General features: G+C 40.2%; 2 protein-coding genes across 6 annotated transcripts; one reads left to right on the forward strand and one right to left on the reverse strand.

The window, feature by feature from the left end:
* Nucleotides 1–41363: 41363 nt before the first annotated feature.
* On the forward strand, nt 41364–106829 carry LOC137188305 (pre-B-cell leukemia transcription factor 1). 4 transcript variants are annotated; one of them, XM_067597912.1, is made up of 9 exons: nt 41364–42056; nt 42930–43003; nt 90409–90653; nt 93031–93221; nt 95967–96102; nt 97888–97936; nt 99695–99807; nt 101266–101355; nt 103667–106829. In XM_067597912.1, exons 1-9 carry the CDS (start codon nt 41869–41871, stop codon nt 103757–103759), a joined length of 1179 nt encoding a protein of 392 aa, XP_067454013.1. In that variant the 5' UTR covers nt 41364–41868; the 3' UTR covers nt 103760–106829. The 4 variants fall into 4 exon arrangements, with proteins under 4 accessions (XP_067454013.1, XP_067454012.1, XP_067454015.1 ...); XM_067597911.1 differs by having other exon boundaries at nt 41365–42056; nt 97888–98047; XM_067597914.1 differs by lacking the exon at nt 99695–99807 and having other exon boundaries at nt 41365–42056; nt 97888–98047.
* Nucleotides 106830–114363: 7534 nt separating this feature from the next.
* med8 (mediator complex subunit 8) lies at nt 114364–118962 on the reverse strand. Of its 2 annotated transcripts, none has more exons than XM_067597916.1 (7): nt 118863–118962; nt 118479–118600; nt 117122–117266; nt 116898–117038; nt 116664–116751; nt 116348–116587; nt 114364–114778 (listed from the first exon to the last, which is right to left on the reverse strand). In XM_067597916.1, exons 1-7 carry the CDS (start codon nt 118866–118868, stop codon nt 114708–114710), a joined length of 813 nt encoding a protein of 270 aa, XP_067454017.1. In that variant the 5' UTR covers nt 118869–118962; the 3' UTR covers nt 114364–114707. The 2 variants fall into 2 exon arrangements, with proteins under 2 accessions (XP_067454017.1, XP_067454016.1); XM_067597915.1 differs by having other exon boundaries at nt 116327–116587.
* Between the last annotated feature and the right edge of the window lie 2957 nt (nt 118963–121919).

Consider the following 121919-nt stretch of genomic DNA (forward strand, 5'->3'; position numbering starts at 1 on the left):
ACTATTCTTATCCATAAGCAGATTTTAAAAAATCTGCCACTAAAATCAAAAGTGAAAGTTTTTTCAGTAAGCTAAAAACATTTGTTTTCCATTTTCAAAAGCAGAAAAAGTCATATTTGAAATATTTGTGGAAACAGCGAGACAGTTCCGTAGTGCACTACTAGAACTATAAGTACAAACACTGATACAAGATATTGTTTGACTTTTCCAACAAGCACACATAGCGCTGGTTATGTACCGTAGACCGGTACATACACACACATAATCTGTCTGTAACGTTCAACATTTGGGAGGACCCAGTGCAAGCTAGTTAGCCTATCTTGCAAACGTTAGCACTGATTCTTGCTGGATTGTACTTTTCATCATGTTTTATCAACACCTGCTGAGTCATTGGCAGCTCCTGTACACTCAGTGTTGTGTTCATCCCACATTATAAAAAAGAAGATGGCTCTTGCTAACATTAGCTGTCTCTCTTTCATGAGTTCAGTTGTGCTGATGGCAAATAACCACACTGTCAAAAGGGTTAGTCCTGTAACCTCAGTACTGTGTATGTTACCCGGCATCATGACACTAAAAGTGCTAAAATTACAGATGGGATAAACCAACAGCTAAGTTATTGGCTACAAACTATTCTACTGCCCGTTCAGATAGATATTACATCAATCAAATTGCAGTACCAACAAAAAATTCACACCCCCGATGAACACTATCACTGTAGAAAAGCAAATAAAACATACATTTCTTCTTTTTGCTAAGTACATTTGTGCCAAAATTAGTACACAAGTCAAATACCAATACTACCATGTACTGATTTCTTAGCAAAAATACATTATAAATTCAGTTCAGCTTTAAATGGGTTGTAGTATTGGAATTGTAAGAATAAACAACCTACAGTAGATTGTTATTCATGTTATGCGTAATGTGTAGGTAGAATCGGATTTGATCCCAGGCTGTATATTTTTGGTAATCTCTCCCCATGTCCTCAGCTCCTTCGATATCTCTGTATCAGTTGCAGATAAAATTTGCTGTGATAAAATGCTATTGCAGGAGAAAAGTAAGAATTGGTTGCTGTGCTGATTGCTTTCCCCTGCCTATGTGTCAGATAGTGATCAGCAAGAAACTCTTGAGTGTGCTTCATCCCGTCTCCACCTGCCCGATGCCGTCCGTCTGCAGCCTTTCATTCTGTTGGCCTGGCAGAGCAGAGAGGAGAGGAACAGGACTGAATGGATGTCTTGAAGGCTGAGGGAGACCTCTCTTTTTAAACTCCAATCTGATAGGACAGGCACAAAGGAGCCAATCACAGTTCTGCTGAAGTCGGTATATTGGAGACACATACATTACAGGGTTACCAGACGAAAGAAAGTAAAGGTGAGAAACAGAGAAACTAGACAGGCTGCTTTGTAACCTGTTCTGGTGGTTTCACTTTTGCAGACCCTGCAAACTCAAATGATTTGAGGCAAAATTTGATTATTTTCTTATTCACAGGAGGGAAATATTTCCCTCGTCTTGACATTGAGACAATGACAGCTATAAACAATTCTCCCTGATGAAAAAGTAGTGACATCTTCATTCACAGTCTCACAGTTTCTTTTTGCAATATTGTTAGTTAATGGCTGATGTTTTCTGTTCCATGTTATAGACAAGTGGTTCATGAGACATACTGTAGGAGTGTCTGGCATACAGGTGGACCAACTGCTTATTAAATAAAATTAGTTGTCATTCAGTTCATTATCATGACTATAATCAATGTGTACTCTTTTTAAATCTTTAATATCAGTTGCACTTTTAGCAGTCATTAAGGGAATCATTATTTTTAAGGAAACAATGCTGATGTCCATCGAGTATTTACAGCAGCAGCAGGGGTGTGTAGGATTGATTCAAACTGAACTACAATTCCCATTGATTTCAGTGACACTAATACGAGGAAAAGATGTTCCAGTTAAATGTTTTTACTGTAATTTTTCAATGCTATGAGCTCCACAAATAATTCCATTCATTTCCATTGTATCTGGGTCAGTGTCAAATATCTCAAAAACTGGACAAATAAAACCAAAGCTGTTTTAGTAGTAGCAGTTGCAGTAGCAATAGTAACCATAAAGATAATAGCAGATTACTATATGCACTGCAGTAACAGTCTTTTTAGTGTTTGTATTTTTATTAATACCATTGGAACATTTTTATATTATCCAAATATATTAAAAAAATACATCTGAATTTTCAGCAAGCTGTCATGACTGAATACTTCACCAGGCAGTCAGCTGGCATTCACTTCCAGCCACATCCGCGCTGCCTCTGAGAGGAAATATTAGGCTGAAGCATCTCAGGCGTGATGTGCCTATTAGATTATCCCAGAGACCAAACAACAGAGCTGGGAGAGGAGGCAGCGGAGAGGGTGGCAGACTGGGAGCAAAGCCTCTCTGAGCGCTGGCAATCAGGTGGTATTAGGCTCTACCAGTTAGAAGCATCAGTGAGGCAGACACAGCTTGGTGTTTGCCGTACATGTGTACATATACTCAGCCATCATCCCAGACACAATAATGGAAAACCAGATACCTTATCAAGCTCAACTGTCAGGCTGGAGGCCGAGCCGTGGAGATTAAGTGTGGGATATGTGTGACGGTGCGATGCATGTGGTCGGGATCCGGGATGGTGGGAAATATGTGTGTGTGTGTGTGTGTGTGCGTGCATGCGTGTGTGTGTGTGTGAGAGAGAGAGAAGGGGATAGAGGGATTAGTTGCAACTTCCAGAGGTTTGGTTGCAGAAGAGTCCCAACTGTATTATGCCTGCTTTGTTACGGAGATAGTACAGCCTGGTTTTGTTCTCTTTATCCTACTGGGAGATCCTTAGAGTGTTTCTTGATTGACGCTGGAGATCCACCCACTCCGGGTTGCTAATGAGAAAAGCCCCGAGGACACAGAAATTCAGCAGACATTACTCCCTGACCTTTGTGAGGTTTGCTGGGGACGCTGCGGCAAGGCGTTCATGCAGCCACAGCGTCGTATGCGCGTCAGGGTCCCTGGGGCTCCGCTTGTGGACGAGGAGTAACACTAGGGAGCCTCGTTATGTGCGCAACATCAAAACGAATCAGGCTCCGTCCGCCACCCCTCATCTCAGGCCCCCACTGTGGGCTGCAGGGTGAGTGTGTGGAGGTAATGAGACCATGGTGCTCCACGGCCCCCACTGCCACCTCCACTACGAGACACTAACAACTGCTGGTGCCCCGGGGATGTCCGTGAGATAAGCAGTGAGAAAAAGAAAGAGTGAAATGGGGAAAAAATAGAGTGTGAGAGAGAAAGAGAGAGACCAGGCAGTCCACCTAACCAGCTGAAGTGGAAGTTATCCTTATGAAGTGTGTGTGCATGTGTGTGTGTTTGTGACTCATGCACTGCCAGGGGTTTTCAGAGGTCTTGAAGGAGCTGTGCCAAGTTGTGTGGAAGTTTCTATAGTTGCCAACAGGCACTGAGCAGTCAAGCCTTCTCCCTATAGTCACACAGATAATAAATGCAAATCTATATTAATTACTAATTTATGTGCACATTTTGTAATTGACTATTTTTGATAAAACTTATGGAATTCTATTCATATCATCTTCATTGTCAAAAGTCTTGATAAAGCAATAGCTTGACATTTTGGGGAACACGCTTAATTACCTTTTTGCCGACAGTCAGATGAGAAGAACGATACCACACTCACAACTAGCCTTTAAATATAAGACTAAACAGCCAGCAGCCAGTTAGCTTCCTGAGAAAGTCACTGTATTAATGCAACGTTCATATCATATTGGAGTTATCATGGTTACAAGTTTCTGATTTGTTACACATCAACCATCCAAGACAAGAAGGAGGAGCTGGGAAATTCTGATTTTACTGAAAGCTTCAATATATCTGACTTGACACTTAATAATATGTAAGTGCCTGAAAACTGAGCAAATTTGAATGCCTTATATCAAGTGAATTCTGTCAAACGTTCAATGTAATTAAACCCAAATTCAATGGATGACATGTAATTTTGTCAATGCACAGTATTGTAAACCCTCACACAGCGAACTTGGTTGTCATACAACCTACTTGAGTTGTCAGATGACATGAACACTTGTCATGAAGTGATTAACATGGGAATCTTTCCCATCTCTACCATCCATCACATATAACCACAATTTATTATTTTAACACGTGAGTTTTTGTACAGATTAAACTAATGAGACATAATGTTTTAATTAGTAAGCTTTAGAGGTGCTGATAGGCAGATTTTGTTACCTTCAGCAAGAGCCAGGCTAGTTTCTTTCCCGTTAACAATCTTTATGCTAAGCTAGGCTAATTTTTGCTGGTACCAGCATCAAATTAAATGGAAAAATATTAGTGTCATCAATTTTCTCTTCTAATTTTCAGCAAGAAAAAGAATAAATGTATTTCCAAAAATTTCCTTACAATTTCCTGAGGAGAACATTTCAGTTGTAAAAATGTCTGCAACTGGATACATACAGATGTTTACGTATTAGAGCAAAACAACACAAATCTTTCTCTCTCGAACAGATAATGCATGTTTATATCCATAAGAGGCTGGATTACTGTGGTCTTTTGTCTGGTTTTATCCAAGAAGGCTTTGGATAACCTGAAGAGGAGCCAAAATGCAGGAGCTAGTTTGCCAACCAAGACCAAAAAGAGAACACAAACTGTATTGCTCTTGTTGGAGAGTCTTCTCGTTGCTTGCTAGTTAATTTTAGAATAGATTTGAAGATTTTGTTTTTTAATTTTCATGTTAGTTTATTGGACTAGTGCCATTACATGCTTTTAAATTATGCACATATTTTTGGCACACATTTTTTGCAACCCTATCTCAATATTGAATGATTCTTCATATGATTTTGAACATTCAATATGGATGTAATTCCCAGGAATACTGAGCGGATTTTCTGCTCAAACTCTGCCCATCATACAACCTTAGCTCATCTCTAGGTAACTACTCATTCAGTGTGCAAATAACACCGGCAGTCACTATATTTAGTTGTCCAATGACATGAGTCATAACTATGGGCTAACTGCCATCCCACATGATGTGAATGCAGCACTGGCATTCCCATAATTAAAAGGTTGGTGCACCCAAATTAGAGAAAAACACATTTTCTCGCTGCACAATGCAGATAGTTTGGGTAATTTTGCTCAGGTTTTGAGATATCCTTCTCGTAAATGTCTGCCTCCACCCCAGTACAATAAGAGGAAAAAAAATGTTTGTGGTGCTCATAGCACTGAAAAAAACTTAAATATTTATTTTTCCAGAAACAGTGTCACTCATATAATGCAAAAACCTCAGTGTTCACAGTTTCTATTTTCTACCAAAGAAATATAATAGCCTTTATGAAAACTGTTGAGACCAAACTGTCCAATCAGACCATGAGGTAACCTCTGTTTGTGAAGGTCGTAAAGTTTGATTTGGTTTGATTTCTTTTTTCTTCTTCTTGTTTATCATTACTCTTTTTAGAAAGCACAAGCCAATCTGGCCCTTGGTGACAAAATCTTGGCATACTGTACAACTGGTGCTTTTGTTTATGTCATAATTAGTGGGAAAGTGTCTGAGAAGCAGAGATGGCACTGAAAGCCATCTTTTGAAAAATCTTCCCACACATGGTATGTCATGAGTTTTTCCAGAGTATGCCTTTGCTCATCTGACAAGTCATTAGACGACAAGTCTGTAGAATTATAGAATAAAATGTGCCTATGCAACAGCAGACACCAGACACCATGTTATATTATGAATATTGTGAAATTAGAGTCACTGTCACAGTATATTATATTTATTTTATCTCTGATATTAAAATCAAATTGTAACTGATATGGATGCACCTTTAACCTGCAGGTAGAAAGCTTAATAGTATATGTCAGCTTGGTGCGACTAACCTTTAATCAGGCATAGGAAATCTTCAGTGTGATATTTCATATATTATTTTTAACCATATATTAAATGAAAGCCCCCAGGAACAAAGCTGGGCTTTGAAGCCAATTTGACATAGTCGCCAAACTGTGGAATTACAACTTCCCAGTCCGACAGAGGCCGAAAAAGCATTTTTCCTACACACAATCATGGGAAAAGAAGCGGCTGTAAAACGATGGATACATTTTTTTGAGCATCACAACCTCTGCGAAATGACTTGTTTTGCTATCAGAATTTGATCCATTCGGTCCAATTACATTCCAAAATACTAGAAGAGCCACACGATTGACTTGTTTTATCCTCATTCAAGTTAGCAGAGGGCTAAACCGGAAGTTAGCTGTATCAGCCGGCAGAAGTCTCTAGTGAGCATGCTGTATGGGCGCATGGGGCCCATAGCATGTGCAGTATGTTTCAGGTCATTTTTTTACAGCGGGAAGTGGCTTTTTTGTCTTTGTGCGCCACTCAGCAACTTTCATAGGAATGAATGGAGCACCACCTCCAACGCGGTATATAATTGTCTTTATACATCCACGATTAAATGACTTTTTGGCCACTTGGAGGCAGTGGAAACACAACATTGACATATTATCACCTTTTAAGTTGATATGTTGAACTTCTTAGCAAACAAACATCCAGCAGTTACGGAGCAACATTATCATTCATTTGGAGTCGTGTTTCTGTCCCTGAAGATGTAAGTCCAATATTCACTCTATTTTAAATCTGTTTTGGATCTCTACCAACTCCTGAGGGAAATATCTGGCTCTTTAGCTGCTAAATGCTCCACTATGTTCACCAGCTAGTCTACAGCAAATTGTGTCTGTTTGCCATTTGGTGCTGAGCAGGTAATGTACAGTGGGTTTTTTGAACTTTTTCATTGAAAACAGCTGTCTGCTGCAGCGAAAACAATACCATGAGAGCGCTGAGAATGAACCAAAACTGTAAGTTGCAGCCAGACAGCTAAATAGTGAGAAGAAATTCACTAAAACTCTCTCTCTCAGTAGGTTCACCACTACAAGTGACACTTCTGACATTACACATTACTACGGTTGTGGAATAATTCATATCACATCATATGAGCTTTATGCCCATGTCCAGTCTTATACCAGCTAGGTTAGTTGTCTTTCTGTTCCATATCTACGTGCTAGTTCAGTACATTGCTAGCTTTGGATAACTAATTAAGCTTTAGTTATATTTTTAGTTTGCCAAACTACTTGTTAAAATTTCATTAGATGTCAAAGCTCTATATCTGTAACCTTCTTAATTGGTTGTAACTAAAATACTCATTAGCAAAGAGGAATATGCCAATTCTGAGTGGTACGTCACTGTTTTGTATTTGGTATGCTGCTGCCATTCTGGCATAAATGGTATGTCACTCATGTTCCATTGTCATATACCAATTCTTATTGACCTATGCCACTTCTTATTTTCATATGCCAGTGTTGTGTATGACTTAAAAACGGCTTATCACTTCCATATCACTGGCAGATACCACTGTTTACCGACATACCTGTGGTGTGCCACTATTGTTTTAGTGACATATGCCAATACTGAGTGGTATGCCAATTTTACTAGTGGTATGTCGATGCTGTTCAACCAGCATATGTCACATGAAAACAGTATGTCACTTGTCACTGCCGCATACCACTCCCCAGTGGTTTATGACAATTCTTTACTAGCATATGCTGCTGGCTATTGGTATGTTGCTACCATATGCCGGTCGGACAGCACTGACATACCACAAGTCAAAGTGGCATATCACTCAGAATTGGCATATGTCACTACAACTAGAATATGCAGTATGTTGTTGTGCATGTTATGTTACTGGCTGTCAAAGTATTTCTAAAACTTGGATGGTTAATTCACCAGTTAAAACAATTAGTTCTTATGTTGAAAGACTTACTCTTTAATACTTTCTCACACATGACTTCTGAACTTGTCAAACCAAAGTTTTATCAATAACATTAACAATGGCTGCATTCTATTTAGGTATGTCAGCTCCAGAGCCCTGCTACTGTGTATGTTAGCTAACTGGCCTGGCACACCAGGACACTTAAATGTAACAGAGCCAACATTAATGTTATTAGTTACACCTTATCTATCTTGAGAAGTCAAAATGTCAGGTAAGAAACATACAGTCTTAAAACACACAATCTTAAAATTCTGTTGGGATTTTTGTAGAATTTACCGAATACATTTATCAGCTTGAATCCAGTTATTTTCTGGTTTGGGATCTGTTCAGATCAATTCCATAACTACTCTCAATTGACCTCAATCAAAGCAGACATTTTGACAGCAGAAAAAAAGTGTAATTAGTAACATCAATAATGGCTGTATTCCATGGCTTACTGGCTTTTGTTACTGGGGCCCTTAAATGGAACAGAGCCATTGTTAATGTTATTAGCCACACCTGTGCTTTACCTACCTTGACAAGTTAAAATGTCAGCCATTAAAAAGGTCTGACTGAACTCAGATTTTTTGGATTTACAGTAACTGGCATCTTCCCCAGCAAAGGCCAGTGAGACTCACCATAACAACCAATACCCACAACATAATCTCAGAATTGTTTTACACTTTTTGGACACTTCATTCTTGGAGACTTCTATGTTTTGTTTCTGTATGGAAAACATACTTACAGAAACAGTGGACCTGAATTTGGCTTCTGAACACATCTTGAGTTGTGGGAAAATAACCTGTATTCTTCAGGAGTTTATTCTAGGCCCATTGTTCAGTTTGCTTTTGAATGATTTGTTCTTCCTGCTCTATGCAGAGGGGGACAGTGATTGCTCTAAAATACTGTACGACTATAGAACTCATACTCATATTCTGTATGTAGAAGCTTTAATGCTATTTTTAACTCAGACAGAAAACCACCACTAAAATGTAAATGACCAGCATGAAAGTATTGCATATATGTGGCTAATAAATGTGTAAGTTAGAAGTCCAGGTCTCCTTCTTAAACTAAATGTTACTGTTGAGACACCATTGGGTCTCAGTGCTCAAGTGGAATAAATCCATTATGTTGCCTTGGTAACAACATGGGATGCACCACTGAGATTTAGGGTCGGTTTTACAGGGAAAGTCAAGCTTGGCAGTACTAAAGCTGTCCAGTCTAAGTTTGTTTTTCTTTCCAGATGGAAATGACTGTTGTGTAACTGTTACTGACCTCTACCATACAACTGTTTATTTCTTATTGATTGAAAGTGAGATATTTCTGTCATGTTTGTAGCTGTGCGTAGAGCTCAGTATCTAGGTTTATAATGGGAAAGAATCCATCTTTATTAAAAAAAAAACCAAAAGGTTACACAGTGAATTGCCTTTTCATCTACTGTATAAGATTCTTATCTGTATGGTGTGTTACATATGCTATAACAACTCCAAATGCAGTTTTGTGAACCTGGTAGGGTTAACTACCATTGTTTTGGGTCTGGTTAGTCATTCTGAACCGGGTACATTCTGGCTGTACTCTAATTTCAGCACAAATTAAACTGGTGAACAGGAGGAAGTGTCTGCGGCAGCATGTGGCACAGCAGCTCAAGCTGTTAGCAGCTGAACAGGCGCAGCTGAGGAGCAGTCTCCCTGGGTCTCAGGGGGCTCGTGCAGCAGTCTGTCTGTCCTTACCTATTTCACTTCTTCTCTGCTCTCTTTGGGGACTTCTCCTGTTAGTGTAGTGTTTGCTGTAGGAGACGCGTCTGCCTTTCCATCTGTGCCCAGTTTGAGAGTGAGCTAAACTGCAGTCAATGTCACACAAGAAGTTGCTGAATTATTAAGAGTTCCAGATTTGCTGTGCACTGCACATCTTTGATCCATCTGTTGGAGGCGCATTCATATATGGCAAAGTGTACCTGCTGCAGTTGCTGACAATCTGTCGCGGATCAAAATTTGATGGTTCATACATTTGTTGTCACCATAAAGAAGTTTGGCTCTATGATGTTACCCAGCTATTGTAGCGTCGCTCATTTTGAGTATAAACCATTACTTACAGAAAACATGGCTGTGCCTCCATTATAGCATTGTAGGTAAAATCCTCTTTAACTCTGAATATTTTAAAGTAAGTGAACTGAAAGACCATTATCCCACCTCAGCCAGGGCTTATTAACAACTTGTTTCCTGAAACAAGGAGAAAGAGATAATAAGACAGACAGAGGGAGAGACAGAAGTGTAAAAATAGCAGCCCACTAACACCTTCCTAATCATCTGGCCCATTTCCTCAAGGTGATATGGTATAAAGGTTAGTGCTGTCTGTCCTTAGCTGGAGCAAGGGAACATTGTACCACATCTGGTTTTATCATTGCAGCTTTAATCATCAAGTTTTTATTAAGTGAACAGCTTTTGTAGTACAAGAGTTGAGGCGTGCATCTCAGTCATCTTAATGTCATCATCTAACCTGTATCTATCTACGTGTATTTGTGAGTAGAAAAGGTACAGTATATAAGCCTCCATTCATATATGATAAGGCTTTAAAATTTATAATGAAAAAGGTTTAAGAAACCAGACCAGTCATAAAAACAATTAATTCAATATAACAAGTTTGACAAGTCATTTGTGATAGATCTGCCAAAAAATGGACTTGAGGATTGCTTTCACTGTAAAGTTTTTAGCATATCCTGCACAGTTGTTGTTACTACTTGTTGTTGCTGCTTTGACAGTGGTGGTCATAGTTACTTTTTGTCTTTTTCAGTAATTACCTAGATCTCTATCTGTCTCTACCATTAACCAATTGCTGTGAGTGCCTAAACATAACCTCAGTTGCAGGAGCAGTTATGGAGGGAGAACAAATGAAATGCAGTGAGTGCGTTTCCTTCCACGGGTTTTTATACACATTTTCAATTTGCACATTAAAAAAAACCTGACTGGATATGTGTGGAATTTGGGAGAAGGTTGAAATTTTGCAAAAAATAAAAGGTTTTACACTTGGCTGAGGGGGAAAAGTTAATCAACTTTTCCACCTCTTGGTGAATAAATTATGACGTACATGAAACATATGACTTAAATGTCACTGAAGCTTCCAGCGAAGAGATGAAAACATGTGTCATATTTTCATCGAGTCGATTGATTGACTCTGGCTGCAACCTCTTCTTCTGCAGTGGCTTAGTGGCACTGGACTGAAGAATCAGGAACACCAACTGTTTATCTTGATGAACCCAAGTCCTAATATTCACATAACGGTAGTGAAAGGAAAAAGACATTAATTTTCTTTTGCAGATGTTTTGGATATCTGGTAAGAATTTGTGCTACATTTGGATATAAACTTGGCTACAGTCTATGAATATTTTGATGATATATTCTTTATCAGCATTTCCCGACTTGGCAGATATGTTTAGTATTCAAAATTCCTTCATCATGTTGATTATAAATGTAATGCCAGGTGGCATTGATTCTCTGATAAAAACTTATTTGTTGTTGCAATTTATAAAGGTAATTTTTAGGAGACAGGATTGTCTTGTTGAGTTGAATTTGCATGTTTGACGTTCTTTCTCCACACTCTCTAAAAATAATACTTCTGTTTTGCAGTCTTCCTGCCCTCCTCTGCTCCTTAGTGTTTATTTGTTTACACTGGAAGGGGTGGACTCCCTTTCCATATGGAAACAGACTTGGCTAGAGGAAGGAGATTAACTTCATCACATTCATTTAATTGGCTCTTTAGGGTGCCACTTGTCCAGTGCCTGCAGACAGCAGTGTAATTCCACTTTACCTAAAAAAAAAAAAAAGATTGAACTGATAACATTTTATCATCGAGAGAGAAACACAGAGAAAATGATTGTTAATAATGGCGGGACTGTTCTAGTATTATGCTTTAGTGTGTTGTGGTTGGTGCCTTCAGTGCGGAGGCTCTTCAGCATGTTCTGTGGCAGACTTTGTACTTGACATTTCCATGATTCATGCCTGGTGTGATGGCTGGCCTGGAGGCTCGCAGAACCTTTACTGAGACAAAACCAGGCTGCATTTGTCTGCCTGGCCAGAGAGCATCATCAAACCACAGTATACTGTATGAGAAATGCTCAGTATGCTCAGTAATGTGCTTACAATTCTGGCTTTTGACGTTTATCAACTTTTGAAACCCCATTTTGTAAGATTGGGATTAATCCGATGTGTAAGCAAGATTGTATATAATATATAAAACAGTAGTTTATTTATAGCTTTATTCTGGCATGTGCTCACTGTTATAGTTCTGCACTGTGAACTTTTTTCTTTTTCTTTACAGAACTTGTGTTCAGAGTGGTACTCACTACTTTTGAGAAACCCACACAGCGTATGCTCTCTTTTCATGTTTTAGAGAAATCATGAAGTCAGTGCCGCATGCATATGTTTCAGTGCTTTGGGGAAATGATAGTGGGCTATGAATAACAAATAGATGTGAGTCAGTGCAGTTGAAAAGCCTTGGCTTTGTTGCTGTTATTAAAGCCGTGGTAGCTGGAGAAATGAATCCAAAGTATGCTGTTGATCTTTCTGCATACAGATATCAAAGCCTGGACAGCAAACGAGTGGTAAGTACTCAGGGACAGGGGGGATCCCTGGAGCAAACCGAGGGTAAAGATGAAGGGATGTGGAGGAGATGAAAGAGGGAGAAGAGAGAGAGAGAGGACGAGAGAAAACAGAGGAAGAGAGAGAGAGAGAGGCTGCGTGCCTTTGTGTGTCTGTACACCAGTGTCTGCTAGAAGAAGGACTTCAAAGACCCAGCAGAGCAAAGGCTGCTTCGCTTTTTCACTTTTTTTCCTCGTTTTTTTTTTTTTTTTTTTTATTCCACCAAAGCTCCTCTCGCATTGGACCCCCCCTCCCTCCCTTTTCTGATTATTCATCTGTCTCTCCTCAAAGGCAGCCAGGCCTATTGGATTCTGTAGGGCACCACTGACATGAATATTTCTGCTGCATCAGAGACATTTGCTGTCGGTGCCTCACAGTGCTTCAGCCGTAATTGAGCGCATGATCCCTGAAGCTTCCCACAAAGTTTATTGACTGCAATATTGGCTGCATTATGGACTGCAATGCTGCTGTTTGGTGTAACTAATAAAAGTGGAGCCTCTTTGATAGAAATGATTTTTGCAGTGGCGGTTCTGTATATTTGAAATTGGACAGCTTTTTATCATTTTTGTATCTTATCTATGAGATTTGTAATTAAGCAAAGATACAAATTTTCATTTGATTTCTATGTTCATAAAGGGATTCTTACTGAAAAATGAGACAGACAAAGAATGTTTGAACAGATGACCTCCTAGACTAAATAACAGCGTTTAAAGTTTGTAGGGCCTTACAGCCTTGCTGTGGGTGTTTGACGTGTCTCTTTCCAAATGTGTCAGTCTTCAACTACGTGACTGATTTACTCTCCCCAGTCATGGAGAGAGTCTTTCAGATGCCATAATGCTGATCATGTTGCTCTTTGAAGAAGAAGAAGCTTCCCCGGAGGTACAGATGGCTACGCGCCTTCTCAGATTGTGTTAGGGGAGATGAGGGGTGGTGGGGTGGAGTGTGTTGTCGCCGTGGTACGCATTGAGGTGGAGAAGGAGGGGGGGGGGGGGGGGTTTACTTTTTGGGAATTTGAGAAAATCAAAGCTTTGTTTGTGCTTAGAGGCATAGGTGAGTGGGTACGACTGGTGCCTGCTGCTGTCATATAAGGAGAGGCTGTCAGGTCTCTGATGGTGCTCATGGTTGTCTAATTTTGACAATCTCTGGTTCTCCTTCACGACACACTCAAGAAGTATTTGTGTCTCCTCGTCTCAAGGCTTGGTTTAAATTTTTTTTTTATGATGCCTTACTTGAGAGGCAAAAGGGTCCGCACACCAGAAAAGTCACAAACTAAGTGGGTTTTGAAAGGGTGTCGAAACAAATTAAGTTTCCAAAATGTTGAATTCATATGTATGGGCGTTCAAAGAATATTTATTTGGTGCATTGGGTGTTTTTTTAAAAATAATTCTAAAGGACGACATAGTTAGATTTCATGGAATTATCTCTTATTTTCAAATAATGTCATGGCTGTGGTATTAACTTAACAATGTTCTTTTGGATATTTTACGGTTGCATCAAAAGTCAGTTTGTGTAGCAATAGTCACACTTCCCACTACTTCTTCTTTCAACAAATTGTCAGCCTTACCAAGATGCAAAGTTTCTGCAGAGCAGAGTAGATGATATATCAGAGTGCCTCCTGGGTGTCTCAATACTGCCCTTGTTCAAAGAGTTTGACAGATAGATCTTTACCCATATGTTTTTAGAGCACCCTAAGGACTTGATTGACTTGTGAAGGCAGTATATTGGCCCTATGAATTTACTTTAAGACACTGGTTGTCAAGGTGAAACGCTCGTTGCAGCTCATTACATCGTATGGGCTCAGATTGTTATTATATTGCAAATCCATGAAGATGGGGCTCATCACTGTGGTAGATCAACAAAGGGGACGGGCCATATAGCGTGAGTGCACAGTTGTTAACATTTAGAGGGGGTGAAATAGTTACGAGCATATAAAATTTGATTGCCCCCTTTAGAGAACTTAGCAGTAAGTGTAAAGTTTGCACTCCGTGGGATCAATGGTTCCCTTTTTCTATTGTACACTATATCTCAATATCTGTCTGTTACTTCTCTCTGGTGGGTTGTAGATCTGAGTTCATGTTGAAGTAATAGCTCCCTCTCTCAGAAATACTGTCTTTTGATGCTGCATGCTTTAGATCCACAGTATATTTATTATGGTGAGGATGCTGTAAAACATATATTCTGGGTGTAGGGACATGCCATGAAAACCTGTTCCTAGTTTCTAATATTGGCCTTACTCAAAACCTCCATATCAGTGTGTGAAAAAAACATAATTCCTTCTCATTGTCTATAAAGTGATATCTATCGTCTTTTATGGCATGTTTGTGCCACAGTTGTGAAGTACATCATTGCAGGATTGATAAATGAGGCCCTGGGGCTTTGTAAAACACCCTACCACATACTCAACCCGAGGTTGCCCGATACCACACTGTGTGTACATGTTTCCCCCCCGCATGGGGCTTGTAAAGTTTTTATTTGGGAAGGTAGGACTGCAATTAGGAGTCAACACAAAGGCAGTTTAAGAGGGGGGCGACGTGTTAATGGGTTGATGTGTGAGAGCTAATCACCGCCTGGCCGTTAACCACACGCCGGCACCACCAGGCTCATTTCAGGGGTTAACTAAACTGAGCCGTGACACATGGCTGGGCTTTATGGGGTCCAGGCAGGGAGAGGAGGCCCACGGATGACGCTAAAGAGCCCATAATAATGACAGCAATTACCACAATCCGCTTAAACAAATGGGAGCGCACCGAAACCTCATCATACTCTAATCAGATTGGCCCTAATGAGATAAAGATGCCAATTAATCCTGTGTTAATTGCTGTGGCGCGTTCTCAGAAAACACTGAAATATGCACATGCAAATGCAAGACAGGGCCTGCTGTGCTGTCCAGGATCCAAACTGCAAAGCGTCAAGAGCATATTTACATAATGATTATGATGATGATGGTCGTGTGGATAATGGTGATGATGATGATGATGATGATGATGCAGATGACTGTTCATATCTGGGATGTATTTACTGTAGATTTTGAGTGATGACCTTCCCTAACTGATCACTAGCTGTTCTTCCTGTAGTCTGAGCATCTCAGAGCGATGAGCTATCACGAGACAGAGACATGCCCAAAGTCAGACTGACATTTGCATTAAGGTAATGTTTGGTGACTGATGCCGTCTTCTAATGATTCAGAATGCTGGGGCGGGTAACCTCTCTCAGTGCTGTGCCTGAACCCCAAAGTGCTGAGATGACACTGTACAGTTGGTGACCTCATTATCGCTATTACTGCAGTCAGGAAATTTATAACATGCATGTCTGTGATGACAAATTCTATAAATCATTGCATTAACTCCTGCTCAGAAGTCCTTTGCTGTAACATTCTCCTCAGCTCCGATGCCACCCCGATCCATTTTCTTTCATGTTCTCTAATTGCCGTCCTCATAGTTTTGCTCTTTTTCTTGCCTGTGTTGACGTGCCGTAATAGTCAGTCCGTCCAAAGTGGCTGCGTTGTCGCTTCTGCCATTATACCGGGCCATTTTCATTTCATCTGCAGAGGTCCTGGCTCCTCACCACAGTGAAAGCTTTCCCCTAAATCATCCTGGTGTGTAATTGCTCCCTACTTACCCAAATGGCTATGGCCTTCTCTATTTGCCTAAGAGCATCTACTCAGGCTTCTCAGGAATTCATGCACCTGGTTCAAACCTCTTTGACTAGTCCTTTATGCTGAACTCTGTGTCAGTTGCTTCATTACTATCATTCATTGTATTGTCAGCCTAAATGTGTTGTTTTGCATATTCTGGCTGTTGAGTGAAAACCTTGAAATTTCCATGTTTTACCTTGAAGGATTACACAGTTCTTTATGGGTTAAGAGAGATCTACATTGCTAGGGAGACATCTTTCAAACTCCATCAAAATGTTATTGTTTTTTTCAAGAAAAGGTTCATTAGAATTAGAATTTCATAGCTTTGGTTATTGGTTCTATCACTTGTGATAGCATGTCACTCTCCAAAGTAAGTGCTAAGAACACAGTGACATTGCTGAAAATAGTTCTAACAGGGCAACAAGCACGAGCTGTCAGATGATAAGTCGACAATTTTGCTACAACTTAATTTGGTCAAAAAATTAAAGTGCCACATCCATCAGTGTGTACCACCACAGCAAGTATGTTGGTCAAAGCTGAATCAGGAAATCAGGCTATAAGCTGTAATGGATGTTTATAATAGACAGTTTGGTTTGTAATTGTACTATTTGCCTTTGTTTTCTCTCATATATATATCATACTAACCTTTGTTTGCGTCCTGTATGGTTGTCTGACTCTCTGTATTTGTTGCCCCGCTGGATTTGTAGCGATGTTACCATGTTCCCAGATATCAGCACAAATGTTAACATAACCAAGAAAACCAATGGCCAAAGCTACAACAATGAAACCCAAGTAGTGACAGACAGTAGTCTCCCTTAAAAGAGTACTACACTGATTTAGCATTACACTCGTATAACATTGTTGGACTCACCAAAAAAAAAGGATTAAAACCGATGCAGCAGAACTAGAGATCATCTTTTTTATTCCATGCATTTGTCAAAACCTGGCGCCAACATTACCCACAATGCAACTCCACCACCAACAGTTCTGTCAGACATTGAGGTGTGTTATGCTAGTAGCAGCCAATGTAGCCTGCAGCTACTAGCCTCCAGCAGAGAGGAGGCTACAAAGGTCTGGTAACCTCATTTCTGTCTAATTCCACACCCCCAATTTTTTCATTTTCAAATTTATAGTCTTCAGCTCCAACCAAATTTGTCAGACTTTGTGCAGATCTGTCTGGAGTCACAAAATGTTTCATAAATTGTTTTTCAAATATTCAGTTGTACTCCACAAGACCTGTAATCAGAATTTGATGTATAAAATTGGTGGACTTCCCCTTTAAAGATTTCAGCCCATGTTAATCTGGCAAAACCTGTGATTACTGGTAACAGCAAGAGCTTTTTGATGACTCAGGTCCAAGAGTTCAGCTTGAAATGACACTTGTATCGACCACTGGGGAAGCAAACACACCTTGAGCAGCTGAGAGCATTGGGTTGTTTTAATATAGAAGATTAAAGAAGATGATCTACAATGTTGTGCAACACGTTAATACTTGATATTCATGATCAAATATCTTCCTCCACTTTCTGTAAAAATGTGGACATATTATAACTTTAAATAAACTGGCACCTCCTGTAAAGTTGACATTTTGGGGATTTTCACCTGACAGCAGTGATATTTGCCTTGTATTTGTATTTGTTGTTGTGTTTGTTGAGATGAAAGGTGACATGAGGGAAGAGATAAAGATGGCCCTAACACACACACACACACACACTCACATAAAACATGCACTCACACACACAGCAGCTGGCAGATTGTGGCTACCCTATTACAATGATAATAGCTATGTCCATTGTGATGTCCCACTTTTTAATTTTGATTTCAGGAGTTGAGTGAAGTCATTATGTTGCAGCCTGTGCTTGGTTTTATGAACAATCCAATGCCCTAGAGACTTTCTCCTCTACACACACACACACACACACGCTTGCAGCACGCATGCACATACACACACACACACACACACACACACACACACACACACACACACACACACACAAACAAACAGGCTCATATGGACAATAGATAAGCACACACATCACTGTGAGTCAGTCCCCTTCCCCCCCAGTGATTTGCCCTGCCATTAGACCTGCGAGTTCCAGAGGGCTGGTGAGCGAATAGGGTGTCCCAGACCCACTCAGCGTCAGAAACACATCACTTAACCCTGACGCTCTCACTCGCCTTTGCTGGGCATGAAAAGCCAAAAGCCTTTTCCAGTTAGGCCCTGCCTGTCTTGCCTTTATCGATTTTGTGACAATGGGAAAGTCCAGCGTCAAATCAAGTAGCAAATCATTGAGAGAAAGTTTCAATTAGGTTTTTTTTTCTCTTCCCTCCTTCTCCTGAAATTAGAGTCTACAGCAAATTCTGCTCTGTCCTCCTCTGCTCCGTCCTGTCATGGGTAATGGGCTGATGGCAGAGGCTACACAGGAAGAAGAAGAAGAGGTAACAAGCCCACAGGCTCAAAGCCTTACTGAAAAATATATCTGAGTAGGTCTGGCATTCAAAAATGTTCAAGGTAATCATGGCACGCATCGGCGAAGCATGTAGCCAACAGTAATTTGCACATAATCATAATTAGAGACCAGCTCTGTGTAATCTGTCACAAACAAAAACAACCTAAAAATAAAAGCGATTCATGGCATTACTTCTGAAAGAACAAGCCAAGTAAAACAGAACCAGTCGAGACATGATGTGGCTGTGATTCTAAACCTATTTTGTGCACAAAGTTGCATTTGATTATTTGTCAACCTTACATGCAACGGCACATAATGAGGAGTGTGGGTTCAGCCGCCACAGTGATTGGATTAGTTGAGGTTCCACATCTTTTGACTTCTACATACTTCTAATGGTGATGGAACTGGCTCTAAAGTGATTACTGTCTTATTTAATCATTTCAGAAGAATTTGTTCTAATCAATTCTGCAAGTGTGCAGCCAGATGTTTGGAGTTTCTATAATTGAGTTATTTCAGTCAGACAAACAGAGACGTGTTTGGTCTAATTAGACTCCGTTGTCAGGGAAATCAAGAATTCTTCAACCGGGGAGCTGAATGCTTTTAATACGCCATTGAGTGATGTATCATTTTTAGAATTAATTTCTGATGCAATAAAAACTTGTCTGATCTTTGGATGTTCCTGTTCATCAAGAGCTGTCAGTTATTTCTGTCATAATTCTCTCAGAACAAACTGTTTAGAAAGTACATTGTTTGTCTCCGTTTGATCTTCCCAGAGCAATCAAGCGGTCACAGATATTTATAGCACTCTTCCTCAATCATGGAGGGAATTAATATTCGTGCAAATGAACGGGCTCTCTGTTTCTGTCAACGTATGTGGGGACAGAAATGATTTGTGTTGTTGTGATGTTAAAGCATATATGAGCATCTTATAGTGTTCTCTCAATTTATCTGTCTATACGTACTTTGAAGTGAAAGCATCTTTATTTGGATTGGAAAAACAGGCGGAATTTTCTTCCTGGCAGCTCTTAGCCTGTGTGACTTCATTACCCCCGTCAGGCCCGCCAAGCACATTGGCTAATTACTCAGTCAGTCCAGCATTGGCAGGTAGTTGCACACATATTGATCAAAGTGCTTAAGGCTGGACTCTGAAGCAGAAATTAATCTGGCATTATTTTTGCTGAAGAAAAATATGAAATCTCAAACTCCTTCATGTTTGATGGGATGTGGATGATGTGGTGTTTACAAAGCAATTTTGTTTTTCACTGGACTATTGCCCGAACATAAGATGACATCAGGGAATATGAATCGCTGTGCAATGACGCAGAGACGTGCAGTTTAAAGGAGTCACTCTAATCACAGTCCAGTCAGCAAGTCAAGAAGTCGAAGATCTCTGGATGGCTAATAACTGAGGTCACACCATCACACCATCACCTTCCAGTGAAGACCTCCTGACTGCTAAACAGTGAATATTTCCCCCACTATTACATTTGAAAATCACCACGAGCTAAAGCTTCTGACTTTACCATACAGCTGCATAGGTAATTCAAATCAGATCAAATTATATCATTATTTTAAAACATCAGAATTTTTGAGATACCTCAGAAAAGTCAACACAGTGTGTCTTCCTTGATCCTCTCAGGCAGAAGGATTCTGGGCGAAAAAGGCCACCTGATTGACAGAGGGGTTGTAACGTGACAACTCTTCAAACCTCAGTCCTCAAATAAGGGGTGAGGCTTTTGTAATGGCATGACAACAAAAGATAAACACTTCTCTGACAAACCTACCTATCACATTATTTCTGGTTTATTTTACCTTACCTTACAAAAAATATGTGATGTAGTTGTGTAGAAGCAGCAGTAACTTGGGATGCATATGCGTAGACAGGTTTCTGTGACGCAACTACCAGTTTTGTACAACATAAACACAACTAACCATGGCAACACCAACAGGAGCTTACTCTATTATTAGGATATATGTATGCAGTATGACCAGTATGTCAAAATCATGGCAGAAAAACAAAAGAGAAAAGCTCTTCAAAACTTTCTGCCATTGTCTGCCAGAGGCTGCTGCTGACCATGCTGCTCCCTCCATTCACATGGTAATTGTACACGTCGGACATTGTGAGGATGCACACTACCAACGTTCTTAAGGAACGCAGGATACACAAGAGTACCCACCATGTGTATACAAACATACAGTAAATGTAAGGCTCTGTCCAAAATCACCTGTTTACTATACTGAGCACTATATTTACTGTCTGATGCTTTCTTTGAGTGTCTGAACTCCCAGTGTGAAATGTATACACTATACTGTATACCGCCCTCAATGATTCCCTTAATGGAACAGATGGGAAAAAATGCAAAAAGTAGTGTGCATGGCATATTAAATTTTAAACCATTAACTGCTTCAGATCAATTTTGCTAATGCCTCCCTGACCCAGCGTCTAGACAAACACACTAGACAAAAAATTTACTTAATGGGGGAAGTCTGTTTTTTTTTTTTTAAGTTTAAAGTCAAAAGTGCAGTAATATAACAATTTGCTTAACAGCCGATCTTAATTTCTCTTTAAGAGACCGTTAAATTAAATCTACTCTCATTTCACATGTTTAGTTTATAGTCAGTGTAATAATTTGTTGGCTATGTGCATCTGTTGCAAGCTCCTGATGAACAGTGTTATAGTGTGTAAGTTTGGTTAGTGTCTGGAGTTGAGAGGAAAGTATGAGCTCTGTACTGTAGCACCGTGAATTTATCTGAGGTCAGTTATGTAGCTTGGTGGGCTGCCAAGAAGCCTGGATTGAAACGTACGTCAGCAGCGTGATTAACGGATAATGACAGACCTGGGTGTCGATATGTTCTGCGCTCAGATTTGTAGTGTGGGCATTATCACAGGCTCAGGCCCAGTATATCATCCAAAGGGAGTCAGCAGAGGAGTGTGGTGGGAGAGCAGTATGGACGCCAGAACTATTCTCAGGAAGAAAAAAAAAATGAAGAGAGAAGATTCGAGGCTCCCCTGGTGCCGTGTGGAACTTATTTCTCATTTTCGTGCACAGACAGTAAATACCTTGCTTTTCTGTCTATGCTCCTGACCTGAACCTGTGACCTCCCCTTGGTCTCTGATGATACTCCCATGGTCCCCTGCTCAAGGCTGCCGAGCAGGCGGCACGGCTGGATCCAGGCCTTGTAATTCACAGGCTTCTAGATCGCCTGCCACAGTGTATTGATTTTTGTTTCCCCAATCTCCAGGAGAGAAGCAAAGAAAAGATTAAAAACACTGTCAGTTTGAAGTTGAATAAGAATCCTGCACAGGGGAGATACCTTGGAGAGCAAGGGGTCACAGCTGAGGTACATATATCTCTTTATAGGCTTAACCCTTCCTTGTCCTGCAATCCAATTATCAGTAAACAGAAACAGAAAGGGTGAATGTTGACAATAATTATTATTTTGGTGTACACATTTTATCATGTCTAATGAATATAGACCATTTGAGTAATATAAAACAGGCTTTGGGTCACATTGCAAATGTAATCTAATCTAACCGCAATCTAATGTTCTAAACAGGTTCCATTTTTAGATCCTACAACTCCAGTAACAATGATAATCATGTTAAACTGCATGAAGGAGCTTAAAATGATATAAAAATATATGTTTCAAAAGTATTTAATATACTTTAAAAGAGAGAAGTAAGAGGAGCACTGCCGGTGTCCCTTAAACCACCCGTGCTCATGGAAGGGAATAATATTGAAGAAGAGTGGAATATTAAAAGGCCTTTATTTCAGTGGGCTAGAGTTATTAAAAAACACACCAACGTGTGTCAGCTTGCACCTTCTTCTTTTGTGTCTCCACACCCTGAAGAAGGTGCAAGCCGACACGCGTTGGTGTGTTTTTTAATGATTCTAGCCCACTGAAATAAAGGCGTTTTATTTTTCAAACCTACCTTGAGTGCCCAGACCTGGATTTTTTATGCCATTTTTTGGTCATAATTCTTCCACTCTTCTTCAATTCAATATACTTTGTTGAAATGCACCAGTATAAATTGTACAACTCAGTAACTCATCCATATATCAAGCGACTCCAGCATTGACAAACTCTCATTTTAATGGACTGTACAGCTTCCTACAACATTGTTGTCCAGTTGTCATTTATGTATTTTCTTTTTATTTTCTCAGAAACACCAGTGCTGCATTATCATTACATCAATTTTACTTTTTGCAGCTGTGAATACTTCATGTTAAAAGTAACATTTTGAGGCAAAAATCAGGACATTTTAGTACACATGTTGGCATTTAAGTATAAATTTAAGCTGCACTAATCATTATTTTATCCTAACAACAGATTAAATTACTATGTGCAATGTGAAAGGACTCACTTGTAGTGACAAACCCACCAAGAATTATCACCCGACTCTGTAGTTCCCCTCAGCTCTGTGATGTGTTTTAGCATTTGCGTCTTTCAGCTTGTTTTTTTGTTTTTTTCATTCCGAAACTGCTCCCATCAACGTGGTTTGAGGATCAGTTTTCAGTGAAAAAGCTCAGATAAACCCATTGTACGCTACCAGACCAACACCAGACAGCAGACAGGCATAGCTAGCGACTAGCTGGTGAACACAGTGGAGCATTTACTGTAGTTGCAGGCGGATATTTCCCTCAGGAGTTGGTGGAGACCAAAACAAAGCTAAAAGGAGAGTGACTAATATAGGACTTGCATTTGCAGATGGCCAGAAATATGACTTCAAATGAATGCTAATGCTAATTCTTTGCTTACACATTGGCTTACTGTATAAAGGGACAATATGTCAATGTTGTGTTTATGGCTTGTTTGGTTTTAGGTATACAATATACGGTATAGGCAACTGGGACACAGTTTTGTGAAGGAGAAGGTAACCATGTCTATCTGCCTAAAGACTGTTATATTGTCATGTCAAACACAATGTTAACACTGTGAGTCCCCTCAAACTGTTGGCTAGATCTCTGAAGAGAATTGGTCTAGTTGTTCAGCTAATTCATTGTATATAATGCTCTACACACACTGTTTAAAAATCAACTTCACATAATCTGAAATCAGTTTTTGCTGATCTCCAGTGACTGATGTTCTCACATTCGTGTAGCAGTGATGTAGAAGTGTACTCCAGGGTGTATCAGTACACCATGACATCACTGTTGGGTGTGGTTACAGGTGCAACAGAGTACATGGGTGTGGTCGGAGGTGAAACAGACTTTAAACTTTCGTCCAGATGAGGTCAGCGAAACAATGTTTTTCAGTATGGTATTAAGTTAGTCTTTAAGTGTACTTTTACAGAACTGATTGGACAATACATCAACAGATTTGCTAGTGGCTGTGTTTCAGCTCTAAATCTTGAACTGATGTGATGATATTGCATGGAAATCTTTTTAAATGCCCCATGCCATTTCAAATCATTTGGAATAAATATATAGAGGCTAATGTAAGTACCTTAGCCCTGACCTGTATATTTCGGAATCTAAATCAACAGTAGGCTAAAATAGAAGGTTACATTATTTACACAATCCCATAAAGCAGCATCATTAAATTTATTGGATGCAGAGTGCCAACAGAGGTGGCCAAGTCCGAATTAAATAATAAATAAATAACATTTTTGAGAAGGGCCCTGAAGAGTCATCCTTGCCTTGCCCTCCACGTCTCTACATTACAAGAAAGCAAGACGTTGTTATGTCAGCTAGTCTTGTCTGTGAGCTTTCAGCATCACTATACACATACACACACTGACCTGATTACACCCTCTCAGTCAGTTTGAGATAATTTGTATTATCATCAGTAAGTGCTGTTCAGCCGTGTTTTACATTCTCTGGACTGTATGTGTGTGTGTGCCTGAATGTGTATGTGTGGCTGGCATTTTGATCACGACAGTCAGGCCCTATTCATCTCTGTGGTGTTGAAAAGGCTCCTTATTGGCCCTGACCCTACATGAAATATTGTCTTATCAGCTGAGCATGAGTTGCCATAAGGCATTAGGGCTGGCACATTTCTCCGGCTCCCCTCCCTAACAATCCCTATCCACTGGAAAGAGATCACAAATACAGTGCTGTCACTCCCTGTCCGCTCTGTTTACTTGATTTCTATCTATCTATGGTCAAAGCAAGGATGTCAAATCAAGTCAGGCTGTAAAGATTTCTCTTAAATATCACCATAGTTTTTACTTTATTGACATTTTTAAAGAGGGCTGCTTCCTTTCCAGCCTTTATAGTTATATTGTATATATGTTTGTCACTAGTACCTGGATTAAATGTATATATGCTCTGAGCTTTACAGTAATCCCAGACTTACTGTACTTGGGATATTACAAACAGGTGATAACTCTAATAAAAGATGACAGAAGACATAAGAAAACAAATTACAGGGTGACAATTTCCTCAGATGCTGTCATCCAAGGTTCAAATGGCAGGCACTGTGTTCTATTATTTATTGAGCTAGTTGATGAAATGTCATCTTTGATGATGTGATGTTCACAGGGAGGGCTGACGTCTAAGAAGTTTAACTGACACGCATCGCCGTAGCCTTGCCAAAAGCATGTACTCTTCTTTAAATATTGAAGGCCTACATAAGGAGGAACATTGAGTCCTTTGTGCTGCCTGTCATTATTATACACATGTCGGCTGTGTGTAAATTAATTGGCTGGATAGCATTTTTTTTTTTTTGTATGCTGATTAAAGGAAATGGGATACCTTTCAGAAATGGCTCCTTTTGCATGTACAGTTACCCAGAAACTATAAGAATAAGACCAGAAACACAGTTACATTGAACAGATCCCTTTTGCTCTAATGTGCACTGCTTTATATTGTACTGTCAACCCGCTTTTATGTAGTATAAATTGTTTTCATTATGAATAATATTTATTCCCAAATTTGCATCATTTGAATGTGTTTCGGCTAAATTATGATTTCATATTTCATATCACCAAATATTAACTTTTGTTATTACAGTGAGACATAATTTTATGAATTTGCAATGAATGTTACTAAAATAGGCAGCAGAAAACAACAGTAGACAACTGACAGGATACACAGAACGATAAAGATTCCACAATTTACAGAGCATGATATTGTATTTTATGTTATTCAGAGGAATTTGCCCTCAAGCATGATACACAGGATTTTAGAAATACTGAGGTCAAAAAATGAGCTTGCCAGCAGGGTTGCGGGGTATGGCCCCATGAAAAATGTTGATTTTCCTGATCTAAATTTGTGCATTTTAAGATGTTTTGAGAGCAAAAATTGGATAACAATAGCTTATAACCATATCAGTGGACAATAACATAAATTATCTGTCAAGGAGTAATACATGAGAATCCGGTTAAAGCTGCAATATGTAAGTCTGAAGGAAATGCCAAGAACCAACAAGAATTTGTAGGGGAAAAAAAAAACAATACCAAAAGCCTTCTCCTATGCTTCTCCCACTAAACCATGCTCCAGACACACACAGACATATGCCCACGGGGAGGACCCTGGCTTGTAGAGAGCTGACTTGATTGGTAGCTACATAGCTAGTCCTGATTGGTTGATTTATCTAAGACTGGGGTGAGATTTTTTGACTTGTCTAGTACAGGGAACAGGACACACAAACTGTATTATTTCACAAAACACTTAAGTTTTCAATAGCTGCCAAAATGTAGAGAATAAATGTATATTATGTATTAATATTTGTGAAATAATCTAACTTTAAATGTTAAATGAATGATCCACACTACAATCTGGAAATACAGAAAAGGCTAAATGACCACAAATGTCTGAAAATAAATGTTGACAAAGTTTAACTAAAGTCTCTAAGTAAAGGGAACTCTGCATTACCAACACCATTGAAATTGGTAAATTAAGGTTTTTTCATTATTGTGTGTGTGTGTGTGTGTGTGTTGATTATTCATGGAGAGGGCAATGGAGATCATCTCAAGAGATCCATGTAGGCTCACTAAAATGACAAAAATGTTAATACGATCATTAATACACCATCACATATTCCAAACACGATCAGCCTTTATATAACAAATGTTTCAAAGATTATCTGGCTTAGATGTTACCCTTTTCTCAAACACCAGTGCAATTATTCTGTGTCCAGAGGCATCCCAGCGCCTGAAAATTTTTTCAGGATCCAGAGCTCTGTTTCCGTGTACATGCATCATTGCAAGTCCTGATAGCGTCTCATCACTCGTGCTTGATCGTTGCCAGGTCTTCAGCCGCCTCAATGCAGAGAACGATCTCTCTGGTAGATTGACAGGATACAGCGGATGTTGGGGTGGTGTTGCATGTCTTTTTGATCCAATGTCTCCTTTGCTGTCAATGGCAGTGCTTTTTGAGTTTGGTTCTTTACCGTCCATCTGTGAATGTCTTGATCAAAGAAGTCTGTCTGAGGGAGGTCTTCTTTGGACAGAGCTGAAGGTATGAGGTATATGGCAAGCACAGCTGGCTCCAAGTTTCCCATAAACCTGTTTTTAGTTGGCTGGTCACATGGTCAATAAAGGGGTAGAACAGATTGAGTCTGTAATGTTCCTCTATTGACTGTGATTGTGTGTTCTCTTTGTTTTGCTGCCTATTGGTCACGTGCTTCTTTACTGCAACCACATCAATGGTGCTGGCAAGTTCTGTTGACTTTTCATAAATTTCACTGAAGGTCTCCTCCTTCCTTAGCATAGAAATGACCTGAGCCACCTCTCTGGCCTTTCTGTAGACAGTCACAAGGTCGATATTTGGTGACTGTAACTCTTTTGTCAGTGGCTGAATGTAGCCTAGAATTTTATTTGTTGTGACAACAGTGACAGTTGTGTAATAGATGCAGCATCTTGATTAGTGAGAGGACAAAAACCTAACAAGACCAGGTCAAAACCTAGTATATGGCTGGACCTTGTATGGTCAATGTGTGAAATTGTGGCCAGTTTGTTACAGGGATAGTCAGTGGTAGTGTCTATAATGAGAATTCCTGGAAATTAAATGTTTATCTGCAGTTTTCTGCAGTGGTCTCGGTAATATTTGCTGGTAAAGTGTACTGAAGTAGCATATCACATGATATGGTTAAGTTTGAGTCAAAAAAAGTTATAAATGCAATTGCAAGAACAATACTTTCCACTCATATCTTGGGATGTTTGATTTGGAAGAAAATTTATTTTAATTCTAATTATAACTATTCTAATTATCTGTTAACTCCTCCTGCTCTTTCATCTGTTTCTATCTGCGGGTGTCTCTTGTTTTCACTCTGTATTGAGTGTTTTGTCAGAGAGATGGTTATTTGTGGTGCTTTAACTCTGCGCTCTACCTCATGCCTCTATGCACCCTTTTTCTGCCTCTCTCCCGGTCGATGATCATGGAGGCTGCAGAGGAAATTGTAAATGAAAGTTTTGACAGCATTTTGGTATTCTGCTACCATCATCTTGCACCGATTCATTTTAAAAGAGCAGCAGCCAATGAGGAAACTCCAACACTTGGCCGGCCGACCAATGATGTAACATCATCGCTCACTCACTCACTCACTCACAGACAACCGTGGTTATAGGGCTGGTCTGTGGCAGGTCCAGCCAAAAATTCTTCACATATTTCAGCTCCACTGTCATGGTTTATGTAGCTATGTTCTCTAAGCTTCACAGCATGCTATCAGTTCATTTTGAATCCTTGATGCTATGTATTTGGCATTTTTGGTGCTGTCTCAAGATGATGTTTCAGTGTGACACTGAATGAAGATTTCCTTGAGAGGAAATGATTAAAGTTACCATCTTCACTTTCTCCTGTCCATTTACCAGGCAGTGCAATGTTCCTCCTTGACAGGTTGATTATAATATCTAAGATGAGAAGGGGAGCTTTGCGATTTTCACTAACTTTCTCAGCATATGCACTGCTTATAATAGAGTTAATGCTTTTCTCTTGCCCTTGTGCAACTGACAGAAAATTTTCAGCAAGCTCAGAGGCCTTTAGGTGCCCTGGACTGCAGCTGTGGTTCAAAATGATTCCCCATTTCTCCCCATTGGCATTTTCCAGTCTCGAAATCCTTGGTTTATGAAAGTGGTGTTGCTTGTTGTTTGTTGGGTTTTTTTTGCTAAATGACAATAGCACAGTAGGTGGAATCTTCCGAAACTGAATATCTAAGCCAAGGATATTTCTCCTCCCATTTTTCATTCTGGCATAATTGCTTTTCACCAACTTGTTTCTGGGTAATTATGGTTATATTTGACCCATTTATTTTTGAGATAGCAGTACTTTTCTTCATCTGTTAGTGGTTTATTTTCCAACTTGGCTCATGTAGAAAGGTGTCTGTTTGACTAACATCAGCCCCCTCACCTCTCATCTCTCTCTCCTCTTGTCACCTTTCTTCCAACCTCATGTCCCAGAGTATTGCTCTGCTTGTCTGATGTCTCTCTCGTTTTCCTGTCTCCTGTGCTCTTTTGGTCAGCCTCCTTTTCTGTGTCTTTCTTCTTTCCATAACCTGCTCTCTCTCTCTCTCTCCCTCATATCCTCTTGTCTCTTTGCATTCAACATTATATCCTGTCTGTACATTTCTCTGTCCACGCTCAACTCTTTGTTCTCTCTAATCTCCTCCTCTCTCACCCTCTGTGTTCACCACCTGTCCCTTTCCTTTTGACTCCTCTCTTGTGTCTCCTGCCAGTGTGGTAAAAATAATTTAGTAAAATTAGATACATGCTCTTTATTTCATTCTTTTGCTTGAGATTGTATTATGTGCAGTACAGTATGCTGTACCTGCTGCTCTTCCTCTGTCATCTCCGTCGCCTTCTCTCTTTCTCTTTCTCTCATCCACCTCTTGTGCTACATCTCCTGCCATCCCAAAGCTCAGGTTTGTCTGTCTTAATTTTTTTCATTTTCTTCTCTGTCTCAGTGAAGAAAGTAAACAGGGTAAAATGTTGTACTGAAAAAAAAAGCATTTGCTTAAAGTTTATCCATCTGCCATCAGATGACTGGCTATGTTAGCTAGCAAAATCACTCAGGTGAAACTAGCCAACATAAAACCATGGATGTATAATAAGAGCTGGATAGGGCGCTGCCGCTCAGCCTTGCAGCCAATTTTTCCCAGTGGCCACTCACGGTATTGCAGCGAAAAATCCCCCTGCGGCCCAAAAAGGATCTCCCCATAGACCACCACTGTAAAAGAGACGCCTGTAAATCTGCTGACAGGACCGCTCAAACTGCAGACAATATCAATTATGACTCTTTCTATTATGAACTTTTGATCCATGGAGGTTTTATGTTTATAAAACTTTCCTCGAGTCGAGAAAAGCGATTTAAAAATCTGTGACATCATCACAATTGAAAGTCTGTAAATGGGCTGAGCGAGAGCTTGTGGGCGGGGCCAGCAGGAGAAACACTGTGCATATTCAGTGGGCCGCACAACGCGGAAGCAAACCTGGACGCTAGAAACTTTCTTCGGTGTATGCGCCATGCGAGCAATTCCTATAGGACTGAATGGGCACCATTTTTAGTCCAGTATCCAGCTCTTATAATACATCCATGCATAAAACATAATGGATGGTCACTGTCTGTAGCGCAACCACACAGAAGCTATTTGTCAACAGTTCACTAGTAAAATTAAGTAAAAAATCTGTTACCCAAAGTTTGCTTCCAGTCACGTATAATCAAAGAGCTCCTGTGTTGAGCAAAGATATTGTAGTAACAACAACAATATCCACTTGCCCCGTGCAGCGCACACACACAAGCACCACTCAGGTGAGGAAGTGAATGAGCCTGGTGCTGTATAAAAAGTCATTTTAAGTAGTTATTTGACGACTTTTATTAATATACTCATCTGTAAAAATACCGAGGTCCTGACCTCGGGGACCTGAATGATGCGTATGGCCATGCCCTCAGGCAACTTTGAGAGCTTAAAGTCTTGCACAATATGCAGGGCTTCCTCAAAGGGCATATTAGTGTTTGCTGTTGCATATTAATTTAGCATCCAGAATGACTGTATGCAACCCACTATGCTGCTTTATGCCTTCCTCTCTCGCCCTGAAGGGGGTAATATTGCAGGATTATGAGTCCTGTGTGTTATATTTATACATCCCCCTCTTTCTATTCCTTTTTATCTCGAGCAATTATGTCTTTCACCCCATCAATCTGTCACTCAACGTCTATTTATACCCACCGCACTGTTTTGCCGGGAGACTCGTCTGTTCATTCATTGCTAAACACTTGACTTTTTGATCAATCCTTATTTACTTCATAGGAGGACTTTAAAACAGTGGGCCTGCATGTGGCACACATGATTAGCTGTGGTTTGGGAGAATCAAATCACACACAGCACTAAGTAGACTTTCAGATTTTGCTGGAATGAGTAAAGAAACACATTTGCATTGTTGCTATTAGCCAAACACTACATTCAGTATTTATGTCATGCTCAACAGTCTTATTGAAAAGTTATTTTTTGCCATGTTGACGTGTTTCCATATGGCTGTACAGGTGTGAGGGGAGAATATGTGAGGAATCTATCACTATTATACTGCAGCGGTTATTTTTGTTTGTCCCATCCTCTTTGGTAGAACATGATAGGCTTGGGGAGTGTGTAGAGCAGAAAATGTGTGAGCGGAGGATCAATGGAAAAAGCACAAGCACATGTGCATAAAAGAAACAAAAACACGCACACCTACACATCATAAACACACACACATACAAACATTATAAATACACAGCATAAGCCCAGGTGGATTTGGTGCAAGCTGTTTTCACTGGCAGCAACCTCCCCCCCCCCCACACATCCCCATCCCAGCCCTGTTCAGCAAAGCTGTCACAGCGGCAGCACTCATAATGAAGGGTAAAATATTTTATTCAGATTTATTAATTTGAAAATGAAGCATGCCTGTCGACAGAGGGACAGTTCTTCTCAATCTGTCAACGCGGAGCCACTCGGCGCTGACACCAGGATTCATTTGTCTTGTCGGCTCTGACAGTCGGATTCTCCCAGTGCTCTACGGAGAGGGATCGCCCAGGGATTTTTTGAGCTGGATAAAACACATTCCGACAAGGAACAGCCTCTTTATTAATGCAAATTAGGCCAGAAAAATTCCAGCAACAGCTACTTGGCTCCAGAGTCCTGGCTCTATTCTCTGTTATTTTTTAGGGAGGGGGGTGGGGGGGGTGGCGGGTGTTAATAAAAGCAGCCTCAGTGTGTTTGTGAGAATAGGGCCTGCAGGAGGACCTGTCACACCGCAGCTGTGACACTCTCCACACACATGGGACCTAGACCAAATTTTGGAGCCTTTCCTGCACTTTTAGGTGTCCTCTCCAGGTATAATACCTCACATGAAAACAATGAATAATTTGTATACTCAGACTCTGCTTACCAGACCTCAACATACCAGAACCAGAAGATTAAAATTCTGAGATGTGGTTTGAATTTTAAATTATTCACAGCATGCATGCAGACATTAATTAGGATTAACCTATTGAGTTGCTTATCTTAAATGAGTGCGTATTAGTCAAACCTTGTGCCCTATTTTCGATTCTCCTTTGCATTCGGATTTATAGATTTTTTTTCTCTGCTGCATCTCTGTGTGTCTATTTAGACCAGAGGCCAGCAGACTCACGAACTGTGGCTGACTTGTGCTTGCCTGGATGAGTGCAGGCGAGTTGTTGTTTTATTTCGCCGAGAGTCCTTTGACATTTATCTCTCTTCACCTGCTCCGTGATGGTGATTCCAAGTGACAGGGTCTCCTCTCTCTCTCTCTCTCTTCCTTCTCTGTCTTTCTGTCTGTCCTTTCTTCCCCTCACCATTTCCATCTCTTCCTCTCTTGCACCACAACCCCATCCCCCAAGCTTGTCTTTCCTTCTCCTCCATCCTCGCTGCGGCGAAGGAAATGTGCATCCTCAATCCTGGCCACTATTGGCACTGCACAAAGTAAATTGAACTTGGTGTGCTGTGGGACCTTTAAAAAGGAAACGCTGTCAGTCAGAGACGTTTGACAGGAGGCAGCACAAGATGGGACGGCGAGAGTGAAGACGTGCATGATGGGATTGCTCCCTTATAATGCTTAAAACAGGACAGCCTCTCCAATCCTTCAATTACTTAAATGGACGAGATAGGGAAGGAGCGCATGCTGCCACTGTAGCTCTACTGTAACGCCCAGATTAGTTAATTGGTTATCCGCTGGAACAAGGTAGAGGTTGTATTTCACTCAAGCGGACAGGAGGCATCACTTATTCAGAGTCCTCCCACTGTCAATACACTGTAACATAGAGGGGCTTCTCTACGGCCTCCTGCCGTGTGGGTTTACTCTCTCTGGAAGATAGATGTAACCCATATGTGACCACCACAGTCTGTAGCAATTTTTGAGAGGCTCCATGCGCTACAAAAATTGGAATAAAATATCAGCCAGAGAGGTGGCTGTTTCAATTTGTTTTCATCCCATGTATTGGCCGGCTCTTACGGGGAAAGTCATCTTAATTGCAAAGGCTTCAATACTTGACCTCATCATCAGTTCATTAACCCGGCAATAAAAGAAGCCCTCATTCTGCCAGAACTGCACCTGGTCTGCCCATTTGAAAACCATCGCACTTCCTCAACCCGGTTTTTCCCCCAGAGTAAACGCCTCTGCTAGCCACCCACTTTATCAATTGCCTTCATAATTTTAAAAGCCTTTTTTATGTTGTTGTTTTTCTCTCATATAGCAAATGGAGCCATAATTTAATATTTTAATGCATGTTAATGTGTTGTTTAACCTTCTAGCAACAATCAGGCGTCTCTAAAAGGTTAACCTTGAACGTGAGCCAGTGCAGACAGCAGCACAATAACGCGTCAATCTTTGAAAAACATCTCTGTCTAATGGATTAGTGGTTGATTGCACAGCCCCATCTCGAGGTAGATGCCGTATATATTGGATAGGCATTAAAACGAGCATTTCTCAATTTTCTCGCTGCCGGCCCTCAGGGTCAATGGATCGCTAGGGCAACAAACCGCTGAGTCAACACTTGCCTCTTAATTTATCTTGAGGTTTGATTATAGCTTCATTTAAGTCTCCAGCAGCCCACCAGCACAAAAATTAAACAGGTTGGATTTAAAAGAAAGGGGCGAGGGGTCTCTTGAAAGTTCAGTGAACAAATCTTTTGTTTCTTGCTGGTTAGAGTAAAAGCTGTGTGAAAGCACACCAGATGCACACTGACATGAGAGGTATAAACAATATCATACGAAATATGACAGATAGCTAAAAAAGAGATGTCTTGAAATGAATGAGAAAAAGGGCATGCAGCTACTGGTGTGTGAAGGGTAACTAGACTGTCAGTAACCTTTATGTGATGGGTTGACATTGTATCTACTATATTAAGAATTGGTCAGGTGGAAAAGCACTGATCAGGCACAGCTTAATGTCCTGCTCTAAAAGGAGAGAAATTCTATGAGTTTAAGTCATTTTTGGTCATTTCCTATGACCTGAAGCAGGTCATTTTAGATTTGTGGATCAATGCATTGTATCCCTAATTAGAAAATGTGTCCATCCCAGACAGTTTTAGGCCTCGGTATGCTTCATACAAAGTGCTTGTTGGAATAAGCATGTGAAACCCCTTTCAGAAATCTATGTAACTTTACAAAACAGACAATCTGACAATAATGCCCACTTTAAGTTCTAGTTTCATTCTTCACACAGCTACCTCCGTTAACTTTTAATGTGTACAACCATTTTTTAAAAATATATATCATTGTTTTAGAATTAAAACACATTTGAATTCCAAAATTTTTGATTTTTAATACAATAAATAGTTACTAAGAGTGGAACATAACAGAGCCACTGTGCTGGCCAAAGCAGCTCTATGTTTGACACAGGAGTAGTTTATCTGTCAATCTGTTGCATGAATCCCAAGTTTCCTCAGTTTATCCACCCATCCACACATCTGTCTTTATCCCCGTTCTGTTACTAGAGGCTCAGACCTGAAAAGGTGCATGTGAGATGCCTGTGATACACTACTGTGACAGTAGTTGAGCAATGGGCCTGTCTTGTTCTAGGGCCCCTGCTGAAGCACAGTTCCCTTTTGTTCTGTGATGTATTGATCCATTCAGACCTCCTCCTGAATGTACTCCACTGGTGCTCACTCTGCTCAAACCAGCTTGTGCCATGGATCTTCCATTTTAATGTTCACTCACAGAGCAACTAGAAAACAGAGCCTCCACAAAAACCCAAAGACTCATGTTTCTAGTCACATAATAATGACTTTGCCTAATATGCTCATTTCCAGCTCTATATTTTTATTCTGGGACTCCACTAGAGAAGCTTTGCATGATTCACAAAAACCTCATTCAAAACACTCAAAACTTATTTATCTTATACTGGCCATTTATGTCGCCCCTCAGTTCAGCCTGTGTTTCTTAACAGGCAGTTTTAGCTCCTGTCTCTTTAAGCCCCCCCTCCCGGTGACCCCACTCTGAATTGGCCAGCTTCAGGAAGCCTGCTGAGAAGCAGCGGTATCATTCGTGTTTTGTTACTGCCAATAATAACCCAACATTTCCTTCTTTACTGCTTCATATTAAAAGCTTTTAAATTACTAAATAACAGGAGACTCTTATTGTGAAGAATTTACAGGAAATGAAACACGCTCCTTGCCAAATTAGCAGAGCTTCGTTAGCAGCACTAAAAACCAATCAACACAACAAGATTTGGACATATTTGGAGCTCTTTGTTCAGCGGAACAGTTAGAAATAATGCAGGGAGGAATAGTACAAGCAGAAACAGCCACAGTGATGATGATGTTTGATGAAGAGCTGCAGACAACCAGCACACCTCCAACAGGTAAACTATTTATTTAACTTTGCCCTGCTGTGTAATAGAAAAACACTTACAATGTGCAAACTTGACTCGAGTCATGGCTCAGTGTGACTACCCCAGCATGTTAGCAGAGTGGCACAGTCAACTGGCACACTGTGCGTGGAGCAGATGACCATATAAAGAAATCTGTCACAAGTTGACATCAGCTCGGGCTGAAAGTAGAAAAAAAAACTGTTGGAAACCAAGTGTTCAGAGCAGTCTGATGCTGGTGCTTTTTGCTCACAGGGATTATTTCTCCATATGTTTAACTCATTATTTGACAATTTGGCCACGTTTAATATGAACATCTGACATAGTAACATAACATATATGACAGAAAGGAAAAGATTAATAGGCCCCCTTTAAAGCAACTACATTTCATTTTGTGTTGATTTTAGCGGACGCTGTGGACAAAAGCGGTAGTGTTTCCTGGAAAGAACATTGCATTTCCCATGAGCACCACAGCCTTGTGTCATAAAGATCTTGATCTGGCTAGTGCGTGCATTTATTTTGGAAGCGAGTGAAAGAAAAACATAACTTGGTAATAAATAGGTTTACTCACTTAAGTGACTTCATACAAATTACTGTTGATTATGTAGGTCATATAGAGGCATCTATATTAAATTGAGACTGTTTCATAACTGGTTAAAAACTCCTTGCAGTTGCTTTAAAAACCTGTAGATGTTTTTGTTACTTCAAGCTTTCTGTTGTCAATCATATATCTGCATCTTAAAAGGATTTTAACAATTCATGGGTTAAACCGATCAATTAAAGACCATACAGGCACATCAATTGATTGCGTCTTCCTTGTGTCCTCAGGAATGTATCTTTAATAATACATGTTTTAGGGATTGTTATGAGAGTCAAGTCAAGTCAAGTCAATTTATTCATAGAGCACATTTAAAAACAACAGACGTTGACCAAAGTGCTTTACAGAGAAATTAAAATTATGAGATTATTTGATTGATGGTTACAATCAAACAAAAACACAAGATCAAAATAACAACACAGTCATAAACAAGATAGAGAATAAACAAGATAGAAATAAGATAGAGGGCTAATGTTTGCATATTCAAGTTGTCTTGCCACACTGCAGTATATATTCTGACACAAAAAGGAAGACTCCAGTGGAGCAGCTAGTGTCACTTATTGCCAGGTCGCAACATGTCATCTCACTTGCAGCCATGATGACTCACTGGTGGTATTACAAAGAATTTTTCATGTATCTAATACTGAAGCTTAAATCAGAGTCACCTCCTTATTTCTAATAATAATAAGCTTCTATGAAAATGAATAACTCTTTTCCTCACTCACTGCTGTTCATATACTTCATGCTGTGTTGTATGTTTGGAAACAGAGCGGACATGGAGCTCTCGTGCATTAGTTTCTCAGTCCAAACATATTAGAATCAAAGAGAGGGTTATGTGTATGAATACGTTCCATTAGTGCTGCCTCCACACTGGCCAAAAGCTGTGCACGATGAAAGGGAGGATTTATCTGCACAACCTCATCACATGGTGTGACCCGGGGCCTGGAGTAGAAAGGTCTCTCTCTCAGGTGCCATGGAAACCAGCCCACCTCTGGCTGCTTGTCCTGTCGTCCTCCAGTCGCCCTCTGTACTTCCTGTGCAGATATCTGGCTGACACTCTGTGGAGGCTTCTTAGGCCTGTTGAATATCTGAGTTAGTTTTTAAAAAGATGATTCCAAAGCCGGGAGAACCCTGTTTTGTTGGGATTTAACTCATGCTGCTAATGATACATAGAACTTATACATACATAGAATATTGCAGTGTGCGCTATAAGGCTTAAATAGGATCAACAAATTGCTCAACCTTGTGATGGCTTTTTCAGTCTCCTCTTTATCAAATACAATATTTAAGTCAGTAAATCTAGTGAATATGTGTTTTCTATGTTTAAGGATGTGCATCATCATGACAAGAAAAACCCAAGTGCTTTACTAACATTAACAATTGCTCCACTTGATGATACAGTGAGCCAGCATGCACAAAACCAGGACCCTGAAACCAGAGTATCAAAACGGAAGTCAGCCATCATTCATTTTATTATTTACACCTGTGCTTTTCCTACTGTGATATGTCAAAATGTGATGTGAAAAAAAAGCTTATCCATGTATGGAAGACCAAATATGACTTATTGTGTATTGAGTATCTAACTAAAAAACACAAATAAATTGAGAAATACTGAGCCAAAGCCATACAGGCTAGATGAATGACATCTGTAAATTCCCCGTAGGTGTGAGGTGTATGTACGTGTTAAGGACTCCAACTAACTATTATTTTCATTATCGATTATTACTATTAACCAACTGATTATTTTCTCAATGAATCTATTCATTATTTTGTCTATGATATGTCAGAAAATAGTGAAAAGTGCCCATTGTAGTTTCCTGGAGCTAAGGTGGCATCTTCAAATAGTTTGTTTCGCCAACAAACAGTCCAAAACCCAAAAACATTCAGTTTACTATCATGTAGGACAAAGACAAAAACTTCAAATCAATTGAAAGCTGGAACTATCAATTTTTTTCCAGCAAAAAAATCTCATTTTTACTTGAAAAATGACCAAAACTACTAATCAATTATTGAAATAGTTGCTGATAAATTTACTGGTGGCAGATTATATCAGCTGTCCCTAATTAACATTAATGCCTTAATGGCTAAAATGAAACTTTTAGCTGTTGCCTCATTAACGTCCTCTCTTTAAGCCAGTGTGACACAAAATGGTAAATTATAAATTTGAGACAACTCATACAAAAGTCTGACTGACATCCATATAATTTGCATATTGAAGGTAAAACCACTGGTGGAAGGAGTATTCAAAACCTTTACTTAAGTAAAACTAGCAAATGCTACTGTGTAAAAATATTCCATTACAAGTAAAAGTTCTGCACTGAAAATGTTACTCTGAAAATAAAAAGTATCAAGTATTAAAAGTATCAAAAGTAAAAGTACTCATTGTAGAAAAATGCCCCAGTAAGTGTTATACTATATTATATATTTTATATTGTAGGAATATTATTACTGATGCATAAATGTTTAAGTAGCTTTTTATTTTAAAAGTTGAAGTATAAAGTGGCATAAATAAAATCAATAAAGTGGCATTAATACTAATACAAATAGTGCAAAATTGTAATAAAGTACAGTACTTGAGTCAATGTAGTAATAGGTAATAGATTATGATATAAAGTTAATTTATTTCAAATTTTCTTTGTAGATGTTATTAATTCATTTAATTGTCAAATTATTTGAGATGATTTTTTTAAGTGTCAATTTTATTTCCAGACAGTCGGGTTTTGTCTTCCATACCAGTGCCCTGGAAGATCTACAGTGCAGAGGTGTGAGGGCCAAAGCTGCTGGTCTGTACTTCACCTGGGCGTTATATTTGCCACCACTGTTAGAGGCTGCCTTTGTTACTTTTAATAACTGTGACGGTATCACAGAATCACACTAGTGTGGATGGTACTTGCATGGAAAATTCATGTATTCAGCCCCACGCTCCATAATATATCGCTTACGTCTCTGCTGCAAATTAACCATTTTACAGGACGTCTATTAGCATTTCCTGTTTTATCACTAGTGAGTAGCTGATCATATATCAGCCTGGCAATGAATGGATGAAGATCACTGCCAGCTCTGTGATTTGTTTGCCTTGCCATGTAGACTGAAAGTATCAGCATATATTTAGATTTCTAAATGCCCTGCTAACGTAACTTAGCAGATGTTGGGGAGTCATATGGATGTTGGTGTAACAGAGACCCCCTCAGGTATTCTCATTATTCTACTACTGAGCAGATGGCAGGGAAACTTACCACACTTACCATTATCCATCATACATATTCTGCTCCCAATTTACATAGCCGGTGCTTCACAGGAGCTCCTACAGGGAGAGTACCTAGCCCCAGGATTGCGCTGCAGCTCCACCTGAGGCTCAGAAGACAGTCTGAGATGTCACTGCTGCTACACCTCAAACTCATATATGCTAATAGTTGTACAGAGGAATTCCAATGGGTGCATCCCAGTTGTATAGTTTAAATTGTAAGGAAGAAAAATCAGCAGTTTAATATCAATCAAGAAATGTTTTTTATTATGAATGAGACTTAATAAGATGGTAAAATAGTGTTTTTTATTGTATTCGGGAGTGTTTGCATATGGAGCCTGTCACTTATCAGGAGTTTCAAGTTTCAGAATTGAAGCATGAACAATCTGGTGGCCTTTCAATCTCAAATTAGTCTTTGAACATGTAAAGGCCCTGAAAACCTATATTCTCAGTCAGACTGTCACTGTGAGTGGGTCCTATACAACTCTCTGCCAAAGTTGGAACAGTGTTGGTTATTTCAGATGTGTTTGTGTTTTTGTTTGTGCTCTTCTCACTGTTTTGAAAGGAGGTGATGTCACATACTTCTGTGCAACAATCATGATTTAGCAACATTTAAAACAAACCCACGAGACGGGAGTTGAGACAATAGCCCGAATATTTGAGTGTTCTCTTAATAAATAATATCTGACAATGTTTTTTGCCAAACTTTGATTTCTGTTTATTTAGTCATAAATACTTAAAGGTACCATGTGGAGCTTTTGATTGGACACACATGCATTCACACTAGCACATCGGTGACACGATACACATTCCAGCCAATGATTTCACATTATTCTACTGATATACTCTGGCCAAGAAACGTAGCAATCAACCAAAGGGAAGAAGAAGATTGGTAACAAGTAAACATAGACGTAAACAATGCAGGCTTCAAAATGATCCAAAAAGATCAGCTTTGTAAAGGTTTTATGAGAGAGGAAATGCATTCAACATGTTTTTTTGTTTTTGTTAGAGCTTAAGGACACAATGTGTTTTGGTGAGTAACACTTGTAAACTTTGTTTACAGGAAAACTCCACAGGGCACCATTAATGTTATAAAGTGATACTTAAAATTTGAAACCAGGCTTTCACAGGCTTTAAATCTATTCAATATATAGCAATAATATACATTCAATTATGTGTTAACAAGCCATTTCACTATAACAACTGTATTTTTGTGAACAATGCATTGGTTACAAAGAGCCAGTGTCAGCTAGCAGTCATCAACATCTCATTTTACTCTTGTTTGATTTTAAGCTGCTCGCAACACAACACTGCGGCACTCTGAGGTATTTACAAACACTACGTTCCTTATTTTGTGTGTCACACACGTATACATCCAGGCCGGTGATTTGCACAGCACTGTTCATACTTTAGTTGCACACTGAAGCTTTTTTTTTTTGCCCCTCCTCCTCTTCCTCCTCCTCTCTTCCCTCTGAATGGCTCTCAGTGGCGGAGGAGAGCAGCGGCAGTGAGGCAGCGCTGGGCCTGAAGGGCACTTTTCAGCCTGGCCAGACACACTCGGGCCTTGCTGCTTGGCTGCGCAACATGGGTCACCGCCTTACATTAGGAGGACCCTGCCAAAGTCAGCCAAGCGGAGCCCTGCAACATACCTGAAAATGAATGAACAAAGTCGATGCTCCACTGCCTGCTGCAACAAAACAAGCATGTTTTACTGTCGGATTCTGTTTATCATATCATGTAATATCAACATGAAATATTTATGACATCACAAAGGTGTTTTTAGCTAGATATCTATCACTGGATGGATTTTTATTGCCACAAATCTTTAAGCACATTATCTAAGCACTAATTTTAACAAATGAAAGGGCTGGCCAATAGTTTTGATTAGTGTACCTTATATCTTGGCACAGCATGGAAATGAAATGGTCTCCTGTGGAGCCAGTGGGGGCTCTTGCTGAGGTCAGAAGGGGAGACTAAAGCAGACCTCTTGTGTCAGCCACTATTATTTATTTGGAGTTCAGGCTCTATCCATCACCGTGTTGTCACTCTGTACCGTTTCCCTGCTTGTAAGGCAGCAGCCACATCTCCCAGCTTCTCCTCTGCATCCCACCTTTACAGTCCAATGATCGACGTTTCATGAGAGGCACCTCAAGGTGGGGCTAAATGGTCTTATATTCCCAATCATGTCGCGTAGGCGGAGTCTGACTCTCATGCTCCTTGCTACGCCGCTGCCTGCCCAGCCTGTACTGTACATGACAAAAGCAGGAGGATGGAGTGAGTGAAATAAATCCACACTTCTTATATCTCACAGCCACTTTTTTGTAATTTGGCAGGAAGAGGGGTTTTTGGATCACTGCGCCACATTACATGAAATCGTGTCCTAGTTCATGTTAGTAGTAGAAACCAGCAGCCTATCTCTTTTTTTTTTTACGCACACCCTACTCCAGTGAAGGCAGCAGCAGTTCAGATCAGATTTCACATTCGGCTCCGACCAGCTGAGAGAGAGAGAGCCAGAGAGCAGGAGGTCCGTTTCTCCGCTTTCCCACCTCCGATTCCCCCTCTCTGTTTGGCCAGCAGCGCCAGTAAAAAAAAAAAAAAAAAAAAAAAAGCCCCTGCGAGGAAGAACCGGGTGCGCGGCGCAAATATTAAAGCACCGCCGGGATTTTTTCCCCTCCTTTTTTTTCTTTTATGTATTTTTGCAGGATTTCAGCAGCGAGAGCGCCACAGAGAATTAGATAGAGGGAAGAAGAGATGGACGAGCAGCCGAGGTTGATGCACTCTCACACGGGGGTAGGCATGGCAGGGCACCCCGGCCTGCCGCAGCATATGCAGGAAGGCACCGGAGGAACGGACGGCGACGGAAGAAAACAGGACATTGGAGACATTTTACAGCAAATTATGACCATCACAGATCAAAGTCTGGACGAAGCCCAAGCCAGGTAAAAGCTGTGCGCCGATTCAGCCTCATCTTCCGCTGTCAGGAGGAGGAGGAGGCGGCAAACTAGGACCAATTAAAAAAGAAAGCAAAAAGAAAAATTTAAAAAATATATTTAAAAATTAAATTTACAATGCAGTGCAGTGTAGATGAAACTATAAATGTTACGCGCCTTGTGCAGCCTTGTACTAAACTGTGGAGAACAACGTTGGCATGCCTGCAAATCATAGTTTACTTCACATTCAAATAACTCAACATCCGAGCTGCTTAAAGAGAAGATAAAAGTGTGTGAATATGGCGTTTATTACAGTTACATGCCAACGTGTCGCTCACTTTCATCTTAACACCTTAATACAGTCACGCTCCATTTATTGGTCAACGCAAATATATTTGCGATTTTATTCTCTACATATGAAATGTAATTACTGAGTAACAGTCCACACTGTATGAACAAATGCAGTCTAACTTTCTTACTTATGATACATAATTCAAGATTTCATCCATATTGTGTTATCCACATTAAAATGTCAAAAATTAAACATTTAAATGTTAAGTTTTTTAATGTAGTTGGTCAAAAAAGCATTTTATATCTATTATATAATATGATAACAGGAGAGTACATAAATAATAAATAAATGTCTTCATCAGTAACTATGCATACAGGTATAATGGATATAGGTTACAACAAAGAAGCTGCAGCACGTGTATATATACAGGTGTTTATTAAGTAGCTGTAATATTTGTGCCTGTAATTGCACTGCAACATGTAGTCAAACAAATACAAATTCAAACAATATAAGGTAACCTTGTTGTCCAGTAATTTAGAGCTTGAAAACATTTTTAGTGGTTTGCTCATGAAGCCACTTTTCTGTTTCAGGAAACACGCTCTGAACTGTCACAGAATGAAGCCAGCTCTTTTCAATGTCTTGTGTGAAATCAAAGAAAAAACGGGTAAGTTCCTATTTATTCTGTGCTCTAATAAGACGACCTAAACCACAACAACAAACACTGCACCGCTGTTGTCTTCATGCTTGCAAGACATACCGTAAGTCTCTTTAAGCAGGTAGGATAGATACAATCGTACACACAGTGTTTTTCACTAAAAGAACATAAAAAAAATTCCAGAGAGGCACAGCAGCAGCTCTGTGTGGGCTATTTTATCATCAGAGGGTAAATTGCTATTCAGGCTAAAATTCACATTGGACAACCTGATCAGTCACAACACAATTCACCATATAAATTTCACTGACATGTAAGACATGTGTTTCCTCCTGTAGCCATAAAGTCTGCGCGTTTTAACTATTTTTAGGAACAGTGGACAATTACCTCAAGCAGTCCTTATCAATTATTGTGTCAAAATATGAAAGAGGGGTTTTTTTATGCTATTGTGGAATAATAGAGAGTATTGAGCAAAATTGTCACAAGCATGTTCATGTCTCCCCTTGTGAGTTAACTGTCAAGTCTGGTGAGCACGTCTCTTTCTATTCTGTATTGTGTGTCTATTAAAGCAGTTGTGAGAGAGCGTGTCAGCAGAATAATTGCTAGGAGAGAAATAACGTAACATAGGAGGCGTAAGTCATGTTTCCAAATCATTTTCCTGGTGACATTTTTGAAATTGGCACAGATAGAATTCAGTGCACTTCAGACTGATAGCGTGCATCTCATCTTTTATTTTCCTGTCTTCACACAGATGTGCTATAGGACTCTTCAAAACTTACACAGCTGAGATATTGAGTTGCCAAAGCATGGCAGTTTACCGCGAGAGGCGGTGCTTTCTGTATGTTTCACACTTATTAGTGCATGAAATCAAATGGAATGGATGGAGGATGAAGAAGATATTGTTTTCATTGTCTCCAAAGTTGCTCTTGCTCATACTTGACCTTTGTGGCGGTGATGACTGGCGCTGTTTATATTGTTTCTTGTGTGTGCGATCCCGACCCTCGCCTGGTGCTTTCATCGATGTTTTCATTGAGGTTTTCATTGAAGTTCACCTCGCTGCCTACCCCCAAGCCCGGCAGTTTATCTTGAATTGGCCACTGCCTCAGGAGAGAGCAGGGGGCCTTTTGAAGCCTGCTGGCTCGCTCTTCTTTTTTGTTGTCTTGGTAGGTTTTTGGAGGGGGAGTGACACAGTTATGCATAGTGTTTTACTCCCTGGCGCTTCTCGGAGTTCATCCAAAGTTCGGCTCTGCTGAGAGTACAAAGTAACTTGGACCTCTTCCTGCCTGCACACCCATTCTTCTCTCTTTCAGCTGGCAACCTAATACAAGGTGCAGCTTATGGAGCTTTACACAAGAGATATGGTGCTTGTCTTGTTGTAGACTTCAATTTTTATCCAGTTAGCTTTGTTGTAAGGTTAAGTGAGAAACCTTTGACATTTACTGCAATTTATAGTGCTTCTCTAATTCAGTTTATTTGGATGTGTAACTAAACATATTTTTATACTCTTAATACTATAAGTCCTCTCTTTGCTTTTGTGCACTTGCTGTCATGGCATAAAAATCATCACGATCACTACACAGTAATTGTGCCTCAAACACTGTTTCATCTTTACCAATCTCAACACCTCGGCAGTACTGTCAGGTTTAGAGTAAATAAAAGATGGAGTGTTAAAAAGATCCATGTCGACATAGCAAACCTGTCAGAAAAGTGTTTCTTTTACCTGCACGAAAGAAAACACATAATGTAGTGTCCTGTTTTCACTTCCTGCTTCTTGAGGTTCACTCATCAAATAGAGAACATACTGTATGACTGGAGTTGCACATGGACTTGATTATCAATTGTTTTCAATATTTTTTTAAAAATATTTTCCTCCTCCTCAGAGCTCAAGATGTTGTAAAGTTTACTGCCACTGGCTAGTTGGTACACACCTCGACTTAACTGGTGATATTATGAACTAGTATTTTTTTGATTACGTCTCAAATAAAGATGCCAGTTCTGTACTGAACATCAATATTAAATGACTTAAAATTTTTAGAAGTCGCCGCTTGTTGCTCCCTCTGGTGGCTTTGTCTCCTGTAGAAATTGAGTTAAAACATACTTCATCTAGCTGACGAGGGTTATTAAATGTTTGACACTTCTTTCATTTTTAATCGTATTGTATTGTATTTCAACTTCAGTATTGGTTTAAGTTTTCGTAATGAAATTATACTTTAGTTGTGATAGCCTGGGTAAAGCTGAGTAAATGTTATTTTACTTTTCTAATGTATTACAGTTGGCAGTGTATTAATGAAAGAAGGTTTTATTTCTGTATACACGACCTATTGGCCTTGATGGAAAGCTGAAAATGAATAAAATCATGACTTGGGCGAATTAGTTTGAGGGACTTACACCCAATTATTATTTTTACATACAACTTTAGCTGTTATTTACTTTGCTGTTTCACAAAATGCCTCATTTTCATTTTGTGCTATAACAGCTTTAGTAACTCCTCGAAGCTGTAGTTGTGCCACTGTAACTTTGTCCCAAGTACCATCTCAATGTAGAGACAGTGTGTATCCACAGAGCTGCTGCTTGCATGTGTATATTTTCCATCCCTGGCTGTCCCTGGAGCAGCTGACAGCACCTGCAGGACACAATGCCAGTGTTGATCTAGGGCCTGAACTTCTGACCTACTCTGTGTATTTTTACTGGGATGAAGTGAGGGATGGCCAACAGAAATATTGTGCAGTATAAACAAGCACAATGGTGCAGCGACACCCGGGAGGAAAGGAGAAGGAAGGAACACTTAATTTAAACCAATGCCTCGATTTTTTTTTTCTCTTTTTCTTTTTTTTTTTTGACAGATTGGCTTAGTTTTCACACAGTTTCATTCCAGGCATATTTTGGTTGTCTTTTTTACATCAAAGGAATTCTGTTTTTCAGACGCTGCGCACAACTGTGTGTGTGTGTGAGTGTGTGTGTGGCATAGTGCATTCCCAAGAAGAGATGAAGCATAAAAATATATTGAATCATATTAATTATATTACTTTATGTGTCCAAAATGTGGAGCAAAGGTAAAAACAGCTGTAGTTTTGGTTTGTCTGTGTTACCGTACAGCCTAGCAACGCTGGTGTAATCTGTTAGGAGAGGTTCTCACAGAGACTTTCCAAAAGTATATCCAAACAATTTGACTCTGCTGCTATTAGGCCATGATATCAAATAATATGACGCAGCTTCATCTCAATATTCTCACTCTCTACTTATCCGTTTATCTATAAGAACTGATGTTTTTAAGGTGGACTGTTTTCTTTGAGTTTTCACCATCAGTTTTTTATGATTGATGAAAAGGCCTCTTTAGATAAGCAAATGCTTGACAAACTGATTTGGAAAATGAGCTGCCTTGACCTCTGTAAACACTTCACCAACATCATAAATCTCTAGCAGTGTCAAACAAAACCAATCCTTGACTGAGCTGCTCAGTAAATGTACTACTCTGACTTGCTGTTTAATTTTTTTCCTCTCAACCTCAACAAAAGGCCAGCTTTCTTGTGGCCTGTGTTTGTATAGTGTAAGGTTTCAAGCCTAGGGGATCCTCCATTTATAAAAATGACTAGCCGAGTGATGTAATGTTATTTTTTGAAGGGTGAAAATAGGGTGTTTTACAGAGGGCAGCCGAGTAGTGTTTGACAGGATGAAATGAGCCAGAGGTCTGATTATGGAAGGTGCATAGAAGCCTACACTAAATTGACTTGTCAGTCCATTCAGATGTTTGGCATCTGCCTTTTTGTATTACAGAGGCTGAACTGAGCTCAGTCCTGCACGTCACTGAATAAACACTTTGAAGCAGACTGGTTTGATTTCAACTTTAACTTTAATACAGTCTGGTAGTTGGGGCTTTGGTCTGTTGGACAGACAAAACAAGACATTTGAAGATGACCCCTTGGGCTCTGGGAACTTTTGATTGCCATTCACATTTATATAGAGCTGAAACAATTAGTCAATTAGTCAGTCAACAGAAAATTAATCTGCTATTAATTTGATTTTTTTTTTTTTTTTTAGCAAAAATGCCAAACATTCACTTCTTCCAGCTCAGACAAAACAAGACATTTGAAGACATCACCCAGGGCTTTTGGAAACCGTGATGGGTACTTTTCACTATTTTCTGATATTTTATAGAGCAAACAATTAATAGAGAAAACGATAGGCAGACTAATCAATAAAGACAATAATTGTTAGTTTCAGCCCCATATATAGAGATTAAGACTAGGCATTTAATGTGTTAATGGAAAAAATCATTGACAGATTAATCAAGATTGAAAACAATCAAGTAGGGTGCAGCCATCCATTATCAGTATCAAGATTCAAGATTCCTTAATTGTTACATCCCATTATACAAGTGCAGTACAAGATTAAAATTCTTGGGTTTCGTCTCCTTTCCATTGCAGTAGTAAAAAATACAATACAATAAAAATATAAATAATATGAATAATGTATAGTGTGTGTAAAATGCTGTGTTTGTGTACAAAAAATAGTACTAGAAAAGTAGTACTAAAAAATACAATAAAATAAAGATATAAATAATATAAATAATGTATAATGTGTGTAAAATGCTGTGTGTGTGTGTGTGTGTGTACTAAAATAGTACTAGAAAAGTAGTACTAAAAAATACAATAAAATATAAATATAAATAATATAAATAATGTACAGTGTGTGTGAAATGCTGTGTGTGTGTTGGTCCTGCCTTAATAAATGTGCATATATATATATATATATATATATATATATATATATGTAGTTGCATGTTTTTATATGTTTCTGTATGCACAGCTACGTCTGTGTGTGCGCGCGTGTGTGTGTGTGTGTGTGTGTGTCACAGACAGACAGGCAACAGGCCGTTAGTGTCCATTATTCATAAACCTGGTTGCTTGGTGGAAAAAACTGCTTGGTGGAAAAAAGCCTGCTGGTCCGGGCCTTGAGGCTGTGGTACCACTTGCCAAACGGCAGCAGCTGAAACAGTCCGTGGTTGTGGTAGCTGGGGTCTTTGATAATCCTGTGGGCTTTACTGACACACCGTCCATTGTGAATGTCCTGGATGGAGGGAAGCTCACATCCACTGGTGCTCTGGGCTGTCTGCACGACCCTCTGCAGTGCTTTGTGGTTGAGGGCAGTGCAGTTCCTATACCAGGCAGTGATGCATCTAGTCAGGATGCTCTTGGTTGGGGTTTGGCATGGAGCCCAAGACCCGTAGGATGTTGGGCCCCATGCCAAACTTGAAAGAGGCATTGCTGTGCCTTTTTCACCACATGGCCAGTGTGCTCGTCCCAGGTGAGGTCCTTGGTGATGTGAATGCAGAGGAGCTTAAAGCTGCTGGCTCTCTAGACCCGTTGATGGCGAGGGAGTCCAGCCTCTCTCCTCTCCTCTTGTCGTCCACAATCAGCTCCTTGGTCTCATCGACGTTGAGCGAGAGGTTGTTCTCCTGGTACCATTGTGTCAGGTTGTTGACCTCTGTCCAGTAGGCCGTATTGTTGCTGTCATGTCATTGGCAAACTTAATTACTAAGTTGGAACTGTGCGTGGCCACGCAGTCATAGGTGTACAGAAAATAGAGGAGGGGGCTCAGGACACAGCCCTGGGGGGCTCCTGTGTTGAGGTGCAAAAGTTGCTGGAGCCCATCCTCACCACCTGGTGTTGACCCGACAGGAAGTCCAGGATCCAGCTGCACAGGCTGGGGTTGAGTTCTAGGTCCCTAAGCTTGGTGTCGAGTCGGGAGGGGACCATGGTGGTGAATGCTGAACTGTATGAACAGCATTCTCACATATGAATTCCTCTTCTCCAGGTGGGTGAGGACGGTGTGGAGTGTTGTGGCTATAGTATCATCTGTGGATCTGTTTTGTCGGTAAGCAAATCAGTGAGGGTACAGATTAAGTCTTTAAAATGCTTCTCAAAGCATTTGCTCCCTATGGGAGTGAGGGCAACAGGATGCCAGTCATTTAAGCATGTTACCTTGCTTTTTTCGGTACCAGAACAATGGTGGATAACTTGAAGCTGGAAGGGACCACACGCACGGAAAGGGAGAGGTTGAATATGTCCTTGAACACACCAGCTAGTTACGCTGTGCACGCTCTCATCCCCCAAACTGGGATGCCATCTGGCCAGGCCACTTTGTGAACGCTGATGCGCTTGAACAACTTGTGCACGCCATGACTAGAGCGAGGCAGCGACGTTAGCTGCACAGCTGGGTCTCCCTTTAAAGTCCAATATTGTGTGTAGTCCCTGTATCATACTACGTTAGTCATGACCACTTAGCCCATTTGGCCACTATGATCACTGTGGAGGTTGTAACTGGCTTTTTTCCCTCCGCTATCTCTTCGGAGGCAAAGGCAGTGTCACATGCAGTGAGGGCAGCTCGTACAGTACTTTTTATCCATGGTTTCTGGTTAGGATACACCTGGACTGTTTTTGTGGGGACAATATCCTTTATTCCACTTCCTTTGACTAATTCTGCGTACTTGATATAGTCATCTAATGAATCACGGAACATCTCCCAGTCCACGTGATCAAAACAGTCCTGTAATACAGCATCTAATTGGTCAGACCAGCGGTAGATCGTCTTCACAATGGGTGCTGTTTGCTTCAGCTTCTGCCTACAGGCTGGCATGAGCAGGATGTAGGAATGATCCGATTTGCCAAACGGAGGAGAGGTTTGAAGACATTGCAAAATGGAGAGTAGCAGTGATTTAGTAAACTATCTCCCCGTGTGTTTACATCAATGTGGTGAAATTATTTTGGTAATACTTTCCTCAGAGACTCTTGGTTGAAGTCCCCAACCACAATGAAAGTGGCCTCTAGGTGCATGTTTTCCATGTTGCTGCTTTTCCCATACATTTTCTTGAGTTCCTGGTCCATGATGGCTTGTGGTGAGATGTACACAGCTGTCCCAACAATAGCTGGGAACTCCCTAAGCAGCCAGAATGGCCAAAACAGGAGCGTGAGATATTCTAGGTCTGGGGAGCAGAACGGCTTGAGGGAATGAATGTTGAGGGAATGAATGTTCCAAGGGTCACACCAAGCATTGTTGACGACGAAACATACACCCCCTCCCTTGCCTTTCCCAGAGAGTTCTCTCGACCGGTCCACACGAAACACAGAGAACTGCGAGGGTACGATGCCGTAGTCTGGTATCTCTTCCGACAACCAAGTCTCTGTACGGCAGATGATGTTACAATCCCTTGTTTCCTGCTGGAAGGGGATCCTTGCTCTCAAGTGCACAGCTTGTTATCCAGGGATTGTTCGTTGGCTAGCAGAATGCTGGGAAGTGGGAGTCGGCTGGCACGACACCTCAGCCTCACTGGCATCCCGGCTCTTCTTGCCTTCAGCCATGCCTCTGACACGTTCATGGTAACACTGCTGTGGTCTTTGGGTCCTCAGCTTTTCGAGTGAGCAGGGGGTCCCAGTGGAGAAAGTAGCTAGCTACTTTAGAGGTGAAAATAATGCAAAGAAAGTAAAATAAGCAAAGATTTGTGAGGTCAGTGAGGTGCGCAAAACAAAGTGGCTATATTCAGTACCATCTTGTTAAATATATTGAAAAATATTTGAATATCAATTCAGCATCAATTCTTTTCTCAATTTACTGAATAATTTTTTGGGTTAGGGTTAGGAAAGTAGTGAAAGATAACAATTTTTCACTCTTGATGTTTTCATATGGCTTGCCAACCATAAGTCTAAAACCCAAAGACATCAAATTTACTATTACATAAGAGAAGGAAAGCATCAAAACCTCACAATTTAGAAGCTGGAACGAGGAAATGTTTGGTAATTATGGTTGGAAAATGACTGAAACAATTTATTAATTATCAGAATGATTAATTTTCCGTTGATTGACTAATCCATTCATCAACTAATTGTTTCAGCTCTAATTATTAGTTGCAGCACTTATCTGGTGATACAAGTATGGGACTTCTTTCCTATCTTTATTCAAGCGTGGTCTTTCAATTTGAGAGCATGATTTATTGATTTCACATTAAGATTTTGTAATTTTTTTTAACCCTCAAACCCTGCCCTCGCACTGAAATAGTCCCTGCTTGCGCTTAGATTTGCTTTGCTTCTGCTCAAACTGTATGCTTGCACACAAGGATATTGTTGCTCGCACAGATTTCCTGCTCCAGCTTCAGCCCTTTTCCTCACACTCAGGCTGCTTCTGTGTGCTCGTGAAACGTCTGCTCTCAGATTTCTCCTCTGCTTTCTGATTTTTTGTGCAATAACTGACAAAATTTCTCAACCAATAGAATGTCAGGTGTAGTGTTGACCGATGAAATGATCCCCTACGTCCCTTACTTCTTAGAGCGTCCTGTATGGGTGGTTACTCTTTAATCGCATTCATCCACTCCCACCCTCCAGGGCTTTATTAAATGTACTTCCCTTGCTTTCTTGTACGACTTTTGGAATCAAGGACACAAGCGCACAGAAGCAGCCTGAATACGAAGAGAAGGGCTGAAGCTGGAGCAGGAAATCTGTGCAAGCAACAATATATGTGAGTGCAAGTATACAGTTTGAGGAGAAGCAGAACAAATCTAAGCGCGAGCAGGGACTATTAGAGTTTGAGGGAAAGCATTACAAAATCTGAATGTGAAATCAATAGCTCATGCCCTCAAATTGAAAGACCAAACTCTTCAATAAAGATTGGAAAAATACCTGCATAATACAGAACAAAAAGAAATTTTTTCCACATTTTCAGGATAGCTAATTGGTGCTAATCATTATTAAAAAGGCATCTTAAGGAGTATCCATAATAACTAATTTGTAGGGCTTGTTCATAGTCAGTGTAAGTGTAAACCAGCAGGCAGTGACAGTGAATGTTACCTTCGATGTACAGTAGATGTCTGCTCTGATAGCGAGCGTTGTGTCACGGGGCTGTGCCTCTCTCGGCGGACAGAGAGACGACTCTTTAATACGTGCTGCTTTTGTCTCCCTCTTATCCTTCCTCTTCATTGCTGATACAGCAGCATTGAGGGGGAGAGAAATGCCAAGCTCGCCACCACAGCTGTTTCCCCAATCTCTCTGCTTAATCATCCACCGAGAAAGAGGAAGAGCTAAAGTCTAATTCTGCTCAGAGGATGTAGACAAGTGGGGAAAAATGTGTTTTGATTAACCAGCATAAGGCTTGTACTGAGTTTTTTTTTTTTTTACTGTATTTGATGCAGAATCCTAATCACAGAATCATGAGTGAGTGACAGCATTGTAAATGGTGAGTTAATACCATTACAGTATAGAACAATGTGGTTACATTATACATTATGCAAATTGTCAGTCACCTAATTGATACATGTTAATCATATTAAGGAGCTTAATTATAGGAATCTTACTGTGCTGCGTTTGTTAATTAACACTGACATCACATGTACCAGGAAAGTGATCTATTTTTTTTTCCAGAAGTTTCTCTACCATGATAGTCTCCTCTCATCCTTGTGAAAAGCAATGACTATGAGCAGTATATCATTTTTATGTTTTTAACTGATATATTTTCCGAAGTTTCTGAACTGATTAATGTTTTTTTCCTTCTTTGCTGAAGGCCACTGAAATGCTGTTTGCAGAAAAATTACATTTAGCTCCGAGCAGCCCTGCCAGTGTGGAGATTACAGAATGAAGGCAAGATCCAAGTAGACTTGTAAAAGAGCGCGGGCCTCAATCTTTTACCTGAATGTCGACTCCTGTGCTCAATGCTGAGAAACGATTGCTTAAATATCACTGTTCCGCCATTTACCTCGTTCAAGGCTCTCTTTGCAATCTCAGTCCCTGCAGGTTTGGTCTGCCTTTTTTTTATACCGGCCTCCTTAATATGTTACGAATTTAATCAAGTCTGCAAATTTGTTATGCACGTTAAATTGAACATGCAATGGCACATTTGAATGTGGTTGTCATACCAACCCCCCAGGAGTTCATTTTCCATAATGTAGTGTTTGGAATCTCATTTCCTCCACTCTCCCCTGCTGCTACTTGCAGACGCCACCTCCAGGCTTCCACTGTATGTTCGCTATGAAAGAGGCTTGGCTTCCACAGCTTTCAAACACTGGAGGGAGGGAGAAAGAAAAGAGAGAGGGAGAGAGAGGCCTCTCTCCACGTAGTGGAAATGACACAAATTAATATACACTACTTAAACCAGACCAAGATTAATGGTTCCCTTTCGCTGCAGCTTAGTCCCACTGTCAGTTGCCGGGTGCTCGTTGGACAAAATCAACACTAATCAACATTTATTCCACTTTTGCCCTGGGCTCTCAGGAGTCTGGCAGGACTGCGTGCCCCCCCCCCCTCCTCCTCTCTTCCCTCCCAGCAATCCACCCCTCCCTTCGTCCGTCTCGCTACGCTTTTCACCTCTCATCCAGCTCCTCCATACATCACCCTCCTCACACCGCTCGGCTCCTCAGAAGAGAGTGCGCCCCCTCCTATCAGGCCACATTAGAGTCATGATAGATTTTCTCTTTTCATTTGCATCTGATATTTAACACAGCAAAGCAGTTGCTCTGTCACTTTACAGTACAAGTGTGTATGTGTGTGGGTATGTATGAGTGTGTGAACACAGGCTTTTGTCCGTGTATGTTTTTGAAGCAGTCGCTCCAGTCAGTAATTTTATCTTCACTCAGTCGCCACTGCATTATCAGAAAGAGGATATGCATTTGCTGTTTGGTTCTGAGTGTTAGATCAACCACTACTGGGAAAGTGAACTCTAAAGTCCTGCTGTAGAAAAAGTTATCACATTTTCTAAACAACTATAGGTTTTATCCTAAAAGCATGCAATGTTCAATTTCAATTTAAATCAACACTGTATATCGTAACTTTTTTTTTTTCAATGACTGGCAGTAATGGCATCCAAAGATCCACTGACTCCTCTCTCAGCTAATCAGCCACCCTCCTCACAGAGAAACATTAAGCATTCCATGAAGGCTCATAATTGGCCGAGCTAATGCAGGCCGCAATTCCACTGCTGCTACTCATCTCTTTATCATTCCACCAGCTCCGATAAAAACACGTTCAGAGAGACAATTATTAAGAAACAAGCCTGAAACTAAACAGTGTCTATATCTTTGCTGTAGATGTGAACGTAGTTTACGTCATTCTTGTAGAGAAAAAAAGAAGGAATGCATTACTGAGTCATATCCACTGTGATTATGTAAACAGAATATCAATGTTTTCATTCTTATCATTATTATGACTGCTGTATGTCATTTTTTACAACAGAAGTTCGTCATATAACGTAATTTATGAAAAATATTATAAAAATACATATTTTAGTAGTAGCTAATGATATCTCTAAGTAGTTTTAGCCAACTTTGCTAACAGTTAGCATTGGAGCAGAGAGTACTGAAGCAGCAAACAGAAGTTTCTGTTTCCATCACCCTTCTCTAATTCCATTACAGTTATGCAGTCAGGTAATTTTGAGACTGTTTTGTTTTGAGACTGTATCATGCGTTGTTCTGTGTACAATGTCGCTAGCTTGCTAAAAAAAAATAGCAGAAAGTTGGTTGACAAAATGAGATTTGACTCAGGAGCTTCTTGAATATTTTTAAAAATTATTTGTAAAATGTAAGGCTGTTTGCTGACGTAAAATAAATGTAAAATGTCACTACACTGACACACTACACATGAATGAACTACACTAATTAATTAATTAATTACTTTTTGTTTTCATTTGTTCAATTTTTGGGGGGGAAAAAGTTGCATCCCTTTAATCTGATATCTATCCCTTCTTTATGTTATTAAAAAATAGGTATCATGATTTCTACAATTTTTTTTAAATAATTTTTTTTTTTTACATTCAGATTTTCATTCTTTCAGCCATTGACTTAGTCACTCATTTGCTCTTATTTAGGGAGCTGGATGTGCTGGAATTAGTCCCAGCATGCACTGGGCAGAAGCCAGGGAAACACCCTGAACTGGCAAACAATCCATCACCGCAGTTCAGATTTTATTACTGTCCAATAATCTGAGGTGAAATCCCTCCTGCAACTGTCTAAGATTTTGAGTTTTGCTTTGTTCCCCTCTGAAGATGAAATTGTGCAAACAGCTGATGCCTCTTTTCCTACTTTGCCAAGATATTCAGCGCAGTGTTGTCCATCTTGTAGGATTGCTTGGCCAGAGGCATTGTCATGGCACCAACTGGCCTCATTGAAGTGACACTGAGTGCTTTGTCAGCTCTGTGTCTCAGGTGCCAACCTGCGCTTCCCAAAATAAACTGTCATGCAATGTGGCAGGACAGAAAAATGTAGAAGGAGCATGTTGGGGCCCTGCGCCCCCCTGAAAGGAAACAAATGTTCCATAGCAGAAGTGTATTGTGGTTTTGGAATCCTTCCCAGCGTCGACACCAGCGACATGGTGGGGAACTTAAAACATGGAGTGTGATCGTCTGTACCATCAGCAGGGGTCACAGCAGGTGGGATCACAGATGTAAAACTTGGAGTTTCTCTACATAGCCTAAAGTGTCATTTTTATTTATTTTTAAAGTGATTTCATTCCACTGTGGACCTGTTACATTTTGACAGCTCTTTGTTATTTGCAGACATCCTCCTCCAGAAATAGCTTATGCTTACTGTAGTTAGCTCCTCTTCCTGTTTTATAAATGGTCTGTCATTTTCTTTCTGTGGTGCAACAGTACACCAGGAGAGAGTAAACGGAGGATGTGCACTTGGTTAAAGTCACTTTCAGGCTGATGTCAGGAGGCTGGAAGGGGTGAGCATGTGGAAAGTCATATGCGGAGATTCCTTACCGACCTCCAAACTGTAACCACTGGACGTATCAGCCCTGTTGGGTTTGGCCCTGAGTGTGTGATTCCTGTTAGATCTTACTGTGGCCTGTGTGCTCTATAGCTGCCATGACATTTATATGAGTAGTAGACTGAAGTAAAGGTGGTAGTCACAAAGGCTTGAAATGGAAGTTCAGTCTTCACCTCCATAATGAGGGACTAGTAGCTAATCATGCAGACAAAGGAAAGGGGTCTGTATCTTGGCAGTGAGAGAGGTGAGCACATATAATGATGTTTTACTAAACATGGACAGCAGAGCTCAATAGGTTGTGATTTTAACAGTGTTTAAGTGTTTTCCTACTTTTCCATGGATTCATTATCCAATCCAAGTGGAGCAACAAACAATATTGTTAAAACTGTACACCCGTTGAGTGAAAAAATCATATTAAAATATGATACTGGATGCTAGCCATATTACCTTACACATAAAACTAATTTAGTTTTCGATTACACTAAACAAATGAGAAACATGAATGTTAGCTGCTTAGCTAACATTAGCCAATGTTATAATTTCACAGACATAGCTTCTGTTTAGCTTTGAATGTCCGGGGGAACTCTGACTATTATTTACCTTCCACTAGTGTTAGCTGTTGGTCAGTACTTAACTGTTATCTAGCTACAACATACAATACAGAGCTGGAAAATGACGCACGACAAGCTAACGTTAAAATCCTTTTTTGGCCTTGTCACTTTGTCTTTTGAACTACAAACAATCCCTGCTAACCTTTTAAGTATCAAAGGTTTCTCTCTAACAAACCCATGCAATGCATGTTTACTAAGTAACAGCCAAGATTTTAATTCTAAAGTTAGGATAACTCACAAAATAAATGTTGATGAAATGTAAAAATGAGAAGCCAGCTAACAGCACTGATTTGACCCTTTATTTAGGTTGTAGTGACAGGACATCTTATGTGATCAAACCCTGTTTGAATAACAGTACTGCTGAAATGCTTAAGTGACAAAGCAGTTTATTGATGGACAGAAAATTGATCAACATCAATTCTCATAATTGCTCTATGGTTTAGTAATTTATCAGGCAAAAATGCCACTTGCTGGTTCCAGCTCCTTATATGTTAGTATTCTACTTTCCTCTGTTTTATATAATTTTAAATTGAATATCTTTAGATTTTGAACTATTGGCTGGACAAATTGTGATTGGCATTTTGAAATTTTACAGCCTTAACACTTGGTTGATTAATCACAAAATAATCAGGAGATGAATCACTACTGAAAATAATCATTGTTTGCAGCTCTGGAAGCCAGCTGGCCAGCCTGTCATTGCTATTCCAGCTGATGAATTCACATTGCCACTGCCTCTGCTGTAAAAAGATTGTGTTGATAAGTTAATATTCTGACAACAGAGATGAGATAAAGAGGTTTTAGGAGTTTGGAGGATAGCGTAACCTTGATAAAATGCTCATCTCAGTGACATTGATTTTCACCATCCATCTTCATCTGATATGAAGTATGCAAATGGTGGCATCGGCTGGGAGTGGAGTACAGTGCTGTTAAATGGCCATTTCAAATGTTCTTTGTACCGTGCTGACTTCCAAAAAATTCACTGTCAGCTAGCTCATCACATGCTGAAGTCTTTTTGGAGACACTTATCCACCTTTATCTTATATCTTCCACTATTTTTTCCACTTCTATCCACCCTCTCTTCCCTCCTTTTTCTTCCCTTCTCCAGTTCTTCCCTTCCCCTCTCCTTGCATGCCATACAAATTAAATACTGACAGTGTCAGAACGGCTACTCATGAAATATTAACAGCTTGTAGAGAATTTTACATTGCTACATTTCTCTTCATTTTTAACTATGTCAGCACAGGCGGTGGAACATTTATTTGTGTGAGTTCAGGAAGGCTATTACTCTACCAGCTTTTTTTCATGTTTTAGATGATATCCATCAACCCTCTTTCCACACGTAGGCTAGTCTGTTTCACCTCAAATATCTTTCCCTCGCTAATGGCAGCGATAGAATATTCCACTGTTGTACCTACCGCCTGAACATGGGCTCTAAGTATTTTCTACCCTGGCTACACAAGATCTGGTTTGTAACAAGGTGTTTATTGCCTTATAAAGGTAGTAATTATTCCTTTATGGGCAGGATAAGACCAAACACATTGCATTAAACAGCATATGGTTAGTTGTTAAAATGTCTGCAGGGAAGGTATAACCTGAACTGCCTGTTATAAACAATAAGTCCAATTAGAAGCTGCCTAGTATTAGTGTTCCCAGACATAAAGGGGAAACTGCGAGAGGCATCACGCTTCTCTTATTAATTAATTCATTTTTTTTATCTCACCAGTGTGAGATAAAAAAAAATCTGGTCTCCAAGCTCATTCAGCTCAGTGGGTGGGGATGGCCCCTCTCTTTCTGCCATTTTGCTGGATGGCCCCTATAAAGATGGAGCTGTCAGTCATCTACAGGCTTCCCAAGTCCTGTGAGGCAGCGTCAGTTCTCACTGAGGGACTGGAACAATGACTTCTGTTGTCACACATGTGCATTTCTGTGGGCCATTCTGTAGACAGTGTGTTACCCTTTAATTAAATTCATCCTTTCAGTCTGAATGAAGCACATAGGGGGAGGAACACATGATGACTGAATATAGCAATGCAGAGTCAGGTCATTTAGATCCTGTGACTTGGGGGCATTTTTTTAAAGAATAATTGCAATTTATTACAGCTTGGGTTTTGATCATCATTTATTTCAGTTTTGCCATTGTACTAACCAAAGTAACAGCTGAGATCTGGAAACATGCCAACATCGCTAATGTCCAGTGGGACAGCAGTCAGAGAGTAAGACAGGTTGCAAACAAGCCAACAATTTACCTAGAATTTCTACTTTTTTTAAACTTTATTTGGAAATAAAAAGGCAAGTGTGCACACCTCAAATGTTGGTAATAATCCCCCATTGTACATGAAAACTACAGCAAGCACAGCAGGTAAACATTAAATCAAAATGTCGGTCTGTAAACAGCAGGTTGGATGTTTACAACAGACAGCTATGGTAAGAAATTTATTGTTCAACTTTGGTTTTTCTTCCAAGTGAGCTTGGCTAACCTGGAGGTTTGTTCAAAACGTATCTGATTGTCCAGATCTCAGCAGGAATATTGGTGAGTGCACTGTTCACCAGAATGATTACCAGAACTTTGAAAATAAGTTGTAGTAAATGAGAATTAACCTTTAGGGTTTTAGACCTACGAAGAATAAAATAAAAATAATTGTACTCGCATTTTTAACATATTTTCTTTCAAAATTGTAACACACTTTCAAACATGCTAAGATAGGAGTGGGCCATATGGATAAAATCCTCTGTCATGGTGTATGATTCTATATTGTGATATTGATATACTTTATATACAATATATACTGTATACTGACTCAGTAAATTTTCTAGAAAATCAATTGAGAAGCTGTCTATGTATAAAATAACAAGACAGAAATGTCTCTTTGCTATCCTAAGAAGTTCTACAAATAACAAATCAGGGTACTTTATCACACTGATACAAAAATCTAATATTGCCATAAAGCAGTCCCACTCATTGATCTGCAGAGTTTTACAGAGTTGTGCTAGTGTAATACTTCACACCCAGATATATTAAAGATATTCCTACCATAGAACAAATGGTATGGAAAATCCTCTGACTCACAGTATGTATTGTCACATCATCCAACTTCTACCTGTTGACAGTTCTGTAAATCAAAGCAAATCAGCTCCCTTATAATTACAAAAATACAGGTGTAGAATATTCTTTCTGTGATTGCTGTGTTGCTGTAAAAAATAAATGGAGGAAAACTAGTTAATGAGGTGTATCCTCCTGTCTTATCATATGTGGCTGGGGCTTCCTCTCCTCTTGACTAATGATGATGTGTGGCACAGGTAGCTGTCAGCAAGGCAATGATTAATTAAAAGGAAAACTAGGCCAATTTGTCAAATTGTTCTAACTGTGGTCAGAGAGCAAAGCTGATGCCTTCACACCCTCCACTGTACCTAGACATCCATAACGTGTTGGGTTCTGCAGCTATTTGTGAGATGTCTCATCAGCTCCGGGGGAGTTTTTATCGTCGTCTCTCTGCTCAGACTGTCTCAACACAGACCCGATAACAATTAGGAGGCGTCTGCTTTGGAATGGGGCTCAGAAATATGAGCGTGCCAAGCGAGGTTGACATAATGAACAGATGCAGCACAGAGGAGAGCAGCTCTTGTGTCTGCCGAGTTTGAAGTCTCAGAGAAGCATGCAGCCTTTTGCCACTAACATACAGTTAAAGCTGCATTTGATTTTCTGTGTTTGTGTTTTGGAGGTCCATCCATGCAACAGTGATTAGCATTGTTGTGAAGCCAGTGGCTCACAGCGTTGCTTTCACTGACTGAGGCTTCTCAGCTGCCAGCTGTGGGTCTCACTGCAGGCCCAGTGAAGAGAGCAGAAGTCTTGTTTGTGTTGGACTGCAGTGTTGCTCCCAGCATGCAGCCTGGCCCTTGTCAGCGGCCCTGTCATATCTGTCTCGGCCCTGTCCCGACAGCCAACCCGGGCTCCCATGTCACAAAGGCGGGCTCGTCCTAGGAGAGACAGGTGTCAGCAACCCACGGCCCCCCCTCTTCTCACTCGTCCAGGCAGATGCCTGCTGCGACGGAGCCACATATTTGAAGCTGAGCAACTCGGAAAGAAGGGTCATCTCTGCCACCCATTCACAGTTGCCTTATCGCAAGAGACCGAAGCTCTATCAGCGTGTGAGAGCGCCTGTGTCAGATATGGAGCATCCACCAGAGGAGACTGTCCCAGTCCAAGAGCATTACAGACTGGAGCTGCATCCTGACTGACTGACACGCTGACTGACAGCTTTATTGTGTCCTTTGAGGAACGGGGATGAAAGGCTCTCATGAAGAGGCCTTACAAACACAGACCATACTCAGTCATGCTCGGGAAGAATTGCTTGTTCCTTTGTATGCATTGTTGTTTCTTTGTATAGAGTCCACGTCTTTTAGCTGACAACACTTTTCTAATTGTACAAAAGCAGCCATTAAGGAATCTGACTCGTCATACTCTGGCTACAAAGCTTCAGCTCCAAAGATGCAGGAATTGAGGAACTCTTGTTAGCTTGTTAGCTTCTTTTCATAAAGAATTCCTCTGAAAATCGTTTAGCTTTTATTCAGGATACAGTAGATGCAGTCTATACAGTTGCTACTACCATTGACTTTTTGGATACAAGCCAAGCTATATGAGCAACTGTGACCATTAAACAATGCTGGCAGTTTCTTCTTTCATCATCTTTTTTTTATTCATTCTTAATAATATTTAAAATGTTTGGCTTACGAAATACCACATACATCTCTATCTTGTTGCGCAAACCAATTTTTATGAAACAATAGCACCACTATTGCTATTACAGCTAATTTTAGTTACAATACATTGCATTTCCTATAGCTGCTTCACAATAGAAGCTAGTTGTTAGCTTGTGGAAAGCTTTAAAGCGAGCCTTTGGCCTCAAGTGACAATTACGGGATATGGTAAATACTAAATCATAGTGTAACAATGGCACAAAAAGAGAGGAGTCATAAAGGCTCCGCAATATCAGTTACATCGCAATGTCTGTCTAATGTTTGCTAACATTAGCAGCCATAAGCTACTGGTCATACCAGTGAGGCCATTGCAGTAAAAACTCTCAGTATATTGAATTAAGCAATGGTGTGTTTTTGCTGATTATTTCAGTTAATTTATAAGAGAAAGAGTATGTTATTTCTTCTTTCAAAAGTTACATAGTTTTGCTTTAAATGTGAAGCAACAGTAGCAGGTAACATTCGGTTTCTATTAGCAGTAACTTATCAGCAAATACATCTATATGGAAGCATCAGTATGGCTCATATCTGTTACATAGATAGATAAGTATAGACATGCAGGTGTGGAACAAAACTCCAACCACAGAGATTTAGTTACAAGTAGCAAAAGTACTTAGAGATGCGTTACTACATGTGGCAAAGCATTTAAAAATAGTGCTTTTTCTCTAGTCGCTAGCACAACCTCACATGAGTCGAGCCAATGCAATGCCATATGTATGTAATCCTGCAATCCTGTCGCAGCAAGAGTTGGTGTTTGAGACTCGGGGCATTGAACAACACTTGTAAAAATAGCTTTTGGATTTTTCAAGTAAAGCTCAAGTCTGAAATGCTCTTTTTTTTCTTTTTTAACAGCTTCACTTTACAACATGTTCTGTATATGGAGAGACACAGAGAGATGCTAAAGTCCCATGATTTTAGAAGCAATTTGTCCATATTTCGCTGCTGTTCTACCTGCCAGTACATGACATTTTTATTCAAAGAATTGACATGAAAGCCAAATGACTAATGTCCCCTTTTCTCTCTTTCTGTCTTTCATTCCTGTCTTCATACTGTGGCTAGCATTCCTATTTTCTCTCTGTGTGTTATTTTTGTAGTGATCTAAATTGATCCACGGTGAAGCCGGACAAAGATTGCTGTATATTTAATGTCTTTCAGCAGCCACATTAAGAGTGTTGTTTGTAAGGGGGGGGGCGGATGGGGGGGGGGTTACTGTGACATTAATAATTTAATTGCTGTCGTGTATCTGAATGCTGCAGGAGCGCCAAGTGATGGATATTTTTAATGATATGAAGAGTGAAGCCCAGAAAGATCAATGCCAGCACACACACACGCTCAGTGTCTGTCAATGTGAATCGTAGGGCCTGGTGAGGATGATTGTGCTCCCACACTAATATTGTTTTGGTCCATAAGCCGTCTGGTCTGGTCTTACGGGCTGAAGGTCTCCGGCCCAAATGACTCTGTCCCCTTTGCTGGTGCTGTCAGAACTGACAGTCCTCATGTTTATTTCATTTTGCGTCTGGGCTGTCTCGTTTCCCTATCCTCCAATGTCATTAACGCTGCGAGCCAGGACCCTGCAGTGGCGCGCCTAATGAATTCCTCTGCGGCTCCTCACTCCCCACCTAGTTACCCCAGCTCAAGGTGTCAAATTAAAACAGCCTGGGAAAAGAGAGAAGAAACTGTTCTAGTATGTACAGTACGTGTGTATGTTTGTCTCATTGCTTGTATGTCCCTCTCATTGCATTATTTATTGTGTTTAGGGAAGCGATTTGTTTGAAGTGGTTAGGATTGTGACAGTGTGGATTTCCTGACCATTGAGAACAAATGAACAAAATGAACTTTTTATCTTTCAATTAAATAATTAGTCAACACCAAACAGAAGCACCTCTCTGCTGTAGCAATGAGTTTGATGCGAGCGATCCTGTAAATACAAGAGCTGCTTGTGATGTTGATTTGCTGCTTTAACCTCCTTTGTGTGATTATCATGTGTTACTTGATGAAGAATAGTTGCTTTCAACATTTGGGATCTCTGGGATGATTTGGGGAATGAAATCAGCAGCAGTGCGGATGCCTGGGTGACTGTTAATTGTGCTTATTTAGATGTCATTGTGATAAGCGTAACGAGGCTAGACATGTTATTGAGCTGTGAGGCTGCAATGGGAAAGCAGATTTCTTACATTCATCCCTAGCATATTCTCTATGATGGAGCCTTTATGTTGAGTGTTTATGATTCTGGGAAATATACAGTGTGAATAACATTGTTATTGTTTAGAGTCTGATCATTTTTACATTACTTACTTTTGTTAAAATAGCACTAATCTTTTTGTTCTACTTTATGATTATACAGGCTGCATATAGGGGTTAAGTGAGGCCAGTGCTATGTTTTACAGTATATGTCCATTTCCCAGTGGAGACCTTTCAGAAATGACCACAGTGCTGCTGCTACTGGAGTGTCAGAGGAGCAGGCCTCCCTGTGTGGCTCTCTCTCTTTCTCTGACAGCACCGGAAGATGGAAAATGGTGTCAATCAATTCATCAGAGCAACACGGGTGGCTGTGTAGAGAGGAGAGCTGGGGGCGTGGTAATGGCAGCGTGCAGGAGGAGCGCAGCACATGATTATGGCTCCCTGCTGCAACTATTTCCCCTCACCGCTGTAGCTGATGCTGCAGTGCCTTAATGGACTGATTGACTGTACACCCATCGGTGCACGGCTACAAAGAGTCCTGCGGAGCGTCCTTAGAGGACCACAATGGCAAATTGTTGTCTTGTGGGAGTGCGTGAAGGGCCTCCTTCTTAGCAGCTCCACAGTCACAGCCCTGTTTTGGACCATGCTTGTTAGACGGAAAGAATGTGCTGCGTTAATTAAAGATGTGTAAATATGCTTGAATGGGCCACATCTTCGCATTAGGAGAGATTTGCGGAATCGGCGCTGTAATATATTTTAATTAAGGATTAATTAAAAAATAATGGGGATTTTATTTTGCCTGGCAGACTGGGTTTGGACATGATTCTGGCGTCTGCTGTGAGCTCATCAGTGGAATATTGAGCACTTCTCCTGCTTCTCAGGAGCACAGGGAGACTCTCAAGGTCTCTTGAAAACAAAAGCTCTGCCCTCTTCTTTTTGAAAAAAAAAGAAGAAAGAAAACAGACATTTACTGTGGGAGGGAGTGGCCAATGCGTTGGCTTAATTAAATTTTTTTCTACACTAACCCCCCCCTCCCCTCATCCTCACCCTCACCCATCCTCTTCTCTCTTTTTCGGCTGGCAGAGCAGCAGAGTGGCTCTGAGACACGGAACACTAGTTGTGCTGGCAATTATGTTAATGGGATGCTATTAGGCCATGATTCCGTATGAGCGATCGGGGAGAAGAAGAGCCCCGGCGGCAGAAAATGATAACGGAGCGTGCGCCTCGTTGATACCGCTCCAGCAGGATCATTTGCATAATGAACCCTCCCCACTAACGAGGGGTGTGGCCTCAACACTGAGCTACTTAGAAAGCTTAGGAGTCGCAGCATGAGGCAAGCTGACAGTGAAAGCACAATGTGACAAAAAGATTCATGGACTTCACTAGTCGTTGCAAAACCCATTTTGGCACAAATGTAACTGTAGCATGCAAATTCCTCAGTTGGTTCCTTTGCAAACTCAGTTTAGAAGCACTGCTCGGTGTACAGACATGACAATGCAATTTCGTAGTTGTGCACTCTTATCTTGAACAATAAATGAAGGAATCTCCATATCTTGGACTGACTAAAATCAAAGGTGTTTTTGTCGCTCCTTGTGTAGTGTTGGCACATATAGCAATATTGTTATTTCTGGCAGCTATATTTTGAAATGTCTTCTGTTCAGAGTCAACATTTTGCATTCCATGTACAGCAAAACACACACACACACACACACACACAGACGTGCACACATTCAGGCACACTGTAGAATTTTTGGCTTTATGATTCACTGAGCGTTAAGGAGGAAACTACCTTGGGGCACCAAAGCCCTGTGGATTCCCTCAGCAGCTAAAATAAAACAAGCTGAGCAGGGATTGCTCCACTTCATTCACATTGCTGCATTTTCTAAATATACTGCATGCATACTAGTCTTTTTTGCCTTATTCATGCAGCTGAGGTTATGTGCTGACGCTATTGATCCTAATCCTAACAATTTATTATTAATTTGGCTGCATAGTGCAGCATCTTTATTTATGCATCGTTCCTCTCTCTTGATGTCTTGATGTATTATTTGTGTGTCCACGCAGCGTGCAGAGATTCCTGTCGTCTTTAGACACAGCCTCAGGATTTGATCAGAATGATCTGGAGGCCCAGGGGAAGACATTAAACACCCAGAATGCCCCTCAGGCTGCTCTCCTCTCCTCTCTTTCTCAACCTTTCATTCTCCCTTAATGAGAACTCCTCCTAATTATTTCAGTGGCTGGAGCGTGGGGACACAGCCGGAGTTAGATCCCCGGCGCTCGGACGTGACTGCTATGCTGATGAAGGCAGGGGATCAATAATTTAGGCCCTAGCCTTAATGGCGGGGTGAGGAGAAAGCGATACATCTGAGTCAGAGATTACATTTTAAAGGCACAGCCAGAGCTCCACTCCAGTCGGGCTAGCCGAGTTAACTAGAAACCCCTGAATGTGTTTGCTGTAAACAGCTGACACTTTTATGTTTACTGGAATCCTTATTGCTCTTCCTCTAAAGCTAAGTCTGGGTCTAAGTGCTTGTTTACCTATCTTTGTATATCCTGCATTCAATTATTGCAGTCTGCAGAGTCACTCTGAAAATGTCTCGCTCGCCAAATGATTTGCATTTGAAGTACATGGGGATATAATTGATTTAGAGGCATGAATATTGATAGCATCTTATCAGGTTGGTGCCCATCCCTCAAACCACTCTGTGGAGAATAATGGTCCTCTGAGCATTTTTCTGGTCATCTTGCTTTAGCGGATGCACACATAATCTTTAAGTGTACAGAGCCTCGGCTCCATGAAGCCCTTCCATTTCCCTCTGGGGAGGCATCCATGCATCTTTTAAGGACTCCTCACATCAAGAAGGCCTGAGCAGAGTACCCTGCAGTCTCTCCCTCAATTATTAAAGCTGGGATTTTGATGCTCTGTTTTAACTTAGCCTTGGAAGAGAAGAGAAGAGAAGAGAAGAGAAGAGAAGAGAAGAGAAGAGAAGAGAAGAGAAGAGAAGAGAAGAGAAGAGAAGAGAAAAGAAGAGAAGAGAAAAGAAGAGAAGGGAGCCACATGCAGAAGACAGTAGCCTCGCCAAGCCTCACATCCCTCCCCTGAAGGAAGAGAAAGATGGTGACAATTTTCTATGGCAATTTATTACAAGTTTTTCTCTTTTTTTAAATGGAAACTTGGAGGAGGTTTTGAAACATTCATATGGATTTCATATCGCAGACATTCCCTCTTCAAACAGAATAATTTACCGCGGGTTGCATTACAGTTTTCCAGCACTGCGTACACTGTCACTGTGTGATAGAAAAAGGGGCTGCATCCAATTATAACAGGGGACACATTTGCTCACAATGTTTCCTTTGATTGATGTGTGAGGGCTGTGGTCGGAGCTCTAACGAAGTCCAAATGGCTCGGATTGAAACATTACTTATTGACTCAGCCTGACAAACAATAACATCAACAACAGACATCAGTGTCCTCGGCGCTGGTTGCCATAGAAGTGGGAGAAATGAGTGATGAATCAACTAAACATGAGACAGGATCTCACGTTATTCTCATTATCACTTGTAATGTAAGAAGATTTAGTTATTGCACACAGACTCTGGGTACAAAATCCCACTTGGCTTTGATTTGATGTCATTGTTTATTTATTTTTTTTAATTTAAGTGCCAAGGAAGTCATGCAAACTCCACACATTGTTTGGCTGATGGCAATGGCACTCATATAAACTCCATTCATTGTCTCTGTGAACTCTGATTAAATATTGATATCTATGTAAACACTCGTGCCATATTGAGTACTTCATTCAGAGTCACAGTCTCCCTCCGCAGTGTGGAATGAGCTGCTGCTCGCTTGAGAAATAGGCCCATTGTTTCTGGGCTCACTGTTGATTTATGGTGACAAAATAAAGTGTTCTGACACCGAGCTGAAATTAAGGCCCAACCAAGGTGTTGGTGAATTTGAATAAATCCTTCTGCCGGTGCAAGGTAACACATATGTCCTTGGTTTGCGGCATACGTGAAGCAGTAATTTAATATTGTCTTCCACAGGCATAAATATTCTCTCGTTGGGAAAAGACAGAGGATTAGTACGGCCTAATTGATAATTGACAAGATTTATTCAGCTTCCGCAATCCATCAACATAGCACTCTATAGAGTTGTTACATGAAAGCCAGTCATGTTTTTGATTGTTTGATTTGCACGAGCGTGGTCCTAAACATGTTCTACATTCTTGCAAATGGAATTTTGGAGGTTTCTATCTGTGCATTAAGTTGTGTTGCCATCACTTGTAGTCTGCTCAAATGTAAATATAATAAATATGTCATTTTATGCCTTTATCGAAGCATTCTAAATTCTCAAATGGAGAACCAGGTCTTTATTAGAAAACCACTTACATTACAGACAGGCCTTCTTCCCCAATATAAAGTTATGATCAAATATTTTAAGAATTTGAGTGTGTAAATACAGTTCTCATACACTACTTAATTCCACTACTCCTAATTCCTCTACTTTGCAGTTTTTTCAATCGGTGTAAAGCTATAGTCAGTGAAGTTCAACACTTTAAGTGGCTTTAAGAGCATAATCCCATCCTTTCCTGCTAGGAATTTAATGTAAAACAGGAAGTGCAGAAAGTGTTGAGTTTCATGGACAATAGTTGAACAGTGATTGAAAAAACTGCAGTAGAAGTAATAGAAAATGAGTAGTGAATAAAAAGAGCATATCTGTTGGAAAGACAAATTCCAGTCACTTCTACTTTGCTGTTTTTTCATCACTGTTAAGTTGCCATCAGTGAAATGCAACACTTCCTGCTCAGATGCTTCATATTAAAAGCTTTCCTGCTAGGATTTTAATGTTAAAAAGGAAACACAGGAAGTGTTTCACTGACAATAGTTTAACAGTCAAAACAATTGAAATAATGGCAAAGTATAACAAATTAGAAATAATTAGTGAGTGAAAATAGTATTTCTGTTGAAACGAGAAATTCTAGCCACTTATACTTTGCTGTTTTTTCAATTAGTATTTAGCCACAATCAATGAAACACTTCCTGCTCACATGTTTCATATTAGGTTTTTCCCCCTCTTAGCATTTCCCTTCAATGTGAAAGATCTGCTTGTTTTGAGGTTCACCAACAATAATTTTACAGTAACCAAAAAAACAGCAAAGTAGAAGAAAATTCTAAATATGTGGTAAATGAAATAGTATTTCTGTTGAAAAGATAAGATAATGAAAGAATAAGTATGACGTATAGTAGGTTGTACTGATGAAAGGTACCATGCCACCATATAGTGACAGCCAATTGTATTGTGGTAATTCCACTTCCAAACCTCAGCTGTTTTTTACCCAGCCCTTATTAGCATATAGCCTTTATTTGTTTATGCTCACTGGTGATACTTGAGACTTGGTCATTGCATGAATCCCTGTCATTATTCGAGAACTGACTGTATACGACCATCAGGCAAATTGAGAGAGAATCTGGAAACACCATCATCCTGGATTGCATCTGCAGTTTAGCTTGAGGCACAGTGGAGCTCACTACCACCTGCGTCTTTCATCCTACACTGCAATAGTTACCACATACTGAGATAATACTACTGCGAGGGGAGACATTTTCTTTCCTTCTCTCTTTCTGTTTTTCTCTCTTTGTCTTTTCTCTGAATAATAGATCTCCTGCCAGTAGAGCTTCTTTTTTCCCTCCCTCAGTGTTTGCCTGGTATCTCAGGGTCAACTCAATGGCTATGTGAAATAGAAACATTATAGACTCTTACTGTAAGACTTTACACATGTGTGTGTGCAATATAGTAGACGATCTGTGTCTGAAATGCCATGCTCTTGGGAGAGGGAAGCTATCCACATATAAGAAATGAATAAGGTAATGTGCTGGGAGGTAATGGGTTTATGCAACATACTGGAACAGAGAAGCTCATTAGGAGACTGGAGCCTTAACCCCAGTGCTGTTTGCCTTTACTCCCTTTGTCATATCAGACTGGTGGAAGCCAGGGAATTTAGGGCTGGAGGGGGAGAATTCATTTTGGGAGGTGGAATTCAATACTTGGGGGTCTTTGCGCAGAGGCACAGGTGAGTTAGTTTATGTACAAAATGGCCTGTCTCCATGCAGCAAACCAGCCATGTCGTTCCCACTGGCAAGGAAGCACAATCAATAGGAAAGCACTCAGTATTAATACTATATAAGTCATCTATACGTCATGTTAAATGTGGAAAAAACAAAACCAGCAGTGATTCAAATCTAAATCCCAAATGCAAGTATTTACAGTATAAGGGTTGGGTACTGAACCTGAATACTTTTTTAGTAATGACAAACATGTGTCCATAGCAACAAGTACTGAAAAATGGCCTTAAATGTTTGGTGTGATTCATACTTTTATGTACAGCGAAGTCCATGTACAACTGCTTGTGATTAGACAACATTTAACATTTTGGAAGTTTGGCTTAAGAGGCATAGTGTAAGTTCAGGAAGAACACTGATGTTACACTCGTACTAGCTGATTGGCATCAGCTGTTTTATTCTTGCTTCACAATCACTGGTTCATATATCAGCTGTCTGGTAATGTCAAATCATATTCACGGTATTCATGGTTTTATAGAAAAACATGTTTATAAATGTTAAGGTATAGAAAAAATTATTGGTGTAGACTGAAACTCACACTCACTCGACACAAGTATTGCAAAATTTTAATTCCAATTTCTGTTATTATATTTGCTGCAACCATAATCGTCGCATCATATTCATTATTTCGTCAGGGAGCAAATTAACCAACAACAGAAATATACTTTTGCTTCTGATGAGGATTTTGTTGCACAGTGAGTGTAGTGTTTTGTTGTTATCTGCACACAACATGGACAGAAAAAAAAGGATGGGCATTCTGCCATCTACAGTGTTATCACACATCACTGGACAGCACATCAGCTGACTGAAGTGTGCTGCAGTATGTGAGCACTTCGCTCAGTGATGGTGTCAGCATTATAACTCAGTGAATAACATGCTTCGATAATGTTTCGCTTGTATGATTGAGACGTAGATGGGGGTTTGTGTCTCTCTTCAGTGGTAGGATTTGTTTGGCAGGCAGGCAGGCAGGCATCACCAGGTTTCTGGCCCGCGTGGAGGCAGAGTTTCCGGTCTATTTCCAGCGCTGCGTGTTCATTCTAGGTGACTGGGGGGACTGTGTGTCATTAAAGGCCCGTCCTCTGCCTCTACCCAAGTGTGAAATGCTGCGCCTTGGAGATGCTGGTCTGCTTTTGTTTGTTCGACCAGTTTGTCGCAACTCGGAAATCCTGGACAGAAGGTTAGTGCTGCTTTTAGAGGTCAAGAACACATTTCTTTTGGATATTATTTACTTTTCTTACACAAGCTATAACATGAGAGTATATCCTTATTATATATCATCATTATATCATTATCATCTCAAACTAAATATATAAATTAGATAGATAATTCAGACTGCACAGGCTTATTGAAAGACTAAGTTAGTATAGTATACAATTTTCTCATTTGCTGTCAGAAAAGAGAAATGAGTCTGTTGGGACATATCACCATAACAATAAAGTCTACCAATTATCCCCTTGTTGACAGTTTCCAAACCATTTTATAGTTGATTCAAAGATATAAAACTTTATTGGATAAAAAGATAGGGGACAGAGCACTGTATGGTTTTCTTGGCTCTAGTTTATGCTATCTTTATTATAGGTCCTTCATGACATTTAAAACTTTATTGGACAGGACTTTGAAATCTGGGGGCAGTATATAAAATGAGGAATTTATTAGACTTTGTGCCCTTTTGTGTAGGTTGTGTTTGAAATATCGTATAGAGAGACAGATGAGCTCAGCCTGTGTGGTTTTAATGCTGCAGTCAGTCAGTAATGATGTGCAGTAAAGAGCAGGTAACAGATGCTGAAATAAAAGGAACATGATATATCAATATTTAGCATAACAGATGTGATGTGGCATTTTATAATGCCAATAATCCCCGACTGACCCTGACCTAGCTCAGTGATTAGTAAATCTAACCATACAATGTTTCAGAGCTGTTTATTTTAGTTTCAGTTTATCTGATATACAGGATTTTATTTTTATTTTCAGGGTCATCCTCTAATGATGCACCGAGCTGAGACGTACATTTCCTGCACAGAGAATGATATGTGCTAGACACGGTTAAGGGAAGGCTATAAAAGCCCCATGTTAAGCCAGCAACTTTTTTCCCGAGGCAGGTGCGCATCCTCAGCCACGAGAGCAGAATTTAAAAGGAGCCGAGGAGGTAGGCTCTGCAGGGAAACCAAAGTAGGAAGTCAATAAGGCCTGAATCTTTTATGAAGGCAGAGGTATTCAGATCACAGCTCTGCCGACAGAAAGAGCAGCCTGCTGCTTATATGAGGAGACAGAGAGTAGTAGAGGGTCTAAATCTCTCCCAGATTTACCTCAGTCCTCATTAACGCAGGAGCTGCTGCATGTTTTGTGTCGTGCCTCACAGCGGAAGAGGGTGAAAGTTGTGAATGTTTAGTTTTCTTGCACTGTGTTGCCAAAAATGAGCATCAATGTGGGAATACAAGCATCGTGTCATAGTTACCATTCAGTATATTTTGCATTATGGTTGCATTAGTTAGATTTCATGATCAAGCATGATTTTAAGGATAAGTTATTGCAACTTGGATCTTATTTTATAATAACATTGTATTCACCAAAGGCTGGTATGCTCAAAATGAAATCTAACCCTGTCTGAAGGCCACACTCAAAGGTGGTGCAAAAAGCCTGCTGTCACAGAGAGGGGTGAGACGCAGTAATCATTAAAATATGGGGATAATGATGCACACTTTTGGACTGCCTACCTGTTAAAATCCTGCCTTCTTTCACACATCGGCACACCTGGCCTACTTCGATTGAAGCATTTTGGGGCCTTAAGAAACAAGAGCTGTCAGATGATCAGGTTGTAAATAAGCGAACAATTTAGCCAGCACTTAAAGATATGTATAGTTAAATTGGTTGAAACTCCTAGTTAGAACACTTCTTTGTCTATAAATTTGGCAAAGGGCATCATCACTTCCTATTTTGCCAAAGCTTTTATGCTTAAAGTGGTGCTAATCAATATTTTTATATGAACAATTGATCAAATGACCATGTGTAATGTGAAAGGGTTCACTCATAGTGACAGACCCACAAAGAATTATCAGCCAACTTAGATCTATGGAGCTCTATGGAGCGTTTCAGTGTCTTTTAGCTCATTGTTTTGGTTTATTTTACTGTTTGGTTAGCTCTCGTTGCTCTCATTAGCATCTTTTCCAGCCCCACTGGGCAGCTGTTTGCAGCAAACCAGCTCTAATAAACCCTCTGTATGCTACTGGCCCAGCATAAAACAACAGACAAAGTTAGCAATTAGCTGGTGAACATAGTGCACCATTCAGCACCTTAAGAGCAAAATGGGGTTTTTTTTAGGAGTTGATGGAGACCAAAACAAAGCTAAAAGGAGAGTGAATGTTGGACTTATATTTGTCAGGTGGTCATGAACACGACTGCAAATGAATAATAATGATGCTGCATGTCTGCTGGAATTGTAAAGAGGCAACTATTTGCTAACACATTTGTCATTATCTACTTTATAAGATGATAACACATCAATGTTGCATTTACAGCTTGTTGCGCTTCCCCCAATTGGCCAAAAAAATCATTTTATGCAGGTTTAAAGTTATTGAAGGCAAAGCTACTTTGAACAAAAAGATGAAGTATTCCTTGGCAGAAGCTGTAATACTGAAATATCAATATATTCTATTGTATTCATACCTATCTGTCAACACACACACTACACAGTTCCTGTGGGGCTGAAAGACTATCTCTGTGTCTGCTGTCCTCACTTCACTTAGACTTTTACTGAGTTGTGCTGAAACAGAAAGAGAGACTCAGGCAAGTTGAAGGGAGGGGGTGTGTGCTTTATGGTTAACTCTTTGTGGGCCACACATGTCTATTTTTTAACAATGCACTTCTCCCCGGTTCTGGAGCCGCTGACCATCAAAGTTAGATCTTTCTATCTCCTCAGAGAGTTCAGCTCAGTCCTCCTCACAGCAGTTTACATCCCCCCACAGGCAGATAAATCTTTAGCCCTGAATGAGCTGAATAGGATTGTAAATGGACTCAAGAACTCACACCCAGAGTGTGCGTTCATTGTTTTGGGAGACTTTAACAGAGCCAACATGGTTCTCCTGAAATACTATTAACATATCACTTTTCCCACCAGGGGAGAGCAGACGGTGGATCACTGTTAGGCTGTATTCAGACCAAAGCCGGCAGTGCAGCGAAAAACGCCAGTCCTCGCATTCATTTGAATGAGGATAGTGCGTTTAGGCCGCAGGGGTTTTGGCTGTAATGGCACCACACCAGCCTGCGGCGTGAAAGTTGATTGAGAGTCAATTTTTGGAGAAATGCAACCCAACGTCACTGCAGCTGAAGGCTGCAGTGGCCAAGCACAGCCGGCGAAGATCAGAGCTGTACAACCCTGCCATGAGGGAGGACAAAGACGTTACTAGGAGGAGGGGAGGACATTTCTCTTCATTTGATAATGTTAAAAGTAAAGTCAAGCTTTTTTAAAAAAGATGAGATAAAAAGAGAGTGAGAGAGAGCTGAGAGCACTAGCGAGAGAAAGACAGAGAGAAGAAAACGTTATTTTCTGATTGTTTCACAGCTGTTACGTTCTAGAGCACAAACATGCCCACACCCCCACACACCTCCACTCAACCTTGCAGCAGTGCGCCGCAACGCCTGATTTGGTCTGAATACGGCCTTACACCCCATTCAGACACTGCTATAAACCCCTCCCCTGCCCTGCTTTTGGAAAGGCAGACCACTGCTCCATCCAACTGTTGCCTGCATATAGGCAGAAACTGAAACAGGTAAAACTGGTTTTGAGAGTAATTTACAAATGGAAAAAAGAGGCTGAGGGGTTCTTACAGGACTGCTTTGAGACAACTGACTGGTGAATGTTTGAGGACGCAGCTGATGGCAACATCAGTGAATACACAGACTCTGTCAGACTATTTAAGTAAGTGCATCAACGATGTTCCAAAAGCCATCATCTGCACCTACCCCAACTAGAAACCCTGGGTCAGCTGAGAGATCTGCGATAAACTCGGAGCACAGACCACCACCTTCAACGCAGGGGACCCTGATGCCTACAAAGCAGCCAGTTATGATTTCTGGAAGTCCATCAGGGATGCCAAGAGGGCCTACAGGGACAAAGTGGAGTCCAACTAGTACAGCTCTGATCCCAGACATATGTGGAGTGGATTATGCTGCATCACAGACTACAAAAGGAAAAACAAGGACATTGTTCAGCCCAGCACATCACTACTGGACAAGCTCAACATCTTTCATGCTCAGTTGGGCAGGGAGGCTGCCACATTGATCCTAGAAACAGCCAAGTGAGACGGTCCTTCAGAAGGGTCAACCCTCACAAAGTTCTGGGGCTGGACGGTATCCCAGGCCAGGCTCTCAGGGCATGTGCTGATCAACTGGCAGAGGTGTTCACCAACAACCTCTCCCTGAGTCAGTCCATGGTCCCCACCCCTTCCAAGGCATCCACTATCATTCCTGTCCCTAAGAAACCGGTGGCCTACTGTTTAAACAACTACCACCCTGTCGCACTGACATCAGTCATCATAAAGTGGTTTGAGCAACTAGTTAATCTGCTCCTCCCTTTCTTACACCTTGGACCCTTGTCAGTTTGCATGAAGACAAAACAGGGGCACGGATGACACCATCACGTTGGCGACACACACTGCGCTTATCCACCTGGAACACATATGTGAGAATGCTCTTCATTGATTACAACTCAGCATTCAATACCATCATTCTCTCAAAACATGTCTCTAAGTTTGTTGATTTTGGACTGGAGACCTCCATCTACAGCTGGATATTCAACTTCCTGATGGGTCAATGGGTAGGCCCCACGTGGTGAGAATTGGCAGCCACACCTCCTCACTGATACTCAACACAGGCATACCACAGGGCTATGTGCTCAGCCCCTTCCTGTACTCCCTGTTCACTTACAACTGTGCTGCCAAGCACAGCTCCAATGTCATCATTAAGTCTGCTGACGACACAACCATCCTTGGCGTCATCACGTACAACAATGAGACAGCCTACAGAGAGGAGGTGAAGAGACTAACCAGCTGGTACCATGACAACAACATTCTCTCTCAACGTCAGTAAAACTAAAGAGATGATCGTGGACTAGAGGAGACAGCAGGGGGTGGACACCTCCTCTCCACATTGGTGATGCTGAGGTTGAAAGGGTCAGCAGCTTCAAGTTTCTCGATGTGCACATCACCGAGGACCTCTCCTGGTCACTACACACAGACACCATGGTCAAGAAAGCCTGCCAGTGGCTCTATTTCCTGAGGATTGCAGAAAGGTCGAGGTTGGTCTTTGTGAATGTCGGCCAGTTATACCGGGGCTGGGAGATGTCCACAATAACAGACCTTTTTTATGTCCTCTTTCTCTCCCAGCGATGCTCCGCTGGCTCTCATTGCAATTAAAACCAAGTGTCCATCAGAGGCTATCTCTGCTCTGTGTGGCCCATATGTTTGGGTGCTGATAGAGCGTGGATTACTCTGTTTGGGACACAGATAACAGGCTGTTTATAACCTTGGCAGAGTCTGGGGCCTAATCTGGCAGGAACATATTTCCCCTTGCTCCCCGATAAAGGCCTGTTAGCAGCTTTATCACACGGGCAGATAGAAGTCGAGCCAGAGCGAGACGAGCACAGCACTGAGCCCAATCTGGCACCACACACACATGGTTCTGCTGCTTTATTTTTAGAAGCCTTGTCACCCTCCCCTCCCCAAACACACACACACACACCACACAACACCAGCCCCACTCCTTGTCAGAACGAGCAATTAATTTCTACATCTGCCTTCTTGGGCAACACAAGGACCAACAAACAAATTAAAAGGACAATGTCCCCATTCATCATTGTAGCATTTGGAGTTTCAGAATGCCTGTGCATGAGAAAAGAAACAAGAGCAGGAAGATGGAGGGCATTCTCTCTTATGCATGTCATCATATTTGGTCACTCTTTGTTACATATAATGTAGAACCTAAAAGTAATGAGCTGGAAAACATAATACATACATGCTGCTACGGTGTTCATGTGAGCTATTCTTTTTTTCACATTCTACAGAAGGAATGGGCATCTCAATTTATTTAAAAACATATTCCTGACTAAATAAAAGGAAGGTTTTTATAGCTGTTTTCCTGCTTGTACCTCTAAGTTGCTCTGGGATATGTGTGAGCTTGCTCTGCTATTTTCTGTATCCCCATCTTGATGGCTCTGCGTAGGCACAATTAGAGAGAGCGCTCCTTTCAGAGCTGGAGAAAATTGTCGTCCTCTGTAAATTGCTTTGCCACAGCTTAAAGAAGATCTCTTGTTATCCTCTCATTCAGTCTTTCTCGCCGCCCGCTCTCCCTCTCTTTCAGGAAAATTGCTTTCTCGCAATCAACAGATTGCTTGCTGCACTTAGGGGTAAATACAGGTAGACTGGAGCATTAGCATAACATTATTCAGACAAGTGTCAACCTCGAGGCAGTTAGCGCTGCATCTAAGCTCAGTGTGAGGTGAAATGAAGTGCTACAGAGTTGGAGGAGCTGCTGCTGTGAGATTTTCAGAGAGGAGCAGGAATTGGCCAAAAGTGCAAGAGTAAGAAAAGATGATGCACTCCGCGCTTAAAAAGGAAAAAGCATGGAAATGTGACAGCGGATCCTGCTTCAAGGTGACTTAAAGTGTACAGTTTACTCCCTCTTGGGCTGCAGGATGATCCTGGACTCTCTGGAGGTCTGCAGCATGTAGGTCAGACTGGCCTCATCATCCAACTGCACACCATACAGGATAGGCTACAGTAGATGGAAAACAGCTTTACTGGTGCGGTGGTGATATATGGCCCAGTGACACGAGACTGAAAACAGAGCTTGATGTGGAGTGTTGGATCAGTCCTGCTACAGACACATTTTAATGCTTTTTCACTCGCGCCAGTTAGCTCAAATTAACCTCACAAGCATGAGTCTAATTAAGTTTCCTCATTGAAGCTTAGCGCCACTCCTCCTCGCTGCGTATAATTTGATACCCTTCGTCCTTGGGGATGGGCTGTGAAGAGCAGCAGGCGCGATCTTTATCCTCCTCCATTACTCCACCCTTTTTCTCTTTCTTGATTGACAACAGGGGTTCCTTCTGACCTACATTTGCATCTGCTCCCTGACCCAAATAGGACCCATGTAATGAGCCGTTCGGCTATTTTTTATTTATTTTTCTGCCCAAGCAGGAACTTGTGTGGTACAGGGGGGTGTTTGCTGTGCTGTGGTGTTAGTGGTGTCCCCAGGGCTTTGTGTCTGGAGCTGCAGGGGCTGGCTGCGTGGTCACACAGGCCATTCTAGGTCATCTGATTGCACTTCATGGTGATTACTAATCAGGGACTTGTGCTAATACCATATCACTGGGATGCAGAGGCGAAGTCATCAGTCAGATTTCAATCTTATTCGTCAGGCGCTATGTCATCAGTTTTCCTCAAGTGTCCTCCCAAATATGGCAATAAACCCAAAATCCATTCAGAGTCCTAGTCATGCAGAGCATCGGGCTGTAATATAATCTGACTGTGCAATGAGTCTGGTATTGTTTCCTCCCAAACACCAGGAACAGTCGGCGCTGGCAGCAGCTTGTACACAAATAGAGAGAGAGTGATCCCTTGGGATCCCACTGTGGATTCCATGAGCGAGCGTGAAAGACGCACGATGCTCTCAAGACATGTAGCTCGTGTTAGTGCAGCAGCCATCACAGTGAACCTGTCGGATAAACACAATCATCACACCGGAAATATGAGCAGCTTCTTGATAAAGATGCTTTGTCAAAAATAGAGAAGAGACAGACACATTAAAGTGTGTTTAGAGAACAAGTCGCCTTCTTTCTGTTCTTTTCACAACACTGTCAGATCACATATGTGAGCTTTAAGAATGCTTCACAGTGTCAGACCTGTTCACACATCGTAACACTCTTATTGAACAGACACATGCATATACGTGTTATGCATAGACGCATTGAGCAGATTGAATTTTGCTCCAGCAGAAATATAAATTTAGACTTGCAGGAACAACTCTGGAACTTGTTTCCTGGTTTCATTTCCTGTCTCTTCACTGTTGGATTTTCTCTTATCAGCAAGTGTGATATGTGAATAATCTCATTTTCTCAGCAGCTTTTTTTTGCAGCTTTCACAATGACAATGTTCCATATTTCCGATTTTGAAGAACATTCTCGCCGCCGTAAGTGTTACAGTTGTGCGAGATAAAAAGAACGTCCCTTTTGAAGAAGAAGGGAATGAGACATATTCACCAAGAAATTGCCTTTCTTTTCATTCATTTCACTTCCTGCTTTAGTCCACCTCATTTCAGATAATATTGCTCCCATCTGTGCTGAACAATCAGAGAGGAAACCTTTTCTAGTGGCTGCATTAGATAGCCTTTTATTTTCCTTGGGCCTGCAATCATAATGACATAATGTTGTGCACGAGCCTCTGCAGGGCTCTTCTCTCTATCTCTCGCTGTGGATTCATAGTCAAAGCAGCTTCACTGTTCCTGATATGTAAAATACCAAATCCTATTATTTCTCCAGCTAAATAACACCGGTCCCAAAGGCGTCGTGTGATGTTTTAATGAGAGCCCCGAATCCCGATGCTCAACGCTGTCTTCTCCTCTGCATTTCCTTAAACTGCCAAGTAAGAGCCCCATTAATAATTCAGCTCATTAAAGTGTGTAATTAATCTGGAGCTGTGTAACAGGGAGAGACTGGGGCGCAGGGAGGAAACTCTCCAGGGGGGGCACAAGAGAAACATTGGGCTAAGAGACACAGCACACCCGCTGTGATGGAACCAGTTCCCCGGCACACAACCAGTCCTCCTGCATCATTTATCTGGCAGAAAAAAGCTACAGAGAGGCGCCGCCGCACCGAGACATCTTCAGGCAACTCAGCCAATCAACGATGCAGCGCGGGTGCACACAAGGCGCTGAGGCTGTGTGTGTGTGTGTGTGTGTGTGTGTCCTTGTGAATGTGGGGAATCTGCTCTGGTGTCTGTTTACTGTAGATGTTGAAGGTCAGTTTCTGTGTTTCTTGGAAGGCTTTTTTAGTCAGCGCAGATTCCCCTAAAATTTTCAAATGAAATGTAGGTGTTCAGAGATCATTCATGTGCTCATAGAACACTTTAACACATTATATTATCATATATAGTCAAGCACCTAATTGTTCTATAGTACTTATGTGTTGTAAAATTATTACACATGAACAATTTATGAAATAGGAAACAGCATGGCAAAAATCAAGGATATTTTTTAAAAAAGAACTTTTACTTTCAGTTACTACAGTACCATGACTTAAATGCTTTCTGCTTAACAACTATCACTTTGGTATCATAACAGATACCAAAAAGAATTTCACAGCAAGGAAATGTTGAAAATCTAGTATAAAATATGCCGTTTTGCTGTGACAAAAGATTATAAATAGGATAAAAGGCTAGTGTGGGCCATCCTATAAAAAAATCCTCAAAAGAAAATCTAAATGTCTTCATACAAAGAACACAAGGTCCACTTGTACTGTATTTTCAAAGCTTTAATTGTAGGTACACAAATATTTTCAGGCTGCAGAATTTCAGAGTAAACCAATAAATCAATGGGGCTGACATATTGGGCCGATAGTGGCTTTTCACTGCTATGTCAGTATCAGCATATCTTTTTGTGTTATACAACAGGTCTACATTGTAGTTACATTAATAATTATCAGGAATAATTGCACAAATCTTTATGATTGTATGAATTTAGTTTATTTTCTGTGTGTTCATAACACAGCTATAAAAGGATTTGTTCTTGGAGGGGCACTGTCTGAATGTACACACCGTTGAACAGCACAAAGCAGTTGAGATGAGTGTTCTGCTGTTTGCTTTCAGATGGTTCAGGTAGACCTCGGTAAACAGTGGCATTCACACTCAGCATGCCTGCTGCCACTCACAAGCCCTCAGCTGCTCCAGATGTGGCTTAATTTACTGCGACTTGGCTAATCATGGTGATTAAGGATTAATTACTGTTAATCACTTTTACATAAACTGGTTGGCAGTAGGAGAGCTGCGCTCTGTGGAAAATACCACACAAGTGTGTGTAGTCAGATAGATGGAATGGGACAGAGCTGGAAGGCGCCGGGCTTCCCAGTCGGATGCTCCTGTGGGTTTATGCTGTAGCTTTCTTACTCATGAGCACACCAGTCAAAGGAAGTTAACCTCTAATAATTCTCTGCATCAGTTAATACTGGTCAAATAGTACAAAGCCAGTTTGTACTGAATGTTTATGTAGATTGGTTGAGTCTCTGTATTCCTAAATAGGAGTCATCCTGGACACGTTGTTGCTAAGAGGAGACACATTGTCAATATTCAACACAGCAGTTGTCTCCAAACCGCTCCTGGTCAGCCGAGGCTAAACAGACACTGCTGGGCTGTGCGACTATCCTGCTACAGGAGATAAGAATGTGAAGGAGCATAACCACTGTGAGTTCCATTAACACAGACTGACAAGGGAATCACAGGGACATCAGGGGGTCCGGGATGAGGCTGACAACAAAGCCGCTGCACTGTGTTCGTGCCCCCCTCCCCCCCCCCCCACCTCACCCCTTGCACAAGCTGAGGGTGGCAGTGTGGTCACCTTCCCTCCTTGGCCTGGTTTCACACTGTGACATGCTCGTCTGCTCTCCTGAAGGAATGGCTTTAATAAGGTAGAGCAGATCAAGGCAACTGTTAATGACATGGCAGGCCCAGTCAACACACTGCCTGAGGCCATGGATGGCCCCAGTCTGGTGCACGCTGCTGGACGCTCGCTATCTCATGTGGGACACGCAGGACACTTGTCTGGATGCTCTTTAACTGCTACCCATCCTTTATGTGGGCTGAGAAGTCACATAGTGAAATGAACCCAACCTGACTTCCTGCATTATACTGCATTTAATCACAGGCAGTATTATAGAGACCTTTTGTCTGATTTTGAATAAACTTGGGTGAACGATGACTTTTTTTCTCAATCTTGGCAGTTTTTGAAATTGCAAGTTTAGAATACTGGGCTCAGGAAGTAGGAATCAAAGAGTGGGGAATGAATGGTATGAAATTCCCAAAATCGCATGTTTGAAAAAGCCAACCACAAAGCAGGAGTGACTCTCAGGTTGGCACTAGCCATGTGAAAAAACAACAGACCTTCTCCTCTGTATACTATTGTGTCCTGTCCATAGCCAGAGCAGAGGGCCTGTCACATAGCAGAGCAGTGTACCAGAAAAAGTTAAGACAAGTCCAAACTTTTCAGCTTGTATCGCATCATCCAGCAACAGATTTTGATCGCCAATAAAATGGGAAACGATTGAGAAAGACATTTTGACACTGACAGATGCTACGGGGTCCAGCAACAACACAAAGTTGTCCCAAACTTTGCTGGATTCCAAATCTCTGTCTGACTGTAAGACATTTATTCAAGTTTAAGCCTCATTATTTTCCAGTAAAGAAAAAAACTTACTCATTGAAACAGGATTTTCAATCACAATTGATGGAAGGGTTGTCCTTTAGTTCAGTAGTGCCCAACTTTGGGGTCAAGATAGATTGGAGCGGTACCCAAATGATTAACAATAGAAAAAAAAAAAGAAAAAACATTTGACTGTGGAATCATAACTCAAGCTCCACTTACTAGTTTTTTTTCTACATCTTACCAGCTTCACCAGTGGACAAAGCCTGATGAAAACCATGAGATGTGGTTGAAAGGTTCAGACGAAGCTTGTAAATGTACTTTCTGTTAAGATGACTTTGTCAAGCTATTTACAAGACCAAGAGTGAACTTTCACACTTGAGAAAAAGACATTTTTACCAAACCAAAATTACATGTCGACATGTACATTTTTTAGTATCTTTGTTTTATTTCTTGTGAGATACTGGACAGTTTGACCTTTTCAGGTAAAAAATATGAAAATGAAACCATCTGAGAAAGGAAAATCACTCTCTTGTCAAACAGCCCACAGTTCACAGACATATGCAACCTGCGACAAGGGTTTGCAAGAAGGCTTTGCATCCCTTTTAAAGGGTCATAAGCCAAAAAAAGTAGGAAACTGTTATGCAATAAAAAATATTGAAACTTTTTTGAAAAATTTGTGTGCACTCACCATGTAGATAGAATAAGGCATAGAAGCAAGCCTGAGGCTGCTAGTTTCTAAACTTCCTCCTGAATGCACTGAGATTAGGTCAAATGTACCATTCTCACACAGAAAAGTTTTTCATAAAAAAAGTGTCAGACAGAAGTGAATACTGAGTAATGGAAATCATTTTTCATGTAAATTCCAGTAGGAAGTGTACGTCCACTGTATGAAAGGCTACATCGTTATTCGTGGCCCTGAGGCCTTGGTGGACCTAATTCTAATTACCTTCATTAGTGGTATCTGCAGAGAAGGAGCGTGTGTGTGATCAGGCTTTCTTAACAGAGAGTGCTGCTTCTTTCAGTTCTGAAGTGGTGGTTACAAAGCGAAGGGGCCACAGAAAGGATGAGAAGGCAGCAAAGCGCTTTAATGTGAAGGCTGTCAGCTCCACTCCCCTTGGTTTTCACCTTCTGAAGAGCACAAGGCCTTATCGGTTTAATTGACTCTTTATCTTTTTGTTAATTTCCCCTTTAGTGCAATAGCTGCCGTTATACCTTTTGATATGTCATTTTACATTGGCTTTTGCATTGACTTACAGGAAGTGGCGGTATAGATTACCATATTTCATAAAAAGGCAGATTTCTTTAACAACACTGTTAAGGAGCTCAGTTGCTTCTTAATTGTCTTCATTGTCCATTAACCTCTTTGATATTGTCTGTTAACCTTTTTCCCCTGAAATGAATTACATGACTTTGTGGCTACGCTTTGAAAGCAAATGCAGTAAAATTATTTTATTCTTTGCACATCCCAAAGTGCTTTTTGTGAATATGTAATAAGTGAAATATAATTTTATATTGTTTGCAGGAGTTTAAAGACTTGAATCTTTGCAAAGGCAAACAGAGGGGACTTAAAGGGAGCTGGATTTAACAGTTTGATGCCTGTCGTCTTCCTCCTGGTGTATGTTGGTTCTCTTTCCATTCCAGTACACTTGCGACTGTATAATGAATTATGCCGATGTAGAATTAGCATGTAGCTGTCGCTTCGGCTCTGGTGCCTGCCTTGTGACAGGACCACCGTAGCACAGGCTGGCGTCGAGAGAGGGGGCTTCTACTGTGATTTATTAACTGCTGAAGCCACAATGAAGTGTGCCCACTGAAGCACCAATGCAAACAAATAGGGCCAGAGCTGTCACTGTACTGTAAATTCAAGCAGACAGGTCGACCACAGCCTGACCAAAAAGGGTTAATTATGCAAAAGCATTTCGCTTTCACCAGACACACTAGTCTTTTTTTAAGGATGGAATGATTATCTGAGACAGGATTACATCATGCCTCTATTTGGTAAAAGATATAAGAGCTACACATGAGATAACATTATAAATATTTAAGAGACTTTTTTTTTTTTAAATGTGCTTATTATATTTCCTCAGCAATGATTTAGATACCTTATGCCATTTTTCAATACTACAGGAAGCCATCAAAGTTATATTAAAATTTGCTGATACAATATTTTACATCAGAATCAGATTGAATGAAGATTCTTGATGGATACTAGGGCTGTCACTTTTTCAAAAAATCACATCTAATTTGTTTGTATTAATTTGAACGCAAGCCACATCTTAAATGGCATTGTAGAATTTACGTTGTTCCATTCATTCACCTATTCATTCAGCTAGCTTACTGAGTGACAAGCTAACATTACCTGCAGGCTGCTTCATTTTATAAAGTCAGCAAACAGCCGTACCTTTATCCACTTTTTTTCCATTTATGGTGTCAAATCCAAAATGTTTCCTCATATTACCTCTCAGATCTTTTGGTGTTATGGTCATTCGCTCAGCATGGTTCGCTAGTTTTCTCCATTTTATGTTAACAAAGGGAGCAACAATAGCCCAGCCTGTACACTGTGAATTTTGAGTTAAAAAAGAACATTATACAGTAAATCGAACATTTCTTTCTTTCCCCAAATTTAAACAGTTTCTCTAAGTATTTTTTGAAAATACCATAGTAGCTACATTTTTTTGTTTTTAGCAATGATAATTTCTTCTCTTTTTCCCCATAAACAAACCACTATTTCTGCTGCTACAAACAGAGGAAGCATTACTTCCTGTGTACCAGATGATTTTTCTTTCTCAGGAAAGACCTACCTGACACAGCAAAAGTTTTTAATTAACTATGTTTAAGCTGAATTACTATCGGGTCATATTGTTCAAACTAATATGAAAACATCACGGGTTGTCACTTTAAAGTCTTGTGCCCTTCACCTTTCTAATCAAAGTGCTCTTAGAAATGTCAAGCCAGGCAGTTGTTGATCTGCCTGGACATGCTGTCACCTGACCGGCATCGCGTGTCACTTTTGGCCGACTCTCCCTGTGCTGCTACCCGTGACGTAACACTGCGGATCACATTTCAGCATCTGGGTGCAGAAAGGAGAGCCTCCAAAGGTGTCCGCCAGTTTGAACTGAGGCACCAAATCTCTGTCAGAGGCCTTTATGTTTGACCGTCCATCTCGCTAACTGTGACAGAACGGCCCAACATCATTAATTAAACATCAGGCTTTCCCCCAATCACCCGCTCGCCATGACAGGCTGCCATGCCAACAGTCCCTGTCGACATGCCTTCGAAATCTAGAAGGGTATTACATATGGTAATGGTTTTTGACAGCCTGCCATTTGCCTCCGTTAATCTGATAGGATAAGATATCTGGACTGCAGAGCATGGTGTGCTGTAACTCTTTGAGTCTGATATTGTTATGCCATAAAAAACTGAATCATTTTGAAGATGCAAGCAGTGTCCTGGAAGAAATCTTAATCCCCTGACAAGCTTTTGATACAATCCCAAATATTGTCACTGACTCAAAAGTGTATTTTTAGAACTGGCTCTTGTTTGTATTTGCTGTCAATTTTAATATTTTTCACATTTATGAACTCCTGTCATGTATGGCGGGATGATATGACAATCTATACCGGACTTGTGTCCTTCCCCACTGATAACATTTCTCCAAAGAAGCTAGTTATGATGCTAGCCCCAGGCTGCCAACCCACTTTTGTTTTGCCACGGTTCATTCCCCTTCAGAGAGGAGAAAGAGTTTATTCTCTGGTCTTTGTTCAATTAAGACTCACCCCAAACTCTGAGCTGCTTTGAAATGATGTATCTCTGTTGCAAGTAGTTCAATTAATATTTTAATACCCACACCCGTCTTCATATGAGGCCACGAGCCAATCTTCTCGAATGACTAATATATGGGGAACGTTACACATGTGCTTGCTGAAAACAAGCAACGAGGGGGGAGAAGACGGGGGTTTAGGCAAGCTGCTCTCCCCCAAATAGGGACGTAAATCATCTGCGAGCATGATATTCCAAGCTTATCCTCAAAGAGCAAAAGCTTTTTCCCTCAGCTGTGCGGAAATGAAATAAATATTCCCAGATAAACGACCAGACAGTTAAACATCCACCTCTCCAAAAGCCAATTGCCTGGGGATTTTATTAAATATCGATTTGATTTGTAAAAGGCCAGATGTTGCAAGGTTAAATAAATGTCATGTTTCTCCCATTGCAGTTTACTTTTCTTGTGTTCTCGGTCTGTGACATTTTGTCTTGCTGTGTGTAGACAAAGCAGTAAAACCACCAGCGACCAGTGCATCCTGACCCAATGGATTTACATATGTTGAGATTTCCCTCCAACATTACACCACAATCCTGCATTCTGTGTGTTATTAGAAAAGTAATCGATGCAAGAATCCCGTGTTTTTCTTCATATTAACACACAAAATAAAGCAAAGCGATAAAGCCTGGCGCAAACCTCCTTCTGAGAATTGCTTGTCAACAACAGGAGGAAGGAATAAGGCATCGTCTGACAACAAGCCATCTTTGAAACGCCTCCAAGAGGGAAATGGCATCCATTAGAGACATACAGAAAATGTGTGTTCACTGAGGGGGGGAGGGCGGTCCAAATCACACACACACACACGCACACACACAGATAATTGTTTATCCCTGGGAGAACCTTCAGTGTTTGTCTGCGGGTGGCTAAGTAAGTTCACCAGCACTATTGGACAGGGAGTGCCCAGCAGACCCAAGGCTCGAAAAACATTAGGATGAATCAATTAGGCTCCCATTAGCCAATAAAGTGGCCCTCACTGAGTCGTGTAATTATGACCCACAGCAAAGCCAATTTTATGGAAGCACATTATCCCTTTCTTTTCTTTATTAATTTTATTTGTTTGAGATAATCCCTCCATGGTTTTAATTATGTGCTTTAGGTTCAGGGTGGAATAAATAAATCATCATTTGCTTCCATCAGACATTCTCTTCCGAACACTGCAGGTCTGCAGTTTTTCTCCACGTGGGGAAAACGACCCATCGCAAGACAAGAGGTTGTAACCATCACGTCTGTCATCGTTATACGGATTGCACTGATTAGTCACTTAAATTCAAAATGAGCACCGTCACATACTCCTCACAGAATCCACATTAACCCCACTCGGAGTAGGTTCCCATCAGATTGTATGGTAAGAGGAGGCAGGAAAAGCTGATATTATAGGCAACAGCTACTTAGCCTGTTCCCAGCTCAGAGGACACTGTGTAAGTGTGACAATGTGCTGTCAATGAGGGATGACAGTACACAGCCAACATGGCGTAATGCATTGTTCCTTCCTGGGTCCCTCCTGACAGATGCTCTCCAAGACAGCTGGATCAGCAGCAAGGATGGAGCTGGGATCTGGGCTGTGCATGAGGAGAGGATGTGATATGCGCCTGATTAGCGAGGGTAGACTCATGTCAACAAGCAAGGCCTGGGGATAGTTAGATAGAGAGTTTGTGTTAATTGTCAGTTTAAGGCACACTTTCAGCATGTTTACCTATTTATTTTGAGCAAAAACCTCTGTATAGAATTCACAGTGGTGTTGAATGTAGTCGTTTGCTTTTCATTTGCACATGACCTTTGTTATTCCATCCTTTTAAAAAAGGCGGCCCTTCTCTTCCCCTTCCAAGAGATCTCCTAAGAAATGACCTTCTCTGCAACAGCCGCTCTTGTAAGACTGATGTTGGAGGTGCTTTAAGCCAAGTTAAATAAACACTTCATGAATGTTAAGCTGGAACTTGGCAGACACGAATCGAATGGTTTTGTGGACACTGGGAATTTTTATGTTCCATTTTCATTTGACAGTCTAGACGTTTTATGAGTTTGGGAAGAAATCCGGCCTCGGTTTTTCGGTAGAAACATCTGAGAAGAGCTTCCTCCCTTACATATTTTTGTGCTGGTGTTCTCTGGATTGTGCTGTTGCTCATTATTTAGTGACATTTTTCCCCTTCCTCTGTTTTCAATGGACAGGGTCAGGTGAGATGTCTAAAAACAATAGGCCGAATTGAGAAATCAACACTCTCTGAATATTCCGAGCCTTGTAACAGTCCACACTGAAGTACCTAATGTGGCTTCTTATTGTGCATCTTTTGTCAGAATTGTCAGTTTTTTTCTTCGTCTTCAAAGTCTGCGCTGCCATGAGTTGTTTTCCAACTAAAAATTACTTCCAGAAAGTGCAGCTCATTTCCCTCCATGGGATATTGTGGTGTGCTCACATTTTAACACCCACTTCAGTCTGGTATTTATGAGGTGGTAACTATAGAAAAGAACTGCCTCTCTATACTGGTGAGCGCTCAGGAGCCGGGGAGCGGCGGGGGCCTCTGCTGATGTACGTTAACTAAAGCGGACAGGCGGGTTTAGAGTTTCTGATGGAGCAGGTTTGATTGGGTCATAACGGGGTTGCAGTTGCGGCGGCGCAGAGGTAAGCAGGGTGTGAAGCCATGCGAGATTTCCCCTCCAAGCCTGTCCATACATTACCAGAGTGATGAAGGAGTCTGGGTAATGAGACAGGATGTTTGTACAGTCCTGCCATCCCAAGAGGCACCCTCCTCCTCCTCCTCCTCCTCCAGCACTCCTCCCACACTCAATCTACCTCCTGCTGAGCCTGTGGCCTGAACCTCTGACCCCTTCCACTCGCCAACAGTTGCCATATTTGCATTTCCAGTCCACTTAAAGACCGGGGGGGTGACGGAGGGAACCCCCTCCTCTTCCTCTGCTAGTGCAGCAGGCCTCATTCTCATCCCAGTGACCCCCTGCCCAGGCCTACCAACCCGGACAGCAGTCTGGGGTTAATGCACCAAGCACTCCCATTGTCTCTGAATTAATGAAGTGCTCCCTGCCTGTCCCTTCTCATTCACTGGCAACGAGACAAATGACAAGTGGTAACGTTTTAAATGGCTATCGACACACACAGGGGCATAAAGTCACCAAGTCGCATCTCATGTTAGCTCAATGGCCGAGGCCCTGTAACGATGACGCCGGCTGCCGTCGATGCACTTTCGATGACCACTCTGGGATCAATTTAGATCCTAGCAGCAGCACACTCCACCCAGAAGGAGGTGTTTTATATTGAAATGGATGCTTCTCAGATGGAGGAGAACGAGTCAGAGCTTGTGAGTGTTTTCACCTCAGAAAATGGAAGGTGGGATTTGACGCTCCTAAAGAATGGCAAGGGAGACCTCTAGTGGAAGGCAGAGGTATCCATCCATCCAGGTTATTGTTGTTGATCTCAAGATTAGCATTTATTGTACCATGTAACACTTGACATTGCAAAGATGTCAGTTAGAATTCTTTATAACTGAATGAACATTGTTGCATCAGATCACATCAGGTCACTTAAAAGGTGTGAATCCAGGTGTGAAATCTTTATCACGTGTTATTCTCTCTTTCCTTGTCTATTTCTCCGTCCAGTCTGCTGTATGCCAACCAATCAAATCTACATGTATATTTGAAAAACAAATTAAGAAGTATACTGTAGTTGGACTTTTCCACTAATGAAAATAAATCTCTTTTTACAGGATTTTTTTTTTTCAAACCACTTCAAAACATGCTCAAGAACACAACAATCACATCATACGTCACCCAAACTAATAACTAAAATCATGTATTTTTTAAAATGATTAAAAAAACAATGCTAATAGTGAAAGAGATGGAAGTGAGGGAAAATAGTAGAAGACACAAGGTTTCTAGAGTATTGATTTACATCAAAATGGAAACTGGGGTTAAAGGAGTGATCCCAGCAGCAGTAAGAGAGGATGGGAGAGAGATAGTGGTTCCTAATATTAAAAAAAAATCTGCTTTATAATCTCTCCAGTACCTTATCTTCTCAAAACAAGGGTAGCTCATTAAATCAGGCATCCAGTTTATATGGGAGGGTGCATGGCTGGATTTCCAATTCAAGACAATCAACTGTCTGGATTTTACAGCGGAGGAAGCCGGAGCATCTTTATGGAGAGTTTTGTGTCTTTTGGTGAAAGGATAGAGAGTGCAACGAGTGGACAAAAGTTGATTATTGAGCCCAGCAACAAAACATTTGTAACAATGAGGCTTTACATCCATTCTAAACAAAATCAATATCTGATTTAATTTTCAGTTCAACTTTAATCCAATATATGTGATGTGTAAGTTTGAAATGAATGATTAAAACATTTTTCCCACCATCATACAACACAGACCCAGCTCCTGTGGAAACGGAAACACTTTTTCCAACTAAACTATAAATCTTTAAGCATCTGAAAAGATGAGTTTTAGGGGATTTGAATTTCAAAAAATACTCAGAGACATAGCAAACATCCTCTCTATGTACAGATCTGGAATTGTTTTAATAATTCTTGTACACCAAAACCCAAAGACGCTTTCATGTACTAATGAAAGAAAATAAATCAGTTTTAGTTTCTGGAGTGTTGCTTAAGTGTCTGCCTGTTTCTACAACATCCTGCATCACTCACTCTGAGCTGGTGGATGTGTGGATGCAGTTCGGCGGTGTCAGCCACGCAGTCAGGCTCTGCAGCTGACAGCTTGTTACGGTGCATCACGCCATTGTAGGTGTGACCTTTATGACTGACCTCTGACTTGTTCCTGTCATTTGCAGTGCTGAGTATCCGCGGCGCCCAGGAGGAGGAGCCCCCGGATCCCCAGCTCATGCGGTTGGATAACATGCTGCTGGCAGAGGGCGTATCCGGTCCAGAGAAAGGCGGAGGTTCGGCGGCGGCGGCGGCTGCAGCGGCGGCCTCGGGAGGAGCGGGGGCGGACAACTCTGCAGAGCACTCCGACTACAGGGCCAAGCTGACCCAGATCAGACAGATCTACCACACAGAGCTCGAGAAGTACGAACAGGTGAGGACAGCAGACCGGCCTGCACATATGAACACTAGACGGCTCGTTTTTATTGAGCCATTGACTTATCCTGACAGACTGTAAAAGATATCCCAATCAGTCTGTGACTAACTCATATCTTACTATTATAATAACAATAATACTAATAGTAATAATGATAATATTTAAATAGTGCTTTCCAAGGTTACAAGCCTTTAGAGAGACATTAAAAGCACAAACACAGTTTGCAGAAATAACAGAAAATGAAAATCAGTCATTCATGAATGACAATATTCCTCAGATGAATGCAACTAAACTCTAGTTGTGAGTAAATTTCATTTAGGTTAATTTTCATTTATGGACTTCAGCTAATTTCAAAGTACTGTGAGGCAGTTTACTGATGTTTGTCTCACCACATTGTTTCTGAAAATTCTCCACAATTAAAGCACACAGACAAAAAATGTCCCTCTCACCAGTAACAATATTAAGAGCTTACTCCACAGATTTAGTATTGCACTTCCTTAAAGCTGGTCTGGGTCAAGGCCCTACAATATTGGTGCCTACATTTCCCATAATGCAAGCGCGCATACTTTCTTTGACGCTCCCCACCTAGTTAACGCTCAAGGCTTTCAAACTCCACACTCCTAGTTTAATGCATCATCTCCAAGCGTGAGCTGAGATAACCCTGATGACATCACTAGGGGCAAGGACTGCAACTAATGATTATTTATATTAATCGGTTTATCTATTTTTTGATTAATCATTCATAATCATGAAGTCTATAAGATGTCAGAGAATAGCAAAAGATGTCCATCACAATTTCCCAGAATTCAAGGTTGTCTTGTTGTAGAGTTGTTGGTGAATAACTTTCTGTCAATCAACTGATTGATTAATCAACCAGTTGTTTCAGCAGTAATAGGGTGCTGACTACTTTAGAAACATTAGAATAATAAAGTAAATAGTAACAGATCTTGATGCGTAAAATCTTTGGACTTCCCCTTTAATTTAGTGGATTTCACTTTAACATCGTTTTATGTTTCTTGGCTTTGTGGTCATCCGGTTTGGATGCTTACTGTTTGTAATGAAAGTCGGGTATGTTAGAGCTGAAACAAATCTGTTAACAGTCAGTCAGTCGAGAAAGCTAAATCAGCAATGTCATTTTTCAGGAAAAAATACCAAACGTTGCTTAGTTCCAGCAGCTCATTTATGAGGATTTGCAGCTTTTGTTTGTTGGATTGTTGTTCAGACAAAACAAGATATTTGAAGATGCACCCAAGGCTTTTGGGAATTGTAATGCTCATTTTTCCTCATTTTTCTGACAGTTTTTAGACTAAATTATTCATTGATAGAAAACATATACTGCTAGTACTGATTTACATCTATTAGAAGCCACAGTGTCAGTGCAGGTAAAACTGACAGCCTCAGGTAAATATTAAATATTGTCAAATGTTTGACCAATTTAATTATTCATTATCTGACTTTTCCGCTCTACACTTGAACTTTTTCATCCAGTTTTAAGTCTTCAGTGAAGCAGGATCAGTCTTAAGATTTGGTTGCAACCCTTGTAGACTTGTTATGTTTCCTCAAAATATGTTGCTGTCAGTTAGACTTCCCTACAAAGCTTTCGATTGTGTGTTTCACCCCAGAATAGTCCAGCATATGCAGCATGTTGTGTGTGTCTGTGTGTGTATGCCAAGTATAGTCTTTAAAGCTGTTGAGGGGGGGGGGATGATTTCCTCTCATTGCCTTGATAACCGGTGCATTCATGACAATAGCATCCCTTTCAGATACATGTGAGTGAGACAGATGAACATGCAGATAGACAGACACAGACAAAGCCTGACACGGCCAAATCCAGAGAGAGATCGACAGGGAAGAGAAGAAATAAAGAAGAGGAGACAGTAAGAGACAGAGAGTCGGAGTGTAATATCGTGGCAGATTCACGCCTGGTGTCACATGGGGGGATGAATGAAACGTCGCGGCGTGTTCGTCTCTCAGGGTGGCTATGCTGTGAAAGTGCGTGTCTGAGAAGGGAACAGCTGTCATTGGTTCCTCTCAACACACTGCCATCACCACTTCTATTAAATATGAAATATATCAGCGCTTATATTCCCCCTTGGCTCTGTGAGAAAGCTTGCCCCAGAACTACATTAAGAAAAGAGCTGGATTCTCTCTCTCTCTTTTTTTTTTTTTTTGATTTCCCTCGTCTGTGAATTCTAAACAGTGAATGTTATTGTGTGTGTGCAGATGTGTGTTACTGTAATGGGTCACACTGATGAATTAAGGTCTTATTCACAGTTATTTAACCTCAAGGCAAGTGTTTTGGTGCACTCTTTGATTCTTGTGTGTGTGTGTGTGTGCGTGCATGTGTGTGTGTGTGTTTGCTTTCTCCCTACAGGCGTGTAACGAGTTCACCACCCATGTGATGAACCTGTTGCGAGAGCAGTCACGCACACGGCCGATTTCGCCCAAAGAGATTGAGCGCATGGTGAGCATCATCCACCGCAAGTTCAGCTCCATCCAGATGCAGCTCAAGCAGAGCACCTGCGAGGCCGTCATGATCCTGCGCTCACGCTTCCTCGATGCCAGGTGTGTGTCCTTGTGTACACCGTGTGTGTGCGCGTCGTCTTTTCAAACCGTGCACACCATGCTCCGTGCTGCAAATAACATCCCAATTTAACAACACTGCAAATACCTCATCATGTGCTTTCTTCTCGGCCTCATATCCATATGAATGGCTGATGTAGGAGGCCTATCATACTATAAACATGCTGTAACACATGCTGTTTTGCTATTTACCACACACGCTGGGCTGGTTTGCATCTATGGATGCCATTTGGACCTGCATACCCAGCCACACCGGCCAATAAGAGTTCCCCGCTTGCTCCATAACGCTAACTGTTTCCCTTTTTTAATGTAATCGCTTGTTCCTTTTGATGCGTGCTTCGGATTTGCATACATTTCTCCAAGGATAAATCTCACTCAAACTCTGAGTTGGAGGCATAACATTTAAATGAGGCATGCACTCCCTTACAAAGCTCCCTATCTATTCTCTTGCAAATGATTGTGGCGGTGCAGCGAGGGGAAGGGGAAGGGAAAGGAAGAGGAAAGCTTTCACTGGTTGAGAGGCACTGCCATGCTCAGCTCCGCTGATTAATCTACTGGCTGCTGGAGCCCATGCTGTGCACATTTACATATTCTCAAGCAGGCTTTTGGAGTGCGGGACAGAGATTTTAGCACAAATCTCCTCACCGGTGGATACACGCAAAGAGATTTTACAGGGTTCCCCTCCAGCTTATGCAAAGCCCTCTTTAGATGTGGCACATGCAGACATGACCTGATAGGTGCAGGAGATGGAGGGTCAGTCAACTCATGGGCATCAGCACATGATATCTGCTTTGTGTGTGTGTGTGTGTGTGTGTGTGTGTGTGTGTGTGTGTGTGTGTGTGTTGGGGGGGGTTTTCATATTTCATTTTTTCATATGCAAACCTTGAAAAGATTTATATTACTATTTCATGTTGGATCAATCTGGCCTTGTTTTTGTGCTGTTATGCATGGCACGCTGGGATATTGAGATTTTGCATGTATTATCTGTGTGTTTACTATTAAATATAGATATTCTGTATCTGTTTATGTTTATGTCTTTTGAATTTGTAAATATTAATAATATGGTTTACTTTAATGGGACACTGGGGTCAAAAACCTTTTCTACAAGCGTAGGGATGGGTATTGTTTAAGTTTTGGTACTGACAGCAAAATAATGTTGTTTTCATTACCTTACTATAAGGTATATAAGCTTGTTTTTCTATTTAAAAAGAAGCCAAACTTCTCTTTCTAAAAGCAGGCAGTTGCACAAGAACTTTGCCTAGACTTTGTATTCTTAAATTATAATTTGAAGAATAAATTAACAAGATCAAGAATTTGACCAGATATTCAGTACCTGACAGTTTTCTTTACCCGATGCTGTGGACACATTTCTGTCATAACCAAATTCAAAATCCAATTCATTCAGTTCATACTTCACATTTTACAGTCATTTTTACAGTCAAGGTTTTTCCAAATAGCTAATAAACCTTTTTTCAAACATTGACACACAGATTATGAATTGTTTAATTTCAACAACTAACAGCAGATATTGACTGAACTATTTTTGCCCTCTATGTGCTATTATTGGTCCTGCTAATGCTTTTTTGCAGTTGCTCATAAGCAGAGACTGTAGTGAAGCAGCTCTGGGCCAAACTGTTCTCCTGAGTCCTGACAAAACTGCAGTTAAATTGAAAGCTTCTGGTGAGGGCAGAGGTTTTCACTAAGGAAGGCATTCCTATCCAAACCAAGACCAGGGAAAGCTAAAGAGACCACATCATCTGAAGACCAGTATATCAAGCTAACATCTTGAATGCTAGGCTCCAGTCGGGTTGGATGATTAGAAAATTGCAGCTTTAACGACAGCAGCATTTTTCCAAACCACTTCTTCAACAACACAAGAGGCTGAAATGTTAGCCAGGCCAAACAGAAACAAAAGTTTCAGCTCAACATTAGATCAGACACTGTTATGCTAAATTAGTTGGCATGTGCCAGCAAAATCATTTGGAATTCTCCAATAAAGCTTAGTGACTCATATACTGTCAAGTAGCATCCTGACACATAATTCTCATCCTTTATTTCCTCAGTTTGAGATCCTGGAAGGCACTATAGGGTGCCTTGGCAACTAAAATTATTTTAAGAAGTATTTTATTTAAGTGCAATCAGCATTTTAAATTCAAAGACTGAGTCTCAAATATTGCTTTACATTATTATATTTTATGTTTTAATGATTTGTGCTTTGTTTTAAGTATCTGGATCTGTATCTTTTATTACCGTCTATGATGTTTTTGTTACCATATTCTATATGTTACATGTCCTTGTGCTACTTTAATGTTTTGGTGAGTTAAAGACAATTTCCCGCTCATGGACAATAAAATTGTATATATTCTACTCTATGCTATTAATGTAAAACTGCATAAAATGTACCAGCTAAAACAGTGATGAAAATTATTATCAGTGTGAACTGCGATGGTTATTCTGGATTTGGTGACTTGTACAGGTTCAGCTATAGACAGTAAAAACAAGCCCCACTCAATCCTGCAAAGACCTTTTTAATCACTTCTAGTTTAGTGGAAGAGAATTCTTTTTTCTTTCTGTTAAAGCACCTATGAGCAGGATTAAAGCACCTATCAGCAGGATTTGAAAATGTCTGACTTTGGTGAGACACGGTGGTGGATAGAGATGCGTGTTTTAATGATTGACAAGAACTGGATTCTATTTCTGTTTTAACTTCTGATTCTCTTTTCGCAGACGGAAAAGGCGAAACTTCAATAAGCAGGCAACAGAGATCCTGAACGAGTATTTCTACTCACACCTCAGTAACCCTTACCCGAGTGAGGAAGCTAAAGAAGAGCTGGCAAAGAAGTGTGCCATCACAGTTGCCCAGGTACACCACAGATCACTGCCACCCCACACCACCTGTAGGAAAACTACTGTGCACAGAACCGTAAGCAGAACACGTTTTAAATCTGAACACGTGAAGCAGCTGCTGTGAGCGTCTTGGCAAGTAACCTATTAATACGTTTTGTGACTGTCATGAGTACAGACAGCTCTTCTAATCTTTTTGCAGTACCTTTCACTGAGACAACAAAGAACTCAAAGTCTAAATATGCCATGTCATAAGTTTGAAATCTTGTAAATTCAACCAGACAAAGATATTTTTGACCAATGACTCTTTGTTTCTACTGAAGAAACACAAGTTAAAGTCAACACTGCTGTCATATGTCTCATGTCATCATATAGTGAATCACATCTTCTTCTGGTACAATTACTTTTATGAACTGTAACACAAAAATGTACACAATGGATGGAATTTTAAACAGCTGTACTTTTGATTAGACCAATTTTTCAGCCAGGCCAATATTAGCACATTGCATCCATATCAGTATCAGTGTACTGTTATATGTCAGCCAATAAATCATCCTTCCCAGTACATTTCTTGGTTGCAGTTGTTAAAAACACAAATTGGAGGCAACCGTTTTATGGGTTCTGTAAAGAAAATTAATATTGGCAGATACATATCATTATCAGATTTTTTTTTAACTTTCAAATATCAAGATCAGTATCAGCCCCAATAATCCTGTATCAGTCGGGCTATACTTAATAATTGATATTTGAATAGCATTTTTTCCTTTTCTTTGTTCTATATCATTATAAAGTTTTTTGGATAGTCATCATACAAAGTTGAAAATCATTAGCTAAAACTTTGAGCTGTAGAAAAGTGATTTCCGTTTGTCATTATTTTTGACGCCATTGACTATTGACAAAAAAAAAGGTAGAGAGGTTAATCACTTGTGAAAATAATAGTTAGTTTCATTCCTATCAGCCAGTAAATAGCAGGACCATCAGCTCTAGAAGATTAGCACTGCTGGCAGTTGCAGTGATGATTTATTATAAATCTTACAGTAACTAATTAAACATCTGAACATAGAGATGTTTGTGCCAGGGCTGCTGACAAGCAAAAACAGTAAAACATTTAGGCACCTTGTTTTTTTCCATCTTTGCATTCTAGCGCTCAAGTTGTTTCAATCCTGTGAGAATTGATAATAAGGAAAGCAATGACAACGCCAAGGTAAACAGCAGTTTGTGTGTTGAATCCATCATTTGGGAATGGATTGTTTTCTCAATTGGTTTCATTAATTTATACCAAATGATTTGAGGATGCATCTGGGCCTGATTGTGGAAGCTGCTCAGCGACTAAATGATTTGTAGAGTTTCCGTTTCTTGGTCATAACAAAGGAGAATGTTTACCTACTCTGTGTATTTGAAACTTTGCAGGATTGATTTGGTTTTCATTTTAATGTTGTTTATCATTAGCGCTGGGATTACCCCCCTGGCTTCATCTGGGAGTCCATTAGCAGTAATGGGTGTTAGCGGATGTTGACTGATTGGTGCGTGCGTGAGTTCTGATGATAGCTGCAGTCATGGTGACATAATGAGACTGTTATTGGCAATCATTCCATTCTGGCACTAATGTGGATTCACAGCAGCAGTCTAAGTAGCCCCTACCTCTGACAGAGGCTCTCTGCAGTGTTACACATGCCATTAAAGCCATGCAAGCTAAACACTACCCTGTTTCCTCTGAATGCTTGCCCTTAAATGTGGAGAGGCTCTGTTCAGTGTGTTGAGATTTCATGAGAAATAAACTACATTCTCTTGCTTGTCTGCATAGGTTTCCAACTGGTTTGGGAATAAAAGAATCAGATACAAGAAAAACATTGGTAAGTTCCAAGAAGAAGCCAACATGTACGCTGCGAGAACTGCCGTGAATGCGGCTAATGCATCCTCACATGGAAGCCAAGCAAATTCACCCTCAACTCCAAACTCTGCAGGTGAGACAGGAAGTCCCTGGCTCTGCTCAGCTATTAGACATGTAACTCCTCTCTGTGCATTACTACAATTCAGCAACTATTGCGCTATATCAAATTGAGGCTATTTCAATGCTGGTGCTTGTGATTTGTAAGGAATAAAAGAAGTAGGATTTTTAAAAAGGCAGCTCTTCTATAAGGAACATGCCAATCACCTGGTAATGCACCATTATTATATTGAGCAGGTTCACACTTCTTCTCCTTAACAAGTATAACAACCCCTTTAGAGCAAAGCTGTGTCAGAGATTAGCCAACCTGAGCCCCATGCCAAGTCTCCCTATGCTTACTGTCCCTTTGTCTTCTTCTCAATTAATCATATTCTTCATGTATGTTTATTTACTCTGTATTCATCATGTTGTGCTGCACTGACACTCAAAGGAAAAATCTGGTGATATTCTGTATTTTTCTTATCGTCAACAAATCACATAAAAAACAAAACCAACATGAATTTATTTAATAAATATTGACTGCCCAGCCAGAGCCGGATATATCCTCTGTGCCAAAGAGCTCCATTGTTGTCCAATAACTATCAAGAACACATCATCAAGTCAGTCCTACATAAATAGGCTACTCATTAGCTCATCAAGTCTGTACTAATAGTCACCCAAATATGCACTACTTTCTTCTCTCTGCAGTGCCCAACTGTATTACTGAAATTACTTAACCTTTTTAAAAATGAAAACATATTTACGACCCAAGATTTCCGTCTTTAGTATCAGGGTTACTAACAAGGCAGAGAGGGGATTAAGTACTAAAAGACAGACTGACATGTTGTATATTTTGGTCTTTTTATGAGATTTGTTAACAATGAAAATAAAAATATAGAATAATGCCAGCCTTATCTTTTAAAGCAACTGTCCAATATTTTGAGAAATTCATGTATTTGCAGTCTTACCAGGAGTCAGATCGTGAAACACTTTTAGCCTAGCATAGAACAAGTATGGGAAGCAGATGCAAACAAGCTTAGATCTATAAAAAGTGAAAAAACATACCCTTCAACCACCCCAAAGCTATCTTAAATGCTTCTTGTATACTTTTTTTTACCAAGTAGTCACAAAGTAAAGACAGTTTGTTTGAAAGTTTTGTTGGAAAATGTATTTTTTCTCATTTGACCCAGGCTAGGCTAGCAGTTTCCCCTGCTTCCAGTGCCAGTAATGAACTAGACTAAACACATCCTGAGCCCAAGTGTGGTCAATTCTTAGATTAAATTATATTGATAATTTGACTCTGGAAAAGATTACAAACAAGTGAATTTTTCATGATGTTGGACTGCTTTTTCAATCATTTTTTCTGCTTTTAGCTTTTGCCACAAATAATCTCTTTAGAGCACTAATATTGAACTAGCAAATAACTTGCCTCTTTATATATTTGATGGTAAAAACTTATACGTGACACATATACCTCTTATGTCAGGTTACAGCTGTAGTTCTTCTATCATCACTTGTCAGCTAGTTTCCTCTTGGCTCCGCTCCTCTAATCTAACAGAGCCTGTCTGGCTGCTAGCTAACCTCTGCATGGAGCTCCTCCAGGCTGCTCCCTGGATGGGCCGACTTGCTTGCCCTGCTTGCTCTCTGTCTCTCTGTGATTCGACTGCTCCCTCTCTCCTTTCAGGTTCTGGTGGCTCTTTTAACATGTCAAACTCCGGGGACTTGTTCATGAGCGTGCAGTCTCTCAATGGGGACTCGTACCAGGGGGCTCAGGTGGGAGCCAACGTGCAGTCACAGGTAGGGCCCCAGGCAGTGCAGAAGAGATTATACAGTGGCAGACCCACCTCACTTACCAATAGGCCATTCCTGTGGCAGATATTTTGACAGGTCACAGTAGGACAAGCACAGGTGTATATAAGAAAATTAATGATGGCTGAATTCCATATAGCTGCTTCAGTTTCAGGGTCATGGTATTTTGCATTACTGTCACACTGTCATGACCGTCGGGGACACTTGAATTGAACGGAGCTATCATTAATGTCATTAGTAACACCTGAGTTCTTCCTACTACGATAAAACAAAATGCTGTGAAAACGCCTATAGACCTTCTCCATTGCAGACATTTGACTTGTCATACACAGGTGTAGCTAATAACATTAATTAGACTAATGCAGCATTCACGCTCACGTCAGACCGTAATTACGAGCAGCTGAGTGAGCTGACTGATCATGTCACCACCGTCACTGACAGTCACTGACAGTTACGTTTACATTTTGTCATTTGGCAGACTATCAGTTACATCAAAATTAAATCTGATGTTGACTCTAATTAAGTTGATTCAGCTAATTAAAAAGGAGCTAAACAAGGGTTCTGGCTTCACTTTTAACAAACCGCCATAAATGTCTTGCACTAATTTAGCTAATTCAGGCTATTTTCTGGGACTAGCAAGGCTAGCAATTGGGATAACCATTTAATGCATGAATGCTCCCAAGTCAAAACAGGAAGTTTCCCTGTTTTTCCGTCTTTCCAGTGTTACGTGAATGTAGCATTAGTCATATTTTCTTGATTTCAGCTTTGACATGATGTTTTTGCCAGATGAATATGACTGTTTTTCTTTTCTATCCTGTCAATGTGTCCATTGTACATTTCATTTTGCTTTTTATCTTGCCAAGGTAATTCTTGCTGTGAAAGCACTTTTGACTGTTTGTTTTTCCCACATGAAACCGATTCATTCAACTTTAATTCCAACACATATGTTTCAGTTGAGTCTTTGTCTTTTCTATGTCCATGTATGTGGGATATGTGTGTGTGTGTGTGTGTGTGTGTGTGTGGGGGGGGGGGGGGGGGGGGGGGGGGGTTATACTACATATAACAGTCATCATTAATGTTATTAGTCACACCTGTGCTTTTCCTGCTGTGGCAAGTCAGAATGTGTGCTGTGAACAATGTTTATTCAGACTTGTACTGGGCCAATACCGAGCTTCTTTATTGTTGGCTCTCACAGATTCTCAAGGACAGAGTATTTGTCATGATGTGTTTACCATGAAAATAGTTTTAGCTCTACTAGCGGAAAGCAAAAGTTTTTATCCCAAATTTCCTTTTGTTTTTTTTTTGATTGGACCTTGTTGTCTCCAAGGATATACTTGTAGCAGTGTACTCTTGTCTCCCTTGTTGTACTGTCATCCCTTTCTCTTTTCTCTTGTGCTTCTCTTGTGTTGACTCTGACCTTGCTTTGTTTGTTTCTGAATGTTTCAGGTGGATACCCTTCGCCATGTTATCAGTCAGACAGGCGGGTACAGTGAAGGACTCACAGCCAACCAGATGTACAGTCCGCAGGGCATCAATGTAAGCATTCTTTTTTTTTTACTTTCTTCCCCTACCAATTATTTTAAAGCCATAGGGCTCAGAATGCCACTTAGTAGGACTTGTCTCCGCTCCATGGTCACCTAGTTGATTGCTTCTGTATTGCTCGCGCCATGGGCAGCGCGCTGCCCGGTGTACGCAGGCATGGGGCTGGCCACACACATGCAGAGCCGCCGTCTGAGCCTGTCATGTTCCATCAGGTCCAGCGTAGCACCTGCAGCCACACATGGTCAGCCGTGAGCGAACTGCACAAACAGGTGAGGTGACACCTCCTGCACTGGACTTCAAATCCCTCTGACCACCTGACCTGCGATTAGCAGCCCTGGGGCCAGAAGCTCCCGTTAAAGCCTCCCAGGAGACAGTGCTGCTGTCCCACTAAAAATAATACCTCACGCCGCTGGAAACAACTGCTCATGTGCCGTAGGGGTGCGTTCCCCTCATGTTTGTCTTATTTTGCAGCAGAGTTCGGGTATAGAAGTGGGGGCTGTGGTGGGGGGGTTGGGGGTTTGCTAGCTGGCGGCTGCGAACAGTAGGGAAATTCACAGCGACAAGCCGTGTCGTAAAGGGGAAAATCGATAAGACAGACACAAGGAGAGCAGAGTGTGGACTTGGGACAGCAATCCAAGCGCATTGCTCAGATCATGTTCCTGCCACACTAATGGCCTTGACAGCGAGCCGCGCTGAGAGGACGAGGACAGTCACAGCCGCGGCTGGGTTCCTCCGCTGTCGTCGTCGTGCCTCAGTGGCCATATGATAATCAGATGAAAGGTCCCCCGTATAAAAACATGTATGTGTATTCAAATAGGCTTCCTGGCTGCTCCGAGCGCATCCCAAAGCCAGCTGTGCTAACCCTGAGAGGCCGCTAACGTATGCAGGCCCTGTTCTTTCTCAGTCCTTTGACCTCACAGATACGGTTCTCCTTGGACGCCTGCTTGCTCTACCACATCTTACACTGCCACAATATGCTGTGTTATTCACTTTTATACCCTGTAAAGAAGCCCTGCAATGCATAATGTAAGAGCGGGATATCTGTCTGCCAAGCTGTTTTCCTGTGATTTATGTAGCTAAGGCTAGTAAGTTAGCGAGTTTGGCCCCTTTTTTATATAATGTACTCTGTAGTTTTGTTTTCTGTAATATTTTTGCAAGTACCTATATTTGTTGTCAAAGCTGTTGATCTTATATATTTTTCACCAGTGTAGAATATGTTACATCAGGGTCTCTCAAACTTTTCTGGCATGTCTTCCCATTTTAGGTTCCAAAATTTGGAGCATAAATGAGCTCCAAAGGGACATAAATTATTTTTTAAATCAAAAACATACCAAAATAAAATGCAACTCCATACAAGGTTTCAACACCAAAAGGCAGAAATTCTGTGCTACATATTTGTTAATTCAATATATTAACACCCCTGTATCCAGAACAACAGTTTTACAGACATCTGAAGACAGATGTTATGAATGAAGAGTGGAACAAATGATGAGAGAGTTAAAGGAAACATTCCATCTTAAAAAAAAAACAGACTGAATAATGACTGAGGAGATACATAATGCATGCTGTGAATGATTACAGCTGTAATTACAATTCTGAAACAGGCAGAGCGTCACCAAAGTCAGACATTCTACAATCTGGCCCCTCCACTTTTGATTACACACTACCCTCTGCCGCCTTAAATAACAGGCTTTGAAATGAAAGGCTGTCGAGGACCATTTCCAGTTTTTCTGATGGCTTTAAATTTACTATTAATATCCTAAATGCTCTTTAACAGGCCTGTCTCTGCCACTGGAAAAGACCTCCATAGCTCTTATTGTATGTTAATTCTAGCTGTCAGCGTCATAATTAGTGCACATGACATTGATTGTACTTGTTTTGTTACAGAGGCCTTTTCATACAATCTACATATTATTCATATTATTTAAATGACAGTGACAGGCATTTATTACAAGGCAAAATCTTGATTTTTCTTCTGCATTTTCTTTATATGAATTTGAGTATGCAGTGTATGAGGGCTAGAGACTATAATTCACTCTATTTCTGCTTGGTTGAAAACATGATTATATATATTTTTATGTCAGTCCTATTGTGAAATGTTAGCTGTAATTTGGGCCAGGTTGATTTTACCCCAATCCATGAGGCAATTTAGCTTAAGGCTGTGTAACTGAAAGTATCCCAGCATTCCCTGCTGCATTCATACACTACCTTGCCCTCAGGACTTCCATTCGTTGTTTGTTTTACCCAGCTGCGTTGTAAGTAACTAACTCCCCCTCCTGTTTCTGTCTGTTTTATATTCTCTCAGGCAAACGGTGGCTGGCAGGATGCTCCGACCCCCTCATCAGTGACTTCACCCACAGAAGGACCCGGAAGCGTTCACTCTGACACATCCAACTGATCCTCCCCTACCCCCTCCGTCCTCTCTGCTCTCCAACTTCCTCCAACGCTGCACCCTCATATCTCCAAAAACTTAACCCTTTTGACCCCATCAGGACTTGATGTGACGTACTGTACAGTATGGAGTCACACTGGGGGACACACAGTTGGGGTCTGGGATGACGTCATCACCATTACAGACAAAAAATATTTCACTCTGGACCACCGCGGCACCGTTAGCAGCCTACGTAGGGGACTCATATTCACACTTCACAGTTTGTACAGTTTCCACTTGATGTCCATGTTGCCTCTTTGTATTTCTCTTACATCATATATACCACAGTAGGCACACAGTTAGCAGCATATTGCCCCACGTCTTGTAAATTGAAAAGCTTTCACACTACCTCTATTCGAAATAACAACAGAGCAAACAACATTTCAAATGCTTCGGTTTTACAAATTTTTATAATTATATGAATTTTACTGTACACCACCCCTGTCATTTACAGTATGCCTGTCTTTATTACTGTGCTCACAGATTTTTCTTTTTGTTTATCTATAGTGCCAAAGTTCAGCCCTGGAGGTGAATTTTGATAACATTTTTATGTCGTGTCCTTACATTTTTCATGCCATACTTCGTGAGGTATTATTATGTTAGTCCAGTCTTGTTAATCAGTTAATATCCAGTATCCAGCCTCAATTTATATAGTTTGTACTCAGAACTTCTACAACAGACAGTGACATATAAGGCATTTTATATTTTATTGCCAGAGTAGTATGTTTTCTGCTCATATGCAGTAGAATAATGCAGAGAATTTACCATTTTTTAAGTGAGCAATTGACAAATTGAGTGTAACATACAAAGGGATGAGGTTAGATCATTTTTCTCTTCTCAAGGTAATGTTGGTTGCATCCACAATATTCAAAGAAGGCTGAAAAATTGACCTGAAACACTAAATCAATGACAACATTAGCGGCAATTATGGCACGTCGATATGTATTAAAGCACAATAACACCTAATGATTGAAGTCAAAGGGTAACATTTGTAAATGTCGAAGAGAAAACCATACAGAGGAAATGTAAGATTTAACTATAGTAGTCATATATGGAAGAAAGAGTGTACATACAGTACATTGTCAGTCGTCGTCAGCGTGTATCAGTGAGATCAATATAGCCAAATACTGCTGGTAACCAAATCCAAAACAAAAAATTGCAATCCTGATTTCAAGGCACCACTTTGTTGGGATTTAACACATCGCATGTCTTTTCTCTGAATTCACATTCACTTCTCTTGTATGGAATTATATTCGTGTCACAATCCTGAGAGATGAGACATTGTGAGCTTAGAACAGATTTTTGTTTGCTCAAATTTAATTATTCTTTGTGCAGTAATAATTTCACAACAATATATAATTTATGCAGGTGCGTCTTAAATTGTCCCATCACCTGCTCAGAATTGAGGCACTTATATAACTCCATATGCATTCAATGCTGAAAAAACATGAGGTTACTTATCCCGTAACCCCTGTTCTCTGATAACATGAGTGAGGATGTTTGAAAAACATCGACAGTGTTCATATTTTCAGTATCCAAGGGTCCCTTCACTTTTTATTTTGTTTTAAAATGACACCGCGAACACAACATACATCTACTACAAACCAATCCAAAATGTGAAACTAGATTTGTGATCTTTGTTGTATGTACAGTATATTATGTGGTCTAACATGTATACATGATTACAATAGTCCTCACGAGATATCAGCATTTACATACTTTGATACCAAAAAAATGGCAGAATTTTTATCCTCTACATTGGGATCAGCTTTATCAACCTTTTTGTTTTTCCTCTTTTCGTAGGATTTTATTATCTACGGTACTAGTGAGCATCTCACAGAGCTCTAGTACTCTGTATTCAAAGCCAAAAAAAATGCAGTTGGAATACAGTCGTGTTTATATGAATCAAAATGGAAACAAATACCCTGATGGCACACAAATCCAGATGATGTTTGGATATATTTTTATGCCTCCATTTTGTGAATAATTCATCTTTTTTTGTTTTCATTCAATATTATTTTGCTTCGCTACAGGACTATGTTTCTTTTTTTTTATGCTACCATTATATGTGAATTAGCCCAAGAATGCTCTATATACAGTATGTAGATATGCACCTTTACTTCTTTTGCATCTTTCAATTTGGCCAGTAGCCATTTTAACGCAGCCTGATGGAGTTCAAAATGGATTTATGGTGAAATCCTTCATATTTTATACTATTACCAACCGACACAAGCCTGCCTCCAAGATGGCTACTGTCCAAGTGAAGGTGACGTGAAAAGTTAGTGTTAACATTGCCCTCTGGCATTGTCTTTAGCTTAACTTAACCCTTAAAAAACAAGAGAACAGAATCCAACCCCGAGATCCCAACAAATAACAAAATAGTTCATCACAGCCTGGAAACCACTGGTGTTTTTGAACAGTTGTCAGTGTGTTTGTATTTATCACACATGTATGGAATTATGGATGTTTGGAGCCACAATGTGGAGGTCAACCCCGGTGTGATTACACCAGACAAACTCATCTGGATCATTCAGAACGGCTCCTCCTCGTCTCACCTGCTCAGTATTGCAGTCGAGGGGCCGAGCGCCATTGAAGTGATACACAGAACCTGCCTCAGTCGTGTCTTCTGAAGTCATTGGAGTGAATTGACAGCACCGGCCATGCAAGGCAAACACAAGGATTGTTTTTGCACCCCTCAAAAAGAAAGGCTTAACTCTACTTTTCACATTGCCTGTCAAATATTATCGAAGCTTCATGTAATGATGCTTTTAGTTTTTGAATATAAAAGGAAAAGAGACATGAAAAGAAAATGAACAATTTGTAAAACATAAAATGTTTTATTTGTTGCATGTCTTTTTGTTCTTCAATAAAATAACGTACTGCAGTGTTTTGAATGTTAACTTCTTTTTTATAAGGATTTCAGAGTGAAATCGTGGAGCCTTTTTCTTGACAGGTTTTAACTTTTAAGATCTCTGCGTATGTAAAAAGGTATCAAATGGAAAACTATTGTCTTTTTAATTACAATTCAAAACCTGTTTTCTGTGGAGAAAAATAGCTGAAAGGTGTAGGTTTTATGGTCTCTTAATTTGTACTGGCAATGCGTATCCCAAATAAATAGTTTCTTTTGTTGCATAAATTGCAGTTTTGTCGTTTTTCATGTGCTGTTTGTACATTTTTCAAATTTCAAATTTATTGCTGAATTTCAGCACAAACTTGTTTGCGGTTTCTCCTCTAGACTTTTGTAACAGGGTCAGGGTCAGGAGTCACTGTAGGACACAAGTTTACACGTTGTAAACTTGTCAGTCCAACACCTCTGGATAACATTGCACGTCTCACTTCCAACTATGCTGCGGCACGCAGGCATTTTATCACCACTAACATAGCGCCGGAGCTCGGCCGAGCTGCTGAGGGTGTGAAGGGGACATTTTCACAGTTTTCGAAGTGAGTGAAGGCTGTGTGCTCCCGGCAGACAGCCGCCTCCTCCCCTCTGCACACCCTTCCCCACACCCAGCGCTCCCTCCGAGGCATGGTTAATGTGCATTCCCTGAAAGAGGCGGAATCCACACTTATCTCTCTCCTCCAGATAAACCAGACAGGATGTCTGATTCTGCTCCTCCAATTCATACGTCCTTGGAAAAAAATTTGAAAAGAGGAGGGACGTGGTTGAAACATTAACTTGTGGATTAGCAAGAGGTTCCCAGGAGCATCCAAAATCAGAGAGCGTGACAGAGACTGTGGGAGTGACATATGCAAACATGATCAAGTGTAATTACATGGAGGAGCCTCCTTGTTTCTATCAAAGGGTTTCTTTTAGCCACTGTTTGAGGAATGAAAGGCAAGAAGTGCTGGACGTGCATAATTTATTCATATGCTCCCACAAACTAAAAGGCATTGTGAGGCTGATTTAGTCATTACATGGTGAAAAGGTGTAAATCCCATTCTGAGTAAAATCAGTGTACATTCCTTTGAATTTCTGATTCCTAAACAAATAGGCTAGATAACATGCTACACCGTGACAAATGCAATGTTGGTTTTTAAGAGGAGAACACTGATCATTATCCATTTTACATGGTGAAAAAAATGCTAATCCAATCAGGAGCAGAATCAGGACTTACTGAGGTCTCTTATCCATTAACAAATACCTTGGCAGAAAGAAAGATAAATAAAATGTATCCCAAGGAAAGCAGAATCTTTCCTGTCTTTCCTGATATTTTGTTATAACTCGTTAAATCTAAAATTCTAAATACTGACTTGTATTCATTGAATCAGTTCCCAGGTGTTAATATTTTTTATTTAAAAGTGAAGGCCTTTCCCAGAAAGAACTGATTTGCAAAAGACGGATGAAAAGTTTCATAGACGTCTAGCTTTAATAAAGCTGTTGTGATTTAAAGCATTTCTATAACCATGTTTCAACATAGATGGTGATAAGCCATCACCTAGGTGTACATGTGCGACATTTTGGAGACATTTTGATATGTCACAGTCGGAAAAGCACAGGTGTAAATAATATAATGATGATGGTTGAATTCCATTTAGCTGCTTCAGTTTCAGGGTCGCTGGATGCTGGATCACTGTCACACTGTAATTAATTACTGGGACACTTGAATAGAACAGAGCCATTGTTAATGTTGTTAGTAACACCTGTGCTTTTCATATATGACAAGTCTAAATTTCTGCTGTGAAAAAGGCCTAATGTCAATCAGGGCAATAGCTACCACTGAGGACACTGCAGTCACGTCCTCTGTAATACTGCTGGTCATGTGGGAGATTAGTGGCTTGGAAAATATGGACTCCTGTACATAATTCTTGTCGTGTTCATGTTCCTCTCTGTCTTTTTCCCTGCTGTTTCATAAAAGCACAATACCTTTAATATATCAGTTGTATTATGCTTACATATACAGTTTGTAGTCTTAAAGCTGCTATAATCAATATTTTCATATTAACAATGGATCAAATGACTGGATATAGTGAAGAACCCATAAAGAATCATCACCCAACTGTGCTTCTCTTAAGCTCTCAGGAAGTTTTAATGTCTTTCAGCTCATTGAAGTTGGTGGATTTGGTGGAAACGACTTAGATTCATTGGTTGAACAGACATGATGCCAAAAGAATGCTAATGTTGCTGTAAGTGACTGCTAGACACGTAGATAGGCAAAACGATCACCAAATCAATTTTATAAATATGTCAGTGTTGTGTTGTTTCCATAACTGCCAACTGGCCAAAAAATCAGCTAATGCAATTTTAAACACATTTGTGTGTAACTGAAATAACCACAAACTAACTTGACGGGGAGATGCGGAGGAAGGGAAATGCGGGGCCTCCAGCTATTTTTGCCCAGGGACCCCATAGTGGATTAATCCAGCCCTGTGGTAGGTGAACAATTTGGTACAGCTCCAAATGGCACTACATATTTTCTTATGGAACAGAAAAATAACCATTTCTGACTTGTTAAACCATGAGAAAAAATATTATTATCATTTCTGCTCTTCCTTCATGTTGGTGCTTCCAAATTAAAAAATATCAAACTGGCTACACACAAAAAATTGATTTTTGATTTTAGTTTTGTAAAATGTTTGATTACCAAAAGGAAATAAAATAACTGTTCTGGAAAAAAATGCAAAAGTAGTCACACACAGGTCTTTAAAGTCTAATTCACATCTCTGTACTCTACTGCTAAAACCTTCCTCACTCTGATGTGAGGGGGGGGAATAAAAACATAGCAGTAATATGTAAGACAAAAGCCCAAATGTCTACTGTGAACTTATCCTCAGTGGTTTCGTACATCGGAGCCTTCTCATCATTGGGGTTTCATATCAATCATCCTCAACCAGATCTCAGTGCATGTGGCACACACAGTATAGAGCTCAGGGCTCGCATTATATCAATGACAATAACGAGGCTCATAAAAACACTGGCCTTATTCACAATGCATAATGTGCATCAGTTACATCGATGCCTGCCAGCGTGATACACACACACACCAAAGCCACACACATGTGCCTGAGGGAAGGGCTACTGAAGCAGACAGATGCAAGGTCTGAGGTCTGAGGGCACAATATAATGGAGAGAGGCTTTGTCTCAAGGAAACCCTCTGCATTAATATGATGGAACAAGTCTTCTTCTCCAATGATAGATCTCAAATGAATCACGTTGCTCACAAAATAACTCCAAAAACCAAAAAAGGTTCTGCAGGAATAGGGTCAAGTAATTAGTGACTGTGGGTGTGTTCCAGTCAGTGGTGCAGATTTCAGATTTGGAAACAGTTCAGTTTGGCAGTGACTTGCCGCTGGAAAGCCTCAGTCTTGAATTGCCTATGCCACCCACAGATCTTTAATGAATTCCTCTGATCCCAACTTTCATAAAGAAGACATTTGGAAAAGATTTCACAGATCAGTATGCGTCATCATAGCCTTTCAAGTTATTTCAACCGTGGAACATTTGAATTAGAATCTGCAGTATATTTGAGCGTTTGGGGTGTGGGAGTTTAAGGCTATAAAGGGTTTCTTTATATTTGCCTAAAGCTTCCATAATGAGCAAGATATGGACCTTATCATGTTCTTCAATTATTGGGGGGGGGGGCCTTTAAATCTGTGCCAGGAGATGCTCTTATTAAAGAAATGAGGAAGTTATCTCTCCAAAACATGAATCAAAAATGAAAGAAAAAAATATTTTTGCAGTGATGATCAAGGACATTCAGATACAGTGCCATTGCAATAATTGTCGCACTCACATCCAAGAACAAAAGTTGGATCATTCAAGTCGATTCTCATGTAACTGTTAGTTAATTTGTTTGGGTTTGTGTCTGTGTTTTCATCTTTTTTTAAGTGTTTTCCCTGCACTTCTGGACATAAAGTTATTTGACATGTTTGGTCACTGGATGTGTGTTTCTTTGGAGGGAAATCCTGTCTTTTCACAAGATAGCAATGCTGATTATGCTGTCACGATGGATTTATGTCTAGTAAAAAAAACTCCCCAGTTACCCCTGCTCTGTGTACCCTGCTATATACTGTATATTGTAATTTAGGAGGCAGCTGTCATATTGAGTTTTGCCATTATCCACTATGTAACAGCGTGGCTCAGAGTCAGTCTGAATGCACTGGATGTGACTACACCCTCCATCTCTTTCTGTTTCACACATACACTCGACATTGATTCATGAATTAAAATCAATATTCAAATTAACGGTCCAAACAGAAGGCAGTTTGAATTTGTGTTTTTATAGAATGTGCCTGTGGCAGGTCATGCGCCTCTCAACAGTGAAACCCTACTGACCCCTCATGGTCTATGACTTGAGGCATTTACTTGATGCTTTACAAAGGCAGAGAGCAGAAACCGCAGAAACAAGTTGAGTTAAAGGGTTTAATGTTCTAAGGCTCTTTGCCAAAGTGTAATGTATAAGTTGTAAAACCCTATCTTGTGCCTTTTTATGCTGATTATTAATCATTGTCACAGACCTTACATAAAACCTAAAAAAAAACATGTAGATTCAGCACTCAATTTTTGGACAATAAGGAGCGCAGGGAAAGCACAGTATCCACAATCACAATGTCTTTGTTTCTTCTTCAGCTTTTGTTCATTTTAACTTTTGAGCTAGTTTAATAAATGAATCTTTAGTTAAATGCATTTATATATGTGATTTAAAGGTTGCTTAACCAACTGAAATTGTGAGTTTGTGAGTCGGCATTTAGCTTACTGCTACTCTGCTAAGCAAGTTAGCTTTTAGCAGGAGTAGTTTCTCTGGTGTTAATCTTTATTATGATTTCAGATTTAGCTACTGTGTTATTTATGTGGTATAAATACTAAGATGTTGGAGCATAATTGATTTTTCAATTCCAGGAAAAATGAAAAAATGGGTTAATCATCTTAAGCTAAAGCTACCTCACCAGTTAGCCTCAATTAGCTGGAGTGTGGTCACTTTTTTGTTTTTTGTTTTTTTGTTTTACTTGTTTCCTGCGTCATGTGAAATGTTTTTTTTTTTCTTTCCCAAAAACAAAATATTCTATGGTAAAATAATTTCTATTGTCATGTAAGATGTCAAAAAGTCCAATTCTGGTCTGTGTTTTGGTTTTGTAGGGCCGCAGCATGAATGGTTTGTACTCAAATCCAAGTGCAACATGCTTGTTTTACGACGAAGAGTAAATTAATATTCTAATTGCATATCACAGAGGAGACATAACTGTCACGAGGTTCAGATGGCAGTGACAGCAGTGTCGGGGCAGCGATAGCGTGCTATTACTATATGTGCCTCCCCAGGGATTTTAATTTAAATCACTGCCTCCTCTATAGCTGCTCCTACAGTTCTTAAAGTATCGGATGTTCACAAAATCAATGTTTTTCTTTATTGCACTCGTTATGAATTTATATTATGAGACGTGGGAAACCCAACACAACAGGAAAAGAACTTACAGAGCACATGTAAGAACATTCATCTTTTTCAATCTCAATCATGCGTAAGATGACACATATTTGAGGGTATAACTGGGATAGAGTAAAACGATATTGATGATTTAACATTACATTTACAAATCAGATCAATCAACCACAGCATTAATTTATGGCTTAATTAATGGTTAATAAATCCTTTACTACTGCTTTTTAATCATTTATAAGCAATTAATAAGCATATTTTTGGGGGTTGCGTAGTTGTGAAAAATCCCTCCTTTCTACACCACCATAACATTTGCTTTATCTAATTCTTCAAGAAGACACCTCCAATGTTCAACCACTTAACTTCTTGAAAGGGCTGCCGGTTATCCAGCCCAAAATCCATTTATAATCAATTTATTAACATTAATCACTTATTAAATATAACTGCACACCTGATGACTTATAAAATGTGAAACACTAACCATTTATTAATGATTTATAACCAATTATAACTGTAAATGTTATCACACTCTCTGATGTCATCAGTCCTACAGTTATAAATGATTATTAATCAATAATTAAGGGTTAAATGTCTCACACTTTCTGATTATAAAGGGTCAGTGTTTCACATTTTCTAAGTCATCAGGTTTGCAGTTATATTTAGTAAGCCATTCATGAAAATAATCTCTAATAAGTCTGCAGTTATAAATGTTAATAAATTGTTAATAAATGGATTTTGGTCTGGATGCCCCGCAGAGCTTTCCAGAAGGTAAGTGGTTGAACAGAACATTGGAGGTGTCTTCTCAAAGAATTAAATAAAGCAAATGTTATGGTGGTATGGTGGCCACAACCTGGCAATGCAAAAATCATGCTTATTAGTGATATAAATGATTTGTAAAAGATTAGTAAATGGTTTATCAACCACTGATGAATGCTTATATCCCTCTATAAAAAGGATACCTTACCAGAAAGTGGCACCAATCTAATCACAAGGTCCATTTACTTGAAATGTAACACTGGTGTTTTTGCATGTTTTAGGCTATTTACTGTCTTTATTTCTGCTAACCATTTCCCAAAACACGTGACAAGTTTTCTACCTATGTTAGTTCATATCATAACAGCTTTAACCTCTATCAAAGTTACATTACTGTTTTGTACTGCTGTGCAGATCTTTCAAACACATAAAGATAATGCAACATATAAAATTGATTTTCAGTGTAATAAAATGAACGCAAACCAACAGCTGCCTGTAAATCAGGAAAAACACATTAGAAATCCAAGTGCCTAGAAACCTCCTGTGTTAGGAAAAATGGCCTACACTGATGTAAACTATATGTGTGATTTGTAGCAAATGGGCAAAACAGTCACAATCCTTTAACTTTTGTTTGGTAGAAAATTCAGTTGATCCTTTATGTTCTGTTCGTTTTCTCTGAGGTTTGCAGGATGCTGCCTGTTAAGTCTTTGTTTATAATTTAGACCTCATCTGTGGACGCAAGTGTGACCTTGTGCAGCTTTGAGCTGTCTCAGCAGAGCGTCTGACCATGGTGGCTGACACAGCGAGACGTCTGCCTGTTTGGGGACAGAGGGTGTATGTAGGTCAGCCATGGGCCTGCATGCTGTGACAGCAGCACGGTCACTGTGCTGTACAGCAGGACAGGGATTGGAGTGGACAGAGGGAGCCAGCGTGGAGAGAGGCCCCCCTCACACGTCAGCACTGATACTTCCTCATTTCCCCCCTTAAACACTTTGACATTATCAGGCCACACAGAGCGACGTCCACCCTCATTATTCTCACCTTTGGTACTGCAGCAAAATGGGCAAAGAGAAGCAAGAGAAGAAGAAACCAGCAGAAATACTGAACAGACATCGGATCATGGTGAATGTCTGAAATGTTGGGATGGTCTTTTGATGGGAACTGTCTCCATGTCGAGACAGTCAGATCCACTGATACCAATGATGTTTAGTTACAACAAGGCTTCAAATTTGACAATGCTGAGCTGTGTAAACACCACTTAAATGTGAAAAAAACAATTCTGACACTAATTTAAAATGACTGTAAGACAATTTATTTCTTCAAAATTTTAAGTCAAAAATTACTTTGAATATTTATAGAATTTTTACTTTCCTGAAGTTCATTGTTTTAATGTTTTAGAGTTTGTTGTCTAAATACTCATTTATATGCATTTATCACACAACCAAGTAGTCCATTAAACACATCTTTTATTGAAAAAGTGTAAAGAGTACAGTTCCAAAATACAAGCTGTTCATAATCCCATAAATGTGGACATACTGCCATCTAGTGGGTCAAATGCTAAGGCTCAGATGTGGTATAAACAATGAAAATATGTATACTAATGGATGAAAAAATATGAAGATTTTAAGGTTTGACATCATTTTTCAGAACATACAGTAGAGAGAACAGAGTAACAACTTCTTAGAAGTTGATGTGCTCCGTGTAAGTAACATGGCATACAACGGTGACATGTATGTATGTTAGTGAGTCTGAAATGTTACAAATGCTGGGTGAAGAACTAAGAAGAAAGGAGCTCATCGGTTGTACGGATGCATTGAACCAGACGCAGACTTGATGTTGGTTTTGATGCTGCTTGGCATTTTACCTGAGTAACAAAAACAGGGAGAGAAAGAAAAAAATACTATAAATACACATAAACAAACATAACCTTCTAAGCTTCTCAGGCTCATAAAAGTCATTATCAACCACAGAACATTTTGCAGACAGAGTGAACCGTCACGGTACAAATGAAGAGTAATAAAATCTAGATCTTCATTTTTTGTAAAACATGTTTTACAGACAGACATGTGACTGGCATGCATTGTGCAGTGATCACCTGATTCTGCACAGGTGTGGCTAATCTCTAAATATTGTAATAGCACTTGTGCGAGACTTCGGAAGCTATTATACGCAATTACAAAGTTGTGCCCTCTGATTACTGAACTATCAAATTAATTAACTCCCTCAAATGAATAGCAGTATTGTATCAGTTTCCATTAACACTTTGTCCCTCCATGTGTTTTACTGTTAAGATGCCCACAAACTCCTGAACTCCTCCCCTTGCATCAATATAGTTGAGTTATCACATCCATGTTATGTGTCCTTGTCCCTCAACACTGTGTCATATTGTTTTGATGCTACTATACGCTGGATGATGTTTCAGAACTTCAGTAATGGAAGAAGTGCTCAGATCCTTTACTTAGTAAAAGTACCGATTCAACTATGTAAAAATACTCCATTACAAGTAAAAGTCCTGCATGAAGAATCCTACTTAAGTATTAAGTAAAAGTACATAAGTATTATCAGGTTAATGTAAAAATAGCACAAAATGTAAGGAAATTTGTGTTGAAGAATGGGATGCCATCCCACAGCAGTGTGTGACCAGGCTGGTGACCAGCATGAGGAGGAGGTGCCAGGCTGTTGTGGCTGTGTATGGTTCTTCCACATGCTACTAAGGCTCCTGTTTGTTAAACGAATTAATTGTTAAATTGCCAATATGTCATGTTTCTTCAAACTTCAATCATCCAATCCACCAAACACCAAACAAGAGTCAATGGCAGAATAAACTGTTTGGCACTGGCAGAGAAGATTTGGCAAATTTTTCATGGGCGCAACCCACATACTCAGCTCTGCTCATCCCACAAATGCAGGTTCCTTTAAAATGTGGCACCATTTAAAAAGAGAAATAAACAGGCTTTCCAACGGTATAAGATTTATTGCCAAGAAGCATTGTTACAACAAAGAAATAATCTACCAAACACAAATTTCCTTACTTTTTGTGCTAAGTTTAGTAAAAGTATTGCAGTAAAAGTAGTGGTTTGGTCCCTCTGACTAATATATTATTATATATGACACCATTAGATTATTAATACTGAAGCATCAGTGTTAGAGAAGCATGTTACTGTTGTAGCTGCTGGAGGTGGAGCTAGTTTCAACTACTTTATATAAAGTTAGTTTAGTCCAGTGGTTCCAAACCTAGGGGTCGGGCCCCTCCAAAGTAGCATCAAATGGAAATAATCAAGTAAAGAACATCAAAATTGTTCTTAAGTACAGTACCTGAGTGTAGAACTGTGTTGCTCAACTGTGGCTGCTACTGTGCATGTAATTTGTAATGTAGTGTAAAAAAAAAAAAGTTGTCAGGTGAACTACTAACCCAGATCTCCAGGCCTCCTACCTGGCTGTCCTTGCTGCTGTGGAGCCACAGGTCCTCCCATACCTGCTTGCTGGCTTGAACCACCACCAATGGTGACTTGCTGTAAGGTGGGACCTCCACTCATCATGGGCCCTTGTCCTGGATGTCCTGGGGCCACCTGCCCTGGGGGTCTACATTTGGAAAGCCCCTTTCCAAATGCAACCGCTCCAACCAGTGCGTTTGTGTCGGCCGGGTTAAAAGATGGTTTGTTCTGGCGTATTGCTGAAAAGACCAAATCATACACAGTTCAGTTTACAATTTAAGATGAATGACGTGCTCAGTGAAACCGTGTACATACCTGCACTTTCTGCATCTCTGTCCTCACGAGGATTGTTTAGCTTCTCCAGCAGACTAGTACACAACTTATTCAACGTCTGGATCTGTTTCTGTTGGTAAAAAATGTCACCTGATAATTTTAATAATGCAAAATACACAAGTGAGATTTCTACGTTTTTGAACAGTAAAATTGCTTCATGTTCTATCAAGAGTAAGACAGCATCAATCCAGTCAGTCTGTATGATAACTAACGTACCTGCGCCACCTCCGGGCCTATACGTGTGGCCTCTGCACTCAGCTGTTTCTCCTGCTCCTCCACCTCTGGATCAGGCTTGGTTCGCAAGTAGTCCGGCACAATCTCGTGGCTGAACACCGGGACACGCTGCTCTGTGAGTTTCTAACAGACAATAAGCAGATGTGATGAATGGCCAGGTCAGAAAGACAGACACTTAAGTGGCTTTGAGAGTGAAAGATACTCACTGCTAAATCCTCATCCCGGTCTGGAGACAGAAGCAGGGGTATGATGACCTGGTTGCGAAAGGATGGTGTCTTCTCATTCTTGAGAAGTTTATTGATAGTGTTCAGCTGACCAGATAAAAGAGCAAAGTTGTCCAAAACCTGGGGCCTGAGTGACGAAAACACACACCACAGCATCTGAGAATGAAAATTCATCTGCCAAAAACCTCTTAGAAATTAAAATCTGTACATTTTAATGACAAATGATGACAGTTCTTCATTGTTTTTATGCAGTAAAACATGTCATTGACTAACCAGGTAATGCTGATGTTAAGTGGATAGTTTCAACACCCTCCATCATAGCGATAGATATCATATTAATTTTAAAACATTACAGATTTCGGTTTCTACAATAATCCACAACATATTATGATAAAGATATTTTTTCATTAATATCACACAATGACAACTCAGTCTTGATTTTAGAGTTTGGCTAGAGAGTGAGACAGAGACTGACTGACGTGATTATCTTTGCAAACTGTGACTGGTGTATGGTCACATTTTGGAAGCCAAACATTCTAATACAACTCATTTTGAACGATCATCTCCAATAAAGACATCTAAAGCATCAGTCACACAAAGTCTTCATGCACACAACCCAGTTATTTCTAGCTTATGGAGACTTTTGACTATGTTTTTACTTGGACACAGACTCTACTGTTGAAAGTCAGTCAAATTGCAATATGTAAAATGTACTTTCAAATAGAGTTGCAATGATTAGTCAATTAATCGATTAGTTGCCAACTAGTGAATGAATCAGCAACTATTTTGATTTGGTTTCATTGTTTTGAGTCGTTTTTCAAGAAAAAAAATCTCTAATTCCAGTGACTCAAATGTGAATATATTCTGGTTTATTTAGTCTTCTATATATTTTACTAAATATCTTTGGGTTGTGGACAATCAGGACATTCAAGGATGTTCCCTTGGGCTTTGGGAAACAGTGATCAACATTTTTCACCATTTTCTGACATTTCAACACTTTCAACATGCGTGTTGTGTGTGAAGTTGTTCACTTCATTGTTTTTGTGCAATTAAGTTGCACATACAACACCTGATGCTGAGGCATTTAAGGCTGAAAATGATGAGGTGACAACTTCAAATATCTACATTTAAGTAAACAGAATTTAGTCATATTAATATTCCAATTCTTTGCTTTGCATGAAAAAACAAACAAATGTGATATTACGTGTTTGGTGGTCAACCATCTATTTAATCATCTATAATATAATAATCATCTATACTAATAATGATGACATTAAAAGTGTAAAATAGGTAGTCATTGTTGTTACCCCATTATAAGTAAAGCAGACGCTTTACTTACCATGTTAATCGCTCGTATTCATTTTCCAACTTATAAATGAAACTGTGAAGAGCGTTTTTGACGTGTGCCACTCGAGAAGCGAGCGACTCCACCGACGCTTCTAACTGCTTCTCTTCTCGCTGCTGAAGGAGGAAAAAGACAAGTCAGTCTAATATCTAAATACACTCACATCACAGTGCATCATAGCGACAGTCCGTGCGACTCTACAGTGATGTTAGATATGCTAACTTAGCTGAACGCTAACTATCTTATGTAGCAAACTAACTACTGCTAGTTCTAATAACAAATAAACCACAAGCACCAAATACAAACAAGACTCCAACGAATACTATGATAAAGCACTATGTGGTCTTTCGCAGTATATTGAAGTTAAAATGACATTACCTGCATTGTTGAACGGACGCTACAAGCCAACGATAGAATGCTCAAAACAGTGAGCAGAAACACTTCCGGTTCATCGCTGTCAAAATAAAAGCTTGTGTTTGGATTTTTTTTTTCGAACTTTATTTAAAAAACATTTAAATACACAAACAGTGCAGATATGCTCAACAGAATAAAGAAACAAGAATACGAGTTTAAATAAAGAATAATGATAATTTAAAAAGAAGGAGTTTCAGGTTATGATAAAAAGATTATGATAAAAACATACGTTATTCTTCTTTAAAGAGTTCACTGTACAGTTTTACAGTTTCATTACGTTTTCTAGTGTTTATAAGTTTGAGAGTTTTAATATATTTTTTAAATTCACATAAAAATCAAATGAATTTGGGGGAAAAGTTTTGTTATTTTGCATTTATGTATTTGAAATTTACCATATAGAATCAATAAAATTACTATGAATTCAATATATGTATGTGTATTAGGGGAGAACGGGGTAACATGAGCCACTTTTTACATTTGACGATTTTACTGCAAAGTGAAAGTGTATTTGTTTCAAATAATAGTAACTATATATTCCTCAGGTTGTTGTGTACTCATGGAAATTAAAACAAGTTATCTAATTATTATGGTTTTAGAACAATGACCCATCAAAAAAAGTTTGTCCTATGGCACAACTTACCAGAAGGTAGGGGTAAAATGAGCATGGGGATGGGGTAAATTGAGTGCTCTATGGGTAAATAGTGTTACCATAAAATACTGATATAAAAATTACACAAAATCAAACAAATTTGAGATAATTTTGAACTTTATTAATGTCATCAATTTAACAAAGGCAAAACTCTTTTTACTACTTTTTTTTACTTTTCAGTAAAATTCTATGTTTGTGTCCTGTTGTTCAACATGTCACCTAAACACTTTCAGTAAAGATTCAACTGTGAGCTTTGTGTGTTAGCCACAGAAATAATATGTGTGCAAATGTGTTTTTGTGTATACAGACAGGTGTCAAATTAAAGGAAAAACTGGTCCAGGTCTGAATGCTTGATCCCTACAGTGAAGGGGTCTGGTGGCTCTGTTATGATTTGGGAGGCATTTTGCTGGCATGGTTTGGGTCCACTGTCCTGAGTGATCACCTTTATCCTATGATGAAACATTTCTACCTTGATGGGAGTTGTTTCTTCCAGGATGACTGTAGTGGAAATTTAAGATGAATTCACAGAGAGCAAATTGTCTTTCAGAGTTTTATTGCAATATCCAGAATACATATTTGCAAGTCCAGATCTCCCAGTTTGCTAGGCTGAAGAGATATTGAATGAAGTTCAGTGTTGGTGCTTGCATATACAGCCACATGCATCACAATCATCCCATATTCATCACCCTAACAGTTATTTGTAATTAATTCACCGTATCTCTAGGGAGTTTCTTTTGGTCTCTGCTTAGAATTAAGACTTGAAGGCTAAATCCTTATCTGCCTTTCCTCCCTGGACATTCCCTCTAAAGTTACAGTGACTGAGTCCCACACCTCAGCTTTGACAGTATCTGTTTGGAACATTTTCATACAGGAAGCAGATACTTGTAACAGTGATCAAACATTAACATGAACAGGGTCTCTAGTCTCTAGAATATCAGAAAATATTTTGGGGGGTAAATTGAACCATTGACTCAACTTGCCCCAATGTCACTGGCATGTTTTACCCCACAACCTCCATTTTGACAAAACTGTTTCACACAGTGGTTCAGATCCACAGTTATGTTACGTTTGTTGCTTACACTGACTTAAATTAACATGTCATAATGTCTAAAACTTATCTTTTTTAATTAAGATACAAGACTGATAACTTTAATAACATGATGAATTCACTTGGCATGATAAAAAAATTTTTTTTGCTCTGTTTTGCTGACCACTCTCTCCATGTGCTTGAGTCCGAGATGGATTGATTAATGTGAACTATACTTTCTTCATTTGTGATCACATGATTACTTTTGTTTATGGTTACCAAGATAAAGGGGGTGGCTCATTTTACCCACTGGCTCTATTTACCCTGTTCTCCCCTATATTTGTCATGTTTGAAGTGTAATGACATTTTTACAGTCAATTTTAATATTATGATTAGTTTTACACAATATATAATCTTCCATTTGAGTCCAAAAAGTAACTGGATGTATGCAAGAGTAAAATATATGCATTAAAGATTGTGGTTCATCACTTCAAAAAATTCATTTGTTTTCAATATCTAAACATTTGGAGAAATACAGATTTGTTGGATATATACTGTGTAAAATTTGGATGTGCACGTCTTTAATCTTATTGGTAATACATTACTCATGTGGTGATGCCCTCTTTTATATTCTTTGTTAAAGCTTTTTGACATGTTTGATATATGCTTTTATTTATTTTACCCTTTTCATTTTATTGTCTCTACTTTCTTTTTATCTGCCTTGTCTGTTTTTTTGGGGGGTTTTGTAAAGCACTTTGTAACATTATGGAGAAAATGCTATATAAATAAAGTTTATTGTCATCTGGACAGAACTCTGGTTGTCCACACTGTCTTTTAACTACAACATGCTGCAGTGTCCCATACCTGTCAGTTTAACAGTAATTGTTACTTAAAGATCCCCTCCACGCAAAAATATTCTGCTTGGAACAATAATGTGTCTCTGATATGGTTTTTCCACAAAAAAGTATAATTACCATGTTAAATTCCTTAAAATGGCATCTACTCCTTCTTCCTCATTAAAAATTGAATATGCAAATATTTTTTCATCTCAAAAGTTGAACTTGAAATAAGATTTTCAGTGAGCACAGTGAAACTTCCAACTTTAAGCATTCTACACTGTGAAGCTCAAACATCCAACTGTAGGAACAAGAAAAACATATTTTTGAGTGAAGGGGGACTATATAGAACCTATGACAGGCATATTTTATATTAAACATCCACACTGAAGATGTTACACTTCTCAATATTAATGTGAATTTTCATTTCAAGAACACATTTAAAAATTTCTGCACTTCAGAGAAAGTAATTGGTGCTTGAGTGACTGCACACACTTGTAAACTGGACT

Source organism: Thunnus thynnus, chromosome 8 (genome assembly GCF_963924715.1).
Source record: "Thunnus thynnus chromosome 8, fThuThy2.1, whole genome shotgun sequence".
NCBI lineage: Eukaryota > Metazoa > Chordata > Actinopteri > Scombriformes > Scombridae > Thunnus > Thunnus thynnus.

Coding starts and splice junctions, on each gene's coding strand:
- LOC137188305 (XM_067597911.1), top strand. CDS start 41,869: ATGGACGAGCAGCCGAGGTTGATGCACTCTCACACGGGGGTAGGCATG. Junction 90,654..93,030: donor AGCTCGAGAAGTACGAACAG/GTGAGGACAGCA, acceptor TTCTCCCTACAG/GCGTGTAACGAGTTCACCAC. Junction 93,222..95,966: donor TCACGCTTCCTCGATGCCAG/GTGTGTGTCCTT, acceptor CTCTTTTCGCAG/ACGGAAAAGGCGAAACTTCA.
- med8 (XM_067597915.1), bottom strand. Junction 117,039..117,121: donor ACCGGGATGAGGATTTAGCA/GTGAGTATCTTT, acceptor ATTGTCTGTTAG/AAACTCACAGAGCAGCGTGT. Junction 116,588..116,663: donor CAGAGATGCAGAAAGTGCAG/GTATGTACACGG, acceptor TGGTCTTTTCAG/CAATACGCCAGAACAAACCA.